Raw genomic sequence first — 117,135 nt, forward strand, 5'->3', positions numbered from 1 at the left:
TGTTGAATCTAGCCATTGCTTGATAAAATACCTGCTAACTCTATGATGACTGCATGATTCTATGTCTCCATACAACACGTAATTATTGGCTTGGATCTAAAGTTGTTTGAGCAGAAATCAGCAAGTGGAATAAAACTTTTCAGCTTTCTCGCTGTCACCACAGTTCACTGCGCCCCCTGAAATACTACCCCAAGAGTCAGCAGGAGATCTCCAGGAACAGTGCAGAGAACGTTGAGGGGGTATCTGTGGGAGAAGGGAATAAGCAACAATCCATCCACTGGCATAAGAGCCAATGTAGTGTAGTGGTTAAGAGCGGTGGATTCTAATCTGGAGAACTGGGTTTGATCCCCCACTCTTCCACATGCTGCCTGCTGGGTAACTCTGGCTTAGTCACAGTTCTCTCAGAACTCTCTCAGCCCCACCTGTCTCACAAGATGCCTGTCATGGTGGGGGGAAGGGAAGGCGATTGTAAGCCGCTTTGAGACTCCTTTCAGTAGAGAAAAGTGGGGTATAAAACCAACTCTTCTTCTTCTTCTACAAGTAGAAATCAAGTTTTGCCATTAAACATAACCCTGCTGTTACGATAGAGTCAGAAGTAAATCAAAAGGAAGAATAATGCTGGTTTTTACTATAATTATGGCACCTTGTTCCAGGTTTCTGCATTACTGTACCCAGTAACCGAGGGGTCCAATCCCAGTGTTCTCCAGATTAACGTTTCTGGTGGAACTCAGTTACCCCTCTAACTGGTAATTCAAGCTGTATAGAGCACACACCATAGATATGACAGCATAAATCAGCACCTCTTATCTTAATCCATAGAACATCATGGCCAGTGGCACTGTTCGGTTTAGAACGGAAAGTTCAGAGTGTGGTGTTCCAGTCATTTTCCTAACTCTTGGCTCACATCTACAGATTAAATAGGAAGTGTGATGGAATGAAGTCCTGCAAGCAGTAACCCCAAAGGCTCTGCCTCCTCTTTATCCCATGGTCCAATTGACCAAAACTTGACTCAACATGGTTGTAGTTCAGGTATGCTGCTACTAAAGCAAACTTATGAGCCAGCATGGTGTAGTGGTTAAGAGTGGTGGTTTGGAGCGGTGGACTTTGATCTGGAGAACCGGGTTTGATTCCCCACTCCTCCACATGAGCGGCGGAGGCTAATCTGCTGAACTGGAATCGTTTCCCCACTCCCACACATGAAGCAAGCTGGGTGACCTTAGGCTAGTCACACTCTCTCAGCCCCACCTACCTCACAGGGTGCCTGTTGTGGAGAGGGGAAGGGAAGGTGATTGTAAGCCGGTTTGATTCTTCCTTAAGTGGTAGAGAAAGTCGGCATATAAAAACCAACTCTTCTTCTTCTTGTGATGGAAAGCTGTCTTTTTGTGAAATAAAATGCTAAGTCAATGATGGCTGCATTTTTAATACTGCTAGTTACCATTACTCTTGTTGCGGTTTCTTCGTGTGGCTGTCTCCCAAAGCATTTTATTTCAAATCACATTTGCCTTTTGAAACACGGGTACTGTTCATCTAAATTTCTGAGGGGAGTTGCTGTGGAGAAAAAGGAAAGCAAATATAGCAGTGATATTTTGTTTGTTTACCGATGCATGTGTTTTTATAGCACACTGTATTTATGTGTTTCTATTTTCCGCGGCAAGCTTCTCAAGCACATGACACAGCCAGGAGGTTTTTTGTTTGTTTTTTTTAAATCATGACTGGATTAAACAGGGAGAGGGTGGAACATGAGCTTCATCCAGAAGATCAAATTCTCCGGCTTGACTGGGAACAGCCCCTGCCACAAGGATAAAACAGGATCTAGCCTCCCATTGTTCCCAGCTCAGATTCACATGGGCTACGGCATAAAAATGTTCTCCTGCGCGGCGAGGGATTGCCAGATTTCTCCTGAGCCTGGTGGACTGACCGAAGGACATTTCGACAGCTACAGGTGCAGCCATTTTTCTCCCGACAAGGACTGCCACCTTTCTATCAATTCCAAAGGGGACCACACTTCCGACACATCTGGTTCCTCTTACCGTACGGCACTGTGCTCGGAGGAGGCGGAGAGTTTTAAGGACTGTGTCGAGTGCTTCGAAGAACTCGGAGGTGATATCAAGCAGCACACTTGTTGCGGCGCCGAGTACAAGCAGGACGGCATATCAGCAACCCCGATCCTCTCCGCAGGTCGTACGAGCCCCGCTGACAGGAATAAGATTTCCAAGGGCACAGGCAGCCAACTTCATGGGACTCTGAGCAGCTTTGGTAGCACCTCACAAGACCCGTGTGTTGCAAACAGCCACGGGGGAGCTGATATTTATGTTGCTACCACTGAAGAAATTCAGGCTCGTTTTGCTCTAAACGGGAGCAAGGCTTTGGGAGGCTCATTGACCGTCCCAGACATGAGAGCCCTGCAGGCAGACAGCAACGGGACTATAAAAGATCAAGCCTGCAGAGACAGACTCTGTCCCAGTGACAAGGAAAGCCAACAGGTTCAAATGTCAATCAAAGCCAAGAATAGCTCAGACCTGGTGTGCGGCGGCAGAATGGGCCCAGTCACAAGAAAGCTGCAGCCAGGAAACAGCGGATCTAAATACTTGGATTGCCCTGCCCCGTTCAGTTCTGAGAAATCCAAGGAAATGTTACCTAATGTCCGCAAGCTGAAGAAAAACAGCCTTGCCGGTCGCACTCATGGTCCTGTAAGTAGCAAAGCAGCATGCCTCAAATATTTTGGAGAAAATTTGAGTGTTCCGAGTGACTCTGATGAGGCTGATAATGAAGTAGAGAAGCTGACCGCCCTGTCTTTCCAGAGCCTCTCGTGTCCTCAAGGCAGTTATTTAGATATGTACAGTTCCAGTAACAGGACATCGTCCAGCCTGTCCAATTCCTTGCCGGAAGACAGCATTGGAATGAGCAGGTGGCCGACGTGTAGTGACCCAAGGAAAACAGTGGTGGTCAACCACACGAAAGGAAGTTGGCAGTTCCCATCAGCCAGCAAAGTCCCAGAGAAGGAACTGTGTGCTAGCGCACTGGGGAAGGAACCCTTTGAGTGTGTCGATGTCACACTAGACAACACCGATGGGAGAAGGAGCCTCTGTAAAAAGAGAATGGTGCCCAAACGCCAGATTCAGTTGAGGCGGAAGGAGAAGAAAGAGATGGGCTTTTGTGCCACTGGTGACTGTGCTATCCTCCAGCCATTCACGCAACCGAGGAAAGAGTCGTGCGTGAAGGGTAGGACTATCAATGATGAGTTTAGACTCAATTACAAGCAATTTATGAGGGCCGCCTCTCTGAACAATTCTTACAGCAAAACTAGGATGGCTTCAAGTCTGGTGAAAAATGTTTTGGCTAAAAAAATGCAGTACGAGCAAAGGATCAAAACAGAGCAGGCATCTGTCCGAGGCAGCTCAACCTCTTCCGTCCCGTCCTCCATAAGCACAGACCTCCAGGGGGACAGTTTAGAAGGCAAGTCAAGTTCTCTGTCCAAATCGGACTGCAGCTTTTCAACGGAAGACGTGCAAAGTCATTCTACCAGTGAGAGATCTGAGCCCGTGCCAGCAAATAACGAGGGCATGGGGGCCTTGAGACCAACTAAAGGGGTTGTGCTGAATGAACAACTAAGGGAGAACGTCTGCAAACTGAAAAAGACATTTAATGAGCTGAATGAGAGAATTAAATATCAAGAAGCCAGTCAACTGATGAGATTCCCTGTCTTGGCAGATGATGATGTAAATCTGATAGAATCATGCAAAGTCAGAAAACAGGCAGCTGGAGAGAGGAAAGAGTACAGGAGAGCCCGGGCTGTGTTTGAGTCCATGCAGGATGATACTAAAACCACAGGTGCAGTCCCAAAATTTGCAAAAACACCAAAGCCTTGGCCAAACCTGAAACAGCGAGCCATTCAGCAGAGTAAACACACACAGTCAAAAGAGGAGAAGCTCCCCCATAAATCTAAAAGCCTTGCGGCAGCCAAAGATACCTCCAGGAATATCTTCACATCCAAAACCAAAGAAATGAAACTCATCCCTCAGATCGCAAACGAACAGCCTAATGTTCTAAATGCTTTCAAGCACATGTCTTTAGACACAGATTCCAATACCAGGAGGCTGCCTGCCGTTCAGAGCACGAAATTTTCATCACTCGTTTTCCCAACTTCTGGCAAATCACGCTGTGATGAAACACTTCACGCGGATGAGGCCCCTCAGATGGAAAGTAGAGGAAAGATAAGACATCGTCAGCAAAGAGACGTCAGGAAACTAGTAAACGACACCTATAGCCTTGGCTTTAAGTCATCAGACAGCTCCAGTGCAGAGCAGATTTCCTACTCAGAAAGCAAAAGTGAGAGCAGCCAAATTGTGTCTCCCAAAGACTCAATTTCCATCTCACCTCTCTTCATACGCTGCAGCTCAGTACGTCGGAAAGATGATATGCAAGCGGTAAACCAGTTACAGGAGAAAAAGCAAGATGAAATCAGGGATGGAGATGCATCTACCCTTTCTCTACATGATTCGGGCACGAGTAGCACTGATCATTTTAACCCCACAACACAGACACATGCAAACATCTCTGTGTGTCACCCAGAAAACAAATGCTCTACGGTGAGTGAGCCTGCAGTGCACATTACTACAATTCAGTCCAGGAAATGTGTGGTTGAGAATAAAGAACTTCAGCCCAAAGCTGAAAATAAACCAGTGCTTTATGAACGGACTGAGTTAAACGTCAGACCTTCTTCTGCAGCGACCAAGAAAGAGTCTCAGCTTAATATTAAAGTCAACAGTTCTCTCTCCAAGCAGACACACAAAACGGAGACCGATTATTTCCCAGCTTCAAGTTGTTCCGTTTTGGAAGAAAGGACCACGAATGAAGCTTTCTCACAGCCTAATCTCGGGTTAAGAGAAAACGAAGCTGCTTCTTCATCAGAGACCATTGTGATTCCATCTTCTAAATGTCTTCAGGAAAGCAGTAAGAAAGATAATGGCCGGGTGGCGATGAGCCATATTCATGACCCTTCCAAAGCCCAGGACACTGAATTGTCCCATCAGAAGCATTTATCCAGTGAGAATATCTCAGTGGTGTCTAAAGACAGTAAAAATTCTCCAGGCTTTTTGAAAGATGAAAATGTGTTCTCTGGATTAAGCCATGGAAGCAGTAGGTACCCACAATCCATCAAACCTCCGATGGCAAGCACCCAAATTAATCAAGCACAGACTGCAGCAAACAGCCATTCTGTTGACTGTTCATCTGAGCCAGTAGTACTGGAAGACCCCAAACCATGGGATAACAATAACAAAATGCTTCCAGAATATGACATTTCAGATAGTCCATTACCAGCAAGAGAGTATGCTGATGGAATCAAACTAATATCAAGCCCTCCTTTTACACCATCGTCATCTTACGGAAAGCCCCATGACCCAGGGTTCGATGGTCTTCCTAAGCATCAGCTGACAAACGAACAATATTTTTCATCAGCACAAGCTGACAACACCAATTACTTAACAATTCCAGTGAAAGCCCATCAGTCTGAGGCAGTTACGAAGCACCCGCCACCTTTGTACCCAGACGACAACTCCTTCACGTCCAATGTCTCTTTCCAGCCTAGCGGAGAAGCTTCAGGAAACAAAGCGAGCAACGAACATTTCCTGCCAAAACAGTTAGAAAGGAGGGCGCCCTCTGACAATTTGTTACATGGGAACCTGAGCCACAGGCAGATCTCTCCGAGACTTGAAGAATCTCCCAGTTTCTCAAGAAGAAACGAGAGGGTTTCGCCATGTGGTAAGAGCGCCCCAAGCCCAACCAGACACTTTGCTGCTCCTCTGCAAGCGCACAGGAGAATGCTCGTCGATCCAGAGAGTGGAAAGTGCTACTACGTGGAATCACCAAGGCAGCCTCAGCTGAAGATGCTTTATGATCCAGAGACGGGGCAGTACATCGAAGTGTTAATACCGCCAGTCCCACTGTCCTCACACGGCGGGCTTTACCAGTCTCCTTTCCCATCGGTGGTGATGAATCCAGGGGGCTACGGACCACCTTACATGCCATACTCAGGATTTCCGGGCTTCCCTCCTCCCCCTCCTGCTATGCCACCCGTTCAGATGGATCTTCAAGACCAACCCCCTGTTCAGGAAAATGCCAATGAAGGTTTTAGCCATTTCCCAAAGACTGAGGTACCGCCAGCTACCCAGACTGCTGATGGCAACTACATGGAAAGTTTATATTATATTCCCACCGGGATGAATTCAAGTCCAAACCCCAGTCAAACTTTGTTCCCCCCTCCTGCAAGTTCTGGTCCTTCAATGCCAGAAAAGGGATCTTTCTTTAGGATGTGACGTGCTGCGCTACAAGGGTGTTTAGGAAGACTGTTTTTTTTTGTATTTCAGATCATTCGTTTTAAAACAAAATCAAGCCAAACTTCATTCCCTGGAAATTGGGGGTAGGGGGAGAAGGCTTGGGGGCTTTTTGTTCAAGTTTTCATCCGCTCGGCCTCTGAAGGACTCATGAGGTAATGGGACAAGCAGAGTTTACAGCATGCATCATTTGCTTGATAAATGTTATTTTCATGTAAACATCCCTGGCAATAATAATGGGCCACATTCTGGTGCTAATTGAAGCCAACGGGAGCTTTGGGGTTGACTTCAAAGGGACCAGGATACAGGCTTATGACATTTGAGCTGCTTAGTTTGTTTCTTGGGGCATACTATATAGTGTATTATTCTAATGCTTCAGCCTACGCCCGAGCAGTCTGGTTATTCATGGATCGCGGCTCTTCTACAGCAATTAAATGTTCCTCCAAGCTTTTCAAGATTTGGTACTTTCATAGACTACACACACATGCACCTCACAGCTGCCTTCAGGTGCTATGCATTCTAGTGGGCCCTTACACCACAGTTGCTGTCAGAAAGGTTTTCTGTAGTCGGGGTTCCATCAGTATAAATGCTTTGATGATAGGGACACATATGTGCTGCTTAAGAACAGGTGGCTTTGCAGTTCTATTGGGCTTCACTGCTTCAATGGGCTTCAGACATTTGAGAGCCTTTCACTAAGATTACCTCTTAACTCCAGCCCAATCTGGTGAACAACAAAGCAAAAGGAAGAGAGAGAGATCACCAGGGATGCTCAAATAGGCCTCCCATTTATCCACCCATGGTGGGGAATTACCAGCCCCCAGTTCTAATTCCCTATCCTCTAGGAACTGAGGAGCAGGGTAAAAAATGGCCTCCACATAATGACACTAGGAATTTCCCCTAGTCTCTATGGTAAAGGCTGTTACCCTAAGCATAGGGTTGCCAGGTCCCTCTTCGCTGCTGGTGGGAGGTTTTTTGGTCTAGAGCCTGAGGAGGGTGGGGTTTGGGGAGTGGAGGACTTCAATGCCATAGAGTCCAATTGCCAAAGCGGCCATTTTCTCCAGGTGAGCTGATCTCTATCGGCTGGAGATCAGCTGTAATAGCGGGAGATCTCCAGCTAGTACCTGGAGGTTGGCAACCCTACCTAAGCAGGCAGTCTCCACATATGTTTGGGGGAATTAGCTGGAGACAGAGAGAGAGGGGGTAACTGGGATCGATAACCTACGTATACCAGGATAGTCCAGGTGAAAACTCTTAAATAAGCAGAGTTGTATAATTAAAACTGAGCTGTATTAAGGAATAAAAACAAGAAATATGTTTTAAGTAATGACCATACACACAAAGCATACAAGGGCTGACTAAGAAAAAGGGAGGAAGCTGGATAGGGTTTTCAGGGATGGGCAATAGTTACCAGTCTTGAAGGGACATCTAGGGAAAGCAGCGCAGACCAGTGTTTCCAGGAGTAAAAGGAAGAGCCCACAAAGCACGTGGGGGGGTGTTTACGGATCCAGAACATACACACTATGAATGGCCAAAGGACCAATATTTATACCCCAAAATGGGTCCTGTGAATGGCCAAAGGACCAATATTTATACCCCAAAATGGGTCCTGTGGTGGTGTGAGGAAAGCCAGAGACAAAGAATTGATTGCTTTTCTGGGGTTCCAACACAAAGATGGGGAGGTTTGATGAGTTATCAGGACCCAAGAGAATGCTTGGGCTATTGGTGGGACGGGTGCAGATAGTAATGGTATGCTCAAAGTGCTGATTAAATCACCTTAGGGTGACACAATGGGGATTAGCTAGCCCCATTGTCCAGCCAGGCACACCTTATGGCCAGGGGAAAAGGTCAGTGGCCAACTGCCTTCCTGCCTAGGCTTGACACACAAGATAGATCCCCAAACCCTCTGACATGCATCCATTTTGAAGGGAGCAGAGCCTTGCTCTGATGCCAGTCTTTGGCCCCTCTGCCTTCCCTTAGTGGGAGGAGGGGTCCAACTGCTTACAGAGGCAGCCTAGAATGTCACCCCAAAGTGGATACCCTGTGTTCAAAGGGCAAGCTAGGCCCTGATCAATAACAGAGGAGAATGGTTAATGGAAACAGGGGGAAGGGGGCTATGCAGGGTTCAACAAGATGTGTTTATGCAAAAGGATGAAATGTGCACTCTTCCCATCAAAAAGGGATGAGAGAGGAGTGGGCCGGGATAACTGTAGCCTTAACCATACAGTTGCTAGGTCTGAAATGTGTGATAACCATATGTTATCTATGGAACTTCTGAAATTAGATGACAATTTAAAGCCAGCGTGGTGTAGTGGTTAAGAGCAGTGGTTTGGAGCGGTGGACTCTAATCTGGAGAACTGGGTTTGATTCCCCCACTCCTCCACGTGAGTGGCGGATGCTAATCTGGTGAACCGGGTTGGTTTCCCCACTCCTATACACAAAGCCAGATGGGTGACCTTGGGCTAGTCACAGCTCTCTTAGAGCTCTCTCGGCCCCGCCTACCTCACAGGGTGTCTGTTGTGGGGAGGGGAAGGGAAAGTGATTGCAAGACGGTTTGATTCTTAAAAGGTAGAGAAATTTGGCATATAAAAACCAACTCTTCTTCTTCTAAAATGAGGAAAGGCCCTTAAAATACGGGACCTCAGGCAATCAACTCAACCCCCTATTATGTATGCGTGTCGAGACAGGTACCAGCACCCTGCTGTCACGAACAGGGCAGCTGCTTGAGTTTATAGCACCCACAAACTACTCAGGGTGGGTCACAACAACATTTTGGGGCCTGCTCAGAGAGTAAGAAGGAAGCGTTCCATAAGCAGCAGAAGAGGACATCAGCAGTTGTTGCTAGGGTTGCCAGGTCCCTCTTCACCACCGGTGGGAGGTTTTTGGAGTGGAACCTGAAGAGAGTGGGTTTTGGAGAGGGGAAGGACTTCGACGCCATAGAGTCCAATTGCCAGAGCGGCCATTTTCTCCAGGTGATCTGATCTCTATTGGCTGGAGATCAGTTGTAATAGCAGGAGATCTCCAGCCGCAAACTGGAGGTTGGCAACCCTAGTTGTTGCCCAGAGCACAATTGTACAGAGACTGGCAGAACTGGCAGGAAGGAAAGAACTTCACAATATCAGCTTGCAAGCAGGCGGGTGGACCAAAGGCCACTATAGCTCCCTGATACTGCAGGACATGACAAAACTTGTCACTGGGCATGTTGACTATGTTTATGGATAAGATGAGCACCGAGACTGTTGCCTCGGGCACCACAGCACTCCCGACCGAGGCTCTGCTTGCTTTCCTCTTCTGCATCCTATTTAACAATCTCACATAGTTTGCATTCTTAGTGTCGCTGATGGAAGTGTCGTTTGCAAACCACTGAAGAGTAGCTTTCTGGTCTTCCTTGTCTTATGTTTAACTGCAGTGATTACCGTAAATCCCTATCAACTAACATCATTCTTGACCTGATACCTCCAGAAATTATTTTCCTAAAAACCCATTTTGTAGGTGTAACTCTTTGTCGGGGGATTTTTCTACCAGACTCCACTCCCTTGTGGAGCAAGTGAGTGTGTGTGTGTGTGTGAGTGTGTGTAAAGTGCCGTCAAGTTGCGGCCAACTTAATGTGACCCCTTACGGCGTTTTCAGGGGATTTTTCACTATCAGATTCCACACCCTTGGGGAGCAAGTAAGTGTTCGTGTGTGTGTGTGTGTAAAGTGCCATCAAGTCACAGCCAACTTATGGCAACCCCATTATGGGGTTTTCAAGGCAAGAGACTAGCAGAGGTGGTTTGCTGTTGCCTTCCTCTGCATAGCGACCCAGGTCTTCCTTGGTGGTCTCCCATCCAAATACTAACCAGAACCGACCCTGCTTAGCTTACAAGAGATCGGGCTATAGCATGCTGCCTTCCCTCCCCAAGTAAGTGTTTATAGAGGAGGAATTGTTATGCAGGTACGAATGAGAGAGAATACGTATGATGTAGGAATGCAGGGCACATTGGGATGTGTTTATGCACAAGCGTGAATGTTCTTGTTGCTGGAAGCTGGCCAAGAGGCACACGTGTGCTGCATCACGATGTAACTTACAGATACCATGGCGGTCTGCCTGCAAACTGTAACCCAGAAAGGAACAGAGAGGTAAGATGAGGCCAGGGTTGTTCTTCCCCTTCTTTGGAGTCTGTGCCTCTTATCGGGCAGAGCGACTGCCACAGATGGACAGTGGAAGCAAAACAAAGCCTGCGACTGCCGCTGAGCAGAAGGAGAGTAACTGAAGCAGCTCAGGTCCATCTGGACCTAGGATTTGCCTCCCTTTCTTTCGCTGAATAGGTTTGGCTGATTAGATTGATTTCACCATCTCCTCTCTGCGCCTCCAAATCCAGACTTAAAGAGCATCCCTGTATCATAGCACTAATCAGCCAAACCTAGGGTTGCCAACTACCAGGTAATAGCTGGAGATCTTCTGCTATTATAACTGATCTCCAGCCGATAGACATAGACATCAGTTCACCTGGAGAAAACAGCCGCTTTGGCCATTGCACTCTATGGCATTGAAGTCCCTCCCCAAACCCCGCCTCCTCAGGCTCCGCCAATTGCAAAAAGGGACCTGGCAATCCTACCCAAACCTGTGCAGCAAAGGAAAGGCAGGCAAATCTTAGGTTTCATCACAAGTGGTTTTCTCTTAGTGGAGCAGAAATGGGAATAGTTGCATCTGGTGGGATTCTACCTTCTGTGTATTTCTTAAATTTAGAGGAACTAGGGTTGCCAGGTCCACATTGGCTACCGGCGGGAGGTTTTTAGGGTGGAGCCTGAGGAGGGCGGGGTTTGGGGAGGGGAGGTACTTCAATGCCATAAGAATCCAATGGCCAAAGTGGCCGTTTTCTCCAGGTGAACTGATCTCTTATCACCTGGAGATCAGTTGTAAAAGCAGGAGATTTCTAGCTAGTACCTGGAGGTTGGCAACTGTAAGAGGAACCTTTTTTACTCCCTCATAGTCCTCTGGCTTCTGAAGCCTGTTAAGTACCCTTATCTTGCTCCCGTGCCTTTTCCACATGAAGAAATAGTTTTTTTCTCTCTGTGTGTATGTGTGTGTTAAGAGACAGGACTAGGGATAGTAGAAGAAGGAAAGTGACAAGTCTCCGTGCCTGTCACAGGTCCCGGGCCTTCCTGATCTTAAGGCACTGCGGAGGGTGACACTTTTTTCCCCTGGCATGTCTTCTATGACTTTAAAAGCTTCACGATGGGCAGGAATGCAGCAGCTGCCGCTCTTCCCAGCACAAGAGGGCAGTGGTGAACAAACTATCAGTTACATTCCTGCCCACCGGGAAGCATTTAAAGGCATAGGAGTCTTGCCGAAACAAAAACTGTGGCAACTATTTTATCCTTAGGCCTGCCTTTTACTTTCCCTTGCTTTTCTTCCTGTTTGCTTCACCATCCTTCATTGCCAAATATACTCCCCCCCACTTCTCCTGTCACTGCCAATAATATATGTCATGGTATGCCCCATCTATGCTTATCTTTGCTCCCCACTTAGGGTTGCCAGGTGCCCGCAGGTGGTGGGCAAACCCACAGCAATTGACCCCTCTGCCCGCCGACCACCTGAGGGTCGGCGGGCGAACATGCACAAGCGGTTGCATACCACGCGTCACTTCCGGTTTAGAACTGGAAGTTCCGCCTCGCAAGGGGCCTTATACCTCTTACTTAGTTTGAGTGGTAAAGGGCCGCTTGCGAGGCGGTATAAGTGGTATAAGTGGTATAAGTGGTTTGAGTGGTATAAGGCCCCTTGCGAGGCGGCACTTCCAGAAGTGACGTGCTTACATGCAAAAGCTTCCCGCCGGAGGAGAAGAGGGACCTGGCAACACTATCCCCAGTCCACCCCAATTACCGGTATCTCTCCTTTCCTTGGCCTTCTGCTGAGCTTCTATTTAGATTTCTGTAGTTTGCTCTAATGCTGCCCCTGTTCCCTTCTTATGGCAATTTCTGCCCCATGTTCAACGTTGTTGGGAAGTGGGGTTTTTGCCTGCTTCCCCACAACATCATGGTCCATTCGTGCAACTCCTGGTCTTTCCCAAGCTTTCCCCCCAATCTTTCTCAACTCTGCTTTGCTGCGAAGCTTTGGGAAGGATCGTAGTAAGGCCTGGATGGCGACTGCATGGGTGGGGAAATTCGTTATTTCAACACGTGTAAGTGCTTTTGTGAATTCTCGTCTTTCGTTTTTCTAAGAAAAGCCTCCAGCTCCTTCTGTTGCAGAGATGCGAGAGGAAATGAATTTTTCCTATGGAAAAGGCTAAAGACTTTTTTATAAATGTAAAGTGAGAATTCACAGAACATGTTACAATTATTGTTATAATGATAGATCGATATAATACTGTGAAATACTGAAAATTGTATAAGCCCTAGTGGTAAGGGATAGGGTTGCCAACCCCCAGGTGGTGGCTGGAGAGCTCCTGCTATTACAACTGAGTTCAATTGCCGCTCGGGCAATTGGACTCTATGGCATTGAAGTCCCTCCCCTCACCAAACCCTGCCCTCCTCAGGCTCCACCCCCAAAATCTCCAGGTATTTCCCAACCTGGAGCTGGCAACCCTAGTAAGGGGAGGTGCTGCTAGGGGACTGGGGCAAGGGAAGTACAGGGGAGCCTGCCATACGGAAGCCCTGTTATGGCTGTGCGGACAGTAGGGTTGCCCGGTTCTCCCTCTTCACTAGCGGGAGGTTTTAGGGGGCAGGATCGGGGGGTCATGGGCAGGGCCGCCGCTCCAAGCAGTCTGCTGGATTGGGGGGCAATTGCCTGTCAGTTCCAGCAACCTGGCAACCCTAGCTGGCAGCCACATTGGTAAAAGGGAACCCACCTTTACTAATTCGGGTCTCCCTGTCTCTTAGCTCTCCCCTGTCTCTGCACCACTCATTGGGTTGACCTTTCTATCCCACTTCCTCCTGGCCCTAGAAGCCAAAACGATCTTTCGAAGGCGACAGTCGGTGACAATTCCTTGCTCAGAATGTGGCTTGTTCATGAATATTCTAGACATCCTGTTTGTTCTGCTATTTCAAGCCAAAGGCTTCAATGTTGCCATCTTAAAATACCTGTGTGTATAATATAGCCTAGCGCAGGGGTGTTGAACTCATTTGTTATGAGGGCTGGATATGACATAAATGTCACTTGGTGGGACTGGGCCATGCCTCGCCAGCTCAGATCGAGAGTTGGGGGTGGGTGGCTGCCTCGACTGGTTCACAGGCCAGATAAGAGCACTCAAGAGGCCGGATCCAGCCCATGGGCTGTATGTTTGACACCCCTGGCCTAGCATCTGCAAATACATTCCTTCTGGGGGCTATACTCTGAAGGAGAGAAGTTTAGGCATAGCCTAAACTTAGCCTTCTTAGCCTTGCCCACTGTGAGCAAGTGTAAAGTGATGCATATTGTGGCAAAAATCACAGCTTCACATATACATTGATAGGATCTGTGCTGGCATTGACAGACCAAGAAAGGTATCTTGGGGTGGCAGTGGATAGCTCGACAAAGATGTCAACCCAGTGTGCGGCTGCTGTGAAAAAGACAAATTCCATGCCAGCCATAATTAGACAAGGATTAGAGAATAGGATCTCTGCTGCTATCATACTGCCCTTGTACAAATCTACGCTGAGCCCACACTTGGAATACTGTGTACAGTTCTGATCACCACACCTAAAAACGGATACTGCAGAGCTTGAGAAGGTGCAGAAAAGAGCAACCAAAATGATCAGGGGGCTACAGCAACTGCCCTATGAGGAGCGGTTAAAACACTTAGGACTGTTTAACTCTCTCATAATCCTAGACCACGGGGTCATCTGCTGAAGCTGGTGAGAGATACAAAACAGATAAAAGAAAGTATTTCTTCACACAACGCATAGATAAATTGTGGAACTCCCTGCCCCAGGATGTGGAGATGGCTGCCAACTTGGAAGGCTTTAAGAGGGGAGTGGACATATTCATGGAGGATAGGACTATCCATGGCTACTAGTCAAAATGAATGCTAGTGATGATGGGTACGTATTCTCTCCAGGATCAGAGAAGCATGCCTATTACTTTGGGTGCTGTGGATTGGAACACAGGCAGGATGCTGCTGTAGTCATCTTGTTTGTGGCTTCCCAGAGGCACCCGGTTAGCTACTGTGTGAACAGATTGCTGGACTTGATGGGCCTTGGCCTGATCCAGCATGGCTTTTCTTATGTTCTTGTGATATTTATTTCACAATCTGCAGCCATTCTTTGGGGCTATGATTTAAAGAAGGAGACTAACACAGTGAGAATGGGCCGTTCCCCTTGACCTATCTTCCCATTGAACACATGAACACATGAAGCTGCCTTATACTGAATCAGAACCTTGGTCCATCAAAGTCAGTATTGTCTACTCAGACCGGCAGCAGCTCTTCAGGGTCTCAGGCAGAGGTCTTTCACATCACCTACTTGCCTAGTCCCTTTAACTGGAGATGCCGGGGATTGAACCTGGGACCTTCTGCATGCCAAGCAGATGCTCTACCACTGAGCTACAGCCCTTCCCCAGAATCAACCTCCCTCCTAAAATGCATTTCTCCCTCTGGGGAAATCCACTGACCTATATGGTTTCCCAGCCCTGACCTGGATAGCCCCAGGCTAGGCTGATCCCATCAGATCTCAGAAGCTAAGCAGAGCTGGACCTGGCTAGTATTTGGATGGGAGACCACCAAGGAATACCAGGGTTGTGATATGGAGGCAAGCAATGGCAAACCTCTGAATGTCTCTTGTCTTGAAAACCCCTTGGGGTCTCCATATGTCAACTGTGACTTGACAGCCAAAGAAATGGTTTCCCAAAGGTGGTGGTGGGGGGGAGAGCTGGGGTGGTAATGTTGCCAACCTCCAGGTGGGGCCTGGAGATCTCCAGGAATTACAACTAATCTCCAGACAACAGAGATTAGTTCACCTGGAGTAAATGGCTGCATTGGAGAGTGGACTCTATGGTATTATGACCCACTGAGGTCCTCCTCTTCCTCAAACACTGTACTCCCCATGCTCCATCCCCAAATCTCCAGGTATATCCCAACGCAGAGCTGGAAACCTATGTGGTGGGGAGTTTGAACAGAATATGAACCAGAGGAAATGGTTTTAAAAGCCTGCTGGTGGGTATGGTTCTGTGGCAGAGCATCTGCTTTGCATACCGAAGGTCCCAGGTTCAATCCCTGGCATCTCTAATTAGAGGAAAAAAGAGGACAAAAACTTGTATTGGGGTTTTGTTTTACTTTAATTCACAAAAACAATGTGAAGTTCCTTAGTCAACAATTTATCTCAGCAGATGGAACGTTCAAGAACATCCCAAGACTTAACCTTACCTCAGCTTCGCTAATGGGAATCAGAGGCTCCAAGGCTGTCCTGGGCAGCAAGTGACCTCCTCAAAATCTGCTAGCATATAAAGTAAAAAATATCCGAAAGTGAACACAACAAATTTATTAATATCACCTAATAAACAGTTAAAATAGCCCCCTGGAATATAAGATTGTAACCACATCTTGCTTCCTAGGGTGCTGTTGGCTAAGTGAATTAAGCCATCAAAAGGAAAGCAGACATAAACCTTCGATGCCTCATATGGTTCTGTAATCTCTGAGGGGGACGGAAGAAAAGGAACACAAAAATGTCAGCTTAGGGAGCCCTAAGACACTGAAGCTAATAGGCTTATATATACTTAACTCTACACAGAACCAAGTTGCTGAGACTGAAGCTGTTTAAAAGTCACAAAGTTGGAGCGTCAGAGGGATGTAGTAGTTATAGGGCTGGATAAAGATCCCAGAGACCCAGTTTTGAATCCCCCCTGTGCAGTGGAAGCTTGCTGGGTGACCTTTGGCCATTTATTCTCTCTCAGCCTAACTTACTTCAGTGTGGTTGTTGTAGGGTTGCCAGGTCCCTCTTCACCACCGGCAGGAGGTTTTCGGGGTGGAGCCTGAGGAGGGCGGGTTTGGGGAAGGGAGGGGCTTCAATGCCATAGAGGCCAATTGCCAAAGCGGCCATTTTCTCCAGGTGAACTGCTCTCCATCGGCTAGAGATCAGTTGTAATAGCAGGAGTACAGGCGTTTTTTCACCCTCCCCTGCAATCTGGTCAGCTTCATGGTTGCATTGCTTTCTGGTCATGTTTTAAAATGGTAATAAAATACCACTAGATCTCTGGTGCTCTAAGCAATAGCCTTAGCAGGTTCTCTGAATTCCCAGTTTTCATTTTTTTTTTTTTAAGTAAGTCTCTAGTGCGTTCCCTCATGGAGATATAAGGGAAAAGGCATATCTCTGTGAGGGAAAGGGCTAGAGACTTACTTTAAAAAAATAAAAGCTGGGAATTCAGGGAACTTGCTAAGAGGATTGCTTCAATGCTCCAGCGATCTAGCAATATTTTATTGCCATTTAAAAAAAAAAGGAAAATAAGTCACTCGTTTTCGGGGGGGGGGTGAGACACTGATCCTTCATATACTATTTAAAATGGCACCAGTTAAGAAGAAGAAGAAGAAGAGTTGGTTTTTATATGCCGACTTTCTCTGCCACTTAAGGGAGAATCAAACCGGCTTACAATCGCCTTCCCTTCCCCTCCCCACAACAGACACCCTGTGTGGTAGGTAAGGCTGAGAGACAATGACTAGCCCAAGGTCACCCAGCTGGCTTCGTGTGTAGGAGTGGGGAAACCAACCCAGTTCACCAGATTAGCCTCCGCTGCTCATGTGAAGGAGTGGGGAGTCAAACCCGGTTCTCCAGATCAGACTCCACCGCTCCAAACCACCGCTCTTAACCACTACACCACGCTGGCTCTCTGTTCCCCAACTCTTCCACATGTGTGTTCCCCTTCCCCTCAGCATTCAGGTGCCGAGAAAATCGTGAGTAAGTTGGGCATGCATAATAGCCCACAGAGGAGAGAGGGAAAGTTGAAGTGTCTCTCACTGTGGAAGACAGCCATAGCCGGCCTCTCTCCCTAAGAAAGGGACTGCAAATGACTGCAAATTCAGCAATTTCCCCATTGCCAGCAGAAACATCTGTAATCCTGACATGAAGTCCAGGGGTCTCTGTGTATTTCAGCATCGGTGAATGGTTAGCACCCGAAATATTTTAGATGAAAAAGGACAGTTATTTTTAAAGCTTGGAACCCTTTACATACTCATAATGAATCTTCCATAAATAAGAACTCGCTCAAGTTATTTCTTGAAAGCGCCCTGCCATGCTCACAGTCATCACGGCTAAAAGGGAGTTCCCCTCCCCCCAGGGTCACTCGGCTGGAATATGGGTGGGAGTGCGTTTAAAAATCATCTGGGGTGGGGTCTTGGGTGGGTCAGATGGATGGAATTTGGTGCATTGCCACTTTGGCGAGGAGCACTATCCACAGCTAGGTTGGTCACCAGAAAATTTATGATTTTAAAAACAAGCTCCCATTCTTTAAATGGAACCAACAGTAACATTTATTCAGAATGTTTCTATCCCGCCTGTCCAAAAAACCTTGATTGGTTGCAAAAATAAAAACAATCAATAATACAATTACCGGTAATTTAAAACAACTGATAACATACCAGCAATATTGAAAAGGGCTTTCCCACATTCTCTCTTTCTTGGTTTGCGAGTTCCAGTTTGTCAGTGTGTGTTTATATTTACATTCTATGGCATATGAGGTCTCTCTCCAGGCTAGCCTGATTTTAGAAGCTAAGCAGGGTCGGCCCTGGTTAGTACTTGGATGGGAGACCACCAAGGAATAACAGGGTCGCTATGCAGAGACAGGCAATAGCAAACCACCTCTGTTTGTCCCTTGCCTTAAAAACCCTACGGGTCACCATAAGTTTGACTGCAACTTGACAATACTTTCCACCACCAATGCAAACCACAAAACAAAAGTGGCTACCTCATCAGCAGTCTCCTCAGGGGTCCTGTAAGCTGCCTGCAGTCTGACTAAGCATGCTCCATGCATTGCTGGCTACCACAATACATACATGGCTACCACAATACATACATGGTAGCATCTCTGATGGGTTAGCTACCATTTTCCTTGTTCCATAGGCATATCTTTTCCTGAACAGAACAAATTGGTAGCATTGTAACTTTATTTTTTGTAAGTGAATTACCAATGCAAACTAGCAGGTGACTGGAAGCATTGTGTCTTATAACACTTTGCAGGGAACAACAAAACTGAGGTGAACAGATCATACTGAAGATATTCTCCTGTATGATGGGGCTTGTAGGCTTTGTGGTGGCCTAAAAGTTGACTCTGGGCTGCAGAACCTGATTGGTCCTAGTTCCAGCATGGTGTAGTGGTTAAGAGTGGCGGGCTCTAATCCGGTGAACCGGGTTTCATTCCCCACTCCACCACATGAATCCTGCTGGGTGACCTTGGGCCAGTCACAGTTCTCTCAGAATGCTCTCAGCCTCACCTACCTCACAAGGTGCCTGTTTTGGAGGGGCGGGGAAGGCAATTGTAAGCCGTTTTGAGACTCCTTAAGGAAGAGGAAAGCAGGGTATAAAAACCAACGACTACTCTTATTATTATTATTAATTTCTTAATTCATAAGTACTTCTCTACTGAATAAGGACCTGGGAACAAGTGTCAGACTATATTTTTTAACTGGTGTACTTACAAAAAAGGGCATGGTCCTATTCTCCTGGCATCATAAGAACATAAGAAAAGCCATGCTGGATCAGACCAAGGACCATCAAGTCCAGCAGTATGTTCATGCAGTGGTCAACCAGGTGCCTCTAGGAAGCCCCCAAACAAGACGACTGCAGCAGCACCCAAGATAATAGGCATGCTCCTCTGATCCTGGAGAGAATAGGTATGCATCATGACCAGTATCCATTTAACTAGTAGCCATGAATTCCCCTTTCCTCCATTAACATGTTCCCTCCCCTCTTAAAGCCTTCCAAGTTGGCAGCCATCACCACATTTTGGGGCAGGGAGTTCCACAATTTAATTATGTGTTGTGTGAAGAAATACTTCCTTTTATCAGTTTTGAATCTCTCACCCTCCAGCTTCAGCAGATGACCCGGCGTTCTGGTATTCTGAGAGAGGGAGAAAAGCTTCTCCCTGTCCACTCTCTCCAAACCGTGCATACTTTTATAGACCTTTATCACGTCTCCCCTTAGCCGCCTTCTTTCCAAGCTAAACAACCCTAAGCATTTTAACTGCTCCTCACAGGGAAGTTGCTCAAATCCCCTAATAATTTGGTTGCTCAAGCTATACTGGTGATGGAGAGCACCAATCTATCGAACTCCAGAACACGAAGAGCTCTTCCCTTTCCACTCAGGGGCAGGGAAGACAGTACCCTCCACCCAGTTCTCCGCCACAACTTGGCAGTTATGACTGCTGGACGGTGGCCATCCATCTGGCATTTGTTATGGACAGTTTGCCTAAGAGCTTGCTTGTCCAGAGCTCCTCTCGCACCACCTGCTGGACATTGCTTTGCCTGCATTTTCCTTTAAGCAATGATGCAAGAAAAGGTCTTTAGCATAGATGTAAGAGTTTGTGGTGTTTTATGCATGGTCTCTTTAACATCCTTTATTCCCCATTTCAGCCAGGATCAAATTTTTCAGTATGCACGATATCTCATTCCTTGGAAGCTCAATGCTATTTCAACGCAAAATGAACCCGGCTTTTCCCATTCCTCTTCTGGCACGAATTAAACCATTCATCCTGGCTCATTCCGGAGTCACAAAGCGTGCATACTCCGTTCTCGGGTTGAGCTTCCCCACGGCATCACGCCCCATCCTTTTCAAATCCCTTCTTCATGCAGGGGGAAACACAGAAGATTGGCTTCTCTCACAGCCAATCACAAAGCAGTGTGTAAAGAGGCGGGGATTCAAGTGCTTCCTGCTACCTTGGAGCTCTTTCTGAGCAAAAAACCCACTTTTTTAAAAAACGAGGCTTGGATTTCTCCTCCCCCCCCTTCTTTAGATTGCTCCATTTTTTGTTTTAATGTTCTTAAAATGCGTTTTTTATGTGGCAGTTGGATTTGGGGGGAAGGAAATCTTCTCTCGTGGGGTGCAATGCGAGGTGAGCCAATTACAGAGCAGCATTTAAAGGGGAGGGACTTGATTTGAGCTTGGGAGACTTTTTCTGTACTCATGGTTCGATTAGCACATAGTTTCGCACCCTGATCATTCAAGCCAATGCATACAGTTTCCCCCCAACCCGGGTCACTTTAATGTGCGATGAACCCAGGTCCAAGCAGGGAGGTCCAGCCCGTGCATAAAAGACCTGTGCCAGAGTTCCTGCATCACTGTTTCCCCAGCACTCGTCAAGCTTCTCAGAAAGTGGGCAGAGCCACCGTAAGGCAGGGCTTGTTACTGGCTGCCCACCACTCAAACGGAAGGGTTTCCCACTGTAACAGCAGTAAAAGCCACTAGAAGATCAGGAAGACTGGTAAGCACCCAGGCTTTCCTCAGTCAGTGTGTGACTGCATCCCCCCTTCATGGTTGGGGATCCCCTGGTTGAAACGTTTCCTCAGTGGGATATAATGCCATAGAGTCCACCCTCCAAAGCTGCCATTTTCTGCAGGGGAACTAATCTCTGTCTCCTGGAGATCAACTGTAATTCTGGGAGATCTCCAGACCCCACCTGAAGGTTTATTTATTAATTATTTGATTTGTATCCCACCCTCTATCCCTGGCCAAGGGTTGGCAACCCTACCATAGAGGCTAGGAGATAGGGTTGCCAGCTCTGGGTTGGGAAATGCCTGGAGATTTTTGGGGCTGAGCCTGAGGAGGGCGGGGTTTGGGGAAGGGAAGGACTTCAATGCCATAGAGTCCAATAGCCAAAGTGGTCATTTCTCTAGGTGAACTGATTTCTATCGGCTGGAGATCAGTTGTAATAGAGGAGATCTCCAGCTAATACCTGGAGGTTCTGCAAAGAACCAGCACTGGCGGTCCACTGTCCAATATGCTGATACTCCAATATTCCAGCTATATAAGGTTCAATAAAGAATTTTTATCTAAATACTAATTTTTCAATTAAGTGTTTTTATATAACACTGTTGCTTTAACTGCACCAATACAATAAAATTGGATACAAAGGTGACAGTAGAAAGTCCAATTCTTTAATGGGATACAGTTGTATCAGTCTTCATTTATACATATATTGGCAACCCTGCTAGGAGAGGACCAATCCATGTTACAGAGATGGACCAGTTTAAAACAGGATCTAATAAAAAGATGTTTACCTTGCCAGGGTACTATGGAGGAAACATGCTTTGTACACCTGTGGCATACGAGAGTTGTATCTCTCTGTGCCCCCAAAACAGCAGAGTCTTTTATTCCTCACCATCTCTTTTGATGTCTGGTTAACCAGAACGACAGCATCTCCTATGCCTGGTGGCAGCCAGCTAGCAAGGTCCATAGGTTCCTTCTCTAGTCATTGTTTACAGAACAGAATGGCCATTCATTCTGGCCAATCACAAGGAAGCTCCCATTATGTTGTTAACACTGGTCTCCAGGGATGCCACACGACTGCTTTCGCCTTGCCCCAGTGCAGCAGAATGAAAGGCTTTCTCTCTGGAAAGGTAAGAACAGTGGCTCATATTACCTACCTCCTCACCTCCTGAAGGCGACTGGGAGCTGTTACATACACTTGGGTGGGGGCGCTTGTAGAATCATAAAGTTGGAAGGGACCACCAGGGCCATCCAGTCCAACCCACTGCACAATGCAGGAAATTCACAACTACCTCCCCCCCCCACACCCCCAGGGACCCCCTACTCCATGCCCAGAAGATGGCCAAGAGGCCCTCCCTCTCATGAACTGCCTAAGTTCATAGCATCAGCATTGCTGACAGATGGCCATCTAGCCTCTGCTTAAAAACCTCCAGGGAAGGAGAGCTTACCACCTCCCGAGGAAGCCTGTTCCACTGAGGAACCGCTCTAACTGTTAGAAAATTCTTCCTAATGTCTAGACGGAAACTCTTTTGATTTAATTTCAACCCATTGGTTCTGGTCTGATCTTCTGGGGCAACAGAAAACAACTCGGCACCCTCCTCAATATGACAGCCCTTCAAGTACTTGGTTATCATGTCACCTCTCAGTCTTCTCCTCTTCAAGCTTAACATACCCAGCTCCTTCAACCTTTCCTCATAGGACTTGGTCTTCAGACCCCTCACCATCTTTGTTGCCCTCCTCTGGACACGTTCCAGCTTGTCTACATCTTTCTTAAACTGTGGTGCCCAAAACTGAACACAATACTCTAGGTGAGGTCTAACCAGAGCAGAGTAAAGCGATACCATCACTTTGTGTGATCTGGACACTATATTTCTGTTGATACAGCCCAAGCTCGCATTTGCTTTTTTAGCTACCACATCACACTGCGGACTCATGTTCAGTGTTTGGTTAGAGAAACAGAGTGACCCCCTCCCCCTGTTAACACCCCATTTCCAAATCTTTTGACTTGTTTGGTCCAGCAGCTGACCAATGGGAACAGTATAGATGTTTTGGTGTTTGTTCTTCTCAGTGGTCACTTCTGACTCCAAACCCTTTTCTATGCGGGGTGCTGGGAGGCAAGGTGGACTCTCTGGCATTGTACCCAATGAGGTCCCTGTCCTCTCCAGGCGCCATCCCCAAATCTCCAGGAGTTTTCCAACCTGGATCTGGAAACCCTACCGTCCCGCCCCCTGCTGGTACCTGGGGGCCAGGGGGTACCTGGCAACCCTAACTGGAATGTTGAATCACATCACCTACTAGCCAGTTCTTTAGCTGGAGACCCTATGGATTGAACATATGAGGCCTCTTTAGGATTGCCAACCTCCCGGTGGGCCCTGGAGATCTGCCAAAATTAAAACTGATCTCCAGACTGCAGAGATCATTTCCACTGGAGAAAATGGTTGCTTCGGAGGGTGGACTCTGGAGATTTGGGGGGTGGAACCTGTGGAGGGCAGGGTTTGAGGAGGGGAGGGACTTCAATGAAGTATAACATCACAGAAACCGCCTTCCAAAGCAGCCACATTCTCCCAGGGAACTGATCTTGATTGTCTGGAGATCAGTTGTAATAGTGGGAGATTTTGGCTACCACCTGGAGGTTGGTATCCCTACTTGTGACAGGAGGTTTTTTACCTTTCCTCAGACCTAAAGACACTATTTTGGGTCTGTGGGCCACTCTGGAAGAGCAAAGTTACGACATGTTTTGGCATCCTGTAAAAGAGTGAAAAAACTGAGAAAAATGATCATTCCTTCCCTGCAATTCCTTTCTTTTGGAATAGAACCTGCATTTTTCAGAAGGTTGTTGAATTCTGTACTAAACATTCTTCTTTTTTTTTGCAGCTAAATGTTTTTCCCCCCCTTTTACAGCAGGATTAAAAACACCCAATTATGTCTAAACTAAAGCTGCTCCGGAGGCCTCTGCCTCCAAAAGAGGAAACTGTACTGTTTATACCAAAGAGAAAAGACCGTGAAGGTAATATGGCATAGTTCAAAGTTGCTCACACAGTTCGTATTTTACAGGCCCTCTAAAAGTTAATGTGTAAAACTGAAGCAATCTGGGCTTCAAAATTTTGATCACTCATCAGTAGGGGTGCCAACCTCTAGGTGGTGGCTGGAGATCTCCTGGGATTACAACTGATCTCCATGCAGCAGAAAATAGTTCACCTGGAGAAAACGGCCACTTTGGAAGTTGGAGTCTATTGAAGTCCCTCCCTTCTCCAAATCCTGCCCTTCTAATAGTGTTGCCAGGTCCCTCTTCGCCACTGGCAGGAGGTTTTGGGGGTGGAGCCTGAGGAGGGCGGGGTTTGCGGAGGGGAGGGACTTCAGTGCCAAAGACTCCAATTGCCAAAGTGGCCATTTTCTCCAGGTGAACTGATCTCTATCGGCTGGAGATCAGTTGTAATAGCAGGAGATCTCCAGTTAGTACCTGGAGGTTGGTAACCCTACCTTCTAAGGATACACCCCTAACCTCTCCAGGTATTTCCCAACCCAGAGCTGGCACACCCTAGCAGTGGCGGAGTGGTTGAATCACCTTATGACTGCCTTGATGGCTCTTTTGGATGAGCAGTCCCATCGATGATGGGATTTGTGGCCGCTGGTGGTACACTTTTTCCTTTCTTCGCAGAGCCTGATGGCCAATGAGAGTCAGCATGGAGTAGTGGTTAAGAGCGGCAGACTCTAATCTGGAGAGCCAGGTTTGGGTTCCTGCTCCTCCCCATGAAGCCTGTTGGGTGACCTTGGGCCAGTCACAGTTCTCTCAGAACTCTCTCAGCCCACACGGAGGCAGGCGATGGCAAGCCACCTCCGAATGTCCCTTGAACTGAAAACCCTATTGGGTCTCCATAAATCAGCTGTGACTTGACGGCACTTTCCACCATCACCAGTGGCAGACAGTGTTGGGCAACAAGGGTCTTAAGATTGCCTGGGACAGTGGATAGGCAGGGAATAAAGGAAAACATAAAGCCACCCATCCGCCTCCAACCAGCCTCGTTTTCTGCCCTTTCTTTTCCCTGCTCCCCTCCTAATTCTCTAATTTCCTTCCTTCATCCCCTTTCAGCTTGATCTTCTTAACTTTGCTAATCTTTAATCCCCTGAACCGTCTTTCTTTGTGTTCTTGCTTTCCTACTCATTTTTTTTTTTTTTAACTTTCTGCTCTAATCTCAGCACACTCTCATGGGCATATTCAGCTTTCTGTTTTGCCTGCCTGTCTTTCTGAGCAGGCTCTTGGAGTAGGGTTGCCTGCTTCAGGTTGGGAAACTCCTGGAGATTTGGGGATGGAGCCTGAGGAGGACAGGGACCTCAGTGGGGTACAATGCCGTGGAGTCCACCCCCCCTCACATTATCCATTTTCTCCAGGGAAACTGATCTCTGTAGTCTGGACACGAGCTGTAATTCCCAGGGATCCCCAGGTCCCACCTGGAAGCTGGCATCCCTATAGAGGAAGGGGCTGAGTTGTTTTCTGTTGCTCAAGAAGGTCGGACCAGAACCAACTGGTTGAAATTAAATCAAAAGAGTTTCCGTCTAGACATTAGGAAGAATTTTCTAACAGTTAGAGCAGTTCCTCAGTGGAACAGGCTTCCTCGGGAGGTGGTGAGTTCTCCTTCCCTGGAGGTTTTTAAGAAGAGGGTAGATGGCCATCTGTCAGCAATGCTGATTCTGTGACCTTAGGCAGATGATGAGAGGGAGGGCATCTTGGCCATCTTCTGGGCACTAGGGGTGTGGAGGGGGGAGGTAGTTGTGAGTTTCCTGCATTGTGCAGGGGGTTGGACTTGATGGCCCTGGTGGTCCCTTCCAGCACTATGATTCTATGATTTTGGAGGGATGGAGTGGGGGACAAGGCTGAACATCCCAATATGTATTTGTTCATATGTCAGATATATCCTAAGAACAGTGGGAAAGCGAGATTATAACTTTTGACCTTTGACCTTCAAGGGTCAAAGGTTGGAAAAGCACCATCTTGTTTGTTAAGAGGAAGATAGGAAACCTGTTTGCCTATCTAATGAATTGGCTTTCATGGTTATTAATGAATTTATAATAATTAAGCACTATAGTTCACTATAGTCTAAGTACTGTGTGTGTGTGTGTGTGTGTGTGTGTGTGTGTGTAAAGTGTCATCAAGTCGCAGCCGACCTATGGCAACCTCTTATGAGGTTTTCAAGGCAAGAAACTAACAGAGGTGGTTTGCCAGTGCCTTCCTCTGCATAGAGGCCCCAGTATTCCTTGGTGGTCTCCCATCCAAGTACTAACCAGGGTTGACCAATCTGACAGGATTGGGCTATACCATGCTGCCTTCCCTCCCAGTCGAAGTACTGTAAACTATATAATTTCTATGATGTTGATATTTCATGTACTTAAATACTTGTTGTTGTTATCTCCCACATACTTAAATATGCTATCTTATCTACAGATAGCACTGGCAGGGTGGTGGAAATGCAGGGTAATGGTTTGCCCAGGTTACCTCTCCATGGTCCTGCTATCTCCTAACCATCTGCATGCCTGCTTGGTCCCTCCACCACCCCATCTTGCTTTATCTCACCCTATTCTTCTAGTTTCTTATTTCCAAAACCAATACACCTCTTTTCAGGTGCATCATTCCCACTCTGTCTGCCAAGGTATCTTCCCACCTTTCCTTGACATCGTTCCTCAAAACATACTTTTGTATAAATGTGTGTGTATTTCTCCTAATGGACCCCTTCAAGTGCCTTTAACCTTAATTTTGACTTGAGTTGGAATGGCAAATGAGTATCTTTTGTGATTAATTTCATAGAATCATAGAGTTGGAAGGGACCACCAGGGTCATCTAGTCCAACCCCCTGCAAAATGCAGGAAATTCACAACTACCTCCCCCACACACACCCAGTGACCCACACTCCATGCCCAGAAGATGGCCAAGGTGCCCTCCCTCTCATGATCTGCCTAAAATCATAGAATCAGCATTGCTGACAGATGGCCGTCTAACCTTTTCTTAAAAACTTCCAGGGAAGGAGGGCTTACCACCTCACAAGGAAGCCTGTTCCACTAAGGAACCGCTCTAACTGTTAAAGAAGTCTTCCTAATGTCTAGGCGGAAACTCTTTTGATTTAATTTCAACCCGTTGTTTCTGGTCTGACCTTCTGGAGCAACAGAAAACAACTTGGCACTCTCCTCTATAAGACAGCCCTTCAAGTACTTGAAGATGGTTATCATGTCCCCTCTCAGTCTTCTCCTCTTCAGGCTAAGCATACCCAGCTCCTTCAACCTTTCCTCATAGGACTTGGTCTTCAGACCCCTCACCATCTTTGTTGCCCTCCTCTGGACACATTCCAGCTTCTCTACATCTTTCTTAAATTTGTTACAGACATATGTTATTATTGCACGAGCCTATTCATTCTTCATAAAACATCACTTTAATTGGATTGTGTGTTGTTGGGGACAGTGTATGAAAAATTAGCATCTATCGGTAGCCTGAATTTGTTTTTGTTTTTTTTCATGTGTCTCCTCTTAGCTACTTCTGCCATACATCCAGGCGCTCGTGGAAAAGAGCCAGAATCCAAAGAGACGCCTGGAGACCGTGGAGCCGCTGATGCTGAACGTTCCACGAACATGATGAGCCCTAACATTCTTTTTTCTTTGCCAGACTCTATTTTGTACTTAGAGTCTTTGGACAGTATTAAGAGAGACTTTATCATTCCTCTGCAGTCTAGCGGGCCTCCCAGCTTCCCGTTACAAAAACGTCGCATACCCTTGCGACTGAAGCTGCCTGCGCTGAAGCGTCACCGGTTGGTTTTACCATCCGATTTTATCCTGAGAGGCGGTACTGCAGTGGTCACTTGTACTTCACGACGTGCGAAAGACGTATATAAAAAGCCAATTATTTCTCATTTGAACTACGAAGAGCTCTGTAAACAGCTGATGTCCGAGTTACTGAGGAGCGGCCAAAAGGAAGTCAATACTATAATGTTACCACCGGCGAATTTTCCATTCGGTGTGGTACAAAAACCTGAGCGACAGGTACTAACAGGTACTGCACAAGACAATTGTGTGGATTCTGGTTTGATTTATGACATGTATTTATCCGAACAAATCTGCTGCTGCTTTTGATTGTTTCAGTTAACACCATCCTCAAAGACATGCATATTTTGTACGTTTTGGCAGCTGAGAATTTGGAATCTGGCACCGAACCGGGTTGCATTTGGTGGTCAGAACAAACCAGGGTTTGGCATGAACTCTGTTTCTTTCCCTCCTTGCTTCTCCTGTTTTCCATTTTACCATCCCAATAACCCCAGGCACTAGGTCAGGATGAAAGAGATAGAGAGATTGGCTCCATCTCACCCAAGAAGCTTCATGGATGAGAGAAGACTTGAATCCGGGTCTCCACAGTTCTAGTTCACTCCTCCAACCTGGGGTCCCCAACCTTGTTGAGCCCATAGGCCCTTTTGTAAGTCTGAGAGTGAATACCGGCAAAAATAGCTGCCATGGGAGGTAATTGCAAAATGCTGGGAGTTCCCAAGCCCGGCTTACTTCTATGATGAAGGCAGCTATTTCTGAAAGGGTGCTCTCCGCAGACCCAGAGGTGATGCCTCCTAGGATCTTCTGAAATACCTTCTCCTCCCCTTTGCTTTGGTTTATTTATTTAGTTCATTTATATCCCACCTTTCTCTAGCCAATGTGGAGTAGTGGCTAAGAGTGGTGGTTTGGAGCGGTGGACTCTAATCTGGAGAACCGGGTATGATTCCCCACTCCTCCACATGAGCGGCGGAGGCTAATTTGGTGAACCAGATTGGTTTCCCCACTGCTACCCGTGAAGCCGGCTGGGTGACCTTGGGCTAGTCACAGGTCTCTCTGAACTCTCTCAATCCCAACTACCTCACAGGGTGTCTGTTGTGGGGAGGGGAAGGGAAGGAGATTGTAAGTTGGTTTGATTCTGCCTTAAGTGGTAGAGAAAGTCGGCATATAAAAACCAACTCCTCCTCCTCCTTCTTCTTCTTCTTTTGTTTCTCCTTCTCCTCCTCCTCCCCCCGCACAGGGACCCAAAGCAGCTAACATAATTCTCCACTCCATTTTATCCTCACAACAACTCTGTGAGGTAGGTTAGGCTAAACATGTGTGACTGACCTAAAGTCACCCTGCAAGTTTCCACGGCAGATTGGGGATTTGAACCTGGACTTCCCATATCCTAGTCTAACCACTGCACTATGCTGCTTTGGGGGGAAAGCAAGGGGACATAAGGAAATATATTGGTGGGACCATGGTGCTTCAGCCACTACACAACACTAGATCTAACTCTCATTTGCTATGAAATACACATTTGGGTGGTTTAACAAATTTGTGTATTTTTTCTTTCTTTCCCAATACCTGGGATTCTAAATCAGGATTAAACCACGCTACCCTGGGAAACACAAAGAGATCAGTGATTTGAAATAGAATACAATTAGTGCTTTATGTATATAATTAGCGCTTAAATGCCACTTGATACCACTGACAAGCAAAGAGTTAGTTCATTCATAAATAAGCAAGATATCTTGTACAGCTTTCCAAAATGCGAAAAAATGTTACACATTTATTTAAGAGACAATATGAGTGTGCTTTCCTTAGATATAAGGGTTCTGTTTAATTATGAATCACTGTTTTCATTGCTTGATATAATAATTATGTATGGACTGTGAAAAAGAAATCGCTAAAGTGTAAATGTCAAGTTTTGATTTAGGTCAGGTATTTACAGTGAAATCCTAAACAGCTACACCTTTTTAACTTCAGTGGACTTAGGAGGGAGTAACATTGTTTAGGACTGCAGTTCTAAATTGCCCTTCTTTTGTGATAACTATAAATCAATTCATTCCGCAGCAAATTATTAAGCCAGAGTGACTTGTTCCCTATTGTACCCCAAATTCAAAACAGCTACTTTTAAAAGCATGAACTAGAAAACATCTGAGGACATCTCTCTTGTGTATGAACAGGATCCATTCTAATGTAGCTCCTTGTCTTTTTTTAGAAAGGTTTCTAGAGCAGCACTTAGACACTTGTGATTTCCCGGCAGCTGAAGTCTTAGAAGAAAAAATTTCATTCCTCAGTGATGAACCGAAAAAAAGAAAAAAGAGAGTGACTTATGCAGGTAAAAACAATTTTATACCCCCCATTTTGAAAAAGCAGATCAGTTGTTATTATGGATCTAAAAGCCCCAAGGAAGTGCCCATCGGTATAAAATAGTGTACAAAAAAAATCTACAATGACAGGCAAGCATTCTTGCAGCCAATAGACAATAGTATGGACATGTAAACTTTCACAATTAACTTTTAAACTGCATCCTGACATTCCTCTCATTCACAAACCACAAACGTTTTCCAGCTGCTGCAAATAAAGCAGCTGTATATGTTACATATTTATGTTGTCAGCAAGCAGGTATCCTAATTTCCAATATACACTCTGCCTTGTCCCATTTCTAAATAACTAAAAATATATCAGTTCGATCTGGGGTTGAATATACCAGCCCATCCTGCATGTATGTGTGCACATCTGTGCGCGCCATCAAGTCACAGATGACTTATGGTGACCCTGTAGGGTTTTCAAGGCAAGAGATGTTCAGAGGTGGTTTGCCATTGCCCGCCTCCGTGTCACAACCCTGGTATTTCTTGGAGGTCTCCCATCCAAATACAAACCAGGGCCGACCCTGCTTAGCTTCTCAGATCTGACAAGATCGGGTTAGTCTGGGGCTATTGCAGCAGCTTTGTGAGTCCTGTCAAGTCACAGCTGACTTATGGTGACCCTTTGGGGTTTTCAAGGCAAGAGACATTCAGAAGTGGTTTGCCATTGGCCGTCTCTGCATGGGCTGAGAGACCACTGAGAGAATTGTGACTGGCCCAAGGTCACCCAGCAGGTTTCATGTAGAGAAATGCATGCAGCCATGGTAATCCTCAAAATCTGAGCCCACAAATAAAAGACACAAGGGTGAATCCACTTCTCTGAAGGAGCAAACCCCAGAGGGCAGCAACAAAACAAAACAGGAGTCCAGTGGTGCTTCAGAGACTTTGGCCATTTATGCAGGATGAATTTTGACGCTTGCTCAAAGCTCTTTTTTAAAATGCAACTTTTAAAATGCATATTCATGGTCCGAAGCAGAAATTCCACCCCCCACACTCGCCTGCTCCTTTGTTCCTTCCATTAGCCAACCTCAGTTTGCATAGCTAATGCACGGCTGTAATTTTGCATGCTTCCTTGAGGGGATTCTTAGGTGTGTGTGGGGGAGCAAACACAAAAGGTCACGTTAAAGGGGCTCTTAAGAAATATGAAGTAGGTATGCGCTGGCTTCATAGTCACTTCTTGAATGACCGTTCAGTGTGAAATACTAAAAAAAAATATCCGGGCCACTTCAGCCTGGAATGTGTTGCTAATTACCAAGCATAAATGGCCTAAGAACATTTATTCTGTAATAAGTTTTTGTGAGTTGGAGCTTACTTCATCAGATGCATGAAGTGTACATCCAAAAGGCTGACGAATTTCTGTTCAAGGCTGCAAAAAAACAGAAAGACAAAATGTTACAAAGAGAGTCTGTTCAGTTTTGTAACTTTCTAATCGGATCTGGTTTTTATGATTCATCCTGCACCTTCCGAGATCAGATTTTACATTAACCCACTTTACCCATCTATCAACAGTCGGGAGTGCTCCTCACCCACAAGTAAGTTGATTGCTCTTCTGGTTGGATCTTGTTTTAAATTGGCCTCTGCTTGTAACATGTCTCTCCCACCCCGCAACACACACCTTTCTGTTTTGGGCAGCCTTTAATATAAATGAATCAACCAAATGGATGTACACTTCCTACATCCGGTGAAGTGATTTGTATGACTCACAAAAGCCCGTCCTAGAATAAATGCTGCTGGGCTGCCTTAGGACTCTGGTTTCCTCCAATGGAAGATCCAACTTGGTAGAAGAGAGTCATTGGATCCAATCCAATATTCTGTTAAGACCAAGGATGACAAAATCCTTGTGAGTAAATTCAGTATTTTGTCAAAAAGCCTTACTTCAGGTTACTTATAGGTTTTGGAACGTAAGTGAATGGCCAGATCTCTAAGCCTCTGTTTGATTAAGAATGTTATTGCTTTTGCATCTCATTAGTTCTCAAGTACCCATGGTGGGAGGGAACGCCAACGTGTGGATTAAAAGAACAGTCTTTCATTCTGAACGGCAGTCATTCCTTTAATTTGGGCCAAAGGACACATGTTGGGCAGCCTCCCAGAATCTATATATTACACTTTCAGTCAGAAGTTAATTAACAAGCTTATGAGGTCGTGAACCCTTTTGGAACAAGCGCCTCTAAACTGAGGGTTAGCCCATACTGATGGTAGCATCAAACATTAAGCTTAACAATTAATTCTGGCAGTATATAAAAAGCTGGTGAAGCACTGTTATTGAAGTGCAGGAAATTGCAAGATATACGGTATGATGAATAACTGAGAAATCTGTTCTGCTAGCAGAAGCACTTTCCTCTGGTGATAAGACCTTTTTTCTGAAGCTGCGTCCTCTTCTGAGCATCCAGGAATAACCCCTGCACCACAGGAAAGTACCTTTGCTGCCGGAATGAATCCACAGGATCCAACCCATTATCTTGTTAGGTTGCACCTATTTCCATCGCTGTCGTGGATGTAATTTAATTTTAGTGATGCAACTAGCCTGTTTGTTTAACTTCTGGTGTTATGTTTCTTACAGATGAAGTACCTGACATTGAAGATGCAAGTCTTGTCTCTAGTGTTCACGTTATGTCTGACCTAGGCCCAGAGGACGAGGAAAAGGACTTGATAGCAAAGGCCGAAATGGCGATTCTCGCTTGCCGGATGCATAAAAAAACTGGGCTTAGTCTGAAGGTACTTTCACTGAATGTATGTGTGTATATGCGCATGCGCATGCGTACGCAGGGCCAGCTCATCAACTAGACAAACCTAGACGATCGCTTTAAGTGTTAGACATGTCCTGACAAATTCTTAGTAATTGGTCAACATTTACATTATGTTTCAGCTTTTTTACTGGGCCAGTTTTCAACCACTCGTCCATATCTGATAACACCCTAATTGAAAAAATTAATTAAAAACTGAAAACGATGACAAAGAGAAGAGACGTAGAGAAGACCCAGAATAACTCACTCATTGAACACTGCTCACAGGACTGACTGAGGGGCCCGCTTATATATACACCGATACTGGCGCGGCAGCATTCAAATGTTTGCGAAGCGGAGGAGAGTGAAAGCTGAGCCTGTGAGGGGTGCACCGCCGAGCAAGCGCACTGTAGTGGCGTGTTCGCAACACATTGTTTAGGGAGGGACTCCCCACCATTCGCCAAAATAACAAAGCGAGGGAATGGGGCTTTTCTTGAGATTAAATAACGAAGAAAACCAGCTCCCCCACTCGTCATAACGTTCAATTATTTTCACAGCTTTTGACTTCTATCTTGTCTTATGCTGTTGATGTATATGCCTTTCCCCTCCATTATTCAGTTTTTTCTGCGTACCCCTAAATGTCCTGGTTCTTACCCCTGGAGGTATACAGACCCCAGGTTGGGAATCACTGGCCTAGGGTATCAGAGCTGGGGGGTGGTACCGAGAGGACCACAGTCAGTTCCAGGGATCCATGGTACATGGCAGAGAGGGAGCTGATCCATTGTTCCTCCTATGCCTGCTACCAGGCCTACTCAGAAGTAAGTTTCTCTATAAGTGGGGTTTACTCAAGAAAAAATAGTAGCAACACCACACCAACACTGCAGCCACACCTCAAAATAAATGGAATGAGGAGTTTGTCAGATTATGTATCGTTTTGGACAGATTGATATGAAGTTCTGATGAAGATTTTTATGAAACAGGATTAGGAGCCGGCAACCCATCTAGGGAGTCCCGTGGCACAGAGTGGTAAGCTGCAGTACTGCAGTCAAAAGCTCTGCTCATGACCTAAGTTCGATCCCTGACGGGAGTCAGTTTCAGGTAGCCAGCTCAAGGTTGACTCAGCCTTCCATCCTTCCGAGGTCGGTAAAATGAGTACCCAGCTTGCTGGGGGTAAAGGGAAGACGACTGGGGAAGGCACTGGCAAACCACCCTGTAAACATAGTCTGCTTGGATCACTGGATCCAACCCAATGTCCCCTTCCTTTTTGCCACTGGCAGTAAGCATCCAGCAATTCTCCCAACATAGTGTCAATGGGTGGATTTGGTACAGAACCTTTGCTACACAGATTTTCATCTGTGGGGGGCTGTGGCTCAGTGGTAGAGCATCTGCTTTGCACGCAAAAGGTCCCAGGTTCAATCCCCGGCATCTCCAGTTAAAGGGACTAGGCAAGTAGGTGATGTGAAAGACTTCTGCCTGAGACCCTGGAGAGACACTGCCGGTCTGAATAGACAACACTGACTTTGATGGACTAAGGGTCTGATTCAGTATAAGGTAGTTTCATTGTTCCCCCCACATGCACTATTTTTTAGGGGAAGGGCTGTGGCTCAGTGGTGGAGCATCTTCCTGGCATGCAGAAGGTCCCAGGTTCAATCCCTGGCATCTCCAGTTAAAGGGACCAGGCAAGTAGATTATGTGAAAGACCTCTGCCTGAAACCCTGGAGAGCCGCTGCCGGTCTGAGTAGACAATACTGACTTTGATGGACCAAGAGTCTGATTCAGTATAAGGCAGCTTCATGTGTGTTCATGTGTGTTCATATCCCCCCTCCCTGCCCCAGCAGATCTGCTTCTTATAACAATTAATTTCTTGGAAATATTAATTTTATTTTTGTTTGCTTAGGCATATTTTATACCCAGAGTTCCAGACCTCTCAAATTTGGCCGACAGTTTGGTGTACCTTAATCTGTCATTTAATGACTTGCGCCACTTCCCTACTGAGGTCAGTACGTGCTAAATGCCTTGTGCTGCTTTTATGCTCTGGCTGAGCTTTTAAGTGCTGGGTTTTAACGGTTGGTTAATTTTTAACCATTTTTATGTTGTTTTAGGTTTTTTGCCATGTTTTGCTTTGTACGCCATCTCAGACAGGTTCTCCAGAAAGGCAGCATGGAAATGTTCTAGATAATTACAGACTTATTAGAAATAAAATGTAATCTCTATACACAACCACTGTTGTTTTAAATAAAAGTCACACTCTTCCAAAAGAGGCTTGCAGAGTGATGAAGTGACTCCCTTGAGCATAGGGATACCAACCTCCAGGTATTAGCTGGAGATCTCCTGCTATTACAATTCATCTCCAGCTGATAGATATCAGTTCCCCTGGAGAAAACGGCTGCTTTGGCAATCTCCCTCCAGCATAGTACAGACACAGGTACTACCACAGCTGAAGTTGATGGATAAAGAATTTCTATCCCGTTTTTATTGTGCCCTCCTTCAAGGGTCCTAAGGGAAGAGTAACATGGTTCTTTCCTCCTTTATTTTGTCTTCATAATGCTTCCGTGAGTAAAATTAGACTCGGAGACTGGCCCAAAGTATAACTGTCCGGCACACTTTATGGCAGAGTGGAAAATTGTATCTAGGCCTCCCAAGTCCAGCACTCTAGGCACTATTCCGACTCCCTACAAACCAGGCCTGGCCCATATCTCATTCCTTTCTTCCATTTCCAGAAATGAATAGTGGGGCTACAATTGTTAGGCCATTTATGCAGGGTGAATTCTGCTCCTCGCTCAATGCTGATTTTTTAAATCTGACCTTTCAAATTACTATTCATGGTTCTGATGCAGTAGGAGAAAGTCAAACAAATTTCACCCCCCTACACTTGCCTGATCCTTCATTCCTCCGTTTGCATAGCCATTAGCAACAGTCGTTTGCATAGCTAAGCCGTTGCTGTGATTCTGCATGCTTCCTCCAGTGAATGCTTCAATGCAGGGGCAGAGCAAATACAAAGGTTGCGTTAAAGGGGCTCTTAAGAAATGCGAAGCGGGTTTGCGCCGGCTTCGCAGTGACATCTGGAATGACGGTTCAGCATGAAGAAATCAAAAAATATGCAGAGCACTTCAGCCTGGAACGCGCTGCTAATTACCAAGCATAAACAGCCTTACTTTAAAATAAAACACAAGTCCGTTGGCAGTTTAGAGATGGAACAGAATTTATTCCAGCATAAGCTTTTATAAATCAGAGCTCACATCATCAGATGCATGAATACCTGAAGTTTAAAAAGATATAGTAGTACCTTGGGTAACAGGCATCGTGAGATATTTTACAATACTTTCTCCATCTTTTTTCCTCCCACAGATATGTGATCTTAAAAAGCTGGAAATCTTAAAGCTCCGAAACAACCCAATAAAATCTATCCCAGAAGATATCACGAAATTGACGTCCCTTAAAGTCTTGATCATGTCCTTCAATCTGCTGACTGAACTCCCATCTTGGTACAGTAACAGTTTTAATTGGTAAATTGCATATGAGAAAAGGCACAGCTATGTCACAAAAGTGTAGGGTTCTCAACTAACTCCCCCCCCCCAAAAAAATCCAGACTTGCATAGTTGCCAGAAAGGTGGCATGGGGAATATTATTTGAAAAAAACTGGGTGCTAATTAATTTTCTTTATTTTTTAACTTGATTTTTTTTAATTTTTAAAAACGTTTTTCAGCATGTATGTGCCACCAGGTAGGGGAAGCATGCTAGCTACATAGGCCATTTATACAGGGTTGTTTCCCAGCGGTCACCCCCACCGACTGCTTCAGGGCTTCCTTTTGATTATGCATGCCTTTCCTGACCACCAGAGGTCGCCATGCACTCCCCGCACATTTCTGCTAAAACCTATGCATTGGAAATGGTAATGATTTGCCTCATGGCAAACTTAAAATTCAAGCTAAAACAGGTTGTTTAAAATGCGAGTCAAGTGCATGGTGGGGGTGAAGTGACTTTTGAAGGTAGGGAAAATTGTTAATCACTCCAACAAAGCCCTGAAGCAGTCCTATGGGGATCCCAAGGAAGTACCCGAGCCTAAGTCTTTCTTTTTGTAGGAGTGAACTCCTTTTAACTGCACTGTGGGGCCCAGTTCTGCTCAGGACCACTGCATGGCGTGAGTGGAGGAAGGTTTTCTGCCTCTCCTCACATTATTTTATTGACCCGAAACAGCATTGGTTGGGGGGTGTTAACTGCCATGAAGTCGCTTCCAACTCATGGCGACTCTATGAATTAATGTCCTATCATTAACTACCTTGCTCAGGTCTTGCAAACTGAGGGCCATGGCTTCCTTTATAGAGTCAATCCATCTCATGTTGGGTCTTCCTCTTGAAAACCCTACAGAGTTGCCATAAGTCAGCTGTGACTTGATGGCCAAAAAAGAAGAAGAAGTAGGTGATCTAAAAGACCTCACCATGAGTCCCTAGAGAGCCACTGCCAGTCTGAGTAGACAAAAGTGATCTTGGTAGACCAATGCTCTAATTCAGAGTAGTAATTGACTCTCATATGTTCATGAACATGTTTACCAAAAAACCCCACAATACTTTAGTAACTTTTAGTAATGTTTTTATATTTAGAGGCTCCTGATGACTTGAGAGCCTAAAATGTAGCTTGCTTAGCTTGTGTATACATCTGACTCTGACCAGCAAAGGCTGCCATCTCAACCTAGGCCATGCATTGCAGGAGAAAGGTTAGTGTTGCCAGCTCTGGGTTGAGAAATACCTAGAGATTTTGTGGAGGGGAGGGCTTTCAGTGGGGTATAATGCCATAGTGTTCACCTTCTAAAGCAGCCATTTTCTCTCCTCAGGCTCCACCCCTAAAATCTCCAGGTATTTCCCAACCCAGAGCCAGCAACCCTACTTTCTGTGCACATGTATGAGTATGAAAATGAGCATGTGGAGAGACAGGAGGGAGCAGTTAAACTTTTAGGGTGTTTATGCATGGCTGTTTCCCTCGCGGCCACCCCTCCAAGAACTTCAGGTTTTTGTTTTGATTATGCATGCCATTTCTGACCGTCAGAGGTTGCCTCTCTCTTCCCCTGTGTTTCCGCGCATTTTGCCCATGTTTTCAAATTTGAGATAAAACAGGTCCCTGAAAACATGGGCAAAACGCAGGGAAACGCAGGGGGAGAATGAAGCAACCTCTGATGGTCAGAAATGGCATGCATAATCAAAACAAAGACCCGTCGTCGTCGGAGGGGTGATGGTGAGTGAAACAGCCATGCACAAAATACCCTGGTTAAGGGAGGGAGAATCAATATACACGGGTTAGTTATTTCACAGCAACATATTGGGAAGTATTAATATTTAGAGTCAGTCAGTTCCTCAGATTATGGATGCCATGTTTGCTTACCAGACCTTTGATCTAGCGTTTCAAAATAACGAACAACTTCTGCTGGTAGGTGATTATGTTGTGTCAAGTGGTATGCAGTTAGGGTATGACTCCATGAGAAAATCCCAGAAACTAGAATATTAGATGGGTACACTCAGCAACCAAATAGGTTAACTTATTTATTTAGTACTTGCTTGTGCCACTCTTTCTCTAGAGAGCTCAGGGTGATGTACATCAGTCTCCCTTCTTCAATTGTACCCTCACAGCATCCCTGTGAGGCAGGTTAGGCTGGGAGAATGTGACTGGACCAAGGTCATCAAATGAGCTTCCATGGAAGAATGGTGATTTGAATCAGGGTCTCCCAAATCCTACTCCATCATTCTAACCGCTATACCAAGTTGGTTTTTGCAACCAGCTGAGGGAGGGCAGCGTTTTGTGTGTAACTGCGATTGAGGTAACAAGAGACAAACGTGAAGAGAAATTAGGAGCCTTAATGAAGATAAAGAGATCCACGTACCAGACTTGAGGTGAAGGAACCTTTACCCTGCTAAAAAAGTCCAGGCATCCGTTTTAAAGAAAGGAGTAGTAGGATGCTTTGCATGCAGAAAACCCGAGATTCACTTCTGGGCATCTGCAATGGAAAGGACAAGGCGGTAGGTGATATGAAAGACCTCTGCCTGAGTCCCTGTACCCCTGCTGCTAGTCCATGTAGACAATACTGACCTTGATGGACCAATGGTATAGGGTTGCCAACTTCCAGGTTGTGGCTGGAGATCTCCCGCTATTACTACTGATCTCCAGGTGACAGAGATCAGTTCCCCTGGAGAAAATGGCCGCTTTGGAAGGTAGACTCTATGGCCTTATATCCCATTGAAGTCCCTCCCCAAACCCTGCCCTCCTCAGGCTCCACCTCCAAATCCCCAGGTATTTCTCAATTCAGAGCTGGCAACCTATGGTGGGTTGATTCAGTATAAGGCAGTTTCGGGTGTGTTGAGTGGGAAGAACCTGCCATCTTTTTTTAGTCAAATTTGTAACTGTGGTCAGCGGAGTTGAGAATACGACCAGGCCTGCTTAGCAAGGATGGAATTATAACGAATCCTCTTGGTACTCTTAACTGTAGGGAAACATCTCTGGAGATGGTACAGGAAAGGTATCAGGGGACATTGGTGCCATGATTTAATGGTTATTCTTCCTTCCTTTCCACATTCTTCCTCCTGTTGTTTGCCTCATTTTCTCTTGATCATCTTTTTGCCTTCTTGACTGTGACACCATATGTTTTTCCGCATAAATGTGTGTCAGTCCCCACCCCCGGAGTTCCCAAACACTGGTACCACAGTAATGTAACCAGGGATGAGAGGGTGGCGGTAGCGAATATTTATGTGGAAAAATAGATGTTTACCAGATGGTTGCCACCTGCCATCTCCTTCTGTTCCCTGCAAATTATGTTACACGACGCATGTTAGCCTGCGCTTCTTCAGCTCCTGTTTACCACTCTTCTTGAAAATGGGCGTTTCAGCCTCTTGGGAAGATTTGTCGTTGAAATTACCTTGGCAAGAGCCCACCAGTCTATATTTATGTATAATATATAAACCTGTGGTGGTGATAAAACTAGAATTGTAGCTTAGAATTTTAACATTTTATGAGAAGTAAGGCTCCTCTACTGATTCTGTGAGGACCTCTTGCCTCTGTTAAGGCAAGTTGTGAAAATATACAGAAGAGTTTTGGCCCTTATGTAACTCACAAAAATGCATTCCTGAGTAGGACTGCTAATTGCCCATTAAGGGAGGGAGACTTTCTGCCCCCTGCCACCTTTGCCTGAGGCTGCTCAGCTGGGCAGTGAGAGGAGAATGGAGGCAAAATGGGGGATGGGCGATTGGTATGGTTGCCAAGTGCCAGGTGGTGGCGGGCAAACCCCCACCAATCCACCTGGCTGCCCGCCGACCAGCTGAGGGTCGGCGGGCAACGTGTGCCCGCATGCCTGCCCGTGGCTCCATGTCACTTCCGGTTTATACCCGGGAGCTCCACATCGCAAGGGGCCCTTTTACCACTCTAAACTCCCAGTTTGAGTGGTAAAGGCCTCTTGCGATGCAGCACTTCCGAATATAAACCGGAAGTGATGCGATCGCGTCAGCGCGGGCGCGTGCACGATCTCACCTCACCTTTCCCCCGAAAAACCTCCTGCCAGAGGAGATGAGGGACCGGGTAAGCCTAGCGATTGGCATCCCCGACGTAATGATGCCACTCGTAGCATGACTGGGAAATGATGTCATCAGATCGGGTGACAGTCTAGCATTTGCCCCAAACTCTATGGTTAAACTATAGCATTTGGGGTGAATGCTAGCTAGACCGTCACCCCTGGCATGATATCATTTCCTGGTTGTGCAGAAGTGATGTCATCAGCTGGGGATGCTGATTGCCTGTCCCCCCATTGTAAGTCCCCACCTCCCCCACCTCTCTCCTGTTGTCAGTCCCTGCCTGGCAACCCTATTATTAGTCTCCATATATAACTGGAATAAACATCCAGGAATCCATCATAGTACCTACCTGAATGGTCAAGAATCCTATGATCCAAACCATAGTTCAGTTTCACCATTTTTATTCCAGATTTCTCAACTACCAGTTATTGTGACATGATTGGGTAAAGAGCAAGAGGAAAAAGCAGGATCAATGAAATTAATTTGGTGACTGATGATTACCATCTGTTTGATGTCAGTACATAAATTAGGAGGGGAAACCCTTATGCTTTGTATGCATGATAATGTAATATATTTTACTCCCCCCCACCCCTGGCCCTCATTTTGAAGTCAATTCACTTATTTCCAGTATTGGGATCTTTAGCATTTTAAGAAAAAGACATCAAAAGTTGTTTTATTCGGTTTTGTTCACTATCTGATCTCTAGATCCATGGTTATCAAGCTGCGTCCTGAAGAACTCTGGGGTCCCTTAGAAGCTTATCAGGAGCTGCCAACTGAGGAGATCAGTATTTAAGAGAACAAGCTTTTCTCAGAGGCAGCATTTTCCAGCTTTTACCAACCGTCCCATCAAATATACATCTGCTCAGGGCTGGGTGCTAGTCTAGTTTAAAAATTCTTCTTCATCTTTCTGAAAATGAAAGCCTTGTATAGCCTGCCAGCTTCTCAATACGTCCAAAACCATGAAGTCTGTGAAATTATCCTTCTGCTTTAATTTATTTTAGTTACCCCTTGTATAACCCATCTGTGCCCAAAGGATTGAAGGTGGTTAAAAGGAAAGCAGAGGCTTTTCTGGGTGTTTTGTTTTACCTCCGGCACCAGATTCTGTTCAGGATTCCATTTCTATATAATTGCAGAATGTGAACGGCTAGGGCTGAGGCATCAGAATTTGAGTTCTGGCGTGGTATGGTGGTTAAAAATGTCCGAGTAGAGCCTGAGAGATGTGGGTTCGCATCACCACTCTGACATGGAGCCAGTCACTCTCTCTCAGCCTAACCTGCCTCACAGTGGTTTGGGGGGATAAAATGTGGAGGGGAGAACTGTGTGTACCTTGGAGCTCCTTGAAGGAAGGATGGGGAAATTGTACTCTTGCATAAAGAATGATCAGATTCTGAGGTGGCCATATCAGGAGCCTCAGATCCCGCCACTTCTGCGGTGGTCTGTGCTTTGGTTAGACCAGGAGTTAGTTCTAAAAGCCCCCCTCACTACTGGTATAAAACCGAAGATCGTGTTCACTGTTCCTTGTACAGATGCCAGCCTCCAGGTGTGTGTGAACAAGATCTTGGGGTATGGGTGGACCGTAAGTTAAATATGAGCAGCCAGTGTGATGCAGTGACAAAAAGGGCTAATGCAATCTTGGGGTGCATCAACAGAGGCATATCATCCAAATTGCAAGATGTCATAGTCCCACTGTACACTGCATTGGTCAGGCCACACCCAGAGTATTGTGTGCAGTTCTGGGGGCCTCACTTCAAAAAGGATGTGGATAGAATGGATTGGGTGCAGAGCAAAGCGACAAGGATGTTCAGGGGCCTGGAGACCAAGCCCTACGAGGAAAGGCTGGGGAGTTGGGAATATTTAGTCTGGAGAAGAGGAGGTTGAGAGGGGACATGATTGCTCTCTTTAAGTATTTGAAGGGCTATCACTTAGAAGAGGGCAGCAGAGGATAGGACTCGCAATAATGGTTTAAATTACAGGCAGAAAAGTACCGGATGGATATTCAGAAACTTTTTTTTGACAGTAAGAGTTGTTCAACAGTGGAATCAGCCACCTAAGAAAGTGGTGAGTTTCCCTCTCTGGCAGTCTTCAAGCAGTGGCTGGACTAACACTTGTCAGGGATGCTCTAGGCTGATCCTTCATTGAGCAGGGGGTTGGACTAGATGGCCTGTATGGCCCCTTCCAACTCTATGATTCTGTTATTCTTTCTCCAGGAATTACAGCTCATATCATACAGCATCTTGGCCATCTTCTGGTCACTGGGGGTGGGGGTGGGGGAAAGTAGTTGTGAGTTTCCTGTATTGTGCAGGGGGTTGGACTAGATGACCCTGGTGGTCCCTTTCAACTCTATGATTCTATGATCCAGACTGCAGAGATCAGTTCCCCTGGAGAAAACGGATGCTTTGGGGGTTGAAGTGTAATGGCAATGTACTCCACTGAGGTACCTGTCTTCCCCAGGTGCCATCCCCAAATCTCCAGGAGTTTCCCAGCCCAGAGCTGGCAACCCTATTCCCCCATCTCCTGCCACTGGCTGGGGGGAACTGGCAACCCTAGTTCCTTGCTTAAAGCAGTACTGTAATTTTGACCACTGTTTTGCTTTTTTAAAGCCAACCCCCCCAGGGTTTTGAAAGAATATTGTGAACCTATATGGCCTTTGACTCTCCTTCAGACTCCTCATCTTCTTAAGACTTGTCCCGGACCGTGATTATTACATTATTATACAAACTATAACAGAATTCTAAATCAACAACTTAAGCAAGTATTCCTTTTATTCAGCATGGCTGTTCAAAGACCTGCTACATTATGTGACTGTGAACACATGAAGATAGATCCCAATCGGTAGCCATGTCTGTCTGTCACTAGCAGTAGAAAAAAGCAAGAGTCCAGTAGCACCTTAAAGACTAACGGAATGGCAGGGTATGAGCTTTCGTGAGCCACAGGTCACCTCTTCAGATGTAGCTAGAATGTCATGAATGTCATGTGAACACATGTAGCAGCCTAAGACTGTTGTTATATCAGGGTCAGTAGTGTCTACTCTGACTGGCAGCTGCTCTCAGATCCTGTTATTTCATGTGTAACACCTGATCCTTTGAGCTGGAGATGTCGGGGTTGAACCTTCTGAGTACAAAGTGGATGCTCTCCTGCTGAGCCACAATGTATAATGTGCTGACTGTCACATGCTTACTTCTGTAGGTTGTTTAAGTTATCAAATCTTGAACTCCTCGATGTTTCCTATAATGAACTTGAACACATCTCGAATGCTATCAGCAATGCCAGGTATATCATTCTTTAATTTTCGTACTGTCGGGTTTTTGTTCCTTATCGGATTTTAAAAAATGTGTTCCATTATCCCCAAGTAGGGTTACCAACCTCCAGATACTAGTTGGAGATCTTCTATTACAACTGATCTCCAACCGATACAGATCAGTTCATCCTGGAGAAAATGGCCACTTTGGCAATTGGACTATGGCATTGAAGTCCCTCCCCTCCCCAAACCCTGCCCTCCTCAGGCTCCACCCCAAAAACCTCCCGCCAGTGGCAAAGAGGGACCTGGCAACCCTATCCACAACATATTATCTATGCACTCTTTTGACCTGGTGCCTAGTTGGGAAATGAATGGGTTTGCTTCTGAGGATGTCCTGTTAGCAACGTTTTGACTCCACCATGAATGTTTTGAGATGCCTTGAACATCTGGAACTTGTACATTTTGGGGCACTTCGTGGCAAGCCAAGCAATGTGGAAAATTGCCGTCTTAAATCGTTCTTTGTTCTGCTACTTTCATGTCCTATTCTCATGCTCTGACTGTAGAAAACAATTTTATGCAACCAGAGCAAGGGTATTAAGATATGCAATATGAGTACAGACCGCAGACCTCCATGGTCTCTTGCAGAGGTGTTTCCCAGCCCCTTTTTAAAGCTGAAGATGCCAGTGATTCAACCTAGAACATTTCCCCCTCCTTACTGGAAAGTTTATTGTACTCAGAAAAGCAAAGGGACCCACAACCCCGGCTGCAACAATTCAGACTGTTTTAGTCTTCAGAGCAGCTCTTCTCTACAGCTTGTGCTTGTTTGGGGAGCAGCTAAGGGACATAGCACAACTCTGAAAGCAGGGTTTGTTTGTTTTTACGTTATTTGCTAGCAGATTAACAGCACATCCCTCAAGTGGAATTACACCCTCTCTAACCCATTTTCAATAGGCTTAGAAGGGTGTACCTCTAGGGTTTCCAATCTCCAGGTACTAGCTGGAGATCTCCTGTTATTACAACTGATCTCCAGCCAATAGAGATCAGTTCCCCTGGAGAAAATGGCTGCTTTGGCAATTGGACTCTACGGCATTGAAGTTTCTCCCCTCCCCAAACCCCGCGCTCCTCAGTCTCCACCCCAAAAACCTCCCGCTGGTGGCAAAGAGGGACCTTGCAACCCTATGTAACTCTGTTTATGGCTGCACTGTAAGACACTATACAGACTTGGACTGGCATGTTTACTGCTGTGAAAATGTGCTTAGGATAACTGTTACAGTAGTGATCCCCAATAGATACCATAGTGCCCACCAATAGGTTTCCTGGCATTCAACTGTTTCTTCCCCTAGACACCTCTTCCCCAAAGCAAAGAGACAGTCCTGGCTTTTCTCCACCTTACTGAAGCAGGTGTCTCAGAAGAACCAGGCAGGAGATACCACCTTTGGGTTTGCAGACAGCACACATTCAGCTGCTGTCATCACAGGAGAAAGCTTGGCTTGGGACATTTTGGGTGGTTTGTAATACTCTTTCTCAAAATTCCAAAAGTGCCCAGAGGGCCAACGAGGCCGTTGACTCCTGCATTACAGAGACCTCCCCTTCAGAGAGGCTGGCTGCAAGTATAGTTATTGACTATGTGCCCATGACTTGTGAAACATTTGTTGGCCTGTGCATTTGCAGCAGTCTCCAAATCCTCATCGTAGAAGGCAATCTGCTGTATTTCTTGCCTTGTGGGATTTTGAAACTCCCGCTGAAACGCCTGAAGGTAGAGAACAATTTCCTGCATCCCTTCTTCTGGAGAGAAATCAAACAACTTGAGCCACAGCGACTCACTGATATGGCCGCCCTTTGTTTTGTTCAAAACAACCTGCGGCAAAGATACCCCAAGATCCCAGAGGACATTCAAAAGCTATTGGGCAGGTAAGTGAGAGAGTTCTCTACCTCCACCAAATCACCAAGGAAAAATTTGGGTATAATAATACCTCCTCCAGTGGCATGATCAAGAAAGAACATTTCAGGCTATACCAGAATTACAGGTATCTTTGCCACAATGATCAGGTATTCTAACCAACAATTCGGAATACATTCATTCATACCTATCATTTACTTTAAAATAAAACATGATCTCCCGCTATTACAACGGATCTCCAGCTGATAGAGATCAGTTCACCTGGAGAAAATGGCCGGTTTGGCAGTTGGACTCTATGGCATTGAAGTCCCTCCCCTCGCCAAACCCCACCCTCCTCAGGCTCCACCCCAAAAACCTCCTGCCAGTGGCAAAGAGGGACCTGGCAACCCTATACGAGATATATGTGGGTGATGCATATCAATCCACAAATCAACTCATATAGGACCACGGTATTTTGTTCATAATTGTATGTCTTTCCCCCCCAACATGACCAATTAATTTTATTAATTAATTTTTGGTCCTTAAGGAAACTTTTTTAAAAGGCAGGTATGGAATGGTAATTTCCTACTATCAGAAACAATGAGTAGTCTGATCTTGGGCCACTTAAACTGCTTGCAAGCCCTTGATATATGCCAATGTCAACACAATGTACCTTACATACTGAATGTTTTGTATGCTGTATGAGGTGACTAAAAATATTTGTTCCTGTTGTACCTGGTAAGAAACAACAGTAATTTGAAAGCTTTGCATGCTGTTACACAAATCAGCCCAGTAAGAAGTGGAAGATATTGTATTTATTTAGATATTTATATCCAGCTTTTCTCCTCACTTGGGGACCCAAAGCGTCTTACAACATTGTTCTCCCTCTTCCCTTTTATCAACATAACAGCCCTGAGGTTAGGCTGAGAGAAAGGGATTCGCCCAAAGTCACCCACCAATTTTCTGTGGAAAAGACTGGGAATCTTAACCCAGATTTCTCAGATCCGAGTATGACATTTTAACCCAGGCATTGGCAGATTTTCTTCAACTCTATGAGTTCCCCCCCCCAAAGTAGGCACTAGACTCATTTTTCAGGGTTTTGCATTTTAATGACCATATTTTAAAATTATTGCTATCTCAAAACCTAATCACTTTTGATTGTGTCTTGTAACTTTATTTAAACTATGACAAAGATGTTATCGCATATAAACAGGGGATAACACTGGTTGTCATCTCAACAAAAACTTAACCTCTAACCCTAAACTAATTTAGCTGCATAAATTATTGCTGCCACAAAACCTAATCCTAAACTTTTCATAGTGTCTTGTAATTTTATTTGAGCTATGACTAGGGTTGCCAACTGCCAGGTAGTAGCAGGAGATCTCCTGCTAATTCAACTGATCTCCAGCCGATAGAGATCAGATCACCTGGAGAAAAACGGCCGCTTTGGAAATTGAACTCTATGGCATTGAAGTCCCTCCCCTCCCCAAACCCCACCCTCTTCAGGCTTCGCCCCCAAAATATCCCACCGGTTGTGAAGAGGGACCTGGCAACCCTAGCTTTGACAAAGATGTTGTTGCATATAAATGGGGATAACCCTGGTTGTCAACACAACAAAAACAACCTCTAATTCTAAACTAATTTATCTACATTATTGCTTCCACAAAATCTAATCCTAAACTTTCCATAGTGTCTTGTATCATCCCCCACATGGGGATGATACTGATTTACCTTAGATCAGGGGTGTCAAACATAAGGCCTGAGGCCTGGATCTGGCCCCTTGAGAGCTCTTATCCGGCCTGCAAGCCAGTCGAGGCAGCCACCACCACCCCAACTTTCAATCTGGGCTAACAGGGCATGGCCCAGCCCGACCAAGTGACATTTATGTCATATCCAGCTGTCATCACAATTGAGTTCAACACCCCTGCCTTAGATGGTTGTTAGGAGGTTTACTTGGGTAATTTAAGCGGAGCCTCAAAGGAGAGAAAGTTCCCTTCTTTGAGCAGACTGCCAGCTCCAACCCTATCTAAATCCTGGAGAATAAAATACTATCTTCTGAAGTCTATTATGGGCACAAGATGCCCTTTCTTTTTAATGGCCGTCATTCTGAGGACTGATGTCATATTTTACTCTCTCCCTATTTTAGCTGTGGTACTTGTGATTGCTGCTCAGGGCCTTTGTATGGCCAAGGCCTTTGTTTCTTTCGCGCTTATAGGAACATTTATGGATTTCGGCTTCCTTATGTGTTTTCTGCCTGCTCCCCAGCCTGCTACATGAACTTCATCACTTGTGCTGCATCAAACACACAGTGGCTGGCAGGCTTTTCACGGATCCCCCTTGCAGCAGCTGAGACCGTAACTTCTTGAATAGAGTCAAACATTGCCCTGAGTACTCATCTGACTCTCAGTCTAAGGATTCCAGGAATATGACTTTGCCTGCAAAATTATCTATATTATATCTTGCTTCCCAGAAATCCTGCTAGGAAGAGGTGTCGGCTGATGTTTATTGAACTTCTTTGTTGAACTTTATCCATTGAACTTCTTTGTTTCTTAAGCCTAAAATATGTTTGGTATGAGATACCCGCCCATGCTTTACTTCCAAAGATCCCGTTCCTTGTAGATACACTTCTGTGATGTAAGTATCACCAATGTGACTAATAAAAGTAACGAATGCAGACAATTTTATCATTTAGCCTTGAACAGAATCCACACTGACAGTTAATTAGAATAACCAGTTGGTGGAGACATTTACCAGCTTGATTTCAATGGGGTTGTTCACGTATATTGACTAGCTTACATTAAGTGGTCCTATGCATGTTCCAAAATATGTAATGTTGTCTGTTAATACATCTTCTGCCTTTCTGTATACAATAAAACTGAGTACTATTAAAATTAGGAGTCCCGTGGCGCAGAGTGGTAAGCTGCAGTACTACAGTCCAAGCTCTGCTCATGACCTGAGTTCGATCCCGTCGGAAGTTGGTTTCAGGTAGCTGGGTCAAGGTTGACTCAGCCTTCCATCCTTCCAAGGTCAGTATCTAATGTGTTATTTCAGCCAAAATTAATGTCAGATCATTATACAGTGCCAAGGAGGTGGAAAGTGGTTCTTAATGAAGTTAGCATCACTTAGTGTGAAGTACTCTTTTAGGGGAAAATTAAGAAGCCATTATGTCATAACAAGGGAACAAAAAGCACTTCAGAAGATACATAGATTAAAGTCCACCGCTCCAAACCACCACTCTTAACCACTACACCACGCTGACTCTAACTAACCAGGGCTGACCCTGCTTAGCTTCTGAGATCTGACGAGACCAGGCTAGCCTGGGTTATCTAGGTCAGGGTGTGAGAAATGCTGTAGGGGCATGGAATTTGGAGCAAGGAAAACAGCAGGTGGAAAAAGGAAACACTAATAAACCTGTTGTATGTATGATGCTTTGCTGCTAAGCAGGAGACCTGTATCTCCCATGTCATCCCTCGGTTGAAGCATAGGAACTGTACCAGGTTAGCTGAAACTGTCTGTCCTGCTGTTGGCTACAGTGCCGTTAGGCAAATTGAAACTTTGCAATGATATTCCCTACAGTGTTTAAAATAATCAAAATTCTGCAAACTGTTTCAAAATATTTATTCAGAGAGAACCCCACCCCCAAAATCAGGACCACATTTCAACGGGCATGATTATGCAAATCACTCCGGCTGGTTATTTCCACTGATAGCTTCAATTGTCTTGTATAGTCAAAGTTTGCCCACAGCAGGGATTCAGTCAAGCATTGAGGTATTTTGCATGGTGTCTGATGTGGTCGTTAATGAATGTTGTTATAAAGTAGTAACTGTGATCATAGCCCTGGGGAAAAGAAAAGATGGATCGCTGTCAGGCATTCTGTCTGAATCCCTCAGCAAGCAAGAACCCTGTTTACATCAGACTTGAAACAATTCCGCAGGGCCTGTAAGACTGAGCTATTCCGCCAGGCATACGGTTGAAGACAGCGACAGTTTCCATCTTTCTGGCCTCCCTTCCCTTTTCCTTTTATTGATAATTACTCTGTTGTGTGGTTCCTTTCCCTCTGAATGGTTTTTCCATCATTGTTTATACTGCTTATAGTCAAGGACGCCTGGTTTTTAATTTATTCAATTTGTACCCCCATCTATTTCCCGGCCAGGCCAGACTCAGAACACCTAACAGTTGGTAAATAGTCCAACACATAAAATTCAATAGAACTACACACTAAAATCAATCAAGGATCATCCCATTTTTTACCTCCTGGGTCATGTTAAGATGTTGAGGCTTAATTTTTACCTGTAAATTATGGTTTTAAATTGTTTTGAAATGGTTGTGAGCCGCCCAGAGCCTGACCTGGTCAGGAATGAGCAGCAGAGAAATCTAACAAACAAACAGATGCCTCTGCATTCCCATGTAAGTATTTGGTGTTTTAGACAGAAGGAAAATAAGGCTAGGTACTGGGGCTTGAGAACAGACAGGCAGAAAAGAGGGACCTGAGTGAAAAATCACTTTGGTCCCTGTACAACTTCACAGGTCTTTCACTATTGGCTCAGTCCCCAGCTTTGGAATCAATTTTCATGTCATGAATTGAGGCACAAGGTAGCACAAGGGGTTTTTGTTCTTGTTCCTCTTTTTTTCCCCTCAAGGAAATCTTTAACACCTTCGCACACGCACACACAAAGAAACAATTGGGAGAGGCACAAGTTTGCACTGCAAGGGCTGCACCGCATCTCCCCAGAGGGAGATGTGAATGTTCTTCTTTGATCATGTATGAAACAGGAATCATAGAATCATAGTTGGAAGGGTCCACCAGGGTCATCTAGTCCAACCCCCTGCACAATGCAGGAAATTCACAACTACCTCCCCGATGCTCCTCCAAGCCCCTAATGGCTGAGTGAGGATCAGGAGAGAAGTTTTCCAACACTGGTTCTTCAGTGGGGCTACCTAGGGAACCAACAGGAGTGTAGAGGGCTGATTACAAGTTGACAGACAAACAGACCGTGGCAGAAGACAGGAGCTTCAGCTGAAAAGCTGTGCCCCCGAGAAACAACTGCTTCCCAGACTGCTTTGCGGCGCTGCAGAGACAACTTTTGGCTTCTCACTGCAGTCTCTGTACAAAGGATACAGTTGTCTGGTACATTCCTTCGCTTGCCTAACCTTGAGGATAAAAGCCTGGGAAATTGTAAACCAGGGAGTGGAGAGACTGGGGTGGCCTGAAGGAACCTGAAGAACTGTCTTCTCCCATATGTTCCTGGCCTGGGAATTAAGAACACAGGGAGAGACCCTCTTGACTGTCCCATCAAAGAAACTTGTTTGGTGGGTACACGAGAGAGGGGGCCTTTTCAGTGGCAGCCCCCTGACTTTGGAACAACTTCCCCAAGGGAGATCGCCTGGCCCCTTCACTTTTGATCATTAGGAGGCAGCTGAAGGCAGTTTTATTTAGGACTGCATTTGATAAAAATCACAATTTATGACTGCTTTAAAGTTTGGTTTTATGTATTTTATCAATATTGTAAGCCTCCTTGAGCTCCATGCAGAAGAAAGGCGGCTAATAAAATATTTTCAGTAAATAAAAAGATTCAAAGTTAATCTGTAAAAGGGATGTGGTATCTCTTCCCAGTGCAAGGAAAGCTGCCACCCTACTCTTTCTGCAGACGAGGGAAGAGCTCTAGCATCAGTGTTTGCTACTGAAATGTGAAATGTCAGCCATACAAAAAGTCGCTGGCTTTACCTGCTGCATCCTGAAGACCACTGGGATTTTACGCTCTGTGCAGGCAGCAATGAAATTATCAGGCAGCAACTGCCCGGCTGAAAGGAACTGGTCATCTTTGCCTTGATCGATCAGAATATCCAGAGGGGAACCTTCGCAGGACTTCACAATGTGCGTGGCATCGTATGCCTGCCCGGGAGAGAAGGACATTTACTTCTAAGAACAGCGACCAAGCACGATCTTCAAAAAGGTGAAAATATTACAGTGGCTCCAACAAAAAGTTGTTTTTTATATGCCGACTTTCTCTACCACTTAAGGGAGAAACAAACCGGCTTACAATCACCTTCCCTTCCCCTCCCCACAACAGACACCCTGTGAGGTAGCTGGGGCTGAGAAAGCTCTAAGAGAGCTGTGACTAGCCCAAGGTCACCCAGATGGCTTCATGTGGAGGAGTGGGAAATTAAACCCAGTTCACCAACTCAGAGTCTTCCACTCAAACCACTGCTCTTAACCACTACACCATGCTGGCAAGTTTGTAAACCCTAAGATTTAAACCCAACACAAAGCAAGTATGAGTTGAAGGATTCAATGTTGTGGAAAATCTGCCTTGAGATTCAATGGGAAAAGTGGAGTATCAATTAAATAAATACACATAACATACATATGGGCACAGACTTTGTTTGTTTCCACTGATGATCCCAATTTCCTGCCTTACGTTTTAATTACTGTTTTATGTGCTTTTAATATATTTTTATATTTATATAAAATATAAATTTTATACTACGATTTGCGTTTTGGGTCTAATTGTTTTTATGATTTTTTAAATAACATCTTGTTTTGACAGGTGGCCCTGATTGGGCAGAAATACTGTAGACTAATTTTGCTAATAACAATAATATTAAGGAGTGTGCATAAATAGGCTCTCAACTGCAATGGAAGTCATGAGGCTAACAAAGAGCTTCAGACACTCCTTGGTTGCTTGGCAACAATGAAGTCCCCATAAGCATGAAAGTGGATTCTAAATGAAGTAGCCAAAGGATAGGAATCTTGGTGAGTGGGAAAGTTCCAAGAGACAAGTTGGCCTTCCCCATGAAAACATATTTCTGCCCCTCTGTGACAGCCTGTGCAACATCGAACTGAAGCGTGAGATCCCCTACCTCCCAGGCAGTAACATTTGATCCGAGATATCCACCAAAAGCTTTTTTACCCCATGGGCACTGAACAGGGTTGCAGATTGGAGCAAACGCTGAAACAGACTGTATGGAATAGAAGACAAAAGAAAAATTAATGCAAACTTAATTTAAGTTTCCCCAAGTAAATCTCAGGTGTATGTAATGTTGACATATAGGCAAGGTTATGCTAAAGCTTCCTTTTCTTGATGCCTGAAAAGTTTATTTAAGGCAGGACTCTATGGGTCAAATGAGACATGATGTTTCTCCATGAGTTGGGTTCCTCCAACCCGACTCTTAGATGCTTGTAGTCAGAGGCTAGGAACTAAGTTTCCAAGAACCACAGGGGCTCAATTTGGATCAGGGCCATGACACGAGGGGAGGAGGGGCTTCAGCCTCCCCACCCATGATGTTTCCCCAACCTAAAATGCATCCCCAAATGCCCCTGAAAAAGATGCTTTTTGGGGGACCTTCAAGAATCACCGGGTTGGGGGGAGTTGGAAGTCTGCTCAGGGAGAATTTGTGGAAATAGACCTGTCCCTTGTGCGTGTGGAAATACACCTCTGATCTTCCCCCTCCAAATTCTATGTTCACAATAACAAGATAGGTTAGCTTGAGAGGCAAGAAAGTGACCCAAGGTCCCCTGCCCTACGAACATAATGACCGAATGGGGATTTGAGCCCAGTTTGTCCCTTTTAAGTTCAACACGCTTTCTACTACACCAAGCAATATCAGATCACCTTTTCCCTCCTACTGTGGGTGGGGGCAAACACAAGCAGATAAGAATCACGTTACTTTCAGGTTTTTTTTTGCTGTGCCTTACTCTCATCAACATCTTAAGCTGTCAAAAAACATTACTCTTACATCTGCTACGCACATACTGATAAAACATTTTGCAATAAAAGAGACTCTCGTTTTCCCACGGAATGCTTTCCCCCTTGCATCTCCATTTAATTCCCCAGTATTATTTGATGCCATTTAAGCTTCAAAATCTTACTTTATATTTCCCAGGGTTCTTCAAAGCAAGGATGAGAGCTCCGTGGCCTCCCATGGAATGTCCTGAAATAGACATCCTCCCAGAGTCAACCGGAAAATTGGCATTTATCAGATTAGGCAACTGGAAAACATTCGTAGGAAGAAAAAAGGAGACTTGAGGATATTCCCGTTTTCACCCACAGAGACTGAAAAAAGACACATTACCCAGTCTCTCAATAGATGAATGGCTCTCTCTCTTTCTGTGGGACATGCTGCCTTTCAAATGATCTTTATTCTATCAGCTACCTCTGGAGAAGCCCCACAATTTCTTCCTGACTTCGGAAAGCTCACTGTAATACCCTAAGGATTCTTACTTAGCTGGAATAATTGTGGACTTCGGGATGTAAGGACTTTTACATTTTTAAATTACAGGTAGCATCCTTATCCATCTGCTTTTGGGAAAAGGGTCAAAAGAATTCAGCTAAATGAAAAGAACTGCTAAGGCATCATGGCATGTCTTACACCCATAACTTCACAGAGGCAAATGAAGCGGGTGAAGAGCAAACACATAAACTTACAGGGAAGGACCAAAATAGATCCTGTCTGTGTCAGAATTTCTGAACTCTGGACAGAAAGGGAACCACAGGGAGCCTAATCATCAAAACTACTTTAAAAGGGGGGGAAAAGAAAAGCCTGGAAATCCCCATCTTACATTGCATTTTATATAGCTACAAAACCGAAGGCAATTGTACACTCCAACTGAACATTTGGGTACTTTGCCCAAGCTGAGAAACAGTCACCTCATCCTTTATGTAAGAATACATCCGATAATTAGTTTTCCATGGTTCTTCAGTGGCATCCACATAAAAGCCAGCGCCCGTGCCAAAATCCCAGCTCTCGTCTTCTCCTTTAATATTGCATCCACCTGCCATGGAAAGAAATCCTGCACTGAGCATCGTCGCCACCCAGAGTTCATATGACCACTCACACTGCCCCCTCCCATGTCTGTAAGAGGAGACATGGTAGAGTAAAAAGGAAGATTTTTTAAAAAATTCTGTGAAAAGGAAAGGTCTTTTAAAAGGCTGGCCAAGCAGAAAAAATCTGCCAAGAAATCAGGAACTGTTTACAATCTGGGCAGGGGGGAAAAAACTTCCTGGCAACGGGAAAAACATACAAAACGAGGGTTCTATTAAAAGATTCACTCAAAGGGTGTATAACTCAAGGTATTGTGTGACGAACAACTAACCGCTGACGGGGTGTCCCAGTCTAGGAACCTTCATTGACAAGGGGGTTCAAAAATAATTCTGCTGTTGGCAGTTGAGAGTGACATAGATTGACAGAGGCTGGCAGCCAGAGTGGAATCATAGAATAGAATCATAGAGTTGGAAGGGACCACCAGGGTCATCTAGTCCAACCCCCTGCACGATGCAGGGCACTCACAACTACCTCCCCCCCCCACACCCCCAGTGACCGGAAGGAGGAGAGCTGTGTAGGATCGAGGAGGATCCTGAGTGAGGGAAGTGAAACTGTAGTGAACAGGCCAGAGTGAAGCCAATCTGGGTTAAAGGCTAAATGGGAGAAATCCCAGCATTCCCCGCCACCTCCCTTATGCTTGTGCTGGCTGGCTTGCTTATCAAGAAACTAGCAAGCTTAGAGACATTTCAAGGAAAAACACTGTGTGCTGGAACTGGCTATAATTAAGGTGAGGGGCGGGGGAAGAGCACTTGAAGATGTTACAATTATAATGGCTCATTGTTAGAACAAAAATCATTTGGACATATTAGGTATAGCCTAATGGACAAAAATCATTCGGACATATTAGGCATAGCCTCTAATATGGACATAAGTGTACGTGTGCGTGCGTGCACCTGTATAGATATGCAAATAAGGGCAAAGAAGGTAAGCTTGGTAAAACATTTTTTGTGTGAATGTTGTATAAAAGACCAGAGAAGATGTGTGTGCATTGAAATTCTGGTGTTTAAATCCTGATTTCTCCCTTATTTGAATAAAGCAATAGTTTTAATCTTATTTTTCTATCACTGGAAGTCCAACTAGTTGTGTAAAATTGGGAGTACAACAAGCCAGGCATAAGAGCCATTTAGGCAACAAAACCAGTAGTCCTTCCCTGAAGGACATAGTTCCAAAAGAAAGGGGATGATCCCTACCAAGTTTTAAAGAAATAAAATAGGAACCTGTGTGTATTGTTCCTGCCGCCACATAAATCTTAGAAATGTTGTATCAAAGAAGCTTATGACTGTTCATAGTGACTGCCAAGTGATCTCTCTCTCAACAGTAACAAACACCTGTCAATAGATCCCATTAGCAACTTTCTTATAACAAAATATCTACTGTATATAGTTATACAAAAGTTCCCTCATTCCTGTTGCCTTTTCACCTGCCAAGTTTAAACATGAAACCTCCCTGACCATCTGACTTGTCCTATTCCCCAAAAAGTGAAAAATAAAAGAGTTTTGTGTTAATAATTCATCCAGCCTCTTGTGTGCTATGTTCAAACCATTACTAATAAAGGGTTTCTCGATTCCACATCTTCCTAAATTTGGGACAGAATACAACTAGATACATTTCATTTGTTCTGGGTGAAGGTGGGGGAATCACCATATTTTGCTAGTAGGACCATTTTGATTTGATTTATTTGATTTTTAGGCCACTCTTCCCAACCAAGTCAGGCTCAGGGCGGCATAAAGACCTTTAAAACAGCTCCAACAATCATACGCTATAGCAGTAGTAACTCAATTTTACATAACAGTGATGACAATAACCAATAACGGGTGGGAAAGAGAAGGGAAGAAGGGGGAAGAAGGGGGGAGGCCAGCTAGATGGAAAGCATTGCTGTCCTCAACCATAGGCCTGGCGGAACAGCTTAGTTTTACAGGCCCTGCGGAACTCTTTCAAGTCCTGCAGGGCCCGAATCTTGCTGGGCATAGCGTTCCACCAGGCTGGAGCCAGAGCCAATTAGGGCTGCCAGCTCCGGGTTGTGAAATACCCGGAGATTTTGGGAGTGGAGCATGAAGAGGGCAGGATTTGGAGAGGGGAGGGGCTTCAATGCCATAGAGTCCAATTGCCAAAGTGGCCATTTTCTCAAGGGGAACTGATCTCTATTGGCTGGAGATCAGTTGTAATAGCGGGATATCTCCAGCCACCACCTGGAAGTTGGCAACCCTAGAGCCAATGGAATGCAGAAGGGTAGGGGATGACACAATGTGACCTACTGACTCATCCCATCGTCAGAGAGTTGGCTTTCCAAAAAACCTGCTATGCCTCTGGGGCTGAAACTAGATCAAGAGGGGACAAATTTAACCCAAATATTGCCAGTAGCTGATTATTGCTTTAATTACTGGACTTCTACAACTCGCATAAAGATAAGCAGGCCTTTTTTTCCAATATAGCCACTACTATGCAGCATGCCTGCACACTGAATACGAATCACACAACTGGGGAAAAACAACAACAATAACAAACAACAGTCTAGATTATATACTAGTTTTGCAGTGCAACTCTAAGCTGAGCTGAGTGGGCTTTTAGGCCACTGACTTCAACCAACTCAGAAAGGCCTAAGTCTGGATGTGGACGGCACTATTAGCTTACGAGCAATACAAACGGCTGCATGCAATCAATGACAGAATCAATTTATGCTCAGCGGCCATCACTCACGTGGGCTGGTATCTGGAGCAACCACAATGAGGCCGTGTTCAGCCGCCGCTTGGTGGAAGGCTGCTTTTGTGATGAAATTTTGTTCTGAGCATGTTAATCCTGGAACAACAGGAAAATATCTTGCTTATTGTCTATCATCATCATAGGTTATCTACTTTCCTCTATTATTCTTAAATTCTTATTCTTTTAATCTTCAAATCCACATATCATCAAGTCATTTTTTCCTGATTTTCATAGGAAGTCCATCAGGGGATTCCAATTTTCGATGAGTTTGTTTAGATTCGTTGCCCTAATTAACAAAGTTAGTTTTGCCACGTCTGCTAATTCTAGTAGCTCCATTAGCCAGTCTTCTAAACTGGGTATCACTGGGTATATAGAAACAAAGTTCCGCATTCTTTTTCAAAATCAGTTTCAAGATACTTACCTGAGAGCCAGTACAACACAGGGCATTTCTCAGTTTCTGCCTTTGGGGGCAGATAAATTCCAAACTTCATTTTGCATTTCAGCTCCACACTGTAACAACAAAACCCAGTTATACTGCAACCCACCAGCCCCGTCATACTCTTAATAATCTACTCAAATCAGAATTGCCAGAAATGAATGCTTAAAGCAGATACTTTGATTATACAGGCCTTATTCCAACACAAGTGTGACACCAGACATCCCACAATGTTGCTCTTATGACCCCAGGAGCACCCTGAGGAGGGAATCAGCAAAGATCACCACAACCTTTCATTTGAAGAAGAAGAGTTGGTTTTTATATCCTGATTTTCTCTAGCTTTTAAGAAGTCTCAAACCATCTCACAATCACCTTCCCCCTTCCTCTCCCCACAACAGACTCCTTGTGAGGTAGGTAAGGCTGAGAGAGTTCTGTGAGAACTGTGACTGGCCCAAGGTCACCCAGCTGGCTTCGTGTTTAGGAGTGGGGAAACAAATCCAGTTCACCAGATTAGCGTCCGCCACTCATGTGGAAGAGTGGGGAATCAAACCTGGTTCTCCAGATTAGAGTCCGCCGCTCTTAACCACTACACTACGGTGGCTCTCTTGCAGAAATACTCTGCTGAATAGTCACAGTGCATCCAGCATCAAACTTTAGCACCACAGCTAAAAATTATTTCTATTAAGATAATCATCATCTTATTAAGATAAGCATTATCCCCTTTCTCAAGATAAGCAGACTATGGATGGGAGCCAAAGTAGCATTTCCACCGGCTCAAGGACATCCATCCACATCTAATTTCCCCACCTTCCCCTTCCCACAGCAACCCAAAACTCTGTTTCTGGGGAAAAGGAGACCATCCCCCCAAATAGGCTTTGAGGGGGCGTTTTGGACTGCTATAGGAGGGACGAAGTGGGACAAGCAAGGTCCCTGGGCCTGTGGAAATGCTAGTCTGGATCTAAATTTATATTCTAAGCTTATGTTTGTAGTTTTTACCTGTCATGTTCAAACACCTTCTGAAAACCCTCAAAGCACTTATTGCTAGAAACTTCTTTCAAGGCCATGATCCGTGCTGGGGGAAAAAATAAGAAAAAGAAAATTAGATTTCATGAGGTTTTTTTTTTAATGGGCTTACTGTGTTTATCACATATTGCTCGGTCAAAGACTTTCTGTTCAAGTTGAAGCTCGGTATCCAAGCCATTCTTTTCAAAATACAATGGACAGCAGACCCTTCGTGTTAGTTGATGCCTCTGCTAATAGAAATCTGAAGGCAAAACTTGAAGGAATATAGTTGTTTTGATAACCATGGATGAACCATCACTCCTGTATTCTTTGCAAAAAAAAAAAAAAGGCACCAGTTCAGTTCTCGGGGCTGATGGCTGTCTCCCAAAATGCATTTAAGTTATTTATAGTTTGCCTTTCTCACTAGGACTCAAGGTGGATTACACAGAGCGAGTCAATATAATCGACAGATAGGACATTCAATAAATAATACAGTGAGATTAGGGTTGTAGAACCAACCAGAAGTCTAAAAACAGAACTGAAGCAAAGCATAAGTAGTCACACGACATATTAAATGATGCAAAAATTACACAGTAAGATCCTAGTTTTCAGAAAGCTAAACACAGTAGAGAAGAAGCAGAAGAAGAAGACTTGGTTTTTATATGCTGACTTTCTCTACCACTTAAGGCAGAATCAAACCGGCTTACAATCACCTTCCCTTCCCCTCCCCACAACAGACACCCTGTGAGGTAGATGGGGCTGACAGAACTGTGACTAGCCCAATGTCACCCAGCTAGCTTCATGTGTAGGAGTGGGGGAAACAAATCCAGTTCACCAGATTAGCCTCCGCTGCTCATGTGGAGGAGTGGGGAATCAAACCCGGTTCTCCGGATCAGAGTCCATCACTCCAAACCACTGCTCTTAACCACTACACCACACTGGCTCTATAGACCATAGTCCCTAATAATGAATTTAAGCAACTCTGTGAATCGTTATGTACAGTGCAACTCTACTGCCTGTGGAGAAAAGCCCTCTTGAATAATTCAGTTTTGCATAGTGTGCTGAAAGCCACGAGAGTGAGAGAGCCTTCTTGACTTCTGCAGGCAGGCTGCTCCATAAGGTGGGGGCCACTACAGAAAAGGCATGTGTACGGGCAGCTGTTAATTTTTCCCATTTGCAGGTTGGCACCTGCAGAAGACCCTGCTCTGAAGAGAGAAGCTGTCATGGCAGAATGTAGGGGATGGTTTGATAACTCTGAGCCTTTGACATGCGCCTCTAAATAATGCCACAGTATAGGGAATGAAGAGAAACGGAGCGCAGCTTATTTCTGAATTGGTTAGTCTGAAACAGGGACCTTTCCATGAAAGGAAAGCTGCAGTATGGGACCTCACCCTGCCTCCTGAACCTTTGTCTAGTACAGGGACAAAACTCTAGGCCAGATAGTTTCTGATATATGCATCAATGCCTTTGAATACATTAAGTTGCTTCCTCCCAAGTCAGACCTTCAGTAAACCGAGGTCAGTGCTGTCTTCTCCAGCTGGCGATGGCTCTCTGGGTTATCAGGCAGAGATCTTTCTCATCACCTATTACTTTATTCTTTTAACTGGGGGTGCTGGGGACTGAACCTGGGACCTTCCGCCAGGGAGACCATTTTATTTATTTGTTCTTATTCACTCACAGATTCTTTTGATTTGTTTTCTTTTTTTAGGCAAGCCAATCTGAAAAGTTTGGTCAGAATGTTGGAACAGGATCAAATCCTTACTCTCCCATGAAGCTCACCGGGTGACGTGACTGGGTGACGTGACCGGCTGCCAGTTGCTCTCTCTTTCTCTCATCCTAACGTACTTCATAGGATTGTTGTCAGCATAAAATGAAGAAGGAGGAAACATGAATGGCCAGACTGACAGGCAGACAGCAGTTGCAAATTCATGGGCAGGCCCATATTTGCCAGAGTCTTAAAAACTAGGTGACCAAAGGCAGTGGAATGCAGGGCACTGGTACTTTTAGTAGTTGGGCAGAAGAGATGATTAAAAAAAAAAAAGATACTTTTTCATGCAGACGTAAAGAAAAAGAGATGCCAAAACTTCCTCTTCTGTTCCTTACTTTGGGTTACTTTTAGGATCATGGCAGACAGTTGGGAAATCACTTAATATGTCACCCATTTAAGTGTTACTGATAATCACCCTCTAAACAATACTGATCTCTGAACTTCTGGTATAGCTTTGGCTGCTTTGATGACTGAAGAGTTCTTTGTTCATGAAAGGTTATGTTCGCCATACCAGCTCAATCCCAGTGCAAGAGGACAGAACTGTACCTGAAATCCCAAAAACACAGCGAGAATGGAAGCTACATGGTACCATGAGCAGTTGCGCTGACAGCGCACTGAAATGGAAGACTCACAAGCTAGGCATGGGGTTGGGGTGGGGGGATGGGAAAGCTGGCTAAGGAGGCAAGATCCTCTGCTCTGTTAAGAGGGCCACTCTAGTGATTTCAGAAGGAGAAAATCCTCCATAAGAAGAGCCAGCATGTCCAAAAATGTCACAACACAAAAGAAGGGGGAAGGACCAAAATGCAAATAAAACCAGATACCAAATTGCATTTTGATTGCTCACCCCTGAAACTCATTACATTCATAAGGAACATTGTGGTTTGGAGAGAAAGAAGGAATGGGAGATGACCCAGTTGTCAGGAAAGATCGGGTTTCAGATAAGCAGTACACGAAGCCCGGTTTCTAACATTGGGGGTTACCACACTTGTATTCCCAGCGATGTATTAAGATATTGTCGAAGGCTTTCACGGTCAGAGTTCATTGGTTCTTGTAGGTTATCTGGGCTGTGTGACCGTGGTCTTAGTATTTTCTTTCCTGACGTTTCGCCAGCAGCTGTGGCAGGCATCTTCAGAGGAGTAACGCCGAAGGACAGTGTCTCTGTGAAGATGCCTGCCACAGCTGCTGGCGAAGCATCAGGAAAGAAAATACCAAGACCACGGTCACACAGCCCGGATCACCTACAAGAACCGATGTATTGAGAGTTTGAAAACGTTATAAAAAATACTGTTCGCACTTTGCTTGGCCTCTTTAGCTGTCTTCCAACCATTTATAAGCCGTGGTATCCAAAAACCCTTTTAAAGCGACGATTTTTGCAACATTTTCAAACTCTTAATACATCGCTGGGAATACAAAGTGCGGTAACCCCCATTCTTTGGCTGCAGAGTAAAAGGAAGAGGTGCTTGATTGGGGAGAGGTGATCAATTAAAAAGTTTAAGAAGAAAGTAAGGTGACCTTAGACTCAGGGCCTGATGAATGCTGGGAGAACCACTAAGATGACAAATTCCTTGCTGGACACAGCTGATAAGACAACCCAGCTCGATACCCAGGCATTTGTCAGAGTTTGGGATCTCTGCTCCAGAGACAGGACTTTTTCGCAGTGATAACATTGGCGCTAGCTTGGACGCAGACAATTGACAGCGCTTGTACTTTGGACTTAAGAGATTCCCATTCAGCACCCCTTTACTTTATCGTTTATTACTTTGTGCCTGAAGATCACTGATAACCCACATCCCAGTAAACAGCCACGAGAAGTCCTATCAGGATCCAGACCCAGAAAAAAAAATTAAACACACGATCAAAAATTAAACACACAAAAATTAATTTCTGGGAACACCAGAAAAAAAATTAAACACACGATCAAAAATTAAACACACAAAAATTAATTTCTGGGAACACCAGAAAAAAAAATTAAACACACAATCAAAAATTAAACACACAACAATTAATTTCTGGGAACACCAGAAAAAAAAATTAAACACTACAATCAAAAATTAAACACACAACAATTAATTTCTGGGAACACCAGAGAAAAAAAATTAAACACACAATGAAAAATTAAACGCACACAAATTAATTTCTGGGAACACCAGAAAAAAAAATTAAACACACAATCATTTCCACACCTACCTCTTTAGTTAGTTTTTAACCCCAAAGCGGCTCTGATGACGTCAGCCTAGCAGGACAAAACAAGCCTTGTAAAGGTAGTGGGGGTCCCGCTCACATGGCCCTCCGCGATGTCTTCCTCGTGACTTCCGATAGGCTCCCCTACTTCTTTGGGTTCGTGGGAGTTGTAGTCACGGCGCCCTTCACCTGCCTTGCTGGGAACTGGGCAGAGAACTCCATCTCCCGAGATGCGTTACTTGAATCCTTGGGAGAGAGGGGGGGAGGGAGGTTCGGTGCCTTGAGCATGCGCACGCCGCCCGGAGAAGGGGCGTGACGCCCGGGCGCTGAAGGAGTCGGAGTCGCTCGTTACGGCGCCTCGATGGGGCTGCGCCAATGTGGCCGCGCTCGGCTGCTCATGCTGGGAGGGCTGGCCTCCCTTTTGCTGCTGGCAGCCCTGTATGGTTCAGGGTCCCCGTCGCAGGTGGGTCGGCCAATCTAATAATGACCATAACTTAATGACAATTAGGGTGGGTTTAGAAAAGGGCCAGAGTCCAGGAGCACCTTAAAGACTAACAAGAATATATTTTCTGGCAGGGTGTGAACTTCTTCAGATACAGCTAGAAGGTGAATCCATCTGTCTTTAAGTAGAGGAGAGTGAATTCAGGCAAGCATCAGTATGTAAATGTGAATAGCAGGCGTGATGGGATTAGGTGTGGTATGCAGTAGTCAAAAAGGGCAAGAGTCCAGTAGCACCTTAAAGACTAACAAAAATATTTTCTGGTAGGGTATGAGCTCATACCCTACCAGAAAATATTTTTGTTAGTCTTTAAGGTCTACTGGACTCTTGCCCTTTTTGACTACTGCAAACAGACTAACACGGCTACCCACTGTGAGTTATCTTGTATGCAGAAGAGTCTGTGATGCCCAGGGGAGAGATGGGTGTGGAGAAATCAGTGTTGGTCATGAGCCATGAATGCAGGGTCTTTATTCAGCCCAGGTAAATGCATTGTCTTTAGTTTGAATATCAACTGTAATTCAGCATATTGTCGAAGGCTTTCACGGTCAGAGTTCATTTGTTCTTGTGGGTTATCCGGGCTGTGTAACTGTGGTCTTGGTATTTTCTTTCCTGACGTTTCACCAGCAGCTGTGGCAGGCATCTTCAGAGGTGTTACTCCTCTGAAGATGCCTGCCACAGCTGCTGGCGAAACGTCAGGAAAGAAAATACCAAGACCACGGTTACGCAGCCCGGATAACCCACAAGAACCGATGTAATTCAGCAGTTTCTCTTTCCAATCTCCCTTTGAAATTAGGGTGGGTTGTTATTGAAATCATCCTTGGTGGCCCCGATGAAGTGCTTTGGGTGGGGTTGCTCATGTTAGATCACGACGGGTAGCCATGTTAGTCTGTCAATAGCTGAAGAAAAGAGCAAGAGTCCAGTAGCGCCTTAAAGACTAACAACATTTCTGGCAAGGTATTGAATCTTAAGTAAAGGAGAGGCAGCAGGAAAAAAGGAAGGCCCAACAAGAGATGGATTGACTCGGTAAAGGAAGCCACAGCCTTCACTGTGAGAGACACTGTCCTTCAGTGTTACTCCTCTGACGATGCCTGCCACAGATGCGGGCAAAACGTCAGGGAAGAAAATACCAAGACCACGGTCACACAGCCCGGATAACCTACAAGAACCACAGCCTTCAATTTGCAAGATCTGAGCAAGGCTGTAAAAAATAGGACATTTTGGAGGACTTTCATTCATAGGGTCGCCAGGAGTCGGAAGTGACTTGACGGCACTTATACACACACACCAATGGGTTCAGAACACATTTCTCTAGATCTGCCATAAAAATGTTGGCAATCTGGGAAGCCACGTGGGTGCCCATGGCCGTGCCATTGATTTGAAGATGTAAGTCTTCACCAAACCTGATGTAGTTGTGGATGAGAACAAACGTGAAGAGTTCAGTGGTAAGAATTGCTGTGGGAATGGTGTTTCTAATGGCTTGTAGTCGATCCTCATGGGGGATGGTGGTGAACAGAGACAACATCCATGGGGGCTAGAATGCTGTCTTCTGGAAGATGGTTAATGGTACCCTGCCAGAAATTTTGTTAGTCTTTAAGGTGCTCTTTTCTACTGCTCATATTAGGTTTTCTTCACGGCGTGTTGTCTGATTCACCTGTAAATCTGCATGGGTTTAATATGTATTAACGCTCACGTGATTCACTCGCTAGTATTTCTTTAGCTAGGGGGATAGCTTAAATACAAATGTTTTTTTTAAGAATCTTCAGCCCATTTTGAAGCAGGTTCTGGCCTCCGGAGGCGATGTACTTTCTAAGAGACAGATAGTGCTGTTTTAAAGGAGCCAAAGGCTTTGGGCTGTGAATCTAACGTATCTGACTGAACAGATAGGCATGGGTCTTAAAGAATAACCCATTGCACTTATTTCTGTAAAGTGTTCAAAATATTTTGCATGCGCTGGTCTTGTCATCCTTACAATGATCCTGTAAGGCAGGCAGGAATGGCCAGTCTGAATTTGAAGTGTAGAGAGACTTGCCTAAAGGTAGAGGTGACATTCGAAGGGGTGTTGTTTCCTTTTTCATAGCTCATTCCCAGAGCCGCTTTGCTAAAACTGATTTTAAAATGACAAGTTCTGTCACCTCTTCATCAATGGGAAAATGGGGTGGGGTGGGACACCCATAACCCTGCTGCTGGTGATCTGTCTAAAGGATGCTGGGGTTTGATATGGGAGAGAATGGCAGTGGTGGGCAATCCCTATTTCAGAATCCTAGATTAAGTGATTTGGATATTTACGTGACTCTTTTCCTAGTTAAGGAGGTTTGGAGAAAGGTAGTCATAAGTGCTAAAAAGTATCTTTTGAATATTCTGGACAAAGAGGTTTTTATACTTGTGTCAGATGAAATCTGATAGCTGTTTAAGGATATAAGAAATGCTCTGCTGCATCAGACCAAAGGCCCATCTAATAATATCTGGCATATATTCAGGACTTCTGAATGTTCAGATAGCTTCTTATATGTTGTTTTCACAACAGTGCTGTAAGGTCAGTATTTGTATCCCTGTACTGCTTACAAGGTGCTGAGCAGAACAGTGGCTTCCGTAAGGTATGAGTCAGGGAACACACATGTGAAAACTGCCTTATCTTGAGTCACACTGTTGGTCTGGTCCATCTGGCTCAGATGGTAGTGGCTTCTCAGGCAGAGAATGATTGTTCTCAGTGTCTGCTTCCTAAGATCCTTTAAATGAAGATGACGCATGGAACCCAGGGACCTCCGGCATGTAAAACATGTGCTTTACCACTCAGCCACCTCTCCAAGTTTATGTATTCCAGCCATAATTGCTTAATGTAACCTTGCCCTTACAGGTTTGTTGGAGGGGGGAGGCCCTATCTGTCTTTCCATTCCTGGCAGGCAGGGTGCTAAAAGATTAAATGCTGCTCTCCGAAAAGGACCCGTTTTAACAACTCATCATTTGTTTTAAAGCCTTTGGTGTTGTTCTTCTCTCCCTGGAGGATCGAGAAGCAGCTCTACAAGCTTGATCTGAGCTGGCCTAAATTTCCAGAACTATTCACGGGTCAAACGTTTTGCGTTGCTGTTGACCACATCCATGGATTAGTTTACGTGGGACAGGTAAGGAAAGGCAGTGCTCTTCCATCATCTCTGGTAGCGGGGATCCAGGAATCGCATGGGCCATTAACAGTTTTTGTAGTCGCGGTAATCAACCTGGTATAGGGTTGCCCAACTCCATGTGGTGGCTGGAGATCTCCCGCTATTACAACTGATCTCCAGCCAACATAAATCAGTTCACTTTGGAAGATGGGCTGTATGGCGTTATACCCCATTGGAGTCCCCGCCCTCCTCAGACTCCACCCCCCCAAATCTCCAGGTATTTCCCAACCCAGAGCTGGCAAGCCTAACTAGTACCAGAATGCCAGATACAGGCTCAGCACGGATCAAGGAAATTCCCATTTGTTTGAATCCACTCTGCCTGTTAGGGGAAGGCCTAACAGGAGAGTTTCCTGTGTCTGTGCTGGGAAGAGCTCCCATTGTATGCTGGGGCAGGAGGGGAGAGCAGACACTTGCATTTCCCTCCAGTATAAGTACGCTTTCCCTTTTGATGAGCAAGCTTCCATGGCACAAGTGGGGATTTGAACCTGGGTCTTAATCTGGTCTTAATCTGTTGCTGCTTTAGCCCCTGACAAATTCTAAACGTGACGGGCCAAATAAGAGAATTTTCATCATCTTTCACCAGCAATATTTCTCCAGTTACAAGTAAAGAGAGGAAGGTAGATGCCTCTCTGCTTTGTTTGTGCGCTTCCCAGAGGGAGGAGGCTTTTGACGGGAACAGTTTCAGACTAGAGGCGCATCCTGCCAGCCAGTTCTCAACAAAGAACTTGAATACCGGCCTTTTACACAGTGTTTCAGGTAGTAAAGCTCACCAGCTACTTACTTATTGCTGTTTTTTAGTAACTCAATAGTGAGTAGGGTCTGATCAGTACTGGCCCCAAGAGACAAATAGAGGTGGTGAGGAGGGCTCATTAAGAGACATGAGGAAATAATGCGTTCCCATAAGGGATGGAGAAATGCCTAGGATTTCCCCCTGCAATAGCTAAACCTGACTGGTCATCTTTGGTTTTGTTTTATTTATCTCCAGAGAGGCAATGATGTGCCAAAGGTCCTTGTGTTTTCTGAGGAAGGCTATTTCTTACAAGCATGGAATACTACCCTCGAAATGCCGCACGGAATCTTTGTACTGAGCACAGAGAACGATAGTTCAGTGTGGATCACAGATGTCGGAACGGGTAAGTAGAAAGGTTACCATGTTAGAAAGGTTACCGTGGAACAAAACTGTGGCTTGCATCTTTGCGGTGCTGCCTCCCCTTCCCTCTGTGGCCCCAAATGCTTATCCAAAACGCTGCTCCAGGGAGGCAGGGGACCCCCCCCCCCCGAAACAACATGAGGAGCAGTTAGAGGTCTGTAGTGGGGAATCAGTGAAAATCAGCTTGCTTTTCCATCTGTAGAAATCCCACACTTAGGGTTGCCAACCTCCAGGTACTAGCTGGAGATCTCCTGCTATTACAACTGGTCTCCAGTTGATAGAGATCAGTTCACTTGGAGAAAATGGTGGCTTTGGCAATTGGACTCTATGGCATTGGAGTCTCTCCCCAAAACTCGCCCTCCTCAGGTGCCACCCCAAATCCCTCCCACCGATGGCGAAGAGGGACCTAGCAACCCTACCCCACTGGATCCACACCAATACTTTTATAATATCCAGAGTAACCATTGTACAGTTCACAGAGCAGGCCCGCATATTCCTCAGTCTACCCCCTGTTCCCTTGGGATTTGAAAAAGCAACTTTATATCCGTAAGGTTAAATAAAAAACAGCAGTTGTTAATTTGGACGGAAATATGTGTCGGTCTTTTGGACAGGGGGGGAAAAAGCAATGTTTTCCGTCTAGACATTAGGAAGAATTTTCTAACAGAGCGGTTCCTCAGTGGAACAGGCTTCGTCGGGAGGTGGTAAGCTCTCCTTCCCTGGAGGTTTTTAAGAAGAGGTTAGGTGGCCATCTGTCAGCAGTGCTGATTCTGTGAGAGGGAGAGCATCTTGGCCATCTTCTGGTCACTAGGGGTGTGGAGTGGGGAGGTAGTTGTGAATTTCCTGCATTGTGCAGGGGGTTGGACTTGATGGACCTGGTGGTCCCTTCCAACTCTATGATTCTATGATACTCGCCTAGGAAAACATTCCCCCCCCCCATCATGATGGGTAGATAACTATGACCAAGCCCTTTGCGTTTGGAAATGCAGTTACTTGGAAATGTTTTATCATACATAATGTTTCAGAATTCACTCTCCCAGGCTTATGCAGCTTATTTATTTATTTATCTTATTACATTTCTACCCTGCCCTCCCCAGCCAGAGGCTGGGTTCAGGGCAGCTTACAAAAATAACCTCATACAATAAAAACATAACAAAAGCTTTTTAAAAAGCCCAATACACTCTAATAAATAAGGACAAAAATGTCCAATGGCACCAAAAAATATTCGGTTACAGTCGGGTGAGCAGGTGGATAAGCCCCAAAGGAAGTACAAATAACATAAAAACATAAGGAAAGCCATGCTGGATCAGACCCAGGTCCATCAAGCCCAGCAGTCTGTTCACACAGTGGCCAACCAGGTGCCTCTAAGAAGCCTACAAACAAGACTGCAGCAGCACCATCCTGCCTGTGCTCCGCAGCACCTAATATATTCGGCATGCTTCTCTGATCCTGAATAGGTATGCATCATGACTAGTATCCATTTTGACTAGTAGCCATGAATAGCCCCCTCCTCCATGAATATGTCCACTCCATGAATATGTCCACTCCCCAAGTTGGCAGCCATCACCACATCCTGGGGCAGGGAGTTCCACAATTTGTGTTGTGTGAAGAAATACTTCCTTTTATGTGTTTTGAATCTTCAGCAGATGACCCCACATTCTAGTATTATGAGAGTGGGAGAAAAGCAAAAAAGGGAGGGAATCAGTGGGGAGGGGGTTAGGGAAGCTAGTATTTATAGGGGAACTGTAGCTGGTTTAACCCTAAGCTCGGCAGAACAGTTCCATCTTGCAGGCTTGCTGACTTTCATTTTCTAATCTTAGTATATATACTTGTGCCAATTTTCAGTGTATGAATTTAGACTCTTTTTTAATTTTTTTATTAAGTGTTTGAGGGTACAAAAGATGGAGGGGGAAGGGAAACAGACAGTATTTGCATCACTTTCTCGCGAGAACCCCGTCTTCATTGTTCTTGATGCCCCATTGTTCATCCTTTATAGCATTCTACCATAATTACATGTTTAGGTGCTCATGGAAAGGTTGGAAGATGTTGGAGGGGGACAATACAAAGGTTGGTTTAGGGGGGTGGGACTGAGTGCAATGCAAAGCAGAGCTTCAACGTGTGCTTTGGAACTGGAAATCCCATCCGTGCCGTCTCTAGTTTCTGTCCATTTGTACCTGAGCACACTTTTAATGACATTCTGCACAAAAGGAAATGCCTTTTTTACCGAGAAACCTTTGCCTTTTCTGAATCCAGGCAAGCATGGACACACAATTAAGGAGTACAGTCCTTCGGGCAAACTCCGTCAAGTCATAGGTACCCCAGGAGTGGCAGGTTCAGGGACAAACCCCATACAGTTGGATCAGCCAGCAGAGATTTTTGTGGAGCACACCGGAGATATCTACATTGTGGATGGTGATGGAGGGATGAATAATCGCCTCCTCAAATTGACACCAGGTGAGAAGGTTGATTGGAAGAGGTGTGTGTGTGTGAGAGACTCTGCTTAGGGTTGCTCTGCTGGTGAGCAGAAGCGGTCATTATTTCAGTATATTTCCTCTCTAATGGCCAAGCTGAATGAGATCGGGCATCACTTAATGGTAATCGCCAGGTGCTCGCCACCCTGATCTGGGTCAGACAGCAAGGGGAGGCGTGGTTCAGTTCATCCGTTCCTGATATTTGGGTATTAAGAATATAAAAATGTAAGCAGAACCTACTGGATCAGACCAGTGGTCCATCTAGTCCAGCATCCTGTTGAAATTGTTCCCTGAAGTCTTGGCAGCAGAATTCCATTCTGCAAATAGAAGTTCTTTCTTTTAGGGTGGAGGCTATCGCTGGGATCCAGTCTCCTGGCTTTACAAAATTAAGTCGAACCACTCTGCTTAAAGGGAGAAGCAAAAGGGAAAGCACGATATCATTGAGCTCTCTCTCGTGTTTCCAGTTCTGTAGAGACTCTCTTCATTGCTTGGCTTTGTTTACTAATTTGGGGTACTTCTAGCTGGTTCCATGTGGGAGCCAGCGTGGTGTAGTGATTAAAAGCAGCAGACTCTAATCTGGTGAACCGGGTTGGTTTCCCCACTCCTCCACATGAAACCTGCTGGGTGACCTTGGGCCAGTCACAGTTCGCCATAAGTCAGCTGTGACTTGACGGTACACACACACAAAACTGCTGCAATAGCCCCAGGCAAGCCCGATCTTGTCAGATCTGAGAAGCTAAGCAGGGTCGGCCCTGGTTTGTACTTGGATGGGAGACCTCCAAGAAATAATAGGGTTGTGACGCGGAGGCAGACAATGGCAAACCACCTCTGAAGGTCTCTTTCCTTGAAAACCCTACGGGTTGCCATAAATCAGCTGTGACTTGAACGCACACACACACAGCTGGTTCTGCAAAGCAGTTAAAACAGAATGCTTGAAGAATTCTAGCTGATTTCTTGATCTCTGTCCTGTCATCCCCTGCCTGCCACAGATTTTACAAAATCGCCTACAAGTAGGATTATTGGGGTTATTGATGAATGTTAACTGTTCATAGAGTTTAAGTAATACTTTCTACATGGTAGTTATGAATCATAATCCCTACTTCTTTAAACAGGCAGATTAAAATGTTTCTTTGGACAGCTGTCAGAACTTCTGCTATAATCTTACTGCGCTCATACCAGTAATGCAGGGAGAATTATTCAGCAGAAGTCTAGACCTTCAATTGTGCTGTGTGGGTGAATGCATCCAGAAAGAACAAAGCTTGTCTTGTTACTATTTAAAAGCTATGTGCATTATTTTTTCCACTGATATTATTCCACCTTCACAATTTCCTTGAAGAAAAGGTTTCCTTATGTTAGAGTGCTTATTCTGTAGCTGGCATACAATACAACGAGTATAACAGGCTGAAAAATATTAAGGGCAGGCTTGAAATCAGAATTAAGAACATAAGAAAGGCCATGCTGGATCAGACCAAGGTCCATCAAGTCCAGCAGTCTGTTCACACAGTGGCCAACCAGGAGCCTCTAGGAAGCGCACAAGCAAGACAATTGCAGCAGCAGCATCCTGCCCATGTTCCACAGCACCTAATATAATAGGCGTGTTCCTCTGATCCTGGAGAGAATAGGTATGCATCATGACTAGCATCCATTTTTACTAGTAGCCATGAATACCCTTCTCCTCCATGAACATGTCCATTCCCCTTTTAAAGCCTTCCAGGTTGGCAGCCATCACCACATCCTGAGGCAGGGAGTTCCCTAATTTAACTAGGCATTGTGTGAAGAAATACTTCCTTTTATCTGTTTTGAATCTGTCGCCCTCCAGCTTCAGCAGATGATCCTGTGTTCTAATATTATGAGAGAGGGAGAAAAGCTTCTCCCTGTCCAATTAAGCTCTCTTTCACTGGCAAACGCTTCTCAGATAACAGGAGGAACCCGGCTGATTTTGAACTGGCATCCAGTTTGAAATTCTTCTTAAAAAGATTAAGACCAGAAAGTTGTCTGGATTATATTCTTTTATTATAAGCATATAGGTTGGCATGGTATTGCTCTCTCTCATGGTATTGCTTTCTATTGCTCTCTATTGCTCTCTCTTTACAGATTTGAAGACTTTATGGCTGCGTGGGGAAAACGGTTCTGGCACAGCCCAGTTCAGGATTCCACACAGCGTGACGGTGGATTCTTTTGGACGGGTAAAGTAACAGTGAGATCTGTGGTGTAGTTTGATAGACTCTCTTAAGGGCCAGTTTTGAAATATAAAGTTCCACTCAGGTCACTGGAATTCTTAACCAAGCCTTGTGGATTGGAGCTTCTTGGAGTATAAATTCCGTTTTCTGCATACTCTTCTGATTTCTTTGTTGGTTCACAGGTTCTGCCCTGCCTTTGAATGGCTGGGGTTCTGCCTGTTCCTGTGGCTGTACAGTGAACCCTCTGCATATGCCGCAGTTAGTCACCCTCCGTTAAAAAGTTTGCCCCCAGATTTTTCTGGTAGTGGAAAGTGTGCCGTCAAGTCACAGCTGACTTACGGTTTTCAGAGTAAGAGACCTTTGGAGGTGATTTGCCATAGCCGGCCTCCGCATGGGCTGAGACAGTTCTGAGAGAACTGTGACTGGCCCAAGGTCACCCAGCAGGCTTCATGTGGAGGTGTGGGGAATTGAACCCGGTTCTCCAGATTAGAGCCCTCTGCTCTTAACCACTGCACTACACTAGTGTGGTTCTTATTTGTTGTCTGTCATTTTTGCATACCATTCTTTTTTTAAAAAGTTTTATAATGCCTAAGAAGAGCCCTGTTGGATCAGCATCCTGTTTCATACGGCGTTCAAACCGTTTGCCAAGGTCTCTTTTTTAAAATTTCTATAAGGTGTGACATCTGTGCTTGCACAGACAATGCTTTGGCAGCTTGGGACTTTTTAAAAAGCCCCCAACCCTTTTATTTCATGCTCTGATTCCCCCCCCCCCCGGTAAACCTGGGAATTCTATGAAGTTTGTAGAAAATACCCTCCCTATCCATGCAAGATTGCCATTTATGAATTTTTTTTTGTATGTGCAAGGTGGAACAGGTTCAAAACTAGATGTATAGATTAATTCTTACCTGTTATCTGTAACGAGCTGTGAAAAGTTATACCAACCTCTCGAATAAATTGACGCATGTCCAGTACAGTTCTGTAAGCCGCTCTGAGCCTGGCTTTGGCCGGGAAGAGCAGGGTAACAAATGGAAATAATGAATGAATAAATACAGACATGCTTATAAAGCAGTTTGGTGTATGCAGACTTGCTGTGGTGTGTTTTCTAATAAAAGCCATCTTAAAACAATTTATCTGTGTGAGTAGGTGTGGGTTGCTGATAGAGGCAATGAGCGAATCCAGGCATTTGACAAAACCACAGGGGAATGGTTGGGATCTTGGAGCAACTGTTTCATAGAAGATGGCCCTTATTCTGTCAGGTATTCTTATCTGTTTCATGCAGTTGTGGGCAGCTGGGATGGGGGCGTCTTCTTACTTAATCAGGCTAACACTGAGCATGAAGAATGTATTTGTAAGGTGGGCAATAAGGAGCCCATGTTGATGAATTTTTTTCTGGGCATGTCCATCCCCAAAAACTGGAGTGCCCACGCCACATTGAGCTGACACTGTTGCTGGCACATGGTCATGTGAAATACAAACAAATTCTTCCTGGTATTTAGCCTACCTAGCAAATCCACCAGGATAATTCACATTTTTCCTCCATAACAGCTATCTTTTATGTGAATGTGAGTTTGCCAACTTAGACTTTGATGTTTTCACTATCAGATGGGATAGTTACATGTGAAAGGTTTGATTCAGCTTCTCATGGGGAAATATACTTAATGAGTAGAAGACGCTGTCACCAATTTCCTCTCCTGTCTAGACCCCCCCCAACTACCTTCAGAGTGTCAGGAGACCCTCCAGAGTGTCTGTACCCCCCCCCACTCGGAGCAACTGTGGATTGTTAGGTGGGGGCCCTCCAGAACAATTCTTACAGGTGCAGGAGAAAGTCAGTGTCTCTTACCCCCCACATACAAACAGAAGTGCTTTTCTGTTGGACACAATGGGATGTTCGTATTCAAGTTGCATCCTATCGTTCCTTGTTTTTTCGTCGTCGTCTTTCAATTGTTTCTCTTTCTTTCCCTCCTCCCGGTAGGTTAACTCCTGACGAGAAGTATATCTTCGTGGCTCAACTAAACATCAACCGAGTGTTAATTTTGGCGGCCCCGCCTGTCGGCTCTATCAGAGACTGTGTGGTGGTGGACACGATTCAGCTGGCGGCGAGTGTCAGGCCCCACCTCCTGGATATCAGCATGAAAAGCGGAGCCGTCTACGTGGCAGAAATTGGGGCTCAGCAAGTCCAGAAATACGTGCCTTTAGACTAACGCCTTCTTCTGCGCTGCACAAGCAGCTTCCGGACTCTCACTCCTATGGGGTTGCCATGGTGGGGGGGAAAGGATCAGAGGATTGCGGTGTGAGAATACTTGAATTGCACATTTTCTGTGCCTGTTTCAGAGACTGATTCTTTGCCATATTTTTTTTAAACGGGCAGGGTTTTTTTTTTTTTTTAAACTGAATGTGTTGAAGGGGGGTATATTGCTGCTTTTAAACCACACAAGGTTAAAGTCTGACATGAAAGACTCACGATGACTCCAAAAGCAATTCTAGCCGAGTACAGCTCCAGGAGTCAGTCGGTATCTGGAAAAGGTTATATTGTCATGGGTCGTTTGCGGTTACTCGGTAGTTGAACATGCCTAGTTAAGTGGCAGTACTTGATGTAATGTTCAGATGGGAGAAGGTGCGCTGACTGTCTGGTCTGTGCGCTAAGGCATCAGGAAATGATTGCGCTGCGCATGTGCGCTGAGGACTGTTCCGCTTACTGATTGTCTGATGGACACCCGAGGAATTCGGGTTTGTGTACAACCAAACCAAATTTGCACAGGGTGGCAGGTATGGATTTGTGGGAGGAATGTAGCACATGTTGTTACATGCATTTTCTTTCTACCCGTTATGATGGTGCCGGGTCATGTATGGAGAGGCAAGCTTGTTTCACTGTGCTAACAGTTTAAAGGCTGTTTTGCATATCGTATCCGGCACAAATGTAAGGTTTTCAAGTGTGCACCTTAAACTGTGAAGTGTGAATATGACAGGCATATATATTGAGGTGGCATGAGAAAGGAAAAAAACAGACACAAGACTGATTGCAGGTCCCATTTGAGTATGCAGGGTAAAAAAAAACCTACAATTGCAACTTAGTCTAATATTTGAAATGACTATAAAGTGTGTATCCAATCATTCAGACACAGAAGGCACGTGGATTTTCCCACGTTTCTCTCCATTTCTGCAGCTGCTCCCAGAAAGGTAACTTGGGGGAGGATGTATGTGGGGCACAGCCAAATGGGTCAGTGAGGTGAATGGGGACAAAGGGATGAACTGGATGGTTTCCCTAGTAGAGCTGCACTCAAAAAACAAGAAGGACCGATTCCACAGACACACCCCTTGTCTTTCCTCACTCCAGCCCTCCCAACCCATACAGCCGTCCTGCTGAGGGGATTCTGTAACCCTGGCAATGTTTCCCCGGGTTGGAAGGGGCTGTAGGGACAGAGAAGAGCACAGGAAAACACTGTTCCGCGGACTTGATGGTTGAACTTGATGGTTGTTGCCCCGAGGCAACAAGCAGTTGATCTTGTAGGGATGCTTTGGACAAGCGTTGGATCACCTGGAAGACTTCATTTCTCTAAAATAAACAGCTCAAGTCCAGATTCTTATGGCTTGTTTGTCAGAAATGCCATAACGTTAAATGTTTGGAGCTAAAAAAACCAGGGAGCTAGAAGAAGGGAGGAGGGAAGGCGGCATAGTATGGCAAGATCTCAGAAGCTAAGCAGGGTTGGTACTTGGATGGGAGACCACCAAGGAAGACTCTGCAGAGGAAGGCAATGACAAACCACCTCTGCTCACCTCTTGCCTTGAAAACCGCTTCCTGGGATCACCAGAAGTCAGCTGCGGCTCCACGGCATTTTACACACCCACAGAAGAAGTTAGGGCAAGGAGAAACTAAAGAACTGTGGAATGAAAAGCAGAAATACGCAAGGACAGGGAGACCAAACAAAGGATTGGCCTATCTAGTGAATTTTTTTGTGTGTTCACTCATGTTCACGATCCAAGCGTTTTTTTTTAAAAACCATACCAATAAATTCGAGAGAGAAAATTTTAAAGGCAGCAATAAATAGGCAGTTGTAAAACAAAATTGTATCAATGGGACGTTTCGGTGAACTCTGCTGAAAACCAGGAAAACAGCGAGACGAACACGAAGATTGGACCATTCCAGAGGCTCCTTTAAAAAAAAGGGTAGTATTTGAGCTGCTCCTGAAATTCAAAAGGGAATGGGGCGAAGCGGGCACCCTGGGAGTTCCACAAATCTTGGCAGCCGAGTTGGCTTGCCGGTTAGGGTTTAGGGCAGAAAAAACGCGCAACTTAATGGGCCCACAAATGTTGCTCTTTGTGTTAGGGAGTGCACATTGTTGAGTTCTTTGCAAACAGCCGTGCGATCCCAAGATACTCCTGGCTTCCCACTGCCTCTAATTACAGCCTGTCCTGTCCGGAGAGTTTCACACAGTGAGGTAGAAATGTGTGCCTCGCCGTAACCAAGTAGTCATGGGAATGAAGTGTTTTGTGAGGAATGCAAATGCGCTGGCCTCATTGTTCTGAAACTGAGGTTGACTATCTCGACCACCTCTTGCATACTGTAAAGCAAAACTTTTTAAAACTGTATTGCCTTCATTGAAGCACAGAATACAGCCTTATGGCCTCAGTTTTTTAAAACTGTTCCAGCTTGCTCTTTAAAACTATTTCACCGGGATAAAAATAACATGAAGGTTTTGGGATGCTGATGCATGTTAACTAGGGCAGCTTTCCTCCAAAGGCAGCTTTCTGTGTCGCTGTTGTTTTTGTTGCAAATGCAGAGAGCTACACAGTGGCTTTCCCCATACTTTCCTTGCTATAGCATCTTGTGGCCCATATTTCCTTCCCCTCCACCCAAGGGCTTTTTTCAGGAATCACTAGATCATTAAGGCATTTATAACAGACTATGGCCATGATTTACTAGTTCCCAGCTTTCATTTTTCAAATAGTTGGCCCTCTAGCCCTTTTTGTTGTGGAGTTACAAGAGGAAAGGTGCAGTGGATATTGATCTGAGCCCATGTGTTTCTACTGTAAGTCAAATGCTCTGTTTGCTACACTGTAACACATCAGAAGCTGGTTTGTGTATAAAAGCTTACTAAATTCTAGCTTCAAGTAATGAATTAAGTTGCCTTTTAAAAAAAACAAAAAAGTGTTCATTAAATAGACTTAGAAGCACTAGCGAGCATCTAAATTAGGTTAATGGGATTATTAGATGTGTCAATAACCAGATTCAAACTTGAAGATGAAACCGCTGGAGGATAAAAAAGTCGAACCATTCTTTTAATATTTCTTATGCAAGCAAGATAAATTACTGCTGAAACATGCATCCATTTGGTAAGAGAGTTCACACAATGTGGTTCCCCCCCCCCATATATTCCAAGGGTGCAAGGGGGGGGATGTTGTGAACCTTATGGTGCAACAAAAAAAAAGGGCAGTGCAACAACTGGGCAAAATAATTTTTGTATCAAATGTCCATTGGTGAAATTGCATTGCTTTTGTTCTTTTGCATCAAATGATAGATCTTTAAGAGTGAATTTATACACTTACCTGGTTGGTGATCCAGCATGTCTGGTACGGATGTAAAAGACAACATGCGGTGTGAGCCCCTTGTGTGCAATCGTACATCCATAAACCAGATTTATGCATTTGCCCACCCTTTCCTAAGATGATAAAGCATTTGCAAACTGGGCCTACAAGTGTAGAGATGTGTGTGTGTTTTGGCATCCTTGCTGAGTTGGCAATCCTTGCTAAGCACAGGGGTGGGGAGTGCCAGAACCCGCCCCTCCCCACCAAGCATATCTGATCCCCCTCTTTGTGTGGCTTTGTCGGCTTCACTGCTTTGCTCAGTTTCTTGGCTGCTTCTACCACCTTGCCGTACAGTCCCCTTTCAAGAATTCCCACTGCCCGTGAAGAAAACAGCGCTACCCGCGTTTAAACTGCTGCGCTCTCCGAAATAATTCACCTAGTCCCCTCTTTTGAACTAGGAAGATCTGTGGTTATGTTTAGAGAGCATGGTCTTTTATGCATGGCTGTTTCACTCGCCGACACCGCTCCGATGACTTCGGGACTTTGTTTTGATTATGCATGCAATTTCCGGCGGACAGAGGTCACCTTGTTCTCCCCCCAGCGTTTCCCTGTGTTTTCAAACTCGAGGTAAAACAGATCCCTGAAAACCTGGGCCAAACACGGGGAAATGCAATGGGAGAGCGAGGCGATCTCTCATGGTGGGAAACGGCACGCATAATCAACACAAAGAAGAAGAGTTGGTTTTTATATGCCGACTTTCTCTACCACCACTTAAGGAAGAATCAAACTGGCCTACAATCCCCTTCCCCTCCCTACAACAGACACCCTGTGAGATAAGTGGGGCTGAAAGAGCTGTGACTAGCCCAAGGTCACCCAGCTGGCTTCGTGTGTAGGAGTGGGGAAACAAATCCAGTTCACCAGATTAGCCTTTGCCGCTTATGTGGAGGAGTGGGGAATCAAACCCGGTTCTACAGATCCGAGTCCACTGCTCCAAACCACCGCTCTTAACCACTGCACCACACTGGCTCTCAAGACTCAAAGTCGTCAGAGGGGCGACCACAAGGGAAACAGCCATGCATAAAAGGCCGATGTCACAGGCCATCTGGTCAAGCAAGACCAGATAACTGCTGAAATCTGGATGTTCTCCTGGTATGATGATCTGTGACCTCCTCAGCATCCACCACTTGGGCTGTCTTCAGTCTCAAGGACACTGTAGAAACTAAGCAAGTTGCCCTACTGCTTCTGTTTCACGATGACTCTGCAAAAGGCAGGCAGCCCGCTCCACTTACAGTTACAATACTAAAAGGTATCAATAACACAGTGAAGCTTTCGCATACCACTTCCTGCTGGATTTGATGTTCCCCACCTTCCTGTTTATCTCTAAGGACCAAGACGGAAATTAAAACAGGAGTGTCTTGGGAATTTGGGGAAACAATCAGATCAGGACCAAGTTAATGATAATCATAAGTTGCTCCCCCCACCCTGGCAAGGAATCGGGGAGAGCGCCAATGTGATTTGCTACTTCCTGAATCCTCCTTCCCACCCCTTTTTTTCTTGTAACTGCTTACAGCAGGGGTGGGGAACCTCAGGCCCTGGGGCCGTAGGCCCGAGGACATTTTTTGTGGCCCTCGGGAGCTCAGGGAACCCTGCCATGGGAACCCTGCCGCGGAGCTCTGGGGAGGGGGAGTGCACGGAGACTGGGGCCCGGTTGCTTGGTGCTCCGTGCGCCGCCGGGTGTGTGTGGGCGGGGGAGGTGGGGTGGCTGGGGCCCGGTCGCGCAGGCTGGCATGCGCCGGTGTGTGTGTGTGTGTGTGGGGAAGGCTTTTCTCTCTTCCTCTTTTTCTGTCACTCTCCTTTCTCTCCCTTTCTTCCTCCCTCTTTTTCTGTCTTTGTCTCCCTCCATCCTTTTTTTTTCTTTCCCTCCGTCCTTTTCTTTCTTTCTCCCCCTCTCTCCATTTCTTTCTCCCTTTCTCTCTCTTTCTCCCTCCCTTTTCCTATTTCTGTTTTCCTTCCTCCCTTCCTCCCTTGCCAATTGACTGTGGGCTGCGCCCCCCTGGCGCCTCGTTTTCTGGGGCCCACCGCTGGCTGCCCTCCCATCTGGGAGAGGGGAGGGGGGGCGCCCTGCAGGCTTTCTCTGGGTGGCCTCCCCTGGGGTTGCCAACCTCCAGGTGGTGGCTGGAGACCTGGCAACTCTAGCCTCTCCCCCCCCACGGGAGATCTACACCTGGTATGGCCCCCGAAAGATGTTATAAATGTGTGAATGGCCCTTGGCAGGAAAAAGGTTCCCCACCCCTGGCTTACAGCATTCCAGCCTTTCTGGAACATTTCAGTCATCATCAGGCTTATTTCGGGGGGGGGGGTCTCCCCTAACTGGATTAATGAAGAAGAGGAGTTGGTTTTTACATGCCGACTTTCTCTGCCACTTTAGGAAGAATCAAACTGGCTTACAATCACCTTGCCCTCCCCACAACAGACACCCTGTGAGATGGGTGGGGCTGAAAATTGTGACTAGCCTAAGGTCACCCAGCTGGCTTCGTGTGTAGGAGTGGGGAAACCAATCCAGTTCACCAGATTAGCCTCTGCCACTCATGTGTAGGAGTGGGGGATCAAACCCTGTTCTCCAGATGAGTCTACCACTCCAAACCACCGCTCTTAACCACTACACCACGCTGTGTACGAAGTCACTTTTTTCACATACAGAGGAATTCCAAGGAGTTCCCGCCTTGTCTGTGGGTGGCCCAGTCTTGCTGTTTTTGTGGTCGGCACAGGGACCAGCCATTCTACTATTAACGGTGATTTACAACCCTGAAACATACTCCAGTGGTCAGTCCCCTACCCTCTCAGGCAATCACTGTTGCTTGTGCATGGCTTTCTGTTGCCAGGGCCTTGTAAGCAATATACCTGGGCAATTTGTATTGGCAGAGGCGGGCTTCCTTTCAATCCAGTGTGGACGTAGTGGTTAGAGTGTTGGATTAGGACCTGGGAGACCTAGATCTGAAGTGCCATTCTGCCATGGAAGCTTGCTGGGGGACCTTGGGCCACCATGGTGCAGTGGTTAAGAGCGGTGGACTCTAATCTGGAGAACCGAGCTTGATTCCCCATTCCTCCACGTGAGCGGCAGACTCTAATCTAGAGAACCAGGTTGGTTTCCCAACTCCTACTCATGAAGGCTGCTGGGTGACCTTGGGCTAGTCACAGTTCTGGTAGAGCTCTCTCAGCCTTACCTACCTCACAAGTTGTCTGTTGTGGGGAGAGGAAGAGAAAAAGATTGTAAGCTGGTTTGATTCTCCTTAAAAGGCAAAGAAAATCGGCATATAAAAACCAACCTTCTTCTCCTTTTTTTTTGGGTGGGGGAGGTAGTTGTGAATTTTCTGCATTGTGCAGGGGGTTGGACTAGATGACCCTGGGGATCCCTTCCAACTCTATGATTCCTTCTCTTCCTATCCTACCTCACCAGGTTGTGCAGATACAATGGAGAGAGGAGAACAATGTATGCTGGTTTGGGTCTCCATGGGAAAGAAAGGCAGGGGTACAAATGGCACAAGTCAGTCCCCATTTTTCTGCAAAGGTATGGGTGATGCCAACTTTAATTTCGTCAACTGTGGGTCACTCCTGTGGGAGCTTCCGAGTCTGCATGGGGACACCTTGCTCTGAAGAGAGGCCAGCATTCACGAACATTTGGGAAAGGATAAAGCCGCAGGCTATTAAAATGTTAAAAACTGAATAAAAACAGTACATTGGAAGTATCATAAAGACATTTATACTGAGTCTAAAATACAAACAATAGCACAGTTCATATTGCATTACAAAGATGAATATTAAAAACAACAAAGACAGAACAGCACTATACAACAATAATGACCTAATGGTATTAGTAACAAAATCTGGAAGATGTTTGTCGTTGCTCTTGCATAAATAGTAATATCCTACTGTACCGCACATATAAGAAGTTTCAGTGGACAGAAACTGCCCTTCACAGGAATACTCTATCTAAAAGGCTACATACGCTGAGTAAAATATTGCATTTTTTTTGTAATAATCTTGAAAAAACACAAGTTAATAAAACGTATATAGGTCTGAAAAGGCCATTAATAAAATCTGAGAACATGTATACACAGATTATACAAAATACTGGGAAAAAGTGGCCCGTTAGGTTTCAGTTTTTTAAAAATGTGGTTTAATACTGCAATTCAAATCTTTTAGCGAATAACAAAAATAAAGAAGTGCATGGAGTATTCATTGTAATTGCTCTGCTCCGCAGTGCTTGTGTAAATGGGAAGCCTCAGGCATTCGCCTGCAGCAGAGACAGAATAAATAGGAGTGACTCATCTGTCCTGTGTGGCCGTTTTTGGGTCTTGTGCGAAAAGGACAACCTGTGGGCGATGGCCCATCTCCTCTCCCCTTCACGTGAGACCCAGAAGCGGCATCTGAGAAATCAATAGACCTGTTTTTCTGTTACTGATTCAAGTGAACATCCAAAGCCACCCGATGAAAGAAGGAAACGGGAGGCCAGACACGCTGTGCCCCTTCTCCCTGGAGTGAATGTAAAGACCGAAGAGGGAATGTTTGTGAGGGATAGAGGCAGTGGGACGGGGACTGTGGTGGAAGAAGAAGAAGAGCTGGTTTTTTATATGCCGACTTTCTCTACCACTTAAGAATCAAACCGGCTTACAATCACCTTCCCTTCCCCTCCTCACAACAGACACCCTTGTGAGGTAGGTGGGGCTGAGAGAGTGTGACTAGCCCAAGGTCACCCAGTTGACTATATGTGTAGGAGTGGGGAAACCAAATCTAGTTCACCAGATTAGCCTCCGCCACTCATGTGGCAGAGTGGGGAATCAAGCCCGGTTCTCCAGATCAGAGTCCACCACTCCAAACCACCGCTCTTAACCACTACATCATGCTGGCTCTCCCAAGCTATGCCACTTCTCCCTGGAGTGAATGTAAAGAATGAAGAGGGAAAGTCTGTGAGGGATAGAGACAGCAGGATGGGAACTGTGGTGGAAGGGGAAATATGTACAAAAGGGACAGTGAGAAAGTTGCATGCTGTGTTGTATTTCTATGGAGGGAGAAAGCGTGTTTTGAAGGGGAATTGTCTGTGTATGGGTGTAGGGGGAGAGAAAAATTCGTGTCTGAGCGAAGAAGCCTATGCCACGTGTTATGAGATTGCAAAGAAAATGTGGGCCAAGCTACATGCTTCACAAGAGTGTGCAGAAGGGTAGATTGAGCCCTCCTGCTGTTCAGAAAGGGGGGATGGGGAGGGAGGGGTCCTCATCTCTTTTCCTTGCCGCCTCCTCTTTCTCCACTCCCCAGTGCCTCTTCCCAAAGTGGCTCTTTTGTGCAAAACGAAAACAAAAAGCTGTTGGTGGTTACCATGACGTGCACTTGTGCGTAATGTCGACCCTGTATGCTTTGTGTCAATGAAGGAGCGAGTTGGTGTGTGCAGATGTGAACGGAAGACTGTCGTGTGGATTCCTGTGCTTCTAAAATGGAGGATGAAAAGACTCTTTTGGCCATGACCTTTTGCCTGAGTAACAGTGCCTTCCGGGGTGAGCTTTAGCTGGTTACAGCTGCAGCTGCCCAGTGGGCAAAGCTAGTCTGAGACTAGTCGAATGGTTTGTAAGCTGGTCAGTTTTCATACTCCTCTGCAAGGCTGTTACATCTTGGGAAAAGGGAAAGTGTCTGTGCAAAGATAATGCAGGTGTGCTTTTCAGGAGTCTTGCAAATAAGGGAGCTTTTCCGTCTCCCCTTTTGTGTTATGTCTGCTTCAACTCCAAATTGGGCCAACACGTCAGGTTGGGGAACCTCTACAAGGCTAATACTTTAAGGCCTAAAAACCGGTGCTTTCTAGCCGCCCCCGGCAACAGCTCCAGCCGTAAAGTGGTCTCGCTCATCGCTCCAAGAAAATCAGTGCTTCTGTCCAAATAAATACCAACTGTTAGGAAACGCCGTCTTAATCCCTCCCCACCCTTGCAGAGCTGTGAAATAACCTTTCAAAAGGCTACATTCTTGTCTTCCAACATGGTATTTTTTTGTAACCCTTTCAATTAATAATCTGCTTTAAAAAAAGTCACTTTTTTTCCAGATAGGGGGTACTTCCTGTAGTTCTATTCTACCAGAATCTGCTAGGAATAATGTGTTCAGATCCTGCACCTTGCATGAAACTTGGTTGATACCATTAAGATACGGAGACGTCCCCACCACCATTCACAGCGTTAACACATCAATTCCAACTTCATCGTATTGTATGGGTCCAACTACAAGGAAGAGCTAATGCAACTTCCCAAGAAGAGGCTGGCAAGCTCATTTCTCGTCATTCTTTTTTGCTCTCCCCTACACTGGTTCGCTTGCTTCCTGGTCCTTCGCGCCTCAATAAGGATATTGTTTTTGTTTCTTGCCCGAAAAACAGGCCAGCCAAGTGCAGATCAGCATCGCAGCAGCGGCCCCTCCTCCGGTGCAGTAATAAGCCCAGCCAATTTCGCAAGTCCCTATGGGCAAATCAAACAACATGCAAAGGACAATGTCACTCATTACTTTTATTCACATTATATGTACCCCACCCACTCCAGACTCTTCCTGAGGGCTTTTATGCATTCTCAGTTTCCTTGCATCTAACTTCCTGTTTCTTGGGGGGGCAGGTTTCAGTTCTGCACGCGTTTTGCTCTCTCTGATGGTCGATTTGATATCACACAGCTTTAAATGAAGCATTTCTCCCTGCTGTTTAAATCAGCAGCTTTCTGCTTTTGATAAAAATTGTTTTATATCAAATCGACCACTAGAGGGAGCAAACACATGCAGAACTGAAGAATCCCCCTCCCCCAAAGAATCAGGAAGTTAGGTACAAGGAAACTGAGAATGCATAAAAGCCCTGAGATGGCTAATGCAGAAGAAAACTACAGACTAAGTATACAGATCTCTAAAATGAGATGTAAAAACTTCAATAGGCTAAAAGCAGTTTAATAAAACAATTATCCATGATAGTTCCTTTCCACCACCTATTTCAGTGGAAACGTGTGTGTTTTTTGTAACAATTCGGTGCAACCCCATTAAACACTATCAAGTGGTAAATTCTGTAATGCTATGAAGAGTACTGGTTCAACCATAAAGTGTGGGATCATTTTGGGTGCACTGGGAATGTTTGCCAACATCTGCACACAGCCTAAATTTATGGACTTTGAAATTCCATTATCTTCAAAAGGGAGAATTAAATACACGCTTAAGTTATTTCCCACATAAAGATTCTTCCTAATTCTGGCAGGATTGTGATCAGTGTGTAATTTTGCATTCCACCTGCAAAAATGTTTAAAATATCTTCTAAGATCCCAAGTGGGGCTTCTTCAACCATCCAATGAATGGTAGATTCAGAACAATATATGCTCCTCTCTGCCAGCCAGAAAGTGAAATCTCCTGGAGAAGGAAAGGCCCCTTTATTGTCCCCTGTGCACGACAGGGATAGATATTTTAAAAATTATGAACTATGCCGAGTTGAGTAAAAATAATGTATTATGTCTGTCAACAACACTTACAACTCAGGTCATCGGTTGTTTCCACACCGGGTGTTTGATCTGGCTTGGGTGCTAAGGCGAAGCAGATACCTACCCCCCCCCCCACCACCACCCCACTGTGTGCTCTCATTCACCATTTGGCTTTTCCCTAGCTTTCCCACTATCTTTCCAAAGGCTGCGTTACTATAATATATTTTTTTTTGAAAGATTACAGAAAAGCTGGGATGGCTGCCATGTAGAGCGGAAAATCTACATCTTCCGCAGTCCCACCCACCTTGGCACCCCCACCCAAACACAGAGGCCTTTTTTTGTTTTGTTTTTTTCAAGTCAGTCACTGACAAATCACTATAGGGTTATAACACTGTGTTGTACCGTCAAGTCACTGCAGACCTATGGAGGCTCCCATAGGGTTTTCAAGGCAGGAGGCGTTATAACACCATAGCAACTGGACAATTACTGTTAACCCTACTCCAAATGCTCTAGGGTGGTGTCCGTGGAATTCCTCATTCCACCTCCGGGGAATGAGGCAGGGAAAATGAGGGGAAACCCGCCTGGTGAAAGCCTCATTACTGCAGCATTTAATTGGTAGCTGCAGCGGCAACAAAGAACCCAGGAGACTCCTGGCTCCGTGGAAGTCACCATCTACTGACTGTTTGGCAATTTTTGTTTACCAAAACAACCAGCTGAAGTTAATCTGATCTTATTTGGTGACATTTAATGGGAAATTTGAGCATCTAGGCTTTAAAAAAAGAACTTGAACATTATTTCACCAGAGGACACCACCTTGGAGAACCACAGACCAATTTTCACTGTACTTAGGGTTGCCAACTGGCCCGGAGAAATGTCTCTATGAAAGGAATTAATGTATGGAATTAGGCAGCTGAAGCTTTTCACCATCTGGTAAATAACATCCCATTAAGCCTCTGTTAAAGAGACAGGACATTTTCTTTTCTAGACTGCTAGCAAACCAATCCTAACTCTACTGAGGAAAGAGGTCAGCATTGGTTCCTGGGATCTGAACAGCTACATACTACAACATAACTTCAAGCAGAGAGCCTTAATATATCCTACCAGTAACACAAAGAAACTGGTTAACCAGCTGTGTGTCTCAGAATACCAAGGTATCACTCTAGAGTGGCTTGTGGAGTGATCTGATTCAAAGGTCTATTCAGACAGCATCTTAACATCTTTAAGAAAGAACTACAAATGAGAAACTAGGAAAACTCTGGCTTTATAACAGTGTCTGCTTTGGGCATAGGATGGGGCTTCTTGGTTCTGTTCACTTTTGGTAGATAGAAACCCTGCAGGTGTTTGTGGTATGATCCATCCATCATGTCACTTTCAGCAGTCTCTTAATAAGGCTTTAAATTACGCAAGTCCAAAGGGCAGAAAGCACTATGCAGAAGCCTAACCTTTTGGAAAGGCAGAATGGGTCGTTGTGTTTGATGAGGTACTTATCACGTCTATTTTTATTTTTAAGCATTTGTAGGCCTCTACAGTATAAAAATCTGCAGTATAAGACCCTTCCAGATGCTTACGGTTCTGTACATGTCCTTTCCTGCTCCTGGGTGTGCTCTAAAAAGCACCCTGACCATCTGCAAAACATGATGATGAACGTGAGCAGTCTCTTACCCAGTTCAAACTGGTTGGAAAGGTTACCACAAGTCTGCCTGACTTCTTCACTGTCCCAGCCCAGAGGATAAAGAGCACAACCAGAACCAATTAACAAGCCTGCAGAGATAAAAAACAAGAACAACAGATAAGCAAACATACCAGGGTCTCTCTGGTCCTAGTCCAAAACTCAAACCTCTTTACATGCTGCCTCTCATTACAGTGTGAATGGGTTAAAACAAAACATTGGGATTGGGAAACAGCCTCCAAATCTTCAAGACTTCAGTTGAACACCAATCTTTTATTTAAAAAGGAAGGAAGACTGTACTTAGGCACAGTACTTACTCCAGGCTGAGGAGAAGATCTGGTGCTTGCTGCTAAAAGCCTTAAAAACTCTTTGATTATTGAGAGCGAGTGTGGTGTAGTGGATAACAGTGGTAAACTAGGACCCCGGGTGACTCGGGTTCAAATGCCCACTTCTACCATGGAAGCTCACTGGGTGACCTTGGGCTCGTCACAAACACTCAGTCTGACCTACCTCACAGGGCTGTTGTGAAAAATGGGGGAGGGGTGGGGGGGAAAAAGCAGGACCTAAAACAAATGAATGCAACACAAACAGAAAATACCACTGTGATTGGGGCATGATTGGTGGTTAATTGCTCAGTATGTTCGGTAGGGTTGCCAACAACCTGGAGTAAAAATATGTGCTGCTCCTTTAACACAGGCTCAATGGGATGTTATTTACCAAGTTATGTTATTCACCTCCATGTCATGAAAAGCTTCACCGGCCCATTTCCACACACTGAGCCTCTATTAAATGGGCAAGATGCTTTTTTCCTCCAGGTTGCTGGCAGCCCTAATTATGTAGTTTTATGGCACACAGCACCTAGTCGATATTATGCCAATGCTTTGTTTGTTTGTTTGTTTGTTTGTTTTTTGAGGCATGAGCATAATAGGTACCAACCTTGAAAGGAATTCCAGAAAAGTTAACAGCCCACCTACTCACTAGTGCATAGATAAATATACAGATCTTTTTTCTGCCACATGTCTATTTTGTATTCTGTGTAGACAGTTGTGACGCAGGTCTCCCTCTGGGACTTCAGGGCACTCGAGGCTTGGGAAGAACATGAGGCATGCCTACAAAATGTGGGATTCCTGACTATATCCCTGCAAAATCGAGAGCAATCTGTTTACCAGGTGCACCTTCCTTGTCGAAATCCAAAACAAGCACAATATACAGATCCCGAAAGGATTTCATGAAGGCTACTTGATACTTGGGTGGGAGGGAATTAACTGTGAATTGGAGTTTACTTGTTACTTGAGCCAGCATGGTGTAGTGGTTAAGAGCGGTGGTTTGGAGCGGTGGAGTCTGATCTGGAGAACCAGGGTTGATTCCCCACTCCTCCACAAGAGCAACGGAGGCTAATCTGGTGAACTGGATTTGTTTCTGCACTCCTACACATGAAGCCAGCTGGGTGACCTTGGGCTAGTCACACTCTCTCAGCCTCACCCACCTCACAGGGTGTCTGTTGTGGAGAGGGGAAGGTGATTGTAAGCCGGTTTGATTCTGCCTTAAGTGGGAGAGAAAGTCGGCATATAAAAACCAACTCTTCTTCTTCTTCTAAACAAGACAAGATCTTGAATCTATAAGCACACATTCAGAAATGTATTGAGGATGAACTGGACATTTACATTCAAGGGCTAACTCTCTGCTCTGCCTTTTTCAGGCAGAATTTCAAGAAGCAAAATAAGAAAATCGCATTTAAGGATAATATCTTACAATCTGTTTTCGTATCTGAGCAGCTAAGAGATTTAGGCAGTTTAGATGGATTTTCAAGATAGAAGGTTAGAATGTGGATAAACTGTGTATCCCACTTGCATTACAAACCCACAGATTATTCCTCACAACAGATTGTTGCATTACAGGGTTTGGAAATCTGGCAGTCCTTAGGAGTAAGCCCTCTGGCCGTTATGCCTCTGTGCAAAGACACAGGACATTGAAAACTAGTTTATACATTTGGAGCTCTACAATATGTAGAATATGTTGCTTGCCTCAGTTGCATAGAGCAGCTGTCAACCCCCACGTGGGGCCCGGTCTTCTCCCAAAATTACAACTGATCTCCTGATTACAGAGTAGATTTACCAGGTCTGCTGCCAAGGTGGGAATCTCCAAATGTCCCTGCTGCCACTTAGCAAGGTAGTGGGGAAAAGGGGGGCAGAAGAGCAGAAGAAGAGTTGTTTTTTATATGCCGACTTTCTCTACCGCTTAAGGAAGAATCAAACCGGTTTATGATCACCTTCCCTTTCCCTCCCCACAACAGAGACCCTATGAGGTAGGTGGGGCTGAGAGAGCTCTAACAGAGCTGTGACTAGCCCAAGGACACCCAGCTGGCTTCGTGTGTAGGAGTGGGGAAACCAGTTCACTAGATTAGCACCCGCCGCTCATGTGGAGGAGTGGGGAATCAAACCCGGTTCTCCAGATCAGAGTTCACCGCTCCAAACCACTGCTCTCAACCACTACACCATCCTGGCTCCAACAGTGTGATGTCACTTCCAGCGCAAGCCCAGAATTGACATCGCCATGTCAGCACAACTCTAGGATCCCCCACCAAAACGCTATCATTCACCCCATCCTTGCCCCTCCCTCTCCTGCCACTTGCCAGCTATTGCCTGGCAGCCCACAGAGATCAGCTCCCTTGGAGGAAATTGCAGCTTCAGAAGGCGGTTTCTATGGTGTCACATCCCCACTAATGTCCCTCCCCTCCCCAAACTCCACCCCCCTCAGGCACCATCCTACAAATCACCAGGATTTTCCCAAGTCAGCGTTGGCAACTCTACCCTATGTAACTTTCAGCGTCAAGCCCCTTTTCCATCCCAGCATCTTTTTGTGTCTGAGATCTTAGAATCATAGAGTTGGAAGGGACCACCAGGGTCATCTAGTCCAACCCCCTGCACAATGCAGGAAATTTACAACTACCTCCCCCACCCCGCCCCCAGTGACCCCTACTCCATGCCCAGACGATGGCCAAGGTGCCCTCCCTCTGCCTAAGGTCATAGAATCAGCACTGCTGACAGATGGCCATCTAGCCTCTGCTTAAAAACCTCCAGGGAAGGAGAGCTTACCACCTCCCGAGGAAGCCTGTTTCACTGAGGAACCGCTCTAACTGTTAGAAAATTCTTCCTAATGTCAAGACGGAAATTCTTTTGATTTAATTTCAACCCGTTGGTTCTGGTCCGACCTTCTGGGGAACAGAAAACAACTCGGCACCATCCTCTATATGTCAGCCCTTCAAGTACTTGAAGATGGTTATCGTATCATCTTCTCTTCTCAATCTTCTTCTCTTCAGGCTAAACATACCCAGCTCCTTCTGCTCAGCTTTCCTGATCGATCCTACTAAACACTATTTTTATTTTATTACTGCACGCAAGCTTGGGGAAGTGACAGGGGTTTTTTCTCCATTAGGCAAACTGCCCGAAGTCTCATGAAAAATTTAGTCCCATCTAGATGGGAAAACTTCCAGCGCTATTGGTATCGCACACTGTGCGCTTGGCAAGAATCCCCTAGCCTAGGGAAGGGAAATGACCCAGCTATTATCTGATCTGCTGTTTAGATGCAGCTGTAGGTATCGGATCACAACTCTTTATTATTGAAACAATCATTTCTGAACAGCAGGGGCCCCAGAAAGCAAGAATTAATTTAGTAATATGCATTCATGAATTTGCAAATAACACAAGCAGCTCCAGTGGAGGACAAAGGCCGTGCCAGTAATCGCTGAATTGAAAATGTTGTAAAAGCCCCTCTGGCACTAAAGCTACTATTAAATGAGTTGTACTTTCTGCAAAATGAATGTTAGGACCCTGTAAAGACCCTTGCTTAGTGGATATCAAAGTGATGATTAAAGATTCTGCAATCACTAATAATTACTTCCCATGTGACCATTGTTCATAAAGATGCTTTGTAACAAAAGGGGCCTGCCGCAGACCCGTCAGCTCATTAAACCCATAATAAAGGTTACATTTAATACCTTGCGTTTTTCAAATTACAGTCAACTCAGCTAATTAAAACATCTTCGGTACAGTAGAAAGTACAAAAAGCCAACACTAAATAACTCAGCCGGAGAATACAATAAAACAGTCATGGCACAGCTGAATAATTTCATTCAAAATCCCTTTAATTAAAAAAACAAAAAACCTGTCTCAAAATGTGAAATGCTGGAAGTCGTAACAGAGGGAAGTCCACAAGAATAAGGCTGTGAAGATGAAGATACCATTTCATACCTTGTTCCTAGCAGAACTCACACAACAGACTGACTTTGACGTAGGACTCCAAGAAGCATTTTAATCGGCAAGAGGGTTCATAGGAGGAGAGACCACTATCTCAGCTACACCAAGCTTAAGCCCTTTTAGAGCTTCATCAATCAATACCAAACCATTGAATTGTGCCAGGAAACTGCAGAGCTAATGCAATTGCTGCAAAACAGGTTTTATACGTTCCATCAGGAAACGGGCTATACAACTCTTCATTAGCTGCTGCTTCTGAACAAACACTGTCCGGAAGGGCAGCTCATATGGAGTTGTCTGCAGGAGTTAATCCACACATTCCTCATGCACAGTAGACAGATAAAACCCAGTCACTTGTAACACAAACAGGAGCATTTCATGTTCCCTTCCGTTTCCCTAATCCTGAACAGTGAACTGCCACAGAAGATCCACCTGCCATTTTAAATTCAGGAAGTGAAATGTCAATTCACTAAGTAATCAGTTCTTTATTGTAAGGATACTGGATGGTGTAGTGGCTAGTGTGCTGGTCTAAGACTGGCAGACCTGAATTCAAATCCCCACTCAGCCACGAAGGTCATTTGGGTATGCTTGAGCTTCTTGCTCTTTCTCCACCAAACCGACCTCATGATGTAGTTGTAAAGATAAAAGGGAGAAGAGAACCACATAACAGTTCCAATTTCCTTGGAAAACACATGAGATAAAACTGTGTTAGACAGATGATTTTGAGGCACTCAGGTTTGTAATGCACTATGGGTTTTGTAGTCTTAAACCACCATAAGCCATCTTTCAGTTATGTCTTTGTTTTAATAGGGTGGATCCTGTCCATATCCTACCACTCTACATTATTTTAATCTGGAGAACCAGGTTCAATTCCCCACTCTTCCACATGAAGCCTGCTGGGTGACCTTGGGCCAGTCACAGTTCTCTCAGAACTCTCTCAGCCCATACGGAGGCAAGCAATGGCTAACCACCTCCAAACATCTCTCCCCATAAGTCAGCTGTGACTTGACGGCACTTTCTACCATCACCAAGTAATTTGAAGCCTTCCTCCAAGCATGGGTCTTCCATTGGAGGCAGAGCCACAGTTGAAGGAAGTCTCCTTAGGCTGGAGGAACTTCCTCCAGGCTATGAAAGGATATCTCCCGTGGTTGAAAAGGCTATATCCTGTGTAGTTACCTGCTCTAATTTTGGAGCACACTAAAAAGAATCTTTTATAAAGATTTCAGTGTAAGGGGTAGGTTTATGGTGGACTGGGCAGTCCACCCATTTGGGTGTTTTAAAAGGTTAAAACCAAACCAGAAACAACTTTGAAGCCTACACAAATGGCCTATACAGATGGCCTAAGATTGGCAAGATAAAGAGGCATCTGAGGATATGTGATCCTGCATCTCTGAACAATGTAAGCCCTCGTCCTGAATGTACATGGAACAGCACAAATACTCATACGACCACATAGTGACCTGGATAGCCCAGGCTAGCCCGGTCTTGGAAGCTAAGCAGGGTAGACCCTGGTTAGCATTTGAATGGGAGACCACCAAGGAAGTCCAAGGTTGCGAAGCAGAGGCAGGCCAATTGCAAACCACCCCTGAACGTCTCTTGCCTTGAAACCCCACAAGGTTGCCATATCCTGTGACATACCTTAAAATGCTCTCACAGAGAATAAACATGCCTTAGATTATGTGTGGCTGATTTCAGCAAAGACACCCACATTTTCAAACTTTGGCGGCATATATGTTTTGGAGATGACCCATGCCATTGCCCAGAGGAGGAGGAGCGCCGACCCGGCTCTCATGGGCTTACGGCGCCGCCCTTTTCCTTCGCCACCGCCCTCCTGGCTGCCCCGCCGTCTGGATTGTCCGGCCGGTTTCCCAGCCGGACCCCACCCCCGTTCCCTCCTTGCAGGTCGTTGCAGCTGCCTCCTGGTTCTCCCGGTTTCCAGGTGAGAGGTGGGACCGGGGAAAAGCCTGCTCCGCCGATGGAAGGGCCAGTCGCAGGACAGTGTGTGAGGTGACTCGCCCTCCTCTTCTCCCCCCTTTCCCTCCCCTCACAGTGCTGCTGGGTTTTGGGGGGTTATTGGCCATTTGTGAATGGGAGGTTTTGCCTTGGATTTGCCACTCAGATGCACATTTTCCCCATCCAGATTCTCAAAACTCTGCATGGGGGGTTATTGGCCATTGAGGTTTTGCCTTGGATTTGCCACTCAGATGCACAACTCAACAATAAGCCCCCCTGCAGAGTTTTGAGAATGCAGATGGGGAAAATGTACAGTGTTTGTCAGTCATTGTCATGATTTAATTTTATGGATGACAAAGGATAGCACAGTTAGTTCTGAAAATGAAATCCTTAAAGTGTGGAATTCTCTGCCAAATAATTTTAAGTCAATGAAAGCACTTGGGATTGCTTTCCTTACTTTGTTTGGATCATCTTATGCTTGTAAGCAGCTGTTTTCAGCTTTGAATTATATCTAATCTGACACCAGAAACAGGCTAACAGATGACCTGAGTGCTGCATGTGTTGCTCTCAAACTTACAAAGTATGAGCCAAGGGTAGACAAATTATCAGCATGCACACAACAGCAAAAATCACAGTAATTGTTCAAAAGCATGCCTTTCAATAAAAAGTTGTTTGTATAATTGAAAGCTCTGTTATTGTGTTTTTCTTTTAAGGCAAAAGATGTTAACGTATGAGTTGTTTTTTCTAAACTAAACCCCCAGTATTCAGGTTAAATTGCCGTGTTGGCACTTTGCGATAAATAAGTGGGTTTTGGGTTGAAGTTTGGGCATTGGGTCTCTAAAAGGTTCGCCATCACTGCTCTAACCACACTGGCTCTGAATCCACTCTATCCACCTACTTTAGCAGGTGCACCAAAGAAGGTTATAGAACAAGTAGCTACAAACAAACTCAAGCAAACAAGGCACGTAAAGGAAGAAAAACATTCTTTGTTCTGCAATCTGTAATGCAATCTGGGAAAAAATTCAAATACAATTATCCGTCAGGCCATAAGCCTGAGCAAAACCTAGGGGGATTTTTGTGTGTAGAGGTACTCACAAGTACTGAGTATCAGCACCTTTTGCGGGGGCTATCCCAAGTCCTGAAGGGGGAATTGGTGGAAATTGGTGCCTTATATGAGTGCTTGTGGTGGAGGAAAGTGGCCTCATCTTGCAGCAAACTTATAGCAGCTAGCCTGGGACACCCAGGTCAGAGCTATATATGAGTTCTGGAACCTTTAAAAAAAAACCAAAAAGCTTTCGTGAGCCACAGCTCACTTCTTCAGATATTATGAAAGCTTATAACCTCATGAAAGCTTATACCCTACAAGAAATTTTGTTAGTCTTTAAGGTGCTACTAGATTCTTCCTCTTTTCTACTCCTATTGACAGACTAACATGGCTACCCATCGTGATATACCTCCCAAAAACAAAAAAGCACTGGCAAAGCCTATCTAAAATCTGTCAAAAATTGTTGGGGGAGGGTAGGGGTAGAGCGAACTCAATGCCAAGCAACATTTCATCTTTATTGGGGTAGACCAGGGGTGGGGAACCTTTTTTCCGCCAAGGGCCATTTGGATATTTATAACATCATTCGCGGGCCATACAAAATTATCAACTTAAAAATTAGCCGACCAATGCCCAAGCAGGTAGCTGCCCCAGATGACCCCCACTGCGCGGGCAAGCAGGCAGGCATCCAACTTGTGGCGCACTGGCCCACCTGGTGACACAGGATGGTCTGCTGCACCAGCTGGGCGTAGCCGTCCAGCCACACGCCGGAGTTGCTCCTCCTCTGCATGGTCGGGGACAGATTCTATAGCTGGCTCCTGCTACTTCCGTCTGCAGGGGTGAAATGAGGACACACTGGCTAAGGACCCCCCACACACACATTCTGGCTCTGCCCCCTTTGATCCCTCCATTGTCACCACTTCCTCCCCCAACTCTCTTGTAGTACAGAGGGAATACGTTTCTCCACGGCCTGGTTGGAAAAGGGTTAACACAGTTTCTTGGGCAGTCCTAGCAGCTCCATAGCTAATGACTCTTCTGCAAGAGGGGAGAAGGTTCCTTTTCTCGGCAAAACAAACTCACATTCGCCTTGAATAGAGGCTATTCCTGTTCGTGGGAGGGGGTGGATCACCAGTCTTAGGTCCTTCTGAGCTAGAAATCTGCCAGGACCCATGAAGGGCCAGACCAAACGATTCGTGGGCCTTAAACAGCCCTCGGGCCTGACGTTCCCCACCCCTATGGTAGACCATAATGTCCCCAAAGGGGGGGGTTCCTTCCTGACCTCAGCAGACCATAACTGAGGCACCACAGTGGAAACACAAAGAAGTCCTCCATAAATCTACTCACCATCTTTGTGCGATCTCTGAAAACATGTTACAAGGTGCATCTTAGCCCTTGTGCAATACTCCGCAAGCAATTTCCCAGTGACAACAGGCCACCCAAGAAAACGACTGGCTTTTGAGAGCCAAGGGCAAGCAACTGGCATCCTTCTCTGAGCCAAGAACAGCCTCTGGTAATACGTGGGGACAATACATGATTAGAGGTCTAGGGAGGAGCTGTTTAGCTTAAAGCTGTTTAGAGCTGTTTAGCTTAAAGAAGGCGGTTAAGGGGAGGCATGATAGAGGTCTATAAAATTATGCATGGTATGGAGAGAGTGGAACAGGGAGAAGCTTTTCTCCCTCTCTCATAATACTAGAACGTGGCGGGGTCATCTGCTGAAGCTGGAGGGTGAGAGATTCAAAACAAATAAAAGGATTTCTTCACACAATACACAGTTAAATTGTGGAACTCCCTGCCCCAGGATGTGGTGATGGCTGCCAACTTGGAAGGCTTTAAGAAGGGAGTGGACATGTTCATGGAGGAGAGGGTTATTCATGGCTACTAGTAAAAATGGATACTAGTCATGATGCATACCTATTCTCTCCAGGATCAGAGGAGTATGCCTATTATATTAGGTGCTTTGGAACACAGGTAGGACAATGCTGCTGCAGTCATCTTGTTTGGGGGCTTCCTAGAAGCACCTGGTTGGCCACTGTGGGAACAGACTGCTGGACCTTGGTCTGATCCAGCATGGCCTTTCTTATGTTCTTACATACACAGCTCTTGCCTACAATCCGGTTGAGGGGGGAAGATTGTTAGGAACCCCTTTATTTTTAAGGATCTCAGGTTTTGATATTTAGGCACAGTGGTCGATCACAAAAAGTCATTATAGTGAATGGTGTTCCATTTATCATTTCCTAGACCATAAAAAACGTTGTTAAATATTTCATAACATTTTACAGATGACAATTCCGGCATAGTTGTAGCTCCTCTGTTCTCCAATGAACATCGTCTTCCCTCCCACACAATCGCACATTGCTTAAGGCTTCTCCTCTGCCTGCCAAATAGCGTATTCATTTTCTCTGCTGAAGCCTGTTCTTTATTTCACTGATTGAACAGCAAAGATGGTGTTTCCTCACTGGGGTTGAGAAAAATCCTCGGTTAATAACAGTTTAAAAATTAACACTGTCACCTACAACATGAGAAATGACTAGCTTGTAAACAGTATATACAGCCCACCTTTGCAATCAGGACCTATATTATTTCTCCTTTTTATTTTCCAGATGTATGAATGTTTGTGTCAAAACACACTCTGGATGTTGTGGGGGGGAAAAAACATTAGATAGCATTTGACTTTCAGTTTTTAAATCAAAGGCTAGGATTCTAGGCTTGAATTTTTTCCGATTTACATGCCAGTCCAGAATAGTGCTTGAATTAGGTAAACCAAAAACACTTATGAAACGGTTCAATCTAAACTGACTTATGCCACGTTATGGGAAAAGAGAAGTGATGTCTGAAGTTGTTCTCAAAGACTTCTATTAGTTACCTTACTGGACAAAAAAAGACCCATCAAGAGAACATTTTTTTAAAAAAAAATTACTACAAGTGGGAAGCTATAAATAATTTGAGACATTATTTGAGCCACACAGAGCAAGAGGACTTTCAATAATACATATTTCATGAACTGCTCACATCTCACATTTCAAAAATTCAACTTGGTGCTGTTTAGAACTGCCAAAATCTGAAAATGGGACACCTGACTACCTCAAAGCAAAAAGCATATCCACAAATGGTTAAGGTGCTTAAAGGCTCTCCAGAAAAAAAATGAACGTTGGTGCCCACATAGCCCAAAACATACCAATTATCAAGGGAGTCTGAAAATGGAATATTTTTTACATTGGATACTCAACATCTGGGACATGAAATTTACCTCATAACAGAGTCCAGGCAGGAAAGGATGTTAAACTGTGGGAGTTCTGTTATTGCCTCACACACTTCAATCGGGTTATAATTTGATGAAGGATAGTCTTTGCCTTAGCAGCTCAGGGAATATATATTTAAGCCTACAGAATGCGAGTTTAATTTTCCAGCGTATCTATATCTTTAAATCACTGGTTCCCAACAGGGGGTCCGCGGACCCCCAGGGGTCCGCGAGAACTAAATTAAGGTCCGCGAAACAAAGTTATAAACCCATAATAAATTAACATTTTCAATTAAAAGTTCTCTATTATAAAAATATATATTCAAATATTATTCTAAGTTTAATGTTTAACTAACAGTTATGATTAAAGTTTATTTTCAAATTCTCGGAATTTTTATTTTGAACCTTGGGGTCCCTGCACCGAACAAAAAAGTCCTAGTGGTCCCTGGTCAAAAAAAGGTTGGGAACCACTGCTTTAAATAAAGGCACCTGGACTTTACTGACTAACATCACTAACTCATTCCAGGTGGTATCAACAATGCTGCAGTATTTTCCTTGCCTGTTTAATGGAAAGTCATCCCACTTGAGGCTGTTAAAAAAATACTAATGTTAAGTAACGTTAAACACGTGCTTTCATTTCTTAACTTGCTCGGAGAGCTCTTTTTAATTGAAAAGCCGCTAAAGCTGCAATCGTAAGCGCACTTACTAGGGAGTAAGCCCCACTGAACTCAATGGGATTTCACTTCTGAGTAGACATGCTTAGGATTGCACTGCACTAAATGTATGCAATAATGTAAATAATATTTCTACATTATGAGTGCATTTGATGGACACACAGTCTGAGCCCCCTCACTTGCTAAAAGAATCTGCAAGGAATATATCTTTCACATATCACTCTCCCAAAATGAGGGCATGAGTTGATCTGTAGAATGGTTAAGCTATTCCCACATTGGCTAAAAAGCTGGACTTTGTGCATAGGTAGCCCAGGACAGCCAGATTATGAGTAAAGCCTAAAAAGATGACATTGTGCATGCGTGGCTGTGCGCGATGCAATTACGTCACTTCCGGCTTACACCTGGAAGCGCCCATCGCGATGGGCCGCTTTACCACTCTTTGAGTGGCAAAGCAGCCCGTCGCGATGCAGTGCTTCTGGGTGTAAACCAGGAGTGATGTAATCATGTTGCGCATGGCCGCATGCGCAATCATCAGCTGATGGATTGGTAGGCAATTGTCTGCCAATTCAAGCGACATGGCAACTCTACATTGTACCCTGCTGAGTGCCCTCTTCTCCCCAAACCCGGACCTCCCCAAGCTGTACCCCCAAATCTCCAGGTATTTCCCCACCCACAGCTGGCAAGACTACACATAGAACAGAATGAACTGGGGGGAGGGCAGGAAACTGTCCAATAGCACCCAAACATATTTATCTCTGTGAACCTGTAAATACATTTTTATATGAAGATGCTTGGGACTAACTAAATCACTCAAATGTTGAAATTGTTAGCATACCTCTTGATGAGCCAGAGCCCTGAAATTCGGTACTTCATAGCCCAAGATACCCTGATTACTAAAGCTGAAGGAAAGACCTCAAAACCAGGAAAATGTGCACTGCAAAATAGTTAAGGCCCTTCCAGGTCATCCAGAAAACTGAAATTTGGTACCCAAGTAGTGTAAGAAACATCGATTACTAGAGAAGTCTGGAAACTGAGAAACTGTTTATACCTAGCATGCAGTTTTCCTCATTAAAATGGCTGGAATTTCTATATCTACAACGGGGGCACCCACAAGGACTTACTGGAGGGGGTCTCATTTTTCCTCCCTGGTAGCCCCCATAGCCTCTCCCCTTTTTCTGCTTCCTCATCTCCCAGCCAACCTACCATTGGTGTTAACCACACAGGGAGAGGTTTGTGTGGTTTCCCTGTGAATTAGGTTCTCAATGATGGGGTAGGTGGATTATTCTCCCCCATTATTTTTCCATGACAAGCAGCGGTGGGGTGGGGGAAGGAGGGGAGGGAGATGTGTATTCCCCTGGATAGTGCAGAAAAGTAGGCAGAATAACTGTCTTCTTCCCTACCCAGCCTTAAGATTAGCTGGGGGAGAATATCTACGAGGAAAACCGAGCAGAAGGGAAAGGACTGAGAAACCCTCCCCCTGCCCTGTGGTCCGACCCAAATACCCCTTTACTTTTCTGTAGCGTTTAAAATATCAAGACATCTTATCACGGCTCTCCCACAGAGTATATCATTCAGTCCTCAGGATAATCATCACTTTTAGGTCCCACATTCACTGTTGCTAATGTGGATTAGAACTCTTCCCATGTTAGGACGTTAGCAAAACCTACTGTTATTTCCATTCCGGCTTGGGACAAGAAGTATCTTTGGGAATGGAGCGTGCAGGCACATTAGGGGAAGAAAAAACTAGAAAGACTGGGATACCTGGGGAAACGGTGGTATGCACGCAGGGTGAAAGGTAAGGGGACACATACTGGGAAGAATGGGGATCAAGCAGGATTTGAAGGAACAGACTGGAAGGCAAATTTGGGGAGAAAGGATCACACCCCATAAGGCAACAAATGAGAGAACTGGGCCATGCATGAGGAACAAAGGTGGAATTAATAAGGAACTCAAGCGCTTTGCTAAGAGGTCATGGGAAGTAACTTGTAAAGGTCCCCTCCACCCACCCACCCTGCCTGAGCTAGAAAGATCAAGAGAATATCAAAACTAGCAAGTTGGCAGCAGCTCCTTGGAAGAAAGCATCTGCATTTTTCTCTCTCTAGCACCCTCCTATTCCCCCTTCCAACCAACTACATTAAAGGCATCCTTGTCTGACTCTGGGGTCTCAGACAAGGATCTAGACAGCCTACGTGAGGTGAGGAGAACGGGCTTGTGAAAGAAGAGACTGCAGTGTTGGTTACCATGGGAGCAAACCACAACATAGTTATTTGTTCACACAGCCAGTGCACGGCCACAGCTGCCAGGAGCGTGGCTTTGAAAGATGGCGCCACAGCCAAACAACATCTGGAAAGCCTTGCTTTACGAAACAGAGACCTGTGGCACAATTCGGATATCACAACATAAAATTGGGGTTTGTTTGTGGTAGGCACAAGCGTGGTTAATTGCAGGCTCCCTCTCTCCTCCCCTTGCGTGGAGTCAAGTCTTCAATCGAACTCTGATCTGTCATGAATACAAGTGCTTCAATGAACTGATGTTAGTTTACTTCCAAGTAACTGAGGGCCAAACTACCAATGTGATTTTTGGCAACTAGGCCTGACTAACTTTTTCTGCAGCCAAACAGCAACTGTAGGCTGAAACAGCAAGTATGGCCATTTATTCATGAAAGGTTTTGCATTGGATTTGCCACTCTTTAGATGCACTTTTCCCCCCGTTCATATTCTCAAAACTCAACAATAAGTTGCCATGCAGAGTTTTGAGAATTCAGATGGGGAAAATGTGCATCTGTAGAGAGGCAAATCCAATGCAAAACCTTCCATGAATAAATGGCCTATGAGAGGCTGGATTTGGCACTAAACCACAGTGCAGGGGGAGGAGGGGTTCCTGCCTCCCACCCAGGCCATTTTCTCTAGCTGAAACAGTCCAGGGAGGGAAGTTATTTGCCCCATTTTGAAGCATGGAATGCTACCCATACAGCTCCAAAGTGGTGCAAATAATCCCCCTCGGGACCCTTTCGACTTGGGAAAACAGCACAGGTGGAAGGCAGGAGCCCCTCTTCCCCCCTGCACCATGCCCCCTAGCTGAATTGGGGCCCCACAGCCTTATAAAAAGCTGTTCTCTGCAGCCGCTGTGTGGCTGTATGGAAAGAGACGTGGGTTGTTAAAAATCATATCCAGCAGTTTGGCCCCTGCAATACAATCCCAAACAGAGTTAGGCCCTTCTATATCCATTGGCGTCACTGGGCTTAGAAGGGTAATAACTCTGCTTATGATTGCACTGTAGGCGTCTTAAACATGTTTTTTTTTTCCTTCCCCCTGTTTAGGAATTCTTCGTTTATTTTTATTTAAGGAATTTATAGGTCACCTCTCTAGAGAATTGCTCCAGGCAACGGATGACGAATCCTTGGATAAAAATCCTAGTTACTGGGAAAGAAATAAACTTCAGTTGTTTAGAGCGTTCGCCTTCAGACATCAAAACAAAGACTGGAAGACTGAAGAAAGCATATTGCACCAGAAGGAGGGAAGAGTGGTATCAACCAGTAATTAACCACGTCCATGCCACCCAAAAAACTCAAGTTTGTTTGTGATGTGTGAATGGAGCTTTTGAATATGCACAGTCTTGCTTGATTTGTTTTTAAACTATTCACTGGAAGAAGAAACCTGCCACCCCTGAGACCAATGTGCCAACGGTGGAAAGTAGCATACATGTGTGTGTGTGTGTGTGTGTGTGTGTGTGTGTGTGTGTGTGTGTGAAGTGCCCTCAAGTCGCTTCTGACTCATGGAGACCCTATGAATCAGTGTCCTCCAAAACCCGATCTTTAACAGCCTTGCTCAGATCTTGCAAATTGAGGGCCATGGCTTCCTTTATAGAGTCAATCCATCTCTTGTTGGGCCTTCCTCTTTTCCTGCTGCCTTCAACTTTTCCTAGCATGATTGTCTTTTCCAGTGATTCTTGTCTTCTCCTAATGTGACCAAAGTATGATAGCCTCAGTTTAGTCATTTTATCTTCTTGGGTCAGTTCAGGCTTGATTTGTTCTATAACCCACTGATTTGCCCAGAGCTATACTTGTGCTACATCAAATATTTGTTCGTTGAACTCTTTAATTTTTTTAAAAAAGCCTTTATTAACTTTATTAAACCTGTTCAGATTTTTTACTCAATCTGTTTGTTTAAACTGGTTTCAGTCAGAAGCACATTTCTGCCAGTAACTTCCCCCTCCCCCCACTGGAATTAAATTATCAGGGATTACATAGATTACTTAAGGGATTCTCTAAATTTTAGGCAGATAAATGCTCCTGCTTTATAGATAATTAAAATGCTCACTTGCAGAGCAGGTACAAGGAGACCTGACAACATTGACAAGTGATTTTTCCTGTTTCCCAGGAACCTGAAGTGGGTGGTTAGTTCATTTTAAAATAAAACAGGAATACACAGGCAAGGGAAGCGAAACTCCTGTCTTGCCTCATTATACTCAGCTGTTTTCAGTATTTTCCTCTCTACCCAGATGACTGCTAGTATCACAAAAAAAATGCTTTAAGCTTGGGAGTAAGACATGGGAAAGTGCAGGATTTAATTTATCTCAGCTGCATGCAGCTGTTTTATACTGTCCCCCCCAATCCCCCTACTTTCTTTAGATGTAAATGTGAAATTGTTTGACATTTTTCTTTGCTGGGACTAACAGGAACAGTTGGAGTGGGGTGATCTGTATTGAAGAAACAATGCACTGTTATTGCATGAATTAAAAACACTGGGAGATCTCAGAAATATGATCCTTGCTGATCTCACACACAGATGTTTCAGATCCATCCTTATCAGATCTCTCCCCTTTCATCTGGTTTGGCCCTGCCTTTCATGGACGGGGAGCAGCAGGGAAGCATTTGCCTCTATTCTATATCCCCCCCCCCAACTTGCCCTGCTGCAGTGTGTCTGCCTGCCTACCAGAGGTTCCAAGCGACATTTTCCTTTGCTACAAGTGCACGGCCAGCCATGCAGAGGAGAGAGGTAATATAGCACAGACTAGTCTATGCCTTTGTCCCTCCAGTGCCTGCATTCCAGAGGATACAAACAAAATGGCACGTGTCCAGCCACAGATAGGGGAAGAGCTATATAATTTGTAGAAAGGCTTATTAGGCTGGAGCAAGGGTTCAAACTCTGCTCAGTGGAGAAGGATATATGTTAATGTTTCCTACAGGCACGCTGCCTATTGCAGGGCGAGAAAGGAAAATGTATCCTCTGCCTCTATCCCAGTCGGCACTTCCTGCCTTCTCAGAGTAAGCGCAAAACCCTTTCCCCTGGCAGGCAAGCAACACAGCTGCAGAGCAGAGGACACACTAGAAAGTAAACAGGATCTGCTTCTGCTAATACAGAATCAAGAATGTACAGTAATTGGGGAAGCACTTGCATAAAAACACCTACAGGGACAATCTTCTTTTGTGGGAACACCTGCTAACTCTTCTGGTTGAAAAACATCCCTGTCAGATCTGCACTCAAAGTCCCTCCTGCTGCCTTTGTCTTGAGCAATCATCAACAGCAGAGAGGGAAACACCGGAATAATGGTCATTCCTAAAGATTACGGGCTGTTATTATTTTTAGTAACTTCATAAATTGTATTAAGTATACGATACAGGGACTCGATCCAGATTTTGACTGGTTACTTTTAGAATGCACTAAAGATTAAGCTATGCCCAGACTAGATGAAACAATCTCCTGTTTGAAGTTTTTTTTTTAAAAAAACAATCAACAGTAGAATCAATGCCATTTTCCTCATTTAAATCACACCTCATTCTGCAGATGACTGCGAAAAAAACTATTTAAAGAGTGCTTTTTAAATCGGTATCAGTGGAAATGAAAGAGAAGGAAAGCAACACGTTCTGTTATTTTAGTGCCATCCTTTTTTTTTTTTTACAAAAAAATAGCTGTAGCTAATTCGAAGATTTTGAAGACACCCCTTCCCCTCTTTAACAAGATGTTGAAGAGATCCCCTTCTCTTTCCCACTCCCTGCACAATTCCTTAAAAGTTCTCACTCATACAATGAAATTGGGGATGGTCTGTACCGTGTGAATAATTACACTTGCACAAATTTTGTACAGACGCTCACTTCTTTGCGCTTTTCCTTGTTGTGAAGCCAGAAGAATGACTCACGGTTTAAAGTGGTATCTCCCAAATACTACCACAGGGCTTTTGTTCCCTACGGATGGATGGATGAAGCATTATCTTGCCTGGATCTTCACCACACAACATACTGATTGGCGCTTTTTGTTCTACTGTTGTTATTGGTATTGTCTGTGGGCAGTGTCTCAAGTGGAGGGCACCTGAGCTGTTGCTTGTGTCTCTGTGGGACCAGCAGTCATAGCTGATGCTGTTGTTATTCTCATAACATTACTAGTTTGCCAAAGACAGAACCTAGGATAATGACTAATTTGCATCATTGCACTTAACTGCAGCCATCTTAACTACCGTAGGCCACAAGGTTGGGCTACCCATCTATAAAGATCCAGAGTGGTTTAGTAGTTAACAGTGGTGGCTTGTAGTAGTGGACTCTAATCTGGAGAACCGGGTTTGATTCCCCGCTCCTCCACATGAGAAGCGGACACTAATCTGGTGAACCAGGTTGGTTTCCCGCTCCTCCACATGAAGCCAGCTGGGTGACCTTGGGCTAGTCACAGTTCTGTTAGAGCTCTCTCAGCCTCACCTACCTCACAGGGTGTCTGTTGTGGGGAGGGGAAGGGAAGGTGATTGTAAGCCGGTTTGATTCTGCCTTAAGTGGTAGAGAAAGCTGGCATATAAAAACCAACTCTTCTTCTTCTATTTAGTGAACAGGGCAATGGGGCGGGGCGGATGCCTACAGCAATGTGCAAGTCCCGCTAGATTCATAGATGAGCTACTATAACCACTAACCAGAATTGCAGGTCTCTCGATACTTGTGTAACAAAACTAATTATGCAATGAAATAATGTAGAGACAAGAATGCCACAGCTGCTTGGACCAACCCCACTTGCTTTTAAACACCATGTCCCTAGGCTTCCTGTGAGTCCAGAAAACGTAACTTCAGAACTCTCATACTGCCACAGCATACTGATCCTCTGTTGCAACAGCGTAGGATTAGCCTACAATGTCACTGTTGCTGTCTCATAAGAGCTTGACTCTAACCTCTAACTGCAATCGCTATCATGACGGTCAACCACGGATATAGAAAAACGTTAGGCCACCATCCAGTGAACTAGAAAGTTGAAATCTGACACACATATATTCCAGAGAAAACTCTGAAAACGGAACCCTTTTACATATCTAATGGTAATGAAACCTACCACACAACTAAAGGCAGTTTCCAAGCACAGAACAAGGAAAACCCCTCCCCATGTAGCACAGCTCCCTCCTCACACACTTTAATCGGCTGGGGAGGAGGTGGATTTTGAGTGACAGCCAGGAACATGCATCTACACATGCTGAATGGAAGCTTTATTTGCTAATACTCTGGGGCTAGCTACGTCCCCACCGAAGCTGACATCCAGAGATCTTGTGTGTGTGTGTGTGTGTGTTTTAACTGTTGTGAGAAAGCTGGTGACAACACAGCTCTTGACAAGCCAATGCCGTTTGTCCCCGCTCTGTGATCACAAATGCGCCTCCAGCTTTCTGCACAAGAGTAGCTTTCATAAGAACAGAAGATATGGAAGCTTTCGCAGATCTCGTGTTTCTTTCCTCAATAGCAGCTGCAGGGAGTGGAAAAAAAAGGAGCACTTAAGTGGGGGGGGGACACAAAGAAGTGTGGACTGCTGCCACAACACTGGAAAAGCTAAAATTAAAACCATATGGACAGGGATGGTAAAACGAGTACAGAGCTGAAAAGACTTAACAGGCTTTTGTGGCGATTTAAGGGGGGGGAAGGAGAAACCCAATTTGTATGGTATAAGGACCGCAATTCTGAACATACTTATTAGTGAACAAGTCTCACTAAAACCAACAGGACTTACTTTCAAGTAAACATTAGAACTGGATAAGGACTCAAATACTTCCCCCTGCATGTGATGGGGGGGGAGAGAGAATATGACAGAGGTAGACACTATAACTCTGAAGCAGATCTTCCCCCCAACACACACACACTTTCAATGGAATATACAATAGATCAGTGGTCTTCAAGCCTTTTTAGACCCTGGACCCATGGAGCTGAAAGTATACAACATCAGAGTCATGTGACAGAAAGAGAATCAGTCAGAGTTATGACCTCATTGGTTTCAAAGATGGGACTTGTGGGCAGAACACCCAAAGAATTTGGAACAGGAAACAAAAGCTAAGCACCAGGAGGTATATCATGGTGAGGAACAAGCCAAGGGTCAGAGCCAGGGAGGAATTCTCTGTTCCACTGAGTGACCTTGTCTCTCTGTCCTGCTGCACTTCCGAGCGTGCATGCAAAGAGAAGCAGGAGATGCGGTGATCTTGTTCTCTATGCATAGGCACTAGCAGCATGGGCCTCCCCCCTCCCTCCAAAAAGCAAGATCTACAGGAGTTCATGACCCACCTGAGGGCCCCAGACCAGGAGCTGACCACTGCAACAGAAACTTGTTCATTTGGAAATTCAGAAATCAAATCCAAAGACTTTATGCGATTGACACCACAACTGTCTGTCTGTAATTTTCTCCCTAACTATATTCCTAAAATGCAGCAAGTACAAGATCAAGGCGAAAATATAACGAGAGGATACAAGCGGATTCTCAAAAATAACTGAGCAAGTGTAGAGAGAACAACAGAAGTACTGTGTATCCAGACTGGCAGGAAGTAGCTTCCGAGGTCAAACGTTTGCAGTTACTCACCTCCCAAGAATTGGATGCCTCCAGCAACCCTGCCCACAGCTCTGGAGATGAGCTCGGACACACAGCAGCCCATGAGAGCAGTCAGGGCCACCAGGAGGAGAAGACCACAGCCCAACCCCGTCACCACAGTGCAGATCCTCCACTCCACACTCGGAATGGCCTGGAAAGATGCGTAGCGTCCACACTGCTCCACCATCACAGTGATCTGGCGGCTCTCGTCTCGTACCGGGTAGGAGCACCTCCGGAAAGTGCCGAACGACACCGATTTCTCCAGCTGAGATCCCAGTAGCCAGTAAGGCATGAAGAACCCCACACAGGAAACCCCAGCGCAGAGGAAGGAAAACAATGCCCAGATCACTCCTGTACAAGTAAGACTAGATGCCATCTTTCCAGTCATAGCTATTAATGGCAGCTAAGAGGCCCCGGGGGACACAATTCTCGGTGTGCCGTTTGGATTAGAAGAAGACTGGTGAGTAAATCCAAGGTCTTTAGTGCCAACAATGCTGCAGTCCGACGAAATCTTCCCTAGAAGCCATTGTGTTTGATTCTTGTATCATCGAGATTAAAGTGTAGCACAAAGTTCTCTCGCTCTTCTCAATCCTTCCTCCCTTCCGAAGGCAGCTGCAGAGATTCAGAAGCAATTTCTCATAAACAGTTTTCCCCAGAGGCTCAAACTGGGCAAACAAAGACGTTTAGCCAACAACACCACATGAGCAGAGAAAAACATAACCTGCATCTTCTTCAATGGGATGGAGAATACAACAAAGGATGCTGGGACGGGAGTGAAAACATTCAACATGCAGTTTTAGTGGGTAGCAATTGTGGAAGAGGCTGAGGCTCAGTGGTAGAGCTTCTGCTTTGCATGCAAGAGGTTCCAGGTTCAAACCCCACTATCTACAGTGAGAAAGTGACGTGAAAGACCTTCCAGAGGCCTTGGGGAGGATCTGCCAGTCAGAGTAAGCAACACTGACCTTGGTAGACCAGCGGTCTGACTCAGTAGGAGGCAGTTTAATGTGAAGAAGGAGGGATTAAGGAGAATGAGGATTGGATTAGGATAAGGTTACCGAATCCAACCCTAGATGAGAAAAATTGGTTTTTATATGCCAACTTTCTCTGCTACTTAAGGAAGAATCAAACCGGCTTACAATCACCTTCCCTCCCCCTGCCCACAAAAGACACCCTGTGAGGTAGATGGGGCTGAGAGAGCTCTAAGAGAACTGTGACTAACTCAAGGTCACCCAGCTGGCTTCATGTGGAGGAGTGGGGAAACCAACCCGGTTCACCAGATTAGCGTCCACCGCTCCTGTGGAGGAGTGCGGAATCAAACCAGGTTCTCCAGCTTAGAATCCATCGCTTCAAACCACCACTCTTAACCACTACACCACGCTGGCACATGTTGCTGTCGCAGTAGTGGAACAGGGAAATGTTAGTTAGGAAAGGTCTCTTGTGACCCTCTGCTGCAGCATACCCACCTAGGACTGCTCACTGACCTGGAAACAAAACCAAAAAACCTGCCCGGCTTGCCCATATGTCTTTAGCAACTGCTTGACATGCAGAAATCGGCCGGCGAAGCTCTTCATAGCACAGAGATGAGCAAGCTCACCTATTCAGGCAGCTGTTAAAGGCAGAAGTGCAGTGGCTGGTTGAGAAGTTGGCCACCTTCCAGCGAGCCTGCTGTAGAGGCCAAATCAGCTCTGGGTTGTGAGTCAATAAATGGCTAATAACCGAGATATTTCTCACGGCTGGCACAATTAGTAAACAATGGAGAGACAGATAGGTCTGGGCTGTTGGTAACATGTGGCTGTTCTGCTATTCTGGATGGGCAAGGGAATAAGAGGCGCCTCGATCTTGCAGACTGATTCGGGAAAGAAATTGTGGCGCTTAGATGCCCTTACATTTCTTCACAAACAGGAAACCAATTAAAGAGGTCCAATATATTGATATTTGTTCAAAGTAGGACTGGGAACTTGAGAGGACAGACCGAACTGATAGGCAAATGTGACTGATCCAAGTCCAGAGCCTTCAACCTAAACGGGGAGGGGCTGTGGCTCAGTGGCAGAGCATCTGCTTGGCATGCAGACGGTCCCAGGTTCAATCCCCGGCATCTCCAGTTAAAGCAGGTGATGTGAAAGGACCCTGCCTGAGACCCTGGAGAGCCGCTGCCGGTCTGAGTAGACAATACTGACTTTGATGGACCTTGATGGTCTGATTCAGTCTAAGGCAGTTTCATGTGTTCAAACCAAAGGGCCCATCCCATGAAGAAGAATGTCTCTTGCACAGCCAGGGGTGTCAGCTGCAAGTCTCCCCACCACCACCACCACCAAATGTTGACAGCTCCTCCCTCCTTTCAAAGCGGCTTGAAGGGAAAGCGTATTGTTAGAAGCGCTGGGGAAGATCACGGAGAGCAAGTCTTGCAGGCACGCTGGCCATTTATGCACGGGAGGTTTTGCCTTGGGTTTGCCGCTCTCTAGATGCACATTTTCCCCATCTGAATTCTCAACACTCTGCATGGGGGCTTAATGGCCATTTATGCATGGGAGGTTTTGCCTTGGACTTGCTGCTCTGTAGATGCACGTTTTCCCCATCTGAATTAACAGTCTGCACGGGGGGCTTACTGTTGAGAATTCAGATGGGGGGGGGGAAATGTGCATCTAGAGAGCGGCAAGTCCAAGGCAAAACCTCCCATGCATAAGTGGCCAGGGCTGTCAACTGGGGCGAAACTGAGGCAACCCCCCAAAGCCCTTCTCCGGTCCGCTCCGATGCCCACGCGGTGGGAAGTTTCCTCCCGCCGGTCCCCGCGCATCCAAGCACCCCCAACACACGCATTGCAAAACGCCAACGAGACAAAACCCAACCTGTTCCCAAGGGTGTGTGTGTGTGTGTGTGTGTGTGTGTGTGTGTGTGTGTGTGTGTGAAGCCGGATCCTAGGAGCCAGGGAGGGAGGGAGGGAGGCGAGCCCATCTCCGTCCCCCGCCCTGCCGCGCAGCCTGGCTTTCCCGGAGCCCCGGATCGGGGTCCGCCCTGCACGCCCCCCTCCCCGGCGCCTTGACCAACCTGCCGCCTGGGGTCCGGGCCGGGCGCGCACGGCAGCTGCACGAGCCGCCTTGCTTTCCTCCCCGGGGACGCGCGCCGCTGCGCCCTGGCGCTGGGCTCCGGCCTGGAGGAAGGGGGAAGGGGGAAGGTCCAGGCGGGTCCCAAAAATCCCAGCGTGGGGAGGCTCCGCCCCCTCGGCCTGGCCGGGAGGGGAGGGGGCGCCTCGCGCCCAGCCTTGTAAGGCGAGGAAGGAGATGCGCGCGAGGGGCGCAGGGGGAGAGAAGCGCCCTTTGCAGGGCCCGGGCTGAGCGGGAGGCACGGCTTGCTTAGAGGGGTCTGGGATGGGGATGGGGATGGGGATGGGGAGAGAATCAGGGCGTTTCCTTTCTTCATCGCCTTCTCCTTTTCTTTTGCTTTAAGAGCAGTCTGGCCAACAGTGAACACCCAGTGCGCATTTAAAAAAAGGAAAACGACAGAAAAGGGTGCAAACAGTGCCGGATTGACGTATAAGCTAAACAAGCTCTAGCTTAGGGCCCCACTCTCTGGGGGCCCCCAAAAAAATATTTAAGGGAAAAAAATTGTATTTCAGTTCAACAATTACGTTGATAAAATACACATTTTGTTATGTGCAAATGACTTTAGAGCTATGAATCGCTATAGCTATTAGGTCCATAAATTAATGGACCTCATAGGTCCATAATTAATAGGTCCCTATATTAATAGCTATAGCTATTAGGTCCATAAATTGCCATATAGCATATATTCAACACAAAAAACAGCGACAATTTGTTGTTGACAAAGGACAGCTGGACATATAAAGGGCCCCATTACCTTCAATAGCTTAGGGCAGGGATGGGGAACCTCAGGCCCGGGGGCCGTATGCGGCCCCCAAGGACATTTTTTGTGGCCCTCAGGAGCTCCGGGGCCCTGCCGCGGAGGCGTGGTGCAGGGCGGCCCTCCCTGAGGCCACAGCTTGTTCCTGGGGCCACGGCTTGCAGGGGCGCTGCGGCTCCCTTTGGCTGCCCTCCAGGGGAGGAGGGGGGAGCAGGGGCACACTCCAGGCCTTCTCTGCGTGGCCTCCCCTGGGGTTGCCAACCTCCAGGTGGTGTCCGGAGACCTGGCAACCCTAGCCTCTCCCCCCCACCCCCACCGGGAGATCTACACCTGGTATGGCCCCCGAACGATGTTATAAATGTGCAAATGGCCCTTGGCAGGAAAAAGGTTCCCCACCCCTGGCTTAGGGCCTCATCAAACCTAAATCCGGCCCTGGCTATAGCTTAGGGCCCCCCAAAAAATTTAAAGGAAAAAAAACTGGATGTACATTTCACTATTAATATACTTCTTCTTAATTGTATTTCAGTTCAACAATTACTTTGGTAAAATGCACATTTTGTTATGTGCAAATGGCTTTAGATACCTGTTAGGTCCATAAATTACCATATAGCATATATTCAACACAAAAAACAGCGACAATTTGTTGTTGACAAAGGACAGCTGGACATATAAGGGGCTCCATTACCTTCAATAGCTTAGGGCCTCATCAAACCTAAATCCGGCCCTAGATACAAACCAGCAGTCATCTATTTGAAAGAGCACAAGCGCCTATAAATCTGACAAAGGGAGCACTGATTCTCCCATTTTTGTTGGTCTTTAAGGTGCTGCTGGGCTAGAAGGAGAAGAATTGGTTTTTATAAGCCGACTTTCTCTAACGCTTAAGGGAGAATTAAACCGGCTTACAATTGCCTTCCCTTCCCCTCCCCACAAAAGAGCCCCTGTGAGGTCGGTGGGGCTGAGAGAGCTCTAAGAGAGCTGTGACTAGCTCAGGGTCACCCAGCTGGCTTCATGCGTAGGAGTGAGGAAACCAACCCAGTTCACCAGATTAGCCTCCACCACTCATGTGGAGGAGTGGAAAGAAGGCGGCTGAGGGGAGACATGATAGAGGTCTATAAAATTATGCATGGTTTGGAGAGAGTAGACAGGGAGAAGCTTTTCTCCCTCTCTCATAATACTAGAATGCAGGATCATCTGCTGAAGCTGGAGGGTGACAAATTCAAAACTGTGAAAAAGGAAGTATTTTTTCACACAACGCATAGTTAAATTGTGGAACTCCCTGCCCCAAAATGTGGTGATGGCTGCCAACTTAGAAGGCTTTAAGAGGGGAGTGGACATGTCCATGGAGGAAAGGGGTATTCATGGCTACTAGTTAAAATGGCTACTAGTCATGATGCATACCTATTCTCTCCAGGATCAGAGGAGCATGCCTATTATCTTGGGTACTGTGGAACACAGGCAGGATGGTGCTGCTGCAGTCGTCTTGTTTAGGGGCTTCCTAGAGGCCCCTGGTTGGCCGCTGTGTGAACAGACTGCTGGACTTGATGGACCTTGGTCTGATCCAGCAGGGCTTTACTTATGTTCTTATGAGTGGGGAATAAAACCCAGTTCTCCAGATCAGAGTCCATGACTCCAAACCACTGCTCTTAACCACTACACCATGCTGACTAGGGATGTGTGTGTGTGTGTGTGTTAAGTGCCCTCAAGTCACTTCTGACTCATGGTGGCCCTATGAATCAATGTCCTCCAAAACGTCCTATCTTTAACAGCCTTGTTCAGGTTTTGCAAACTGAGGGCCTTGGCTTCCTTTATTGAGTCGATCCATCTCTTGTAGGGTCTTCCTCTTTTCCTGCTGCCTATAACTTTTCCTAGCATGATTGCCTTTTCCAGTGACTAGGGATGCCTTGATGTGCCAATAAAGGTATCTGAACGAATGACTAGGGATGCCAGACTCCAAATGGGACCTGGGGTCCCCCGGAATTACACCTCATCTCCAGACTACAGAGATCAGTTCCCCTCGAGAAAAATGGCTCGAGGGTGGGCTCTATGGCATTGTACCCCACTGAGGTCCCTGCCCTCACCAGGCTCCATCCCCAAATCTTCAGGAGTTTCCCAACTTTGTTCTGGCATCCCCCACCGGTGGCCAGGGGGGATCTGGCAGCCCCAACTGGACTCGAATCTAGTTCCTATATGAGATTCAAAGCACCAGCCATGTAGAAGCTGTTGTGAGACCCCCGACTGCATCCACGCATCATTGGCTATTGTACCAATAGCTGGAGAGCCAGTGTGGTGTAGTGGATAAGAGCAGTAGTTTGGAGCTGTGGACTCTGATCCGGAGAACTGGGTTTGATTCCCCACTCCTCCATATGAGTGGCGGATGCTAATCTGGTGAATTGGATTTGTTTCCCCACTCCTACATGTGAAGCCAGCTGGGTGACCTTAGGCTAGTCACAGCTCTCTCAGCCCCACCTACCTCACAGGGTGTCTGTTGTGGGAAGGGGGAGGGAAGGTGATTGTAAGCCGGTTTGATTCTTCCTTAAGTGGTAGAGAAAGTCGGCATATAAAAACCAACTCTTCTTCTTCTGTAAGAAATCTCTTGCAACTGGTTTCTCTTCTCCACGTAGTAAAATCCTTTTTTTTTTTTTTTTGGTGAATGATTGCAGTATAGTGTATCAACAGTGCAGTATCCAAGGATACAAGGTACATGTGAATTTGTGTGGGGTGTGTGTCCATAATCTGGGTGCCACCCTTGAGAAGGCCCTGTCTCGGGTACCTAATTTCAGCATGTGGAGGCATCTGGATAAACCATTGCAACAAGGTCTTAATAGACAGGCAGGTCAGTATGAGAAGAAGCGGTCATATCCAGATACCAGGGTCCCAGAACATTTAGTTCCTTTAGTAGTTAATGCCATGCAGCCTAATAGCCCAACTTCACATGATCTTGAAAGTTCAGTGAGGTTGGCCATGGTCAGTACTTGGATAGGAGACCACCAAGGAAGATGGGTTGCTATGCAGAGGAAGGCAACGGCAAACCACTTCTGCTCATCTCATGCTTTGAAAACCTCAGGGTATGCCCCTAGCCTCTCATACCCAGCCATCCTGGCACACATGGACTAGTGTGCAGGACTGAGGACCTTGGTGAGAGCAAACGACACAGTGAGCCAAGGAATGGAAGAGACCCACACGCTATCCTGGACCAAGCTGCAAAGTGAACACACATGAAGCTGCCTTATACTGAATCAGACCCTTGGTCCATCAAAGTCAGTATTGTCTACTCAGACCGGCAATGGCTCTCCAGGGTCTCAGGCAGAGGTCTTTCACATCCCGTACTTGCCCAGTCCCTTTAACTGGAGATGCCGGGGATTGAACCTGGGACCTTCTGCCTGCCAAGCAGATGCTCTACCACTGAGCCACGGCTAGCCAAATCCTGCAAAAGGCAAGCAGTGCTGTGAACTCAGGAACGGAAGTGGCCCGAACTCCATCTTGGATGAAGATGCACACCACTGGAAGAAAAGACTATCTCCAGCCTTGCCTGAACACCCCCGCCCCCAGCCACGGAAGAGCTGCTCCCTTCCAGGCAATGAACAGGACATTGTAACGTTTGCATGACTATCAATGTAGCCACTCTATCAAGATCAGCCTGAAAATCAGAGCCAGAGACAATGCCTTCACACCCTGCATTCCTTTCCTGGGACAGCCTGGGAGTGGGCTAATCCCATCTTCTCACTCATCCTCTTTCTTCCTCACCAGCAAGCACCTGATAGTCCCTTAATATAAATAATTGCCCAGTACTTGCCGATAATCAAGCCCCTATTATTTTTTTGTCTTTTCTCCCTGTGAAATTTCTGTACTTGAGAAGCAATCTTACTTTTGTGCTCCCAGGACCACCTATCCGGTGAGTCACCCTGCCTTAGGGCAGAATTTTAGTATAAATATAGCTGCCCTCACAGTGGCAACTTTCAAAAAGGGCAAGAGTCCAGTAGCACCTTAAAGACCACCGGTAACAAAAATATTTTCTGGTAGGGTATGAGCTTTCGTGAGCCACAGCTCACTTCTTCAGATACAGCTAGAATGTGAATCCATCGGTCTTTAAGTAGAGGAACAGTATGTAAATGTGAATAGCAGGCTTGATGGAATTATCTTAGTGGCAACTTTGTAGGTGTTTTACAGGATCCAAGCATTTGCCCCATGCTGCTAGTGTGATCTTTTTCATATAGTCATGGATACAACTGCTTTTTAGTGCAGTTAGAATGATATCCTAAGTGAGATACAAACTGTACATCTAGGGTTGCCAGGTCCCTCTTCGCCACTGGCAGGATATTTTTGGGGCAGAGACTGAGGAGGGCAGGGTTTGGGGAGGGGAGGGACTTCAATGCCATAGAGTCCAATTGCCAAAGCAGCCATTTTCACCAGGTGAACTGATCTCTATCGGCTGGAGATCAGTTGTAATAGCAGGAGGTCTCCAGCCACTACCTGGAGGTTGGCAACCCTATGCACATCCCTCCCCCAATTGTCATTAACACAACACAAGGTATTTCAGAATTATAACAACTGTGCAACATGTATCATATTCAGCATTACTATATAATTGAACAGTATGAATGTGGAAATCCCCAGAACTATTAATGTGAAGGAAGTATTTTTTCGGATTGGTGCCACAGATGAGTCAGCAAGCTTGTGTGGCCCCAGTAAAGTTGTTTGCCCCAGAGCTCAGCCTCTTGTTGCTACAAGCACTGGTTCGTGAATACGAAAAGCACTGTGTAGTGCATAGCTTGCCATTTAAATACATGGTAGCTGCTGTGGAACTCAAGAGTCCAGAACATGGTTCACATGGGCACATGATACAAGCTCGCAGATCTGAAGCTGCTCAAAATCTGGATGTGTTACTGTTTGGGGAGAGGGGTATTCATGGCTACTAGTAAAAATGGATACTAGTCATGGTGCATACCTATTCTCTCTAGTATCAGAGGAGCATGCCTATTATATTAAGTGCTTTGGAACACAGGCAGGACAATGCTGCTGCAGTTGTCTTGTTGTGGGCTTCCTAGAGGCACCTGGTTGGCCACTGTGCGAACAGACTGCTGGACTTGATGGACCTTGGTCTGATCCAGCATGGCCTTTCTTATGTTCTTATACTGAGGCACAATTTTTCAAATTATATTCCAGGAGCAGTGTTTGTAGGCAGGCTACGTCGGAGAAGATCAATGTGCTGTTTTAATTTCTGCATCTAGTGAATTAGATGGATGTTACTGATTATTGATTTAAAATTCTAACTTGCGCTGTTTCTATGGTCTTGGAGCAGGTAATGACGTTAACATCTGATTCTGCTGAGCTGTGATCCCAGTAGGGGAACTTAGATCTCTCTACACAATGTATGCCATATTTCTTTTAAGTAGCTTGTAATATACAAGAATTCTTTACAACACCCCTCCCACCTCCTGACTAGGATAAAAAGGACTCAGAGATCTCCATTTCTACTCCTATCTGATGAAGGGAGCTTTGACTCTTGAAAGTTTGTACCCTCCAAAATCTTGTTGGTCTCTTAACAGTGCATTCCTGAAAGGAATGCCTGCGCCAGGTTTAGGAGGCAACCCAGCAGCGTTGCCTCCTAAAGATGTTTCGGCACTGCCGAAACCTCCGCCCGGCACAAAATAACCCGTGTGTGTTCCAAAGCACCTAATATAATAGGCATGCTCCTCTGATACTGGAGAGAATAGGTATGCACCATGACTACTATCCATTTTTACTAGTAGCCATGAATACCCCTCTCCCCAAACAGTAACACATCCAGATTTTGAGCAGCCATTTCTATCCCACATCCCTTCTTGGAGCAGTTTATTGAGCATAAAAACATTGTTTAAAAGTGCAAAACAATTTTTTTTATAAGCATTGAACAAATGATCGATAACCTCAATATGCAAGGCAGTTGGAAAATTCTTCAAAGCGGCAGCCCATCCGAAGCATAGGTGGGAAAGTAAAGAAGAAAAGGCAAACAGTGTTAATTTGGAAGGGTGCCCCTGCATCCTTTGAAGACAGTGAAGATGGAGGTGAAGCCAAACGGAGCCCCCCAGCAGAAAAAATACACATGCTGATATTTGCAGGTACATACAGATGCAGCCTGTATTAGCTTACTGACTAAATTTGTTCCCAAACTTTCATCTGTGAACAAATGCCAGATTAATGAACACTGGTCAATAATATTTGGCTAACTGCTATTTAAAACATGTAAAATTATAGTCATGTGTCATGTGCTGTCATGTTGCTTCTGACTTATGGCGACCCTCCCGGAGTCTTATCATCGACAGCCTTGCTCAACTTGCAAACTAAAGGCCATTTATGGTTTAGAATGTTTATAAAAGCATTAGTTAGAAATAACTATCCTACTTCCGTGTTCATTTATTAGCTCAGCGTATGGCCCAGGCTAGCCTGATCTTGTCAGATCTCAGAAGCTAAGCAGGGTCAGCCCTGGTTAGTATTTGGATGGGAGACCACCAAGGAATACCAGGGTTGTTGTGCAGAGGAAGGCACTGGCAAACCACCTCTGTTAGTCTCTTGCCATGAAAACCCCAAAAAGGGGTCGCCATGAGTCAGCTGCGACTTGAAGGCACTTTACATACACATGCAATGATTATACTTCTCTGTGGAATGCACAGGAATTGCCAAGTGGTGAACAATCAAAGAATTTATAGGATATGACATCTTTAAAACATATTACTGAAAAGGAGAAGAATTTACAATTACACTTGGCCTTTGATATACACTGGTAAGTGAAAACTTCTGACAAGCCTCTTTGAACTTAGTGGGACTTGCTTCTGAGTTAGCAGGATTGCTCTGCGTGAGCTGATTACTCTGTAACCCTTATTAAAACACACACATACACACAACAACAACAATCTCAGAACCAAAATATGTGAGCAGGGTTTGGATAGCAACTTCTGTGGGATATAATGCCATAGAGTCCACCCTCCAAATTTGCCATTTTCTCCAAGGGAACTGATGTATGTAGTCTGGAGATCAGTTGTAAATCTGGGAGATTT

General features: G+C 45.5%; 4 protein-coding genes across 4 annotated transcripts; 2 read left to right on the forward strand and 2 right to left on the reverse strand.

Moving 5' to 3' along the window:
• The first annotated feature begins 23,618 nt into the window (after positions 1–23,618).
• On the forward strand, positions 23,619–47,604 carry LRRC63 (leucine rich repeat containing 63). The gene is made up of 9 exons (XM_056856879.1): positions 23,619–23,703; positions 27,214–27,729; positions 29,701–29,820; positions 32,409–32,563; positions 34,469–34,567; positions 35,920–36,056; positions 43,308–43,391; positions 45,031–45,270; positions 47,385–47,604. The coding sequence occupies exons 1-9, from the start codon at positions 23,619–23,621 to the stop codon at positions 47,602–47,604; spliced, it is 1,656 nt and encodes a 551-aa protein (XP_056712857.1).
• Positions 47,605–48,941: 1,337 nt separating this feature from the next.
• ESD (esterase D) lies at positions 48,942–58,265 on the reverse strand. The gene is made up of 8 exons (XM_056856470.1): positions 58,194–58,265; positions 57,183–57,271; positions 56,759–56,857; positions 53,887–54,011; positions 53,109–53,228; positions 52,100–52,198; positions 50,964–51,131; positions 48,942–49,075 (listed from the first exon to the last, which is right to left on the reverse strand). The coding sequence occupies exons 1-8, from the start codon at positions 58,259–58,261 to the stop codon at positions 48,995–48,997; spliced, it is 849 nt and encodes a 282-aa protein (XP_056712448.1). The 5' UTR covers positions 58,262–58,265; the 3' UTR covers positions 48,942–48,994.
• A 4,244-nt stretch (positions 58,266–62,509) lies between these two features.
• On the forward strand, positions 62,510–73,804 carry NHLRC3 (NHL repeat containing 3). The gene is made up of 7 exons (XM_056856693.1): positions 62,510–62,611; positions 65,620–65,766; positions 66,791–66,938; positions 69,206–69,406; positions 71,518–71,609; positions 72,747–72,859; positions 73,576–73,804. The coding sequence occupies exons 1-7, from the start codon at positions 62,510–62,512 to the stop codon at positions 73,802–73,804; spliced, it is 1,032 nt and encodes a 343-aa protein (XP_056712671.1).
• A 9,682-nt stretch (positions 73,805–83,486) lies between these two features.
• LHFPL6 (LHFPL tetraspan subfamily member 6) lies at positions 83,487–106,645 on the reverse strand. Its single transcript, XM_056856659.1, has 3 exons — positions 106,235–106,645; positions 86,264–86,362; positions 83,487–83,614 (listed from the first exon to the last, which is right to left on the reverse strand). The coding sequence occupies exons 1-3, from the start codon at positions 106,629–106,631 to the stop codon at positions 83,496–83,498; spliced, it is 615 nt and encodes a 204-aa protein (XP_056712637.1). The 5' UTR covers positions 106,632–106,645; the 3' UTR covers positions 83,487–83,495.
• Between the last annotated feature and the right edge of the window lie 10,490 nt (positions 106,646–117,135).

Source organism: Euleptes europaea, chromosome 10 (genome assembly GCF_029931775.1).
Source record: "Euleptes europaea isolate rEulEur1 chromosome 10, rEulEur1.hap1, whole genome shotgun sequence".
In the NCBI taxonomy this organism is placed as follows: domain Eukaryota; kingdom Metazoa; phylum Chordata; class Lepidosauria; order Squamata; family Sphaerodactylidae; genus Euleptes; species Euleptes europaea.

Bases quoted from the DNA above. Each gene is read 5' to 3' on its own strand.
- ESD (XM_056856470.1), bottom strand. From the start codon at position 58,261: ATGGCCTTGAAAGAAGTTTCTAGCAATAAGTGCTTTGAGGGTTTTCAG. The intron at 54,012-56,758 runs GTGAGTGATGGC...TTTCCATGGCAG, and splicing joins TGCTCCAGATACCAGCCCAC to GTGGATGCAATATTAAAGGA. The intron at 52,199-53,108 runs GTAAGATTTTGA...TATTCCATACAG, and splicing joins AGAACCCTGGGAAATATAAA to TCTGTTTCAGCGTTTGCTCC.
- LRRC63 (XM_056856879.1), top strand. From the start codon at position 23,619: ATGTCTAAACTAAAGCTGCTCCGGAGGCCTCTGCCTCCAAAAGAGGAA. The intron at 29,821-32,408 runs GTAAAAACAATT...TGTTTCTTACAG, and splicing joins AAAGAGAGTGACTTATGCAG to ATGAAGTACCTGACATTGAA. The intron at 36,057-43,307 runs GTACAGTAACAG...TTACTTCTGTAG, and splicing joins CTGACTGAACTCCCATCTTG to GTTGTTTAAGTTATCAAATC.
- LHFPL6 (XM_056856659.1), bottom strand. From the start codon at position 106,631: ATGACTGGAAAGATGGCATCTAGTCTTACTTGTACAGGAGTGATCTGG. The intron at 86,363-106,234 runs GTGAGTAACTGC...TTATCTCTGCAG, and splicing joins AGGCATCCAATTCTTGGGAG to GCTTGTTAATTGGTTCTGGT. The intron at 83,615-86,263 runs GTAAGAGACTGC...ATTTGCCCATAG, and splicing joins TTCCAACCAGTTTGAACTGG to GGACTTGCGAAATTGGCTGG.
- NHLRC3 (XM_056856693.1), top strand. From the start codon at position 62,510: ATGGGGCTGCGCCAATGTGGCCGCGCTCGGCTGCTCATGCTGGGAGGG. The intron at 66,939-69,205 runs GTAAGTAGAAAG...TTCTGAATCCAG, and splicing joins GATCACAGATGTCGGAACGG to GCAAGCATGGACACACAATT. The intron at 72,860-73,575 runs GTATTCTTATCT...TCCTCCCGGTAG, and splicing joins GATGGCCCTTATTCTGTCAG to GTTAACTCCTGACGAGAAGT.